Below are 144,179 nucleotides of genomic sequence, written 5' to 3'. Positions count from 1 at the left end.
CTAGAGGTCGTTAAGTGGATACAATTTTGTTACTTTTCAATTCCCTCACTTGATGAAGTTTGGTTGACTTTGATCCTAATCCTTGCACTGCCAGATCATTAAATGTATTTATTCAGGGGTTTTTGTAAAATTTGTTATGATACCGATCAAGTCAAGACCGTTAAAAGTTATATTCTGTGACAGATAAAACAGTGATGTCATTGGAAATGCTAGAAAATGTTTGCATGGTTTTGTTCTTCTCTATTCTGATACTTATGTGACATCAGAATTTATGTAGGTTTAAGTTCATTTACTAGTAATAGTTGGTTTTTCTTCTCTTGACTACAAAGTGCAAGTGTCATGTTTTTGGGAGTGAGATGCTCATTTAAGAGAATAGGGACCACCAGTATCTTCGGCTTTTGAGGGTAGAGTGATGTCAGAGTGACAAGCCTAGACTCCACCGAAACTTGGCTGTTTCAGTGAACTGATATATTTTACTTGATTTGCCTGTAGGTAATCTATATTTCAGGTCTAGGTATTTGACTGGTTCTGGTATTCCAAAACATTTAAACCTGGTTTATTTGCTTACTTGCATCATGGATACGAAGGAGAATGCACGAGACAGATCCTAATAATTTGGTTTAACTTGATACCTTCTGAATAGTTCTGAATGTACATAGAGATATGTTTCACAATCCAAATAGGCTTTATTTGATTTTGCTTACATGATATATTTGTATCTGTCCTGTACAGATCGATGATGTTATAAGTCAAGCTCAAACAACAAGGGCGGTTTTGGGCTCTCAACGTACATTACTCGGGGATGTTCAAGGAAAAGTAAAACAATTGGGTGACAAGTTCCCAATAATTCGTGGCCTTCTTGGTACTTCTACTGGCCGCTGTTAAATTCTCTGTAGCTTCTTCTGTTAAGCTTATCACTAACACCTTTAAATAACTTTGTAGGTGCAATCAAAAGGAAGCGTTCTAGAGATACTCTAATCTTGGCTGGAGTCATTGCAGCTTGCACTCTGTTCCTTATTATCTACTGGCTTTCAAAGTAAAAGAGGGTGAATGATACACAAAATGTGAAAACCAAAGATGGCATTCTTTATAGAAAATTTTGCTTCCGCTATTGTTTAATATAGTGTACTCTTTCTCTTGTTCAAGTCTTCGATTCTAAATGAATTTTACAAGAGTCGGTAGGATTTGCAAAAAAACCAATTCTGTACTTTGTAATCCGCATTTATGTACAATGCATTGGAAAGTATTACTAGGACGGTATTAGTCTGCATCACATAGGCCTGTTGCTTGATCACAAAACCCATCCCGATCAAGAAGTTTAGGTGGTGGAGCGCTTAGCAGAGGGGATGACGGTGTTCCGTAGGCATTACGGCGACTGTTTCCGCAGCCCAGACTTGCTCTTGTGGTCACCCCTGTTATAGGATTTGTCCCACTAGCGTACTTGCAAAGTGCCTGCATAAAAAAAAAAAAAAAGCTTAGAAATCAGCTATCACCTCAATGCATCAATGCTTTGATGGCTTATACTTGAGAATACACCAAACCTAAAAAAAAATTGTAAGTAAACTTTGTGGTATTTCTCATTTGCTTTATTCTTGGGGAAGTGCATAGGAACTGGAAGCAAATATTTGCGCAGAGAGTTGTTTTGCAAATAGGGATAATTGTTGTTGTGTAGCCATGCCAATTGCCTTTGTGCCGCACTATGTTCCTGTTTAAGTAGGAATAGGAAACCACTTTTAAACGAACTCAGAAGTTCTAATATTCATTATCCCTAACTACGGATTATGGGGAAATACACCCTGCAGATATTCTAATTCCACGTAGGATGATTAAAACCACTACCTTTACCACAGAATAGGGACACAACCTATAATACTAACTTCCTCCTATCTCTACATTTTCCAACTAGTATCAAATTCAAATTCATCGCCACTAGTTGTACCAAAGTTCAGGAACATTTTGCTAATATCTCTAGAGCTACTTCCATCTGACCAAGATGCACTCCAGAAGATCCAGGTGATGCACTGATGTTTGGTGGCTCAATGGTGAGTTATTGCTAGCTTGTAGCCTACCGACAAGCATGGAAACATGTACTGCTTAAAAGCTCAGTGGGTGAACTTTGATCCTGTTTCGGCATGCCCAGTTAGGAATTGGTTCCAACTGTACAAGTGCACAACAATTCCCATATTGATTTGTTCCTCAAACGCGCAAAAGACTATGCCCTCTAACACATATGACACATTCTTAAGAGACCTAGTTGATGAGCAATTGATCAGATGCCATGAGAATAACTCCGAAAGTACCGTACTAAATACGTAAATAGCACTGATCTATATGAGTTTCTGGATAATCGGAAGGGAAGAGCTATCACCAAATAGTAATACCTACTCAGTACTCTGCCTAGTGAAATGTCCAAGTACTTTCCTGAGCGCAAGCTATTATGCATGGTGATTTTGGAGCATCTTCCATCTATATCTAGTTTCTGAAGACATTTCCTATTTCAATATCTTTCAGGGTATGTGAGGTAGTCTGACAGCTTATTTATCCATAAAACTAGGATATGTCACATTGGCGTTACATTGAGTTTCCAGTTACAAGCCATGGCCAACTCAGTCTTGTTTGAGGAAGATATTCAGCGACTCAGCATGAATGCAAAAAGGACAATTACTGATAGACAATTATTGATAAGTGCTTCCTGAATGCCAAAAAGAAAACCTTGAAATGATTTACCTGCTTCTGGGGAAGATCCAAAACTGCATCACTGAAATCAGCACCTTCAATTTTGGCCCCTCCTAGATCACTGCGAGTAAGAACTGTTCTAACGAGTACAGCATTTGTGAGATTTGCTTCGTTGAGAACCTAGACATAGATGAATAAGAAACCTCAGTGGTGATGTAAATAGTTATTCCATATTGACTAAAGGAAAGAATCTGACTCTTCATAGTTTATCATATCAATGGAAGTTTTTCTCCCAATTATTTGAGTTGCTTTTCCATCACAAGGTACAACTTAATTGTGACATCTTAAGTTACACTATATTTGTTATTCTCAATTATGGTATATCAATGTATCGAAGTTTGATGTAGATACTTTTACATTCACAGAAAATATCATACAATTCATCAGTGCTCTCACAGTCATAGAATCAAGTAGTAAATAGGAAATGTTGTACCAAATGTCATGGATTCATACTACCAAAGATTACAAGCATTACCATTCTATCCATCAGTGTGTCACTCAAATCTGCACCTGTAAGATTACGACAGACGTGAAAACATTAAGGATCTCACAATAAACAAGAGACAACTAACAAATGCCACGATGATAAAATAATTCAAAGAAAGACAAGGAGATTGATTTGTCGAAGTGATTATTTAGTTTACCATCTTAACAGGTAATGGAAATCAAGATCCTCCGGCAGCAAGTAATCAAAACAAGACTGGTCTCTATGCATGTTCTCCACAGTTCAGCCAAGTGACAATTTATTTGAAAATGATGCATATACTAGATTGCTTTCAGTCAATATGAGATGAAGTCATAAGCATATGAATAGTGGGAAATCTTATCTATCACACAAGAATTTTGAAAAAGAGAGAACTCACGAAAAGTGAAGTGATGTATGTAAGCTTCTAAAGGATTAATTAGATGATACAAATTGGAATTCAGAGTTAAAACTGCAAGAAACTATACCTGTAAAATTTGCCTTAAAAGCAACAGCCTTCTCCATATATGCTCCATTGAATGTTGAGCCACTGAAATCAGATTCTCTCATATCAGCAGATGTGAAGTTCGCCCGCCTGTACTGGCAAATTGTGCTATGACAAATTAGCATCAAGAACTGCTATTCAGCTCAGACTTCAACAGGTTCCTTTTTATTAAAATCAAACACGTAGGATGGTAACATTTTGCTCAGCCATTTTGCAACAAGACATTCGATGGTAGCATTCCAATTGGACTAGGACTAATATTTCAATCTGGAACTAAATTTAATCAAGGAGTATTGATAAAAATCATAACAAAATAATCATCTCCTATAAATTCTCTAACTTCTAGTGCTTTTGCATCGATCCGTCACTGAAAAATTCAGACTTGGGTAATCTCATGATGAAGACGAAAAATGTGGCCTATTGAGTATTAACATTATCAACCACTAGGCCAAACAGAGAAGTGAAGCTGCAAACACATCTTAATTATATGCTTAATACCACAACAGACAAACCCGCATCTAACAACAAATAACAAACAAATTAAAAATAATGAAATTTCAATAACAATTGGAAGTTTAGAACAGTTACCTAAAGTTCTCATTCACATGAACAGCCTTCCTACAAAACCAAGAAACAGAACAATATAACATCCACTACAACTATAAGTCTATAACGAAACATTTTTGAAAAAAAAAACACCACCACAAACCTTAAATCAGCAGAACCAAATTGAGCAGCAGAACCAATACCAAATTCACCACGAATATCAGCTTCAAACTTATTAAGATCAGCAAGAGCAGGCATTCCCACTGAGCTAAAACAAAAAACTGAAACAGCTAACGCCGACGAAACTAGTCTACCCCATTGCTTAAACTCAACATTCTCAACAGTTTTTCTTGATATTGAGTTCTCTTGAAAGTTGTTGTTAGAATTACAGAGAATAAGAAAGGGTCTTGAGGGAGAAAGTTGAACATGATTACGTGAAGTTGAAGAAGAACAAAAACAATGGAGGTTTAATGGAGTTGAAGTTTTAATGAAGAGTGGTGTAAATGAAGAAGTAAGTGCCATTTTTACAGTTGGAAGACGTTGGAGAAGAAGGATTTTCAGTTGGAGGAAATGAGTTTGCACGTGCTATTTTTCCTTATCCTTATTTGTTTACAATATGCCAAGTGGATATTTCCTTCACCAGTGGATAGGAATTATATATTGCTACAGCACTACGGTGTAGGTATCTTCAATCTTCCAGGCATGTTATATCAAGCAGTATGCATTCCTGGATTTCTACTACTACTACTACTACTACAGTACTACCTTCCTAGCAATCTTATCATATGAATTCAAACTTAAAATTTATCTCAAATGTGATCAGCTCACCAAAGCAGTGTCGTCATATTCATACATACTTCCCCAGTCGCCTTCATTTTAAAGCTAATTACTAAACCATAAATACTAAACAATGATGATCAGGTAAAGTCCTTGGAGTCGAGAAGCATTTGTATAGCACTCAACTTGGCTCTGTCTGAAACATCGACAAACAACCAATGTGAGTGATATGTATCACGGATGATGTGATCATGATCATGGAACCCCACTTGCAGATATATTTTTCGAAAAGAGGATTAATTAGTAGAGAAACATGTAACAAAATTTATAAAACGGCAGTCATGTCTAATAAAGATAATTATTATTTTTCAAAGGCGCGCATAATCAACATCTTCACTGCTGCACAACATGAATTTGTTCACTAATAAGATTCGAAAATATATCCTTCACGAAAAATAAAACGATTCCTGTTTCTACAAAGTTTGCCTAGCTTTCTAATAAATCATTCAGGAAAGTAAAAGTACTCTAAGATATTTTGTTTCTTCAATAAAACGTCCATCGGTTTCCCTTCTTTTTCTTCCGGAGCCGAGTGAAATACTTCTTGACGTTGAATATCTGGGATATCTCATCTGGACTTTTATGTTTAACCGAATCTGCAATTGCTTGAGAAGTTAGATCCATCAAGTTCTTGATGTCCAAATAGTGTGCAGCCAATACAAGTTCAAAAAGAGTTGCTTGATCAACTTTAAGCAATTCCTCGTCCAACTTCTTCAGCTTAATAACTTCATCCTTAGCATCAGGTTTGACAGCGTGATTCACACAGTACTCGATCACCATGGCTAAGATATCTCCAGTCACGTTATGAATAGGTATACCACCATCGGTACAGCCATCTTCAATAAGGTTTTTTATCGTCACAGATTGAATGATAACATCTTCTTCAACTTCAAAGACCTCACCGTCTGAACTCCTAAGTGTTATTACTACTTTTTTGGACGTGTCCATTACTGCAGCAGAGAGAATAGATGCATAATAACCCTTTAGGGTAGCCTATTTAGAGCATCTTTAGGTGACATACTTTTCTGGCATCATACACCAAATTTCCAACAATTTGGTGTTTTTTCATCTTCAGAAGAGTGACATATTGATGAAAAACAAAAAAAAAAAAAAACAAACCAAACACCAAAACGGCCAAAATTTGGTTCCAGCTTTGGTGTTGTATCAAATCTCTCTCGCGGTTTTACTAAAACCACGTGATTTTTCTAGCACCGCATTGGCCACGTGGTTTTGCTAGCACCGCATTAACTTGGGCTGCTAAGTGGGCTTTTATGGGGCGGTTTTGCCAACACCGCCTGGGCTTGGGCTTCTATTGGCGCGGTTTTGCCAACATCAGGGCGTTTTTTCAAAAAATTAGGAACTGTGCAAATGAAGAAATTAGGAATTGTGCAATTGAAGAAATTAGGAATTGTGCAATTGTATCTAAAAATGATTATGATTATGTATCCAAAATGATAAAAATGATCCAAAACCTATGATTATGATTATGTATCCAAAACGATAAAAATGACCCAAAATCTATAATTATGATCCAATATCCAAAATGATCCAAAACCTATCATATTACATAAAATTTATTTAGCTCTCTTCTTACGCCCCTTACCACTCGATGCCTCTTCTCTCTTTATTTGGATGTTCCGAAGTTGTTCTTCTAGGTTCCTAACCTGAGAACCAAGATCTTCTCTATTTGCACGAAGGTTAACTATCTCAGCCTGAAATTCTTCATATCCCTGATGTTGTTGCGTGTACACCTGCTGAATATCCTCATACGCTTTTTGAGTCTCATCATACACACGTTGGGCATTGCTGACATGTTTGAGAATATGCTTCCTCTCTTTCTTGGCTATAATGATACACGACAGTCCTCATCCCATCAAACATACAAACCTTGTTCTCATATCTTTCTCGAACCTCAGCCTGAAAATCCAAAAAAATATAGTGTAAGTACATATTATATATATAATGAAGAAGATAAATAAAACAACTAAACTCACCATGGTATACTGATCAATCTACAGCTCTAACTCATAGAAATGAGTATCAGGCACCTCAGGAATGGAAATGTAAGTAGCCTCCCCATCAGGTCCACACACGACAAATATCTGAGGATTATTAGCAGACACAGGAGATGGATGATATGCATTCAGAGGCTGTGGGTTGTAAATAGGCTGTGGCAGATGAGGAATACGTAGCTCACGTCTCATCCCTTCTAGGCCCACAAACTCGAAGTTACTAGCCCAACCAACAGAGGGCAACAATGGACCCATGGAGACACGATTCCACCATCTATAATACTGATCAGCAGTTTGCTCAACAACAAAAGAAGACGCATCTGGTCAAGGACCACAACTGGCATGAACTTCATGAACTTGAGTTCTACTCCACGACTTAGCATCACTAACATCTGGTATGGGAGCACATGAAACTCCATAACGTCCAGTCATATGTCTTCAACATTTGTCGCCACAGTACCAAACCTTACAGTCACGTGCGGCAAAAACAACTCTGTGACGTGACAAAACACAAGCATGCTGCACAACTGGATCGTCAAAGGCAGTAGACAAACGCCAAGCAGGTCTCCACTCAATAGATGACAATGATCTAATATCAATCTGAGCACGAGCCATATATATAGACATTATTTCTAATCTGCCCCATGTTACGAGTCAAGTAAGGCCCTAACCAACTAGCAAATCTAGGGCAAGTATCAACAATCATGTCTATGTTGGGATAAAGACAACGGAAGTACTCATAAAACCAAATCTCTAAAAGTCCTGTGAATCCTACAATCTGAGGACTTCTACTTCCGAATGTCTGTGAAAATTTATCTAACGCCGATATCAATGTGGCATATACTGAGTTATCAAGGTCATAATCTCTCATATTATACAAATCAGAAACATAAGCATAATATCCAAGTCGTACCGTAGAATAACCATTTTGAAACAGAACATGCCCAATAAAAAAACATCAAAAAAGCCCTAACATATACATCAGCACCCTTACTACTAGGTAGAACAGTCAAAGCTAACTCCGCTCATGTATCAGGATCCAAGAAGGGTTCCATATATGCAGTCTTAATATGAGATAGCTTAATACCAGAAGAATTATAAGCATCTGCATCCAAGTGAGGAAAAATCATAAGCATACTACCAATGTTCTCATAATTTATATTAAAAGGTATCGGTTGGCCTATATCGATACTCAACCTAGAAATCATGGTGAAGTATAGTGGTGTGAACCCTAACTCCGCATAAGGAAAATGAAATGTATGAGTTGTATTACACCATCTTTCTACTAAATCTATGACCACTGCCCAATTAGCCTTCTCATAATCTATATCAACCAAAAGACCCAAAGGTGTGCACAGAATACTATCTTTAATATGTATAAACTTATCCAAACTCTTAATAACCTTCCACCACTCTCTAACACCAAGTAAAGCCGATCTAACTCGGTAGTCAATAACTTGCTGATATTATGAAAAAAATAATAATGCATATAAGATAAATAATTAATTGGTCCAACTCAACTAATTAATGCATAATATTCAAAATATTTAATCAAAACTAATTAATTACCTGAGAATTAGCCACTACATTCGACACGTATTTTGTATCACGTGTAGAAGACACAACTTGCATATCAAGTGTTTCATCGGGATTAAATTGTCAATCGAAGTCGTTCATTTGATACTCAAGTACATAGGGATGTTTATCAGTCGACGCAACATCCTCGGCTTCTTCTCCCCCACCGTCTTGTACTTCCTCGGGTTCTTCTACTTCTACATCATCGCCAATGTCGTTTGTGTACTGCCAATACTCATTGTCATCATCGTCGAAAGGTTGAAAATGATCCATATAAAATTTCAATAGTTTAGGTAGGTCTTTTTTTTTTTTTTTTTACCAAGGAGGGGGTTTATAATTGAGAGAAAAGTTAAAAGTGATTGAACCACGCGGTTTTGGTCATTTTTATATAGAAATAGCATGCGGTGTTGCGAATACCACGCGGTTTTTGGAACACCGGGTGGACTTGGGCCTGTCAGATGGGCTTCCTCAGATGGCCTTCAGTGTGCAGTGTTAAGAAAACCGCATGGGCTATATGGCGCAGTTTATCCAAAACCGCGTCATTTGATGTCGAAAATTTGATGTTGCTCCTAAAGTTGGTTTGTGTTTGGTTTGGTTAAAAAATTTGGTGTTTTCTTGGTTTCTCTCCTAAAGATGCTCTTATAGACCTTTAGGAAACTAGTTTAACTTTCTTATTCGAGATCAAGTTGTGTTTGGAAACATATTATATGGTAAGGCGTTTTCGAGGCCTCTACTACAAAATTATTGTGGGAAGTAAAAGAAATTGCACTGGTAAGAGGATTCCTATTTGTTCTCTGCATGTAAGTGATGTAACGCTTGTTTGATTCCTTATTTTCCTATGGATAAGTTTGATTTAAGAATTTTTTTGGGAAGGACTTTAAGAATGTAACTCTAAGGAATGTAACATTCACCAGTTTTTTAAAAAAAAACTTGTTGGGAAAATTTTGAAAATTGAAAATTTCAATTTTTTTTTTCGTACGCCATCAAATGCGAGTACGCAAGAATAATGTATATATGTAATTTCTCAAAAAGTTTTTCATTCATGAGTTAGTTAGAGAAGTTTTCCAACCAATCAAACATAAGCTAAGAGTCAGAATTGTCATAAGTTGTTCAATTGTGAAAACCACATGGTACATCTCGGTTAGGTGAATTTTCGATTATCAATGTCACATTGATTTTCCCCTGGTATGGCAAAAAGAATTAGGGTTATACTTAAACCCCCAGTAGTTGTAATCACAAGTCACAAAAATATCCGAATTTAAAAAAAAAAAGTAAAAAGTCTTCGAATTGACTGGTTACCGAATTTCTAAATGAATAAACAGTAAAAACGGTAAAAATCTCCTAATTCTCGACATTTACCGATTTTTAGTGATTTTTTCCGATTTTTAGTGAATTTCTAATTTTTTCCGCTTTCCATTCATTTATTTTAATATTTTATTTTCTGAATTGCAAATATTAGTAGGATATAACAAAACTTTACATATATATTTGCAAATTTTGAATTTGATATATGCTCGCAGTAACCCTGACATGATGTACAGTCACACATTGTATACTATTTTATGTTTTAATTATTTATGACTTTCCTGATTTTTTCCGATTTTTTAAACGAATTTAATTTGTACGAATTAATGATTTCATCATTGCCGAATTAACAATGAATTCCGAATTTGTGACTATGGTTGTAATTAGGATTACCCCCATTATAACCTAAATTAGTGCCCCAAATTAACAGTCAACTAACTTTTCCGTCTTTGACCAGTCAAAACACATGAAATTACATTTATACCATTTTACTCTCTCATATTTATTTATTTTATTATTTTATGGGCTCCACAAAATTTAAAAAAAAACAAAAAAAAAATAAAGTGGGGATTAGTGTTTGTGGGACCCACATTTTTTAAAAGAATATTTTTTTATTATGATGGGCCCACAGGAAAATTTTTAATTTTAAAAAGAAAAACCAATTTTTTTTTTTAAAAAAAAATTCTTGTTGCCCCACAAAACTAAAAAATTATATTTTTTCTACTGTGAGCTCCACTTATTTTTAGTTTTCTTTGTTTTTTGAAGTGAATAAAAAATAATAAAAAATGAAGTGAGGACTTAGTGTTTGTGGGATCCACATTTTTTTAGAGAAATTATTATTTTTTCATTATGATGGGGATCACTAGAAAAAAAAAATCAATTTTAAAGAGAAAAATCAAAATTTCTCTTTATTTTCATGTGGCTCCACAAAACTAAAAAAATATTTTTTTTTGTACTGTGAGCCCCACTTATTTTTAATTTTCTTATTTTTTAAATTATTTTCTTTTTTCGGTTTTATTAACTTATTAAAAAAATTAGAACATTTGTTTTTGTGGGGCCCATAAAGTAATAATAAAAAACAAATTAGGAGTGTAAAATGGTATAACTGTAATTTCATGTGTTTTGACCGGTCAAAAGACGGAAAAGTTAGTTGATTGTGTTTTACCGTTAATTTAGGGGGAAAATCACTAATTTAGGTTATAATAGGGGTAATCATAGTTACAACTAATAGATCATCACTAGTAGTAATGTAATGAAAATACATTAGTGTGTACCTTAGTGTATATACTTGTGTTTGTTACAGGTTTGTTAGAGTATTATGTTTCTGTTATAGGTTTGTTAGAATATTGGACAGCTGTCATTACATGATGATGAGTATAAATACTCTGTAACTCATTACTTGTAATTCATTCAATCAATATTATTTTGAGTCAGTATCTCATTTTCTTTATGGTATCGGAGCTTTACAACCATGCGGTTTCTTTCTTGCTTCCGCCATTAAACCTCGAGCTTTAAGCTCAAATCCGTAAGATTCATCAAGTTTTCTTCACTTGTTTACTTTTTCAATTATCTTGATTCAATCATCGTTATCATCAATCCTGATTCTTGTTCTCATTCATAATCATCTTGTTCAAGTTTTTAGTATCAATCTAATACTCAAATCTCAACCAAACCACAACAATGACTTCAAAAGAATCGATTTCTTTTCTTATTGTTAATATTTCAAACTTTGTTCCTATCAAACTATCCAAAGACAACTACTTGATGTGGAAATCTCTCTTTATTCATGTTCTTAAAGCTTTTGAAATCGATGGATATATTGATGGTAGTATTCCTTGTCCTGATAAATTTCTTCGTGATAAGAATGGTGAAATCACTATGAATATCAATCCTCGTTTCTCACAATGGGTGAAAACTGATCAAACTTTAATGATATGGATCAATGCTACTCTTTCCGAATCTGTGCTACCTTATGTTGGTCTGGAAGATGCACGATCTCTGTGGCTTACACTGGAGAAGAGATTTGCTCACATTTCTATTTCAAATACAATTCAATTAAAAGAAAGACTTCAATCATTGAAGAAAAGCTCTCTTTCGATGTCCGATTATCTCCAAAATATTAAACAAGTGTGTGATTCTTTAGCTGCTGCGGGTGCACCTGTTAATGACAGTGATACAATCTTTCACATTTTAAGAGGATTGCCTGATTCTTATGCTGCATTTACAACCTCTGCAAGGATGAAATTAAGAGATCTCAATTTGGATGAACTACATAATTTGTTACTCAATGAAGAAATTTTTGTTGAACAACGACATAGCAAGCTCTTAAATACAGATTCTACTTCTCAAGCTTTTGCTGCTCAATATCATGGTAACTTTCAAGGCAGAGGAAACTATCAAGGGAGAGGAAATACTGGAAATTACAATACAAATCGAGGCAGAGTAAATTACAATCCTAATAGAGGAAGAGGAAGAGGATATAACAATGGAAACTTTCAGTATAATGGAAACTATGGTAATAGCAGTTATCAATCTTATGGTAGCAACTCTAGTAATGGTGGTGGTTCAAATAATGGAAATTCTGGAAACAATAGCTATGGCAACAAACCTGTGTGTCAAATATGCAATAAAGTTGGACATTTGGCTATTGATTGTCATAACCGAATGAATCATGCCTTTGCTGGAAGAATTCCTCCTCAGAAACTCTCTACAATGGTTGCTGAATGAGCTGCCTACAATGCATTCTTCTCATTATAATGAAGATTTCAGTCCAGATGGAGCTTTTCATCATACACCAATCATTATGTTGAACCATCTCATGAAGATTATCATCAGTATCAGCAAGCAACCAACTGGTTAGCTGACAGAGGAGCTGCCAATCACATTACATCAGACCTATCAAATCTTTCTCTCCATACTGATTATCAAGGCAATGATAAAGTCACTGTTGGTAATGGTAAGTCTCTTCAAATTGCTCATACTGGACATTCATATGTTAAACCTACACATTCCTGTTCTAATTTTCAACTTAAGGACATTCTGCATGTACCTTCCATCTCTCAAAACTTATTGTCAGTTCATAAATTCACCTCTGACAATAACTGTTCTATAACCTTTGATGCAAATTATTTTACTGTGAAGGACAAAGCATCAGGGAAGATGCTTTTCCAAGGAACACATAGGCATGGCTTATATCCTCTCCAGCTCATGTCTCATCAGAAGAACATCATTTCATCTCCCACTCACTCTCAATTATCTCACCTTTCTGCTTATGTTGGAGCAAAGACTTCGTCTACAACATGGCATTCCAGACTTGGACATCCTTCCCATTTGGTCTTAAACAAAGTGTTATCTCAGAATAATCTCTCCATACAAGGATATATTACAAATGACTTTTGCAGTACTTGTCAATTTGGAAAGAGCACAAAATTACCTTTTATGCTATCTCCTTCTAAGTCTTGTAAACCTTTGCAACTTATTCATTGTGATCTTTGGGGTCCAGCACCTCTTCTCTCTATTGATGGTTTTGCTTATTATGCAAGTTTTATTGATGATTACTCTAAGTATTGTTGGATTTTCCCCCTTTATCATAAGTCAGATTTTAGTACTATCTTCATAAATTTCAAAAACACTATTGAAAATCTTCCTAGCTCCAAAATTCAAACATTTTGAACTGATCAAGGGGGTGAATTTACAAGTAACAAACTTGAAAATTACCTCACACAGTGTGGCATCACTCATCAATTTTCATGTGCACACACACCTGAACAAAATGGTGTTGATGAACGCAAACACAGGCACATCATTGATCTTGCCAGAACTCTTTTTGCTCAAAGTGGTGTTCCTATATTCTACTGGGTGGACGTCCTTCAATCTTGTGTCTATCTCATTAATAGACTCCCTGCCAAAGGTCTTAACTATATTTCTCCTTGGGAAATCCTTTTTAACAAAGTTCCGAATTATGAGTTTCTTCGAACTTATGGCTCAGCATGTTATCCATGGATTCGGCCTTATACATCAAATAAATTCCAACCAAGAAGTATAGAATGCATTTTTATAGGGTATAGTTCTAAACATCTTGGTTATAAATGTCTAGATCCTCTTACTGGTAGAATCTACATATCCAGACATGTAGTATTTAATGAGCATCACTTTCCTTTTAAAGCATCTATTGCTAATTCCAATTTTTCAGACTTTACTTTTCCACATGTTCAACCTCCACCTTCATCTGATTCACCTCCATCAACTACTTTCCCTCAAGTTCAATGTCCACCTTCTTTACCTCCATCACCACAATCACCATCTTCACATTCTAACAATCACAACATGACTACAAGAGCCAAAAATGGTATTGCAAAACCTAAATCATTTCTTCTAACCACAAAGTATCCCTTAAATGTTTTTATCACAACTACATCTTCACTACCATCTGTCCCTACATCACATACTCAAGCTTTAAAAGATCCTCAGTGGAGAAAAGCTATGACTGAAGAATTTAATGCTCTTCAACAAACTGGTACATGGTCCTTAGTACCTTTTTCTTCAGAGTATAATCTCATTGGTGCTAAATTGTTTTTTTTTTTGGCTAAAACAACTTTCTAGTGGAGCTCTTGACAAGTTAAAAGCCAGACTTGTAGCCAAAGGACATCATCAACAACCTGGTATAGATTTTACTGATCCTTTTAGTCCAGTTGTCAAACCTCAAACAATAAGAATTGTTTTTGCATTGGCTGTTCAACATAATTGGATCATTAAACAACTTGATGTCAGCAATGCATTCCTGCATGGACATCTTCAAGAAGAGGTGTATATGGCTCAGCCACCAGGGTTTATTGGTCCTACAAAGCCAACTCATGTCTGCAAGCTCCACAAATCTCTGTATAGTTTAAAACAAGCTCCTAGAGCTTGGTACTCAGAACTGCTGCAAGTACTTCTTACCTTGGGATTTGCTACATCAAAGCCAGACACTTCATTTTTTGTCAGACGAACTACTACAGATATCATTATAGTGCTAGTCTATGTGGATGATATTATTATCACGGGTAACTCCTTTTCTCAGATTCAGGATGTTATAACTCAGCTAGGCAAGCACTTTCCAATGAAAGATTTGGGAAATCTTCACTACTTTCTGGGTCTTGAGGTACACAGATCTTCTCAACAGCTTCATCTCTATCAAGCTAAGTATGCGCAAGAACTTATTCAAAAAGCCAAAATGGATGGAGCTAAACCCCTCACCACTCCTTGTGTCACTGGTCATAAGCTTGATTCTACTTCAGGTGATGAGTTTGATGATCCCACTCTTTACAGATCATTAGTTGGTGGCCTTCAGTATCTTACATGGACACGACCTGATCTTGCCTTCTATGTTAATCAAGTTTCTCAATTCATGCACTCTCCCAGAACAACACATTATAGTGCAGTGAAAAGAATACTTCGATATGTTAAAGGCACTCTCAATCATGGACTTTGCTTTACCAAAGGTCCTTCACAACTAATTGCTTTCACTGATGCTAATTGGGCTGGTTCTCCTCATGACAGACGATCTACAAGTGGATACATGGTCTATCTAGGTAATTGTCCTGTTGCTTGGTCAGCAAAGAAACAATCTATTATAGCAAGATCCTCCACAGAATCAGAGTACAGATCATTGGCTCATACTGCAGCAGAGCTTTACTTTTTCAACTTAATTCTATCAAGTCTACAAGTTTGTCTCAAGGCACCTCCACTTATTTGGTGTGATAACATCAGTGCAATTGCACTTGCTTCTAATCCAATTTTTCATGCTTGTACAAAGCATGTCGAAGTGGATTACCATTATATTAGAGAGCTTGTGGTTAACAAAGTACTTGAAGTTAAGTATCTATGTACCACTGATCAGGTGGCTGACATCTTTACCAAAGGATTATCTGCAGCAAGGTTTCAGACCCTGAAGTTCAAGCTTTCAGTGAAACCACTTCAGCTTGAGGGGGTGTAATAGATCATCACTAGTAGTAATATAATGAAAATACATTAGTGTACCTTAGTGTATATACCTGTGTTTGTTACAGGTTTGTTAGAGTATTCTGTTTCTGTTATAGGTTTGTTAGAATATTAGACAGATGTCATTACATGATGATGAGTATAAATACTATGTAACTCATTACTTGTAATTCATTCAATCAATATTATTTTGAGTCAGTATCTCATTTTCTTTAACAACCACTAGTGGGGGGTATGTCATAATGATATCCTCATAATCCAAAAGTGCTAGGGGTGGGTGAACAAAATTTTCAAGTACCATACGACATTATCACACAAACCATTTATAGAGCTTTGTGAAATTATTTTAGCTTCCTAATTCGGGCTTCAAATTGTATTTGGAAAACAGGATTTCATAAGATTTGGAGTTTGAGAGGAACTAGGAAATTTAACAGTTTCTTCTATGTTCTAATTTGGAAAGGAATAACAAAGGTATCGGAAGAGACTTTCTAAATTGTTCTATGGCAGCAGATTCGCCAACCTTTAGGCATGTCATATTTGATTGCAGAGTTACTTTGGTATGGTACAACGACCATCTTCCAGGGATCGTGGTGCAAGGAGCTGCGCACTTCGAGTCTGAAGACACATTCAGTTAGTATATGCTCATGTTTATGTAGATGTTAAGGCTGAGAAGTGCTACCTACCATAGTTTAGGGCGAAGGTGAACAACGCCTATTGACTTAGACTACCTATGGAAGTCTTTTATTTGTTTCGCCTATATATAGCCTATATACAAGAAACCAAAGTGAGAAAGAGAAGGTAGAGAACGGAATTCTCCCCGCCCAATCAGCCTAACAAAATTGTGCAAAAAACAGGAGTAGCTATGGGAAAAGAAATAGAGGTGGAACGAGGAGCAAGCACACAAGGAGGCAACACCGTACCTAAACATAGGGGCGATGAAATGCTAATTAGACGAATAAGGCTACTATAGAAGCAAATCAGCAGAAACAAAGAGGTAATAATGCTTGAATTCCCCTGCTTCAGACTCAATTTAGTCCATTGTTAGAAGGAGATGATGAGGCAGTGCCAGAGATGGTACTAGAAATACAACCAAGAAGTGAAATGGGTATTACCTGTTAGAGTGTAAACGAAACAACCCCAAAAATATATAGGATCTTGGAAGCAATGTAACAAGAACGTTACATGAGAATTTAAATGAATGCGATGAAATTATGACAATAACAAGAATATACGAGGTTCGGCAATTTGCCTACGTCCTCAAGAGCACACCAGTTTATCTTATTAAAGATGATAATCTCTTACAAAGGTCTCTGTCTCATACTCTCAAAGTTTTGGTTTTCTTAATGAAACCAAAACACAAAATCACTCAAGACTACTAATTCTTTCTCTCAGAATCGTATATTTGAAAGAATGAACAAAGCACTCATTTATATGCCTATGATTTACCTTTTGCAATAGTTGAAATAGTTGCAAATAGTGTCATCAACTATCATATATCAACCGAGAATGTTGAATTTCAATCCACATTTTAAGGCTTGTTGTCTCCCTTCTTTTTGTGATTTTTAGTTATAGACAACCTCTTTTGTTGACAAGCTTTGGCGGTGGTCACTCATTCACTTTGAATTGAGTTGTTGCTTCAATTGACTTTATCAATCGGGCTCCACACTTACCTATCAATCTCCCACATGGAGACTGAAACCAAATCATCTTTCACCATGTGAAACTTGGTGTGCTCATTCCACGATCTTCAAGCTTGAAGGCATACTGAAGTTGTGTAGTTTGTCAATTGTGATCGTCTTAGTCAACATGTCGACCGGGTTCTTACTCCCCTAAATCTTCTCAAGTTTTAGAACGCCATCTTCCAGAAGTGTACGAATGAAATGGTACCTCCGGTCTATGTGCTTCGTCCTTGAGTGAAACACCGAGTTCTTCGCAAGATGAATCGCACTTTGACTGTCACTGTATATTAATGTGTTATTCTCTTGCTCCTTATCCAATTCCTCCAAAAACCTTGCAACCAAATCATCTCCTTGCTAGCCTTTGTGACTGCGACATACTCAGCTTCTGTAGTCGATAGAGCTACAATAATATGCAATTGAGCGACCTAACTTATTGTTGTGGAACCCATAGTGAATACATACCCAGGCCAATAGTGCTCCTACGATGATCAATTTCACCGGCTAAGTCAGCATCTACATAACCCTATAGTAAACTATCAGTTCGATCAAAGCATAAAGACATATCGCTGGTACCTCTTAAGTACCTAAGAATCTACTTCACGTACTGCATCCCAGTGATGTTTTCCTGGATTGCTCATAAATCGGCTTACTGCTCCCACTAGTCTGCATTGGCAATAATGTCTGGTCTGGTACATACCATAACATACATTAAACTGCCAATAGCTGATGCGTATGGCACCTTTGCCATAAATTCTTTTTCCTGCTTTGTCTTTGGTGACTGTTCCTTGGATAACCTGAAATGACTAGCCAAGGGTGTGCTAACTGGTTTAGCATCACTCATGTTGAAATGTTTTAGAACCTTTTCAACATACTCTGTTTGAGACAGCTTCAGTGTCCCATTTGCTCTGTCCCTGTTGATTCTCATTCCAAGAATCTGTTTGGCAGCTCCCAAATCCTTCATAGCAAACTCATTTTCTAGTTACTTCTTCAAGTTCATTATTTCTTCCATGTTTAACCCTTCCACCAACATGTCATCCACATATAGCAAAATGATGATATAGCTGGTGTCAAACTTCTTGAAGTAGTAGTAGTGATTCGCATTGCACCGGTTGTAGCCATTACCGTGCATAAAGTTGTCAAACTTCTTGTACCACTGCCTGGGGGATTGTTTTAGTCCGTACAAGCTCTTTCTGAGCTTGCAAACCATTTTCTCATTCCCATGAACTGAGTAACCTTGTGGTTGCTACATGTAAATCTCTTCCTCCAAATTGCCATGGAGAAATACAGTCTTCACATCAAGCTGCTCAAGATACAAGTCTTCTACAACCACAATACTCAATGTAACACCACTCTGATAGTGGTTAGCTCACAACTAGGGAGAAAATTTCCATGTAGTCATTGCCTTCCTTATGTTGAAAACCTTTGACTACCAATCTGGCCTTGTACCGCTTACTCCCATCATGTTATTCCTTAACTATGTAAACCCACTTGTTATGTAGAGCCCGTTTTCCCATGGGTAGTTCAGTCAACTCCCAAGTCTGGTTTGAGATGAGAGATTATATCTCATCCTGCATAGCTAACTCCCACTTGCTTGCATCCTCTACCTCTAATGCTTCATTATAGTATTGGGGTTCACCACCATCAGTAAACAACAAGAAGTGGATATAAGTAGATGATGGATACCTCGTGCTCGACACAGGTGGCCTAGATGACTTCCGAGGTTCAGGAGCAGGAATTGGATTATGTGGTGTTGCATCCTCAACATTACCATTTGTGTCATCTAGTCGAGGAACCTCAACAACTTGTTGTTGTTTTATACAACGACTAACTTCAAGGTCTTCTAACTCAACGTACTCAGTATCACTGAGTTATGTATTATTTCTATCTTTATACATCATCTTCTCATTGAATACCACATCTCTACTTCTTATGATTTTTCGATTTTGGTAGTCCCGAAAGATATAACTAAACTAATCGATGCCATATCCAATAAATATGCATTTCAAGGACTTGGGGTCCAGCTTGCCCCTAGCATTGTTACTGATATGTACATAGGAAATACAACCAAAAACTTTCAAGTGTGAAAGTTTTACCTCCTTTCCGCTCCAAGCTTCCTTTGGAATTCCAAAATCCAATGGAACTAATGGTCCATGACTCACCATGTAAGTTGTTGTACTAATTGCCTTCGTCCATAATTGTTTTGGCAATACAGCGTGAATATGTATGCTCCTAGCACGCTTTGTCAAAGTTCTATTCATTCTTTCTGCAACACCATTCTGCTGAGGTGTCCCTGGAATAGTCTTTTCCATCCTGATCCCACTAGATGAACAAAATGCTTTGAACTCTTTGTTGCCATATTCTCCTCCATTATCGGACCACAAGCATTTTAGCTTAAGCCCTGCTTGATTTTCCACAACAGCTTTCCAGTCTTCGAAGATAGTGAAAACCTCAAACTTTTGTCTAAGGAAATAGACCCAGACTTTCCTTGTGCAGTCATCGATAAAAGTGAAGAAGTAAGACTTCCCACCGATTGAGGCCACAGTAGCTGGCCCCCAAACATCAATATGAACTAGCTCAAGCTTCTGGCTTTTCAAAGTTTTTTCGATTTTCTGAAAACTTACCATTTTTTGCTTCCTGAAGATGCAGTCTTCACACATGTCAATCTCAATAGATTGTACACCAAGTAGCTTTCCCTTTTAGTGTAGGATTTTTAATCCTTTCTCACTCATGTGCCCAAGTCTTCTGCGCCATAGGTTTAGATCATCCTTGCTATGAGCCACTGCAATGGAACCACATGCATTTGTGGTCAAGTAGAGAGTACCATCTTTCTGGGCACATGCAACTATCCTTGCACCATTAGATACCATCTAGGCATCATTTGTAAAGGTTGTAACATAACCTTCATTTGCAAGTTGCCCCACTGAGATTAGATTTCTCCTTAAGTCAGGTACGTGCCTAACTTCCTTCAATCTCCATACATACCAAATTAGCTTGATCTGTATATCACATTTTCTAATGATATTGCATGGTTGGTCATCTCCCAGATATACCTTTCCAAGATCACCAGGTACATAGTTCTCAAAGAACTCTTTGTGCAATGGCGTGGAATGAAGCACCAGAGTCCAACACCCAGGACTCGGCATTGCTCTCCATAGAGTAAATTAAGGCATCCTCAGCAACAATATTTGCTCCGTGATCCTTCTCAGCTTCCCTTTTTGAAGATTGACATTCGTTAGCATAATTGCCTTTCTTGCCACAATTCCAACATACACCTTTCGGTTTTCTTGACTTTGACTTGTCCCTATTGGGTTTGGATCTACCATGACCCAAACCATTATTTGAGACTCTCCCTCTGCTTTTAAGATTTAAAGCAGTACCTGAAAACTCCCCAGTAGCTTGTTTTCTGATTTCTCCTATCATAATCAAACTTACCGACTTCCAACTTCTCAGAACGGCATGTAGCTTCTTCCCAAGTAAGATTTCAAACCCAATATACATTTCTAAGAAATCTCATATAATAGTACTTATCATAACACTAACAGGTCATTCATGTCACATTCAATAAATACTTTGGGTCATTCTTGCCACATTCCAGGAATACCCACCATAACACTAACATGTCATTCATGGCACATTCAATAAATACCTTGGGTCATTCCCGCCACATTCCAGGAATACCCACCATAACACTAACATGTCATTCATGGCACATTCAATGAATACCTTGGGTCATTCCCGCCACATTCCAGGAATACCCACCATAACACTAACAGGTCATTCATGGCACATTCAATTAATACCTTGGGTCATTCCTGCCACATTCAAGGAATACCCACCATAACACCAACAGGTCATTCATGGCATATTCAATGAATACCTTGGATAATTCCAGCCACATTCAAGGAATACCCACCATAACACTAACAGGTCATTCATGACACATTCAATGAATATATTAGGTCATTCCTGCCACATTAAAGGAATACCCTTATAACACTAACAGGTCATTCATGGCACATTCAATGAATAGCTTTTAAACAACCACAATCACGTCCACAATTAAATACTAACATTGTACACATATAGTTATCATAATAACTAATATATAATATATAATATAATGGCTGCACTTTTGCTCAAAGCTGCCTACGTATCCAGATCTTTCTAGATTGGAATCAAGCCTTTATAGTTTTTATCAACCACATAGTCAAAGTCAAAGTCTATCAGTGCGAATATATATATAACCGCATAATACCACGTCAAATCTTTATTAGATAATGACAAACATGTTTATACAAGTTTTGACAATGATAAGCACCCAAAACTGTAATACTAATCCCCATAGAGACATATCATTTTGGTTAATTATGTGTTTAATAATCATGAAATAATTATATTTTCGTACTCTTGCAGGTTTTCGTAGTTAACATGAATATGATGATAAAACATGCATCAAAGTACGGGAACATTGTGTGTACTTGAAGTCTTCCCACTTAGCCCCAGTGAAGCCCAACAAAGCCTGACTAGAGCCGAAGTTTACAAAGGGACAAAACCAGAGTAGAACGAGTCCACGTGTAAAGAAGCAGCAAACTTCCGAAGCTCACATCTTTCAAAACTGGACGCCGAATTTGGCTAGTGAACAACCAGAGCAACCAAGGTGACGAACTTTATGCAAAGACAGAAAGTTGTAAAAATGCCAAAATCCGAGTCGCCACTGGACACAGCACGTGAACCCACTCTGCAGGGCCACAAGGCATGACGAGTCAGCATAGGCAGGTGGCAAGTGATGGTCACAATTGTGTGACACCTTGCACATAAGAAAAGACGAAACAAATCAATGTATGAATTGATTTAAAGAAAACAACAAAACCATAAAAAGTTTGGATTATTATGGGACAAAAAGACAAAGCCTTTAAAACAAAGTTTGGATTGTTTGAAATTAGAAAAAGACAAAACATAAATGAAAGGGCTTTACAGTGACCAGGAGCTATATATATGAGAAGGGGACCTTACCTTTTTTAGTTTTTAGTTTTAGAATATAGTTTTTAGCTTTACATTCCTTCTTTCATTTCCAGTACGTATTGTAGATTTCTCCTTCCAGTAGCTTTCCAAGCTTCAAGTACTGTAAGTCCTTTACTTAATAAAAGTAAGTTATTTTCAAGTTAAATTCCTGTTCTTTATTTACTTGTTTAGTGTACACAATAAGATCAATCCATCCATCATGACCATGAGCTAAATTCCTCCCAAGGGGGAGGATTAATGATGCTCATGTGAGAATCCGAATTGACACTTTAATGTTCCATAATCACTACTTAGGAATTAGGTGTAGATTATGCATCCGGTCCCAAAATGATTGAGACTGTCCAAGTTTGGAGTGTTGATGCTCCAGAATAGTCTCGCGAGAGACCCAAAATGTCTCGCGCAAGACTTTATGGTGTCAGATAGCTCTCTGATTTGTCCAGCTAATGTATAATTGAACCAGGAGCTGAAATGATATTCCAGAGATGGAATATTAGTTCAACTCCTTATGCTAGTGAGATGAGCTTAGAGATGCATGCATCTCACTAGGGATCGATACTCGACGTCGTCTCGAGTTTGTCTATGAACTCGAGACGGATTAGAGCTGTAGTGATATGGTATTATAAATGTTGAAACGGTTTCTTGCATGAGTATGGTTAACCCTTTTCCTATTTCTCTATCCCTATTTATTTTACATAGAAATTAATCGTTATTATTTTATGTTACTTGTATTGCGTTAATTTCTCTAAAACCTAAGAAATAACCTAAAATCCTACTCACTAAAAGCTGTAAATCCAGTTGTGAACCTTGTCGAGCCCTCAGGTATGGACGATTCCTTACTCGACCTATCCTACAAACCTACGTGAGTAAGGTAACTTGACTAAACGGACGACTAACGGACTTTGGACTTTGGACTTCAGACTTAAAGGAGAAAACCTGAAATAACCATTTATCAAATGGCGCCACTGCACACCTAAGGACTCCAGACATTAAACATAACAACTGGAATATATCGCGGACAACCCCTTCTCCTACCCCCTTTTTTTTTTTCATTTGTTTTGCGATACTAACGTGCTATGTACCTACTTGTACCAATTTTTTTTTTCTACTAACAGAGATCTATGAACCAGATCTTTATTATCATCATTAGCACAGTCTAAGAATTTTGTAGGAAGTTGAAGTACTGTAGTGATCTTATAGTCTCGGACGAGACTATAATAGTAACGCGCGAGACTAACCTAGAGTATCAACACTCCAGTTTTCAGGTACAAGCCACTTTCCTTCTCAGTATTATTTTAGACTCTTTAGACCTGTTTATCCAACTTCCAGTAAGTTTACGAGCTCAGGAGTTAATTCGATCGTTATACGAGGAAAAACGGGACGCCAGGTTTCGAATTCTTAAACTCCTTAAACTTTGTCGAGGATATTATTTGGTTGATTGCTATAACCTGTTTTACCTCGCATATTTGTGTGCTGGCATGAGAACTCTTTGCATGTATAGAATTTTTTCTACGTAAGTGTGGTTCATCATTACATATTGAAATTAATACGGTTAAAATGATTCGAATATATTTGGATGTCTACGTAATTTCAAACCACATACTTAGATTATTTTTGTATGTGTATACTATATCCATTCACGTACGGGGAATTACTTTGCATGAGTTCGTCCTCGATATTCCCCTAGCTCGCATCTAGTTGCACGTATTTTTTGTTATATATTATTGCATGTGTAGGACGTGTTTCTATTCATGTATAAGTAATATAGAATCACATGTGTAGACTTCCTGTACATGTAAAATTAGCATGTGCTAATTGTATGCTTAATCATCTATTTTGGCATCTCTCGTCTTTAATTATATGTTTCGTAATCACGTCTCTATAATACATTAATTACGTAAACTATAAAAAAAAAATCCTAATAATAAAAAAATTCATCATAATTATATTAATAATAATTGCATAATACACCATCATAAATCATCATCTTATTCCATCAGTGTCGAGGAAACTTGAAAGATTGAGGTTACCTAATTAAGGAACGTGTTAGCATGGACAACCTCCCTCAATTCTCTCATGTGACCTAGTTGCTGGAATATTCACATGTTATCCTAGTTTACCTGCTCACGTTAGCAATAACTCAGGAAAATGTGGTTCACCTCCCTCCTTCCGTAATTCCTAATCCTCATGTCATTATTCATTCCTTATGAGCCTAGAATTTAAATTTATGTTTGCATGAGACTACGGTCTGGTACTAATAAGGAATTAGAACATACCTATCGTCGTCGAAAATACAATAAACAACTGCATAAGTTATTCCCTAGACATAGTTATTCCTCGGTAAACCAACCTCGTCAAGTATCTCCGTTGCCATTATCTCCCATAGTTATGGCCCAGGATAATCCCACAGTCGAGAAACCCCTTTTGGACTTCTATACTGCCTTACAGGAAGGACCTGCTTCCTGCATTAAACTCGATGAGATTGCAGGTGATTTTCGCATTCCGCCAAACGTTTTAGTTTGTTACCTGTTTACCATGGTCTAGATCAGGAAAAACCGTACAATCACCTTCGTAGGATGTAGCAAGTAGCCACCACTTTCCACCATCCGACCGTTACCAACGAACAAGTCTTGCTTAGGTTGTTTCCCTTCACCTTAGCTGATAAAGCACCGCAATCCCTTGACACATGGGCCAAACTCGTACAAGCATTCATGATAAAGTTCTATACTCATAAGAAAACTACAGAGATGCTTCAGAAGATTCAATTCTTTTGCCAGCATCCCCAGGAATCCTTTACGGAAGCATGGAGCAAATTTACTGATCTACTTCTCGAATGTCCCCATCATTAACTCGACATCGCTGTCTTAGTCCATTCATTATTTAATGGTCTCTCTGACCATCAAAAGGAAACATTAGATATCATGAACGGCGGTTGTTTCATGGACAAAGGTGTTACTGAAGCATATACTTTTCTTGAGAAATAAGCTTCACAAAACACCCATTGGGGTAACACTGATTCTTCCAGATCTTCTAAAGACACTCCTACCAAAGTTACGTCTATGTTTGAGGTCAAACCCGATCTAGAATTAAAAACTCTTATCGAGTCCCTAACCAAAAAGGTCGATGCTCTTTCGGTTCAAGTAAATGATCAAAAACCCAACCAAGTCATGGCTGCCAACGCTTCCCCATGTCTTCTTTGCTTAAGTCATGAGCACTCCGATTCTTATTGTCCTTTAGCATACGAGTGCCCTCCCCAACAATCTGAAGAGGCTTGTGCTTTCAACATCCCGAATGCACCTTGGCGACAACATTTAAATTTGGCTTGGCGTCCCCCTGCCCAATAGTCAGCTCCTTTGGGTTTCAACAACCCTCCTGTACGACCACCCATGAACTACAATTCCTAACGTCAAGGAAATCCTCCACAATTCCAGCAAGGGCAAAGTCAGTTTCCCAATAATGCCAATATAGGGTACCAAAACAACCGCAGCCTTGTTCCCGCTAATCAAGGTTATGGCTACCAAAATCAAACAGTAAACAATAACCGTGACCTTATTCCTAATGCTCCACTGGGGCAATCCACTGCCGATAAAACAGCTAAAACTTTTCTGACTTACATGAATCACCAATCTCAAATCCTAGCATCTATCCAACAGTCTCTTCAGCTGTTAGCACAGGATAAAAGTCAAAAGGGCGTGTTTCCTGGCCAAGCAGTTCCAAACCCTAAGCCCACAAACACTGCCTTTGAACTAAACAATGCACCAGGATCTAATAATCCCAGCCAGGGTGAGGTGAATACCATCACCACTCTTCGTTCTGGCCGAACTGTCAACAATCATATACGTATGCTAAACATTGAACCAACGAAAGCCGTGGCTAACGTCCTTCCAACTCCTACCTCGCAACCTATAACGGACGAAGTTGTTCCTTCCAAATCTACAACCACGAACCTGGGGAAAGACGCCTCTGATCCATATGCGCGATTCCGCCCAAAAGCTCCGTTCCCTTCCCGTTTGGCAAAGAACAAACCTGACGAACATTTTGATGAGATCCGAGAAACCTTCAAAAATTTGACCATAAACCTACCTTTTCTAGATGCACTTAAGCATTTGCCCAAGCATGCCAAGTTTTTGAAGGACATGTGCACCAACAAACGATGAACGAATGTTCCTCAATAAGCGTTCCTCACTGAGCAGTTTTCCTCTATTACTACTACCAATGGTGTGGTTAAATACAAAGACCCAGGTCGACCAACTGTACCATGCACGTTGGGCGACAAGTATACCGCTATCGCACTTTTAGACCTAGGTGCCAGTGTTAACCTACTTCCCTACTACTTATTTAAGCAGTTAGGACTTCATGAATTAAAACCTACCAACATGATCCTACAACTCGAGGATCGCTCCATCAAGTACCCAAAGGGCATCATAGAAAACGTCTTAGTCAAGGTCCAAGATTGTTACTACCCTGTCAATTTTGTAATTCTAGATACCGAAGTTGCCTGTGACTCCATTCTTATCATTTTAGGACGTCTATTTCTTGCAACTGCTAATGCCCTAATAAATTGTCGGGAAGGTTCAATGATAATGTCTTTCGGGAACCTTTCTGTAGAAGTCAATGTATCCAACTTAATGAAACAACTTCCCGATCCTAATATTGAGGGTGAGATTAGCCTGGTTGATAGTCTGGCACAGGAATATTTTGTAAACTCTTTTCCCCCAAACGAGGTACACCAATTTTTTTTTTTGATAATTCTAAGTTTGACGATGACTCGTACATTAAGGATGTCCATGCATTATTAGAGTCAGTACCATTATTTGACCCTACTACTGCGTTGCCAACTGATTCAGAATACCAGGACTCGCTCTTTTCCATTGAAGAGACGGCCCCTCACGAATCCTTGATCCCCACTTCTCCAACTCCGGATTTAAAACCTCTGCCCTATGATTTGAAGTATGTGTATCTTGATCCTAATGGTAGTCACCCTATAATAATTTCTTCTCACTTGACTACTGATGAAGAAGCACGTTTGATTCATGTCATTCGTGAACACCACTCTGCTATTGATTGGTCCTTAGATGATATCAAAAGAATAGACCCTAGTGTATGCATGCATCGCATACATCTAGATGATGACACAAAGACATCGCGGGAACCGCAACGTCGCTTTAATCCCGCCATGAAAGAGGTGGTGAGGGAGGAAGTTTTACGTTTACTTGATGCGGGTATCATATACCCTATCTCTGATAGTGACTGGGTTAGTCTTGTCCACGTTATACCCAAAATGTCTGGCATTACAGTTGCGCAAAATGAAAATGATGAATGTATCTCCACTCGTATTCCATTGAAATGGAGAATTTGCATCGACTATCGCAAACTTAATGCCAGAACACGTAAAGATCACTTCCCTCTTCCATTCATTGACTAGATGTTAGAACATTTAGCCAGTCATGCTTACTACTATTTTCTTGATGGCTATTCCGGCTACTTCCAAATTGTCATCGATCCTGCTGATCAAGAAAAGACAATTTTACATGTCCGATCCCTTTGGAACCTTTGCATACAAACAGATGCCTTTTGGTCTTTGTAATGCCCCAGACACTTTCTAATGCTGCATGCTTCACATTTTCAGTGATATGGTGGAACGTTATATGGAAGTCTTCATGGACAACTTTTCCATTTATGGAAATTCCTTTGATGACTGCCTATCCAACCTTTCTAAAGTGTTAACGCATTGCAAAGAAAAATCTAGTAGTTAATTGGGAGAAGTGTCATTTCATGGTGACCAAAGGAATTGTTCTAGGTCATATTGTTTCGAAAGACAGGATAGGGGTTGATAAAGCTAAAATTGTTAAAATTGCTTCGCTACCTATCTCCCAAACAGTTCGCGATATCCGTGCCTTTTTAAGCCACGCTGGGTTTTACAGGCGATTCATTTAGGATTTTTCTAAAGCTGCTCGACCCTTAACCAATCTCCAGCTTAAGGATGCGGTCTTTGACTTCAATCTCAATTGCAAACAAGCTTTTGAAACTCTAAAAACCCCCCAGACTACCGTTCCTATCATTCAACCCTCTGATTGGTCTCAACCATTCGAAATGATGTGTGACGCTAGTGACTTTGCTATTGGCGCCGTACTAGGCCAACGACGTGATGACAAACTTGTTGTCATTTACTATGCTAGTAAAACTCTTAATGACGCTCAACGTAATTACACGACAATTGAGAAAGAGTTCCTAGCTGTTATCTATGCTTTGGATAAGTTTCGCCCTTACCTGGTTAGATCATCCACCATTGTATATACTGATCATGCCGCACTTCGGTACCTACTCGCAAAAAAGAATGCGAAATAGAGATTGTTCCGTTGGATCCTTCTCTTGCAAGAATTCACCCTGGAAATCAAAGACAAGAAAGGATCCGAAAATGTTGTGGCCAACCATTTATCAGGGCTGGTTGGTGACGTTGATAGTGATTCTGAGGCCATCTGTGATTCCTTCCCAGACGAACATTTGTACTCCATTTTCTCCTCTCCATGGTATGCGGATATCGTTAACTACCTAGTTACTGAGGAAGTTCCTTCCTCTTGGTCACATCCTGATCATAAAAAGTTCTTATCCACTGTAAAATATTATTTCTGGGATGACCCCTATCTCTTTAAGTATTGTTCCGACCAACTCATTCGCCATTTGCATTCCCCGACCGGAACAGACCGACGTGTTATCTTTTTGCCATGAACAATCTTGCGGTGGTCATTTCAGTGGGAAGAAAACTGCGGCCAAGGTTTTACAATGTGGTTTTTATTGGCCTACCCTTTTTCGTGATGCACACGAACAATGCAAAGCCTGCATTCGTTGTCAGCACCTAGGTCACATTACCCAACGCAATATGATGCCCCTAAATCCCATTTTAATTGTGAATTTTTTGGACGTTTAGGGCATTGATTTTATGGGACCCTCTCCTATTTATCAAGGTTTTCTCTACATTCTAGTTGTTGTAGACTATGTGTCTAAATGGATTGAGGCACTCGCATGTCGCTCAAATGACCATAAGACTGTCGTAAAATTTGTAAATGAAAACATTTTCTCTAGTTTTGGTGTCCCCAAAGCTATCATCGGTGTTGGGGGTACACATTTTTATAATAAAATTTTTAGGTTTTTAATGAAGAAATATAAAGTTACTCACAAAGTTGCTACTCCATATCACCCACAGATGAGTGGCCAAGTGGAAGTCTCCAACATAGAGATAAAGTCCATTTTAGAGAAAACTCTCAATCCATAAAGAAAAGACTGGTCTCTCCGCTTATCGGATGCCTTGTGGGCATACTAAATGGCATTTAAGACACCTATAGGGATGTCTCCTTACCACATCGTTTTTAGAAAACCTTGTCATTTGCCGGTTGAACTTGAGTATCGTGCCCTATGGGCCATCAAAAACCTCAATTATAATATCAACGCGGCAGGTGAGAAGCAAAAACTGTAATTAAATGAGCTTGAGGAAATTCAGAGTGATGCTTATGATATCTCGAAATCCTACAAAGCTAATATAAAAAGAGTGCACGACAAGCATATTTTGCGTAAAGATTTCAAAGTTGGCCAAAAAGTTTTACTTTACAACTCCAGATTTTACACATTTTTCCTGGTAAATTGAAAACACGATGGTCTGGTCCTTTCATTGTGTCAGCTGTGACCCATTATGGGGCAATCTCTTTGCATAATCCACAAAATAACAGTGAATTTCAAGTAAATGGACAACGCCTCAAACATTACCACGAGTTGCGCTCCCCAACTGTTGAACATACTCTTCTTTAGGATCCGGTCCACATAGACTAGATGTTTCGTTTGGTGTACTCAATCTTATTTTTCTGTAAAGGGTACGCCATTTTGGTAGTCGTGCCATCTTCTATTTTATGATCTCAAAAGTTCTTTGAAGTGTGTGGTTGCAAGCGCCAGAGCCGTAGTCCACAAAAACTCTATTTCAGAACTGAGTATAAATGTCTTCTGCAACACGAGCAAACGTTCCTGCTGGTAAACGATGGGTACCAAAAATTTCACCTCTTTCCTTCTCTTCCCTTTTCTACTCTCTGCCTCCCGAACTTTAGCTAATCATTTGGTGTAAGTCTCACTCATCATGAATAGGTAATGGTTGTAGTACTTTTGCTCGTAAACGACGTGCGCGAAGGATGGGGTGGTGTATGCATTGTCAAACACCTTTCTGTCCAAGTCTTGACTTCCTATCCAATACTAGCCGGTATAAGATATACTTTTGTCTGACACCAGCTGAGCAGGATAATCTTTGACGCCGCGCCGTTTCTCCCACGGGTTGGGAATCATTTTGAGGATCTGACGTTAAAAGACTCACAAACGTCTTGAAGATCTGATGTTAAAAGACTCAAATCGTCTTGAGGATCTAATGTTAAAAGACTCGAATCGTCTTGAGGATCTGACGTTAAAAGACTCACCTTATAGATATATATATATATTGTTGTCTTTTAAAATTCCCCTTGCATTAAGTTGTGCACGTAAAGATTCGTGTTCAACCTCGGATAATGCCTACTTAGAACATGTACAGGCAATGGATTCCACTAGGACAACACCTAGAATTGGTTACTTTGAGTTCCCTTTGGGGCAGTTTGAGGATAGTTGTATGTAATCAAGGAAATATTATTAGACCGTAGCGCGCACAGTTCAGGATGCTACAGTCCTACCCCTAGACCCATAATACATAAAGGTAAAGCCATAGTCTAGCTGGATTTGGTTCGCTCCATAGCCGACATGACAGTTGCGTATGAATTTAGATGGTAACTCTTCTGGACAAACATCACTCCTTCTTTTCAAAATTCTTATGGACTTTGAGAATGACTCATATAATTGGATGGCATTTTTCATGCCGATCATTTCGATAGCTCATTTATCCAATTCGGAGTCCGAACGAGTCGTGTGTGAGCATTTACATTTGTTAGGCTTAAATTGGGATTTAGGCTTGATTTGGGCTTGGAAATTTTTTTGGGCCCAACCAAATCTCGTTATTCTCTGCCCATTTATAACCCGAGACATCTCTCCCACGCGTCATCATTCCCTCTTTCTTCTTCCCCAAAATCCGGATCTTGTCCCCTCAAAATACAGTCTCGCACGAGACAGCCTCTAGCTAAATTTGAGTCTCGCGCGCAACCCCCACATCTCATAAACGAATTCCCTTCTGTCAACAACTTCCAATTCTTCCCCTCATCTCAAATCAATAACCATCCTCTTTCTGCAATCACCAATGGCCGAAAACAGGCGAATTTCGGTGGAAAAAAAATTTGGATCACTATTTGAAAATGGGATGTTTTCTCCATTTTTTGATAAGGAAATACACTCTAGAGGATGGGAGTATCTCTTGTATGCTAACGGTGGGTTGTATTCAATGGATTTGGTGTTAAAGTTCTATAACAATGGTGGCTTTAATGGAGACCATTTTTGGGTCACCATCGACGACATGCGATGCCAAGTCATACCCGCCTTGATCTCCGGGATAACGGGAATACCTCTGGTCGACCATGTGCTGAATCAGTAGCAGTTCATGTATCCATGGACTTACGACCTCATGCTCGACATGCTAATCGAGGGGGAATATAATATGGATGGGAAATGTGTGTATCAACATTCTGTGCGGCGAAACCAGCTTGTCGTGACTCAATGGCTAGATCAAAATGTCATTGGCACCTCTAAGCCATCTGACATTAACAAGACATTTCTGCACCTACTCTGGGTTCTCCAGGAGCGCAAGGGTAACTTATGTATCGTAACCTTTCTATTCGACATCATTACGCATGCCACACTCAGGTGAGCCCCTCTTATCGTTCTTGTCACGCAAGTTATGATTAATTTGGGTTTTCTGTCTGCCACTCCATTAGTCCCTATGCTACCATATGAGAATATGCATATTTTCAAGAAATGCATACTGTCCCCATGGGAACCCGCAGCACCTATGGCAGCTGAACACGATAACATGGATTCAACTCACCCACCCTTCTTTGATGAGGCTGCTATGAGCAAGATGAGCCATCCTATGGATGCCTTACGCGCTATGAACAATGTCATGAGAGACATGTATACTCGCCAGGTATCGATGAAACATACCATGGGCAAGTTCAGGGAGGATATGACCACTCGCCATGAGTCGCTGACAGACAGCATGGGCGAATTTCAACAAGAAATGCAAACTTCCATGAATGCATTTCAGGATCATATGACTACTCGATAGAACCAGTTCCAGCGTATGCTCATGGCAAACCAACACCAATTTCAAGCTCAGGTGATGGATACTCTAGGCGACATCCAAGAACAGTTAGCCTCCATGGGAGCTCGTACTGCACGCCGTCACAGGACTCCTGGTTCTTCTTCTGCAGCCTCTGAGGATTCTCAGTAGACAGTTTATTTTCCCGGTCTTGTATTTTATTTATGTCGGATATTTTATTTACGTATTTGCATTTTAATTTTTCAACCTAGTATGTCCGTTATTTCCTACATTTTCCAAAAATTCTGCCTTGTCAAATATTATATTACTTGTCAAAAATATTATATATAGGTAGAAACATATATATATATTTGACGTCACACTTAATGGCGAGCTTTACCGTCCACTAACGATTGACAAAACGGTCAGAAAATGGTTTATGAAATCGCACAAAAAACGGTCATGAAATCGCACCCAAACGGTTAGAAAATGGTCAGAAAATGGCTCCATTTCCTTTCTATAAATAGAAAGTTCACCACATCCTTCACATTCACTCCTTTCATCTTCTTCCCTCTACACTTCTTTAATTCTAATATCATTTTTTTTAGTTCTTACCAAATTTCAAGCTTCATGGATGCACTAGAAAAGTTTGAGCAGCGGCAAATTGAATATGCTACTCAAGTCTTCATGTACGTTAGTTTTATTATAGTAATGTTGTTAATGTGGCATATAGTCCTATCTAATATTTAGGTTTGTATTTTATTCCCCGTGTCATTATGGTATGTTTTCACATCTCTGTACGTTGTTACATCTTATTGTGATATTATATTTACATCTTCCTTGTCCTTCTACTTAAACTATTTATGCTAAAAAAAAAAAAAAAAAAAAAAAAAAGGGCACTCCTTGTAGTCAACATGCCCTATTCTTTCCCACTTGATAGAACTATTTTAGAAGATACACGTGGTCTAACTACCCTGTGACACCTCGATCTGTATTTTCTACATTTTCGGATTAGTGCATATTTATAGCACTAAAATCCAATCTTCCCTCTTCCACTAAATTATCTCCACCACTCCATTCATTCCATCTTTAATGGTCCTCACTCGAATTTTCGTGCCCGAGCAAAATTTTATGAAAAATTTCCAGAGTGGTCTATTTCACCCATATTTTGATACTGAAATTTTACGCCGAGGATGGTTCCCTCTATTACATCATAAGGAGGCATTATATTCCAGAGAATTGGTCCTCCTATTCTATAAACACGGTTATTTCCAAAACGGGCAATTCTTTGTTCGTACAAACGGATGCGAGCGCGAATTGACTCTGGAAATCATCTCTGAGGTCCTCCAAATTCCTATAACGAACCTGGGAGTACACCTTAATGACTCACCATTCGACAATATAAGGCATCTGATGTTTGCAACTATCCTTTACGACGAATACAACCGGAAAAACATCATTGTTTATCAGCGATCCTTGCAAAAAAAGCAATTATCTGTGATCCAATGACTAGCTCATAATGTGCTCGGCACATCTAAGACTTCCGAAATAGCAAAACCCTTCCTCCATCTACTCTGGGTACTGCAGACTAAATGCAATGATTCTTGCATAATTCAATTTCTCTGGAACGCGATCGCACGTGCCAGGAAAAAGTCAGCTCATTTGCCAACCATTGTGACACTTATCATGGTGCGTTGGGGTTTTCCTATTACTTTTCCTACTATGTACCTCAGAACAGGTAATATTCTCACCATTCACTTTGTCTGCATGAACGGTTTTTGGACCCCCGACGTTGCAAAGAACCATGCCGGTGCAAAAACCGGCGAAGCTTGTTCCGCTGTCAACATCTTTACTAAAAATGCAATACACAACGTATTTAATCCTATGGAAGGCCTTCGTTTAATTCATCAAGGACTAATAACATTATACACTCGTCAGAACATCATCATCACTAGTTTTCTTGAATTTCACGACCTGCGGACAATATAAGACGAGGAACAAGCACAATTCTTGCACAACCACAACCAGTTCTTAGCAAATCACACTCTTATTATGGAGAACCAAGTCGAGATTTACTGATTACCGAGAGCCCTCACAGAACGGGGGTTGTTGTAAGACGGATTATTCGCATCAAGAATCTTATAAATGGATTTCTCTCACCTAAGGATCCTCGCCGTTACTTGGGCCCATGACACAAATTAGATTTTGCAAATTTATGTTCTTTGTCATTTTCTTTTTAGTTTTAAATATAGTGTAATTTTCCTATGGTAATAAATGTCATTTGTCTTTACTTAGTCATTTCCATCGTATTCTAATTTTTGGTTTATCATTGTCTACAGGTGGTATCTTTCATCACACGACTTCTACAATGGCATCTCCAAAGATTATTCCAGAACAATATTTCCATGCTTTGCTGAATTCTCCTGCATATAAACATCTTTTCAAAGACTTCATCACCCAAGTTGGTTGGACCTCGTTCATTTTGCACCCTGAGCAGACATACTCTCCAGGTTTGGCAATTTATTTTTATGATCATATGGAGGATCTACCTGCTGCACATGGTTTCGTTTTGAATGGATTTGCAATCCGTATTGGTAACACCAGACATCTCTTTTACGAGCCAGCAGTTGCTATGGCTTTGGACCTTCCTTATATTTAGCCAAACACCCTCATTCAATATATCATACAAAACAACTTTAATGACTATTCTTGGGAAGATTTTGCCGGCCATTATGGCGATGGCCTCGCCCAAGTCATTGAAGGTGTAGTGGCCGGTGGCCAGACAACACAATTCCACTAGCCAGTATGACCATGAATGTCGAGACTACCAATGTTGTTTATCCTTCTGAACATCATGGGGTATTGGCATTTTTCCACTGCCTCCGAATCAGCTTGTAAGACTTTCCATGCTCTGGCACAGCAACATATCACCTTCGACATCATGAACCTAGTAATTGAGAACCTAAAAAGAGCTCGTCTTTTTGTTACAGCACTATATCACTTTGCTAGTTACAGCATGTCGGATAATGAGGACATTCTTTCCACAATTTGCCACCACTTTTCATGACTGGGTACGGGTAGATTCTATGTGTCCGACGAACAAGATAATTCGTTCTTTAAGATTTTGGGTCTGGCGTCAGCGCTCTTCAAGGTACCTGAAGAACGTTCATTGCTTCCCTAATGACAAAGACATGATAGCTCATCTGGACATTTCTAGAAAGAGGAAGTGGAGCGAAGTCTGGCAGACCATGATAAACTGGCGTGACAAACAGGAATGACATTTCAATAAAGATGAAGCTAGAATGGATAGACCCCTAATTCGTGATTAGGGCAGTGTAAGTTGATGTACATATTTGTTGTTTTACTTTTTGATGTGAAAAATAAATAACCTAACAATGTGCTTTTACTTTTGTGTTGTATAGTATATGTGGTGTTAAGATAATTTTCTGTTGAAGATATCAGCTTTATTTTTGCTCAAGCTTTTCAGGTATATTATTTCTTACTCTTAACACTTTGAAGACACAGCGTCCGTCTGTTAGGGGGTGGTTAGAACCTTTCGCAAAAATTAAGCATTTATAAGTTGTATATAGTTTTATTTTATGTCTAAATAAGTAAATTTAGTGACAAAGTTCGTTTCCTTTTCTGTGATAAAAAATATTTAGAAATCTCACCCTAGCATCAGAATTAGGATTTGTTCTTAGAAACTTAAGTTAATACGTATGCAATAATTTTCACATTTTTTCATGAGCATTCATGCACTAACTATCATTAAATGTACATAGTAGTAAGTTTATGGGACCCACAGTTAGACAACCTAATTTCCATATCCTGTGAGAATCTAACTAAATAGCCTTCAAAATGTATGATATGTGAGTAATAACTAAGAGGAGTAGTTTTTCCGAATAGAGAAGTTCATACGTCTACTTACTTGATCACTACCCGAATCCTAGGCGAGAATTTAGGCCTTTGATAAAATGTAAAACGATAGTTTTACCTAGACTTAACTATTTATGCTATGAATAAGTAAAACTAAAGCTTAACGTTGCTATGCAATCAAAGTTATCTACTCTCAGTTATCGGGAAATATGTAGAGTAGAGAATTCGTTCCACTTCTAGCTTGTTTAAACATAAGGTTTCCTAGTTCGATCAATCGATACTAACAAAACTAATGAGAGTAATGAAGTGTACTTATACTAATATGGTGATTGAATACTAAAATGTGAATATGGAGAAAGGATTAGGGGGATTCAATTCCACTTGATGTATTCCTAATATGCTAATGAAAATTATTACAATCCTAATCAAATAAGATTAAGTGTTTGATCCCTAATTATTCATGGCAATCTCTGCCAACTAATAATTAGCATGTGAGAAAGTTCAACCCATTCTCATGGCGAATCAACTAACCTACTAGAGTGAAACTCTTAACAAGCAATAATCTTAACTAACACATCAAGTCTTCATCAAGCTTCATCAAACCCCTCTAATGGATGTTTAGTTAGAAGTCATTAGACTATCATTAATAAAGAGATAAGAAGAAAACATAATGAAGAACAAACTTGTATTTTATTGATCTTATTGAATAATCAAGAACAAATAATTAATTTAATACTAATGAAAGAGCTAATGAATTAAAACTTAGGTCTAAACTAATTAATAACTAAGTCTATGTCTAATTATATAGCTATCTAGGTATATGAAAGGGAGAGAATTATTCTACAACCTAAAAACTAAGTATTCTAGGGTTTCTAATTAAGTAATTGAGAGTTATGCCTTAGTCCTCTTTATATAAGAGAGGGCTAGGTTTACAATTTCATGCATGGGCTTTGGAGCTATGTTTTGGTCCCTTAAATCAAGCCCAAAACCTAATTACATATGTCCAAAAAGAGTTTCTCTGCTGGAAATTACTGCAATAGCCTTTTCGTCTACTTCTACTCATTTGATTAGGTCAAGGCATGGACAGTTAGAATGCTCTTTCCGAGCCAGTCATTTTGACATATAATAGGCCCAATTCCAAAGTCTGAGTCCAAAGATACGACCTGCAGAAGTTCTGTTAACGTTTCTACTCTATTTCTGCCCGCGTTGACTTTGACTTTTCAGCTTTGACCGGGATTTAAAAAGGCTTTTTCTCCTTGAATCTTGGCCTTTATGCATAAAACTTCTTAGCAACCAACCTTTGCTCTTTTATCTCGCAAAAGTGACATATTTCTTTTCATATTCGACTCTAATGGCTGGAATACACAAAAGCACGTAAACAGTACTAACTCTTATTTATTATACACATAATTGGTCTAAATATAATGATATTAAGGGGTTAAAACTATAATTTTGGGCTCTTATCAAACCACCCCCAAACAGCATTTTGCTTGTCCTCAAGCAAATATGAGAAATTAATATAAGTGACCAAAAATGGAGTTCTAACTAATCTCGTTTCGCTGAGTGCGATTGCATTGACCATAGGCAACAAGGTCTTAAACCACTAGGAATTCCCTAATGGATGAGTTATAGCCTCGTGAGAGTTTTCCAGATAAGGTACTCACAAACTTCATCTATACTACAACGACTAAGAAATAAAATTACTATTTCCTACTTTATTCTCAGATATCTATACATCACACTAGCACTAAATATAGAATAATCAATTCGAAATCTAAGCTAATACGTGAATAATAATCAATCATCTATGGATAAACATATATATAATGAACTATGCTATGAAATACAATAACAGGTCCGTTTCTAAAACTTTGGAATAACGTCCTTAAGTAGGTCCTCACATATATGTCAAGACAAAAACACTCTGATTTTTCTACTCAAGTTTCGCTCACTCTAGTGCGCAGTGGACACACTTTACCTTACAAACTCAATGACACACAAGGAAGCTGAAGTCGATCAAATACATCTGTCACTTACTATCACACTAACCTATTCCTAATTGAGCTAAAGGTATTTATTAGGTGTTGCAGGGATTAGGAGATGGTTTAAGAATAAAGAAATTGGATATTCAAAAAGGACAAGTATGAGATAATAGAGTCTTTATGTTATGTAACTAGAGAAAACCTTGTTCTTACTTTGCTTCTACACTTTGTTTCCATCCTTAGCCATTTTTTTCTTTTTCTTTTGGCTTTTGACTCCTTTGATTATGTTTTTGGAGTTCTAACTTTTTATTTTATTTATTTATTTTTTCTTTTCTTTGGATGGAAACTTCTTTTCTTATTTGAAGCAACTAACAAATTCTTGGTTTCACAGGTCTTTCTCTTTTCATTTCATTTATATTCTCAGACTCATTCAAAAATGGGCAGGCTGATTTTTATTTTTATTTTGTTTTGTAAAAGGGTAAAGGATTTGCGGTTTATGAAAGGCTAAAGAAAGGCTCAGAGGGGCGACTAGCGGAAAATAATTTCATATAGGTTTGAATTTCTAGCTATATCGATCCAAAAAGGGCCTAAATTCTCGCTTAGGATATGGTATAATGATCTAGCAAGTGGACGTGTAATTTATCTATTTGGAATTTACTTTTCCCTTGTGTCATTTCTCAAATATTTCACTCATATAAGGCTTTAGGCTATATTCTCACAGGATTTGTAGAATAAGTACTCTAGCCTAAATTTCATAAACTTACTGCCAAACAATCATAGATACTCATGCAATATATTTATAGAAAGATGCAATGATTATTACCTACATATTAACCTAAATTTCTAAAGATTATTCTAATATAAGAGGTAACGTGAAATATCTAGACTATTATCATCATAGAAAAAGAAACAATACCATTATTTCCTAAGTGTATAGCATAAATTGTTTATTTTTATATATTTTTTATTTTTTTACTAGAAAATAAGTGCATATTATACATGTATTATCCTAATAGGTGCCTTAAATTATGCGTGTTTCTATGCCACCCCCAAACAAGAACATGCTTTGTCCTCAAAGTATTAAAATAAGAAGGGTAGGAAATACCATGGGAACGTGTGAAAATTGAAGAACACCTGCAAAACAACTTTAGAACATACTAATATAGATAAATAAAAACCATGCAACTCTATAGGAGCTCCACCCATTATGGGGATAACAAAAAATGAAATTGCTTGGGACATAAGCAGACACGAACAAAAATTAAAACTTACCTCATATCCCACATTTAATCGTCTTCCTCCTCCTCAATAAAGAATTGAGGTTCCTTGGCATCCTACCATGCCATGATAATTTGCCAGGCCTCACGCCATTTATCATCTACAATCGCTAACCTGTTAAGCGCCACTTGGTCGGATGGGGTGTAAGGGGTAACCCAATTAGGTTATAGCCTCCACCCCGGCCAAGTCATTACACGGAAAGAACGTATATTGCAGTTGGCGGGTCTCACAATGTCAACCCCAACCCAATCTGTGAAACGGGCACAAAACTCCAGAAAGAAACATAGCATGATTCGACAAACTAAGACAGGCATAAGAAGATAATTATGCCTCATACTATGAGCTCGTGCTAAACTAGAAACTAAGGTCCGAGGAAGGTCATAGAGCGTACATCCCGTAGCTAGAGCCAGGAAGACATTACACGTGGCATCATTCGCAAAAGAAAAATGTCATTCCCCTAATATGTTTAGCATTATAAAGAAAATCACCGTGCCCACATTTAGGGACAGGCTACCAAGGGCTACGTTATATTGCCCTTGGTCCTCGACACGAAAAATCCCTGCCCCATAGGCCTCATGAAAAAACTCATAGGTGTAGACATACATATTATCTACCCAATAGCCCAATGGGTTTTGGATTTCAGTAGGCATAGACAATCTAAGAGTAAAAGCTAACAAGAACTTGGTGAAGTCCATTATTTCATCGCTTATAGTGACGGAGAACACTTGTTCTCCATCCGGTCTTTCAAAAAACTTACAAAGCTCATAAAAATAAGTTGTAAGTGCAGGAGAATATAGTTCATCCGAGCTTACCATTAGAGGCTGCCAACCTGCCTGTATAATCACGTCACGGAACCAAGATCCATACGTGTCGCTTGCGAACAAATCTTCGAAGGACATTTTCGATATGATCTGATGAGACTTCATATCACTCACACACTCTAGAACTGTTGGAAACAACCTCGGAAGAACCTACAAAAAATCAGAACTGAAAGTGGCTGTGGAGGTGAAAGGCGCGGGCGCGCTCAAGATTGCCTGTGGGAGGGTACGGGTGCGCTCTTGCCTTGCTCGAAGTCCAGTGATTTGAGGGCGTGCGCGCTCTGAGTATAGGCAAAACAGAGGGCGTGCGCGCTCCTTATATGATGAGTGCTATGAAGTGAAAATTCAAAGGTAAAGTGAGAGATGCAAAGTGAGAGGTGTGATGTGAAGTTGAGAGTGCACCAAGGATTTATAGAGAACTAGTTTCTAAGTTCCACAAGTTTCCCAACTAGTTAAGGCAACATGATGGAATAAGACAGTTCTAAATCCAAAATAGAAACATACAAGAGGTATACTCCAAAACCAAACCAATAGCTTTTTGGCTGGAATTAAAATAGCAATCATCTAATTATGACTCCTTGAGGTTGCACCAACAATACTAACTAATTCTAGCTACACCAAAATAGCAACATTCTCACATAATTCAATCTTAATCAAGCAGGAAATAAATTTTGACAAAAATACATGGATATGATTAGAGGCATTACTAAATAAATAATTCCACCACCAAACAAGTTGGAAGGGTGGGATTCACGATACAAAACATAGCATATGCCGAAAACTAAAACAACTTCAAATTAAATAAAAAAAACAATTATAGAATTCAAATATAACTACTTAACTAACCAATTCGGAAACAAAATCTACGCAAAAACAAGAAAACAAGTCTTAACATAACAAAAATACAATAAAACTACTAGCCCCTAGACAAGGATGGGCCAGAGTCATCCGTCCTATGTCGACGACGTTCATGCCTCTCAGACTTAGAAGACAAAGGACCCTCTTGAGGTGGCATGCGTCTTAGAACTTCTACTTGGGATCTCCGTGTTGTCTCCGTAAATGTATTCATGGTGGTCCAACGCTCATCCTCACGTTGAATGAGAGTTTCCATGTTTGCCTGGAGATCCCGGTGACTATCACCGATCTTCTCAAAATTCTCATGGATGGTAACCTGCCTAGTCTGAAGATCTTCACAAATGGTATTTAGAGAATGCATGCCACGATGCAGTAAGGAGGCACGGGCTTCATTCGTAGTAGCCTTTTCCCAAACTCTGGCATCAAAACATGACGTCTCATCCTCATCCTCCTCACTCGACTCTGTCTCAACACCCCTATCCGCAGGCAACTTCCACTTCCTCTGAATACATTCCTTATAAATCCGTGGATTTGCATGCAACTTCAACATAATCTTATCAGTCTTCGGAACACAACCCCATTGCATCATAATCTTTGTAATCAAAGTAGGGAAGGGTGCATTATTAATACCAATGCATCAAATCTTAGCTAACAAAAAGTCGAGGATACAAAAATCATACCTCTTCTCCTATAAAACCTAGAGAACGTGCAGACAGTTCGAATTAATGTCACTGACTTCCGTAGTGCAGTTGACATTCTGACCAACCCACTGAGCTACAACCAGTTGGTTGGTCCGTAGAGACGATTGTTGAACACAATGCAATTTCATATTATATTGCCCTTCCAATACCGTCTCTCTCATCAAAGCCTCAATTCCTCCAAACTGAGATTCTTGCAATGTTAGTATGAGACGTTGTGCCTCAATGCCAAGAATCCTAGACAACACCCCTATACACAATTCCCTCCTCTTACCATTCACTCTCACAAAAATCTTCTGACCCTCAATCTCCATCTTCTTATAAAAACTTAACACCAAATCGGTGTGATAAAAATCATTCACCGAATACCACAACCCTTTCCACCTCCTACTAGTCATCTCGGTATCATAAAAGGGTGAAAATTGGTTAGAAGCAAAAGCTTGTTCCGGAAGAAATTTTCGGTTTTGAGAAGCCATTAGGGTTTGGAATTCGAATTTGGGGTGAATGCTAGGTGGGAAAGAGTTTGAATTGAAACTCTAGTGAAAAAAATGGAGTGGGTCACGGTGGTTTTTGGATTTTCTCTCTCTCTCTCTCTCTCTCTGTTTTTTTTTTAGGTATCGATGCTATTCTTGGAGGCGTGGAGAAGATGAAGAACGTGAAGGGGTTTAAACGCGTGGGTTTTAACCTGTTGGGCCCAAGCCCAAAACAAATTTGGAAATACCAATTTCGTTCTATGCCGCGTAAAATTAAAATTAAAATTCCCGATTTGTTAACGGTCTGATTTTTGTGAATGAGCTATAAAAACGAGCATCAAAGATAGTACAATCCAATGATCTAAAAAAAAACTCAAATCTAACCGTGGTTAACATATAAGAAAATAGAAAACACCTCGTAGTACGTGCATGACATAAGTTATGTGAGCAAAAGGAATCTAAATTCATAGATAGTGTCAACCCGAATCAAAATACGACTAAACGACATAACAACAAGAATAGGAAGTTGAGAGAACAAGATAGGAAATACCAAACACCCCACCCCCAAACAAATTTTAGAACTTGGTTTAGAAAATTTGTTTAAAAACGTGGGTCTTTTAAAGTCAGATTCCCTAGACTTACTAGATTACAATTTTTATGGTTTTAATAATTTTTTTTTTTTTTTATAAATAAGGTTTAAAAGAAAGGGAAACAATAAAGAAATAAAAACATAATTCACTCCATAGAGAAACATGACTCAAAAACCGAGAAAATATGCAAGAGTGGAAAACGTGAATTATGTTAAACGTGGACTTAGGATCCGGTATTTACAGCCACACAATCCAAAGGGAGGGCCTGGTTATCTTAATGGTGCACTACCAAAATATAAGAGTGGAATAGAGTACACCTAAGAAGAAAATGAGTCTTTTATAGTCAAATACTCAAGACTGTATTTAATAAATATATATATATATAGATAACCTGCAGTTTACCATATATCAACAACTGAAAAAGTTGGGGGTCGTTCCATAATAAATATCACAGAAAACACCTCCAAACACAATCAAGCACCATAATTTCCCATGACGTGGCGTAGTGGAATGAGAGTGAATACAGATAGACCTAGAACCTAACCGAGCATGCAAAGTCTTCTTGTTATTTCAGTGAAAGGGTGGCCAAGTGAATGATTGTGAAAAAAATGGATGGTTGTGGAAGATATAGTGGATATAGATAAAGTTTAGAAGTAAGGAATGGAAGAAATGAGAGTGTGGGTTTATCATAAAATTAAGTGGTGGAGTGGGTTGGTATAATCACACAACTGAAAATGAAAATATTAGGTGGCTCTTTAGGTAGTATTTTCTTACTAGGAGAGTTTAGAAAATCATGAAGCACAAGAGAAACAAGAGGGTTAAGTGCAAACTCAAGGGTCCTTTGAAAAGGTGGAGGGCGGGGAATCGAGGCGGTTGGTGCACGAGGTAGTTCTTGATAGGGTAGATCATCACAAGCTCTAAGGAACTTATTGAATTTCTCATCTAGCTTGGTTGCATCCACATGTTTATGGTATTCCTCTACATCTTTGAGAAAGTCATCAATCTCGTCCAAGGAGTCGAAATTGTGATTTTGGTCCTCGTCCATAAGAATGGTATCTACGTACTAGTGTGGGGACAAAAACATCAGAGTCGGAATTATCGAAAGAAATGAATTGATGCATCTGATTCTCAGGAAACGTCTTGTTGAAATAATCTTGAGCTAGGCACTCGATCATGCTAACCTCTCCATTGATAGTCCTATCTGGGAACTATTGCATCGTTTTAAAAACATTTACCTCAACAGAAAGATGGCCAAAAGACATGGATATTGAACTATCGCAGCAGTTTATGAGCGCGTTGGTAGTAGCCAAGAAGGGACGCCCTAAAATGATAGGAACAGAGTCATTAGCGACTTCAGTGTCTAGGATAACAAAGTCGGTTGGGTAGTAAAAAGTTTTAACTTTAACCAGCACATTTTCAACCACACCCTTAGGATACTTAATAGAACGATTAGCTAATTGCAATGTCATTTTAGTTGGTTGCATCTCGTTTAAACCTATTTGTTTATATAAATAATAAGGGAGTAAGTTAACACTCGCCCCCAGGTCTAATAGAGCAGTTGTCGTGTGAGTATCCCCTAAGGTGCATTGTACAGTAGGACGACCAGGGTTCTTATACTTAACTATTCCATTATGTTCATATAAAGTTGAGAATTGTTCAATTAAAAAGGTGTCTTTTGGTATATTGGTTTTCCGCCTAGTAGTGCATAACTCTTTTAGAAACTTAGCATGTTGTGGCAACTTTTTAATAGCGTCAAGAAAAGGTAGGTTTATCATTAGATTTTAAAAAACTTTCCTAATCTCATCAAAGTTAGTATCCTTGTGTAACATGGCTAGTCTCTGGGGAAATAGTGGGTTCTCTCTATATTTAGTATAAGGATCGATAGGAGTTTTAACCTTGGCCACTTTTCTCTTGGGTTGAGATTTAACTGGTACCTCTACAGGAGTAGGATCATCAGTTACTACATCAGTATCTAGTAAATTATCAGGTGCAATGACCATAGGTAGGGTAACAACATGCATAGTTACGACGTTATCAACCACTCTGCCAGAACGGAGAGTGGTGATGGCATTTAGCTCACTTACATTAATATTTTCATTACTAGGATTACCGGTTACTTCAAAGGTTGTGTTTGGCATTTTAGGATTAGGTATGGCTTAACCTGGAAACACACCTTTTGGTTGGGCTTTCTCTTGGGCTAACTGCTGGATGGAATGATTAATGGCTTGTAGAAGCTATTGGTTAGAATGATTAAAGGATTGTAACATCTGCTGGTTAACCTGCATGTAAGCGTCGAAACGATCCGGTTGTGAAGGTTGGTCATGGGTGGTGTGACTGGAACTATCTCACGTTGATTATTAATGGGTGGGTTGTGATAGTTATTAGTAACCAGAATGATACCTCTATTAGCATTATAATTAGTATTATAATTATTATAATTACCTTGTCCCTGTCCTTGTCTCGGTGGAGCTTAGCTATAATTGGGCGCTGGCCTAACATTTTGATTATTAAACCCTGGAGGTCTAACTTGATGATTATTGTGCCAACTGAAGTTGGGATGCTGTCTCCAAGGGGCGTTAGGTTCGCTATAAATGGAACAAACATTGTTCGGCTGAGCGGATGGTTGTTCATAGACTAGAGGACAATAGGAGTCGAGATGCTCAAGACTCAAACAGAAATTACAAGGAACAAAGTTGACATTCATGACAAGCCGACGTAGGCTTTTGTTGGACATAAATGGCTTCTACCTTTTCAGTGAGAGATTCGATCAAAGTTTTGAGCTTAGGATCAGGTTTAACCTCAAACATACTGCCAGCCTTAAATGTGGAAGAAAAATTACTAGACAGGGGGATGTCATTACCCCCCCCCCCCCCCCTGATTATTTTGACATTTAGATTGATCTTCCAAAAACCTATAAGCCTCTGAGGCACCTTTACTAAGGAAACTACCCCCAGTCATTATGTCAAGAACCTCCTTATGGTGATGTAAAAGCCCTTTGAAAAAGGCATGAACAAGCGTGTCTTTCACAAGGTTATGATGTGGACACTCTATGAGAAGATCAGTGAAACGATGCCAGGCCTCTGAAAAGGATTCATGAGGATTCGGGTGGAAGAAATGAATCTTTTGAAGTATTTCATCTTTCTTCAGAGGTAGATAAAATTGTTCCATGAACAATTGAACGAGGTTGGCCCATGAGTCCACAGAATTAGGCGCTTGGGCAGTTAACCAAGATGTCGCCTTATCGGCTAGGGTGAAAGGAAACACCCTCAATTTAATTTTCTCCAAATCAACGATAGGATGATAAAATGTGGTAAGAACTTGTTCAATCCTACGCATATGTTGATAAGGTTTCTCGTGGTCTAAACCATGAAAAACGGGTAACAAATTAAATATATTCGGGGGGATTCGAAAATCCCCCACCGAGTCTGCAAGAACAATGCAAGACTTAGGGCTATCGTTAAGGGCTTTATAAAAATCAGAGAGAGGAGTCTCTATTTCGTCAGCCATTGTTGCAGGTGTAGTGTTTGGTATTCTAGATAGGCGTGTGCGTTGACGTTTGCGATAAATAGCAGAAGATGGTTTACTAGTACCAGACCTTAATCTCATAGAAGGCTAAGGCCAATATAAAACAAACCACTATCAACAGTTAAACAACCCTGATATGCTAGAATTAAAAACCCCTCTGACAGAAGAGGCGAGGACTGGAAGAAAGAGTACCTAAATGCCTCCTTGCTACGCGTTTGAATAACGTCTTGTATACGCGATCATAGTGTATTCACGAACTTGGAAACACTGAATAACTTGAACGAAAAAAGTTGGAAACTAACCTGTGAAAATCGGGCTACCTCATAAATGGGCGCGGGCGCGCTTAGAATTAGGCGTAAAAGGGCACGGGCGCGCTCTTGCTTGACTCGATGTCCAGTGATTTGAGCGCGGGCGTGCTTGGAAATAGGCTAACAAGGGTGTGGGCACGCTCTTGTTTGACTCGATGTCCAGTAATTTGAGGGCATGCGCGCTCTCGAAATAGAACACTTTGGGCGCAGGCACGCTCCGTGTAGAATTTCGAAAAAAACAAATTCCTGAACCAAACAAACACAGTTAGAACCAAACAAAGGTGGGTGGGCTTAATGGGGTTTTCGTAGGGATCAAAATACTAAAGGAAATGAATTTAAACAGAACTAAGATAGCAGCGACGCCATTTGATAAATTGTAAAACGATAGTTTTACCTAGACTTAACTATTTATGCTATGAATAAGTAAAACTAAAGCTTAACGTTGCTATGATATCAAAGTTATCTACTCTCGGTTATCGGGAAATATGTGGAGTAGAGAATTCATTCCACTCTTAGGTTGTTTAAACGTAAGGTTTCCTAGTTCAATCGTACTAACTAAACTAATGAGAGTAATGAAGTGTACTTATACTAATATGGTGATTGAATACTAAAATGTGAATATGGAGAAAGGATTAGGGGGATTCAATTCCACTTGATGTATTCATAATATGCTAGTAAAGATTATTGCAATCCTAATCAAATAAGATTAAGTGTTTGATCCCTAATTATTCATGACAATCTCTGCCAACTAATAATTAGCATGTGAGGAAGTTCAAGCCATTCTCATGGCGAATCAACTAACCTACTTGAGTGAAACTCTTAAGAAGCAATAATCCTAACTAAAACATCAAGTCTTCATCAAGCTTCATCAAACCCCTCTGATAGAAGTTTAGCTAGAAGTCATTAGACTATCATTAATAAAGAGATAAGAAGAAAACATAATGAAGAACAAACTTGGATTTTATTGATATTATTGAATAATGAAGAACAAATAATTAATTTAACACTAATGAAAGAGCTAATGAATTAAAACTTAGGTCTAAACTAATTAATAACTAAGTCTATGTCTAATTATATAGCTATCAAGGTATATGAAAGGGAGAGAATTATTCTACAACCTAAAAACTAAGTATTCTAGGGTTTCTAACTAAGTAATTGAGAGTTATGCCTTACTCCTCTTTATATAAGAGAGGGCTAGGTTTACAATTTCGTGCATGGGCTTTGGAGCCATGTTTTGGGCCTTTAAAGCCCAAAACCTAATTATATATGTCCAAAAAAGGTTTCACTATTGAAAATTATTGCAACAGCCGTTTCATCCACTTCTACTCCTTTGATTGGGTCAAAGCCTAAACTGTTAGAAAGCTCTTTCCGAGCCGGTCATTTTGACATATAATAGGCACAATTCTGAGGTTTGAGTCCAAAGATACGGCCTACAGAAGTTCTGTTGAATTTTCTTCTCTATTTCTGCCCGCATTGACTTTGACTTTTCAGCTTTCATCGGGCTTTAAAAAGGCTTTTTTCTCCTTGAATCGTGGCCTTTAAGTATAAAACTTCTTAGCAACCAACCTTTGCTCCTTTATCTCGCAAAAGTGACATATTTCTTCTCATATTCGACTCTAATGCCTGGAATACACAAAAGCACATAAACAGTACTTATTCTTATTTATTATACACATAATTGGTCTAAACGTAATGATATTAAGGGGTTAAAACTATAGTTTTGGGCTCTTATCAGTTTTCTTTGGATCGATATAGCCAAAAGTTCACACCTATAAAAAAAAAATTACCGATAGTCGCCCCGTTGAACCTTTCATTAACCCTTTCTATTTCACAAAAAATTCATTACCCATCTATTCACTACAAATAAATAAACCCACCTAGATAATGAGTATGAGAAATAGGATGAAGTGCGGAAAAATGAAGAGAAAAACTTGTCACAAATCAAAATCAGTTACCTGCTTCAGAAGAAAAGAAAAAGAAAAATAGAAATATGTTTCCAAAAAAAAAATCGAAAGAAAAATCAAAGTTAGAATTTCCCCCAAAATCAAATCAAAAATGAATACAAAGGCTTGAAAAAGCCAAGTATGAAAACTCATGTTAGAAGAAGGAAAGAAAATAAGGATTTCTCTAGTATAAATATCTTGAAGACCTTATTCTCTCATACTTATCATTTTCGAGTTTTCCATTCCATTTTCTTCTACACTACCACCTAAACCCCATAACACCTAATAAAGACCTCTAGCTCAATTAGGAGTAGAGTGGTGTGATAATAAGTAGTAGATGTGAATTCTCGACCTCTACTCCTCTGACTATCATTGAGTATGTGAGGAAATGTGTGCCCACTACACACTGGAGTTTGCAAAACTTGAGTGGAAAAATAAGAGAGAAATTGTGTTTCAACACATACCTGTGAGAACCTACTTAAGGACGTTATCCAGAGGATCTAGAAATGGCCCTGCTCGTACATTTCATTGTAAAGATCAGTGCATGCATGATCATATGTATATGTTTCTATTATTGTATGTATATTAACTTGAATTTCAAAAGAATTAATCCTTGTTTCCCCTGCTAGTGAGATGTATAGATATATGAGATTAATTATGGGAACAAGCCTTTGTTACTGAGTCGTTGTCGTATAAATGAAGTTTGTGAGTATCTTCTCTAGAAAACTCTCATGAGGCTATAACTTGTCCACTAGGGAATTCCTAGTGGTTTAAGGCCTTGTTGCATACGGTCAATGCAACCGCACTTTGCGAAACGAGACTTAGTATAGGACAACACATTTTTGGTCACTTATCGCTTTATAATGTCTCTTCTTTGCTTGAGGACAAGCAAAATGCTGTTTGGGGGTGGTGTGATAAGCACCCAAAACTATAATACTAAACCCCATAGAGACATAGCATTTTGGTTAATTGTGTGTTTAATAATCATGAAATAATTATATTTTTGTACTCTTGCAGGTTTTCATAGTTACCGTGAATATGATGATAAAACATGCATCAAAGTACGAGAATATTGTGTGTACTTGAAGTCTTTCCACTCAGCCCCAGTGAAGCCCAACAAAGCCTGACTAGAGCGAAGTTTCCAAAGGAACAAAACCAGTGCAGATTGGGTCCACGTGTAAAGAAGCAACAAACTTTTAAAGCTCACATCTTTCAAACCTGGACGCCGAATTCGGCTAGTGAACTGCCAGAGTAACCAGGGCGACGAACTCTACGCAAAGACAGAACATTGTAAAAATGCCAAAATCTCCACTGGACACAACATGTGGACCCACTTTGTGGGGCACAAGGCATGACGAGTCAGCATAGGCAGGTGGCAAGTGATGGTCACAATTGTGTGACACCTTGCACATAAGAAAAGACGAAACAAATCAATGTATGAATTTATTTAAGGAAAACAACAAAACCATAAAAAGTTTGGATTATTATGGGACAAAAAGACAAAACCTTTAAAACAAAGTTTGGATTGTTTGAAATTAGAAAAAGACAAAACATAAATGAAGGGGATTTACGGAGACCAGGAGCTATATATATGAGAAGGGGACCTTACCTTTTTTAGTTTTTAGTTTTAGAATATAGTTTTTAGCTTTACATTCCTACTTTCATTTCCAGTACGTATTGTAGCTTTCTCCTTCCAGTAGCTTTCCAAGCTTCAAGTACTGTAAGTCCTTTACTTAATAAAAATCAGTTTTTTTCAAGTTAAATTCCTGTTCTTTATTTACTTGTTTAGTGTATACAATAAGATCAATCCATCTATCATGGCCATGAGCTAAAATCCTCCTAAGGGGGATGGTTAATGATGCTCATGTGAGGATCCAGATTGACACTTTAAGGTTCCAGAATCACTACTTAGGAATTAGGTGTAGATTATGCATCCAGTCCCAAAATGACTAAGACTGTCCAAGTTTGATGTGCTGATGCTCTAGAATAGTCTCGCGAAAGACCCAAAATGTCTCACGCGAGACTCTATGGTGTCAGATAGCTCTCTGATTTGTCCAGCTAATGTAGAATCGAACCAAGAGCTGAAATAATATTCTAGAGATGGAATATTAGTTCAACTCCTTATGCTAGTGAGATGAACTCAGAGATGCGTGCATCTTACTAGGGATCGATACGCAACGCCGTCTCGGGTTTGTCTATGAACTCGAAACGAATTAGAGCTATAGTGATATGGTATTATAACTGTTGAATATGTTTCTTGCATGAGTACGGTTAACCTTTTTCCTGTTTCTCTATCCCTGTTTATTTTACGTAGAAATTAATCGTTATTATTTTATGTAACTTGCATTGCGTTAATTTCCCTAAAACCTATGAAATAGTTTGAAATCCTACTCACTAAAAGTTGTAAATCCAGTTGTGAACCTTGTCAAGCCCTAAGGTATGGACGATCCCTGACTCGACCTATCCTACAAACCCACGTGAGTAAGGTAACTTGACTAAACAGACGACTAACGGACTTTGGACTGCAAACTTTGGACTTAAAGGAAAAAACCTGAAATGACCATTTATCAGACAACATCCTATTATTGGATTTGTCCACAAAGTTCAATATGTCAAAATTTGAAAAGTCAACAATCAAAAAGTCAATGGTCAACATTAAAGTCAACGGTCAATAGTTACAGGGTCATGCCCAACAGTCAACGGGCCCCCAAAATCAGTTTCATCCAAAACTCAACCCATGACCCATTAACTAAACAGTGAACCTATAAAGTCAACGGTCAACAGTCACAGGGTCAAGCCCAACAGTTAACAGTCAGCGAGGTTCTTTCCCAAAATCAGTTTAATCCAAAATTCAATCCATGACCCATTAACTAAACAATGAACCCATAAGTCCTAAACTGACTTGGCTAACCTGAACCGGTTCAATAACTTAAGCCTTAACCCAGCCCATAAAATTAGATTTAGCCCAACTAGAAATATCTAAAAGAAACCGGTCCAACACTAACAACTACATTCTGATCCACTTAAAATAATAAGGACATATGCCACAAAAATAATAGAAACTGGCCCAAGCCCAACTAACTGAACATATCTCATGTTACCAAAACAAGATTGGGAGCACCGGATCGTGCTCTAAGTCATCTTCCCCACCAGCACCAACAACTCAATTTCCAGCCACCACAAACTTCCACTCGCCACTACTCCAAAACCGTTCAGTATTAACTGAAGCTTTAGATAGTGGTGGAAACTTCAAAAGAGTTTGTTTTTAGAAGTAAGGTTCATCCTAAATTAATTAGAGTTTGAGTGTGGGAGTTGTGAAGAAGAAAAGTAGACTCTTGTATGGATTAGATTGACTTTAAGCTAATGAAAACATTGAAAGATTTAATTCTTGGTATTGAAATGACTTGAAAACATTGAAAGAAAGATTGATTAAAACTTGAAATAAGAACAACAAGATAATATTGAAGATTGAAATAAGAACAAGTAAATAACAAGTTTTGATTGAAAGGAAATAAAACAAACAATAAATTAAAAACTTGAATTAAAAAACTAGACAAGAAATGAAACAAACCAAATGGTTTGGATCCTAAGACAATGGATGGTTTCTCTCTCCCTTACTTTTGGGTTATATACCCCTACTTTTGCCTTTTACAAATTTGCCCTTCTCCATTACAAATTAGACACCTCACACTTCACTTTTACTTTTGCTTTTTGATTTCTTCTTGACCAAGGTAGGTTTAGGAATAAAGTCATATTTTGAGATAAGGGCATCCATCTCTGGTCTTCTTATTTGAAGGCTTTGACCTTTGACCTTGACCTTGACTTTGACTTTGACTTTTTCAGCACTTTTCTATAGCAGCTTCTGGTCTTCATAATAAATGTGATTAATGCTCCTTTTGGTGTTAAGATACATCTTTTATGATAAGTGGTATGAAATACTCCATAACCTGAAAAAGGTAATAAAAGCTATGAGTTGTCTTTTCATTAAGCGTAAGAAAAGCTGTAATACAATAATATACGGGTAATAAAACACATATTTAGGAGCTGGTCACCCCCCCCAAATAGCATCTTGCTTGTCGTCAAGCAAGGATGAGAAAAAAAAAACTAAAATCACAAATGGGTGATTTATTATAAATTATATTAATCTCGTTTCGCAGAGTGCGATTTCATTGACCATATGCAACAAGGCCTTAAACCACTAAGAATTCCCTAGTAAACGAGCTTTAAGCCTCGTGAGAGTTTTCTAATAAAGATACTCACAAACTTCTTCTATTTACTACAAAGGGTCTTGTTTCCTTATTTATTCTCAGAAGTTCATACATCTCATTAGGGGTGGATAAGGACAAGCTCCTTTGAACTTAGAATAACATATATACAGTAATTTAATCAGCTAAAGATAAATGCGCAAAATATGAGCAATGAAATGCAAAAGCAGAGTTATTTTCGATGCTTTTGGAGAGCTTCATTAAGGTGGGTTCTCACAGGGGTGTGTTGCAATCACAACTCTCTGATAGATTCACTCAAGGTTCTTTCTCTCAAGTGCAGTGGGCATTTATATTCCTAACATACTCAAATGATGTCCAAAGAAATCATGGTCGATTGATCACGGTTGCCACTTACTATCACACCATCCTATTCCTAACCGAGCTATATGTCTTTTATTAGGAGTTACGGGGCTAGGGTGATGGTTTAGAAAGAAAAAGGAAGGGAAAAAACAAAATCTGATAAATCGAGAAACTGGGTCTTCAAGATACTTGTAACTAGAGAAGAACCTCGTTTTGTTCTTTTGCTTTCGAATTGTGATACATTCTTTTTACCCTTTGGCTTTGTGAGTCCATATGATTTTGAATTTTGGGAGTTCTAACTTTGCTTTTGTTTGCTTTTGTTTTTGATATTGTCTCTTTTTGATATTAAACTTTTGGGAGATTCAATATTTTTTGACTCCTTTGATTTTTTTTTTAGAGTTTTGGTTTTTGATGGGTCTTTCTTTTCTTCTCTTTTTGAAGAAAATAAATGTTATGTTTTTGTACAAGGTTTTTTTTTTTTTTCGATATCCATCCAGTTCTTAACTTGTCAGTTGGGTAAGCTTTTTATTGTGTGTTGTAGCGGGTTAGGAATTTTTGGTAAAGAATAAAAGGTTTTTAGAAAAGGTGAAGGCTCAAGAGGGGTAACTAGAGGAAAACTATATTTTTGGGATTTTTAATGTTTATTTGGCTATATCGATCCAAAAAGGGGCCTAAATTCTCTCTTAGGATATAGCGTGGTGATCAAGCAAGTGGACGTGTGGTCTTTCTATCCGGATATCCTTTGTGTCATCACTCAATAATCATTCAGATGAGGCTTTTGGCTAGATTCTCAAAGGATATGGAACTTAATTGTTCTAACCTTGGCTTCGAAAACTCACTGTTATATACAAACAAATGCTAATACATGCCATTCATGAAAATATGCAGAAACTATTGTACATATATTAGTCTAAGTACGAAGAACAAGTCCATACTCTATTTCTATAATGAGACTTCTAAACTTTTTATTCATCATAGAAAAAGGAAACAAGACTTTTTAATACTAAACGGAAAAATATTTTTGGTCTTTTTCGAAAAAATTTGAGAAAGGAAGAAATATACTATACTATATAGAAAATATCTAGTTTTTGCAAAATGTTACTATACCACCCCCCAAATAGAACTATGCTTTGCCCTCAAAGTATGAAGAGATAAGGAAAGAAATTACAATAGAAACATGAGCAAAAACAGCGATACACATGTATTATGTTCTTCATGATGAAAATACGCCACCCCTAAATAAGTTTGGGGCATAGGTTGTTTGATATAGAACGAGAAATACATGGTTTATTATACTAGGTATATTTATTCTACTATAAAATCTTTTTGGGGTTTTGTATTTTTGAAAACATATATATATAAAATGCATAAAAGAAAAAATGGAAAATTTTGGCATGATGTGTTTGTTTTACCTTCTACTCATATACCAAATTCCACAACAAAAACAAAACAAAATAAAACAAGCAAATAATGTTAAGCATATACTTAAACTTATACTACGTCATACACGTAAAAAAGAAATAGAAAAATAAATAAATCCAACTATACGAACACTAGGAATCCTAGTCAGAATCCGTGTGTGACTCGTCTCGACATCTAGAAAATCCTTCTCCCTGCTGACGTCGGGACCTGGCATGTCTATCACTACGCGGGAGCACGTCTCTGATGCTCTGCAGTATTCTAGTGACATTATCCTGAAAACGTCGCTGCTCCTGCTGGAAGGACCAATGCTCCTCTTTGAGGGTATGCTATTCTACTATAATATTCCCCTGAGTTTCCCTGAGCTTGTGGAGATACAAATGCAGAATCCTTTGGCCTCCTTGGAGGAAGTGAATTCTGTCCATGAGTTGAGTGAACTATCAAGTGGTATCTTCAGCGAAGTAATCCACCTTCTGGGTCGGGCATGCTTACTCAGCGTCTCTGGTTTTAGGTGGAAGCCATAACTTCTAGACGCAGTGGGCATAGAAAGGACTTGCAATAGTGTCCTTGACCTCCACTAGGGCATCTGTGGCTTCAAACCCCCAGTGCTGCTTGATCTTGGTGACCAGCACTGGTAGAGGGGCGATTGACTTATTCGGTTTGCAGAGTTGCTCAAAGATAAAGGAGATGATGCAGAAGCTATTCTTTTTCTCTTGAAGAATCCATAAAAGATGAAGCATCACCTTACCTATATCCAAAGGCTTGGCTGAGCCTAGTAGGTTGTAGGCTGTCCACTGAGATACTGCTAGCTGGTTCATTCTTAGCGAACTCTGAAACGCGTAGTGAGACTTGGGGTTTTTAACCCCCTCAAGAAGTGTCTCTACCATTATCACCTTGATGGTTTTTCCATTTGGGGACTATTCCGTCTGAACATAAGACTTCAGAGGAATCCCCAGAACTCCACTCACCACCACCTTGGTGAGCTCCAGCTAGCGGCCATTCTTGACAACCGTGATGCGGTCATCCTCCCCTCTAAGCATGCAGTTATAAAATGAAAGAGTAAGAGAGGGATAATAAGCCGCACTTTCCAACAAAACCAAGGGTTCCCATCCTCTTCTTCTAATCTCAGCCCTGAAGTGCACTTCAAACAGATCGGAATAGAAAAGGTCTTGAAAATTTTGCTCTGGCATAATTTAAAAACTCGAGCCATTTGGAATAGGAATTGATGAAATTGGGGTTTCTTGTTGGAATGGGGGTTGAAAATGGGGTAGGCTGTAAAAAAATTGGAGTGGTGGTGTGAATAGGTGTAGGGGCAATCACGAGTTGAATTGGTTGGCTAGGGTTGGGGATTTTCGTGAGGAAGAAGGAATGTGGGCAGTCACGTGGGCTAAATAGTTTGATGGCATGTGCCTCGCACATACCACTTTAAAGAAATTGAAATTTTGGCCCAAGCCCAAATGAAATCAGGAAATTTTGATCTTGTCCTCAGTGCCTTACAACCTTTAAGAGTCGATCCGCGCTTCGTTACTCGTCCGATCTTGACCTGTGAGGTACCAAAACGATCATCATAAAAAATGCAACATAACGGTATATGGTACACTCACATCCAATGGTGGATAAAAAATAGATGATGGAAAGAACTATACATAAATTGTAAGGAAATATGTACATATAACAGAAAGAAAATTTTAAATAATTTTTTGGGTTTTGAATAAGTTTGACTGAAATTTTAAAAAGGTTGGTCGTTTTGAGTCAAATCCTTAAGACTTGGAAGTTTTTGAAAACTTGAGCCAATCACAACCAGATGGCTGGATTACTCTCTTAGACCGAGCGTAATGCACTGGGGGATAACACATGTAGACTTTATAAATAGAATTATTATGAGGTTAAAGATCGGGGCAAGTTGGTGTTTGACAATTCAAGCACCAGCCTTCTCTCATAGCTCGTCTCTTTTCTTATTGCAAGCAAATGTGAATATATTATAAATATAAATATAAAGTTACATATTAGAGTTTCTTGCTACATAAGGAACAAAAGGAACAAAAGGGCATCTTGCTACACTCTAAGGAAATCTAAAGTATAACTGGTCCTAGTTTTCCAATCTTGTGATAAAAGGTGGGTTTTCCATACTCCATACAAAATCATCCTGGTCTAAAGTGGCTCCATGCTTTGTCGCAACATCCGCGCTGAAGTTGGCTTCATTCCCTCTAAGCATGCGATATCCTATAGTAGGAGAGCGCAGCAATAGCTCTCACCCATCTCGATTTCAGAACCCAGGGAATGTGGCCATTAAAGAAGGTTAGTGCAACTGATTGTGAATATGTTTCTAGCCAAACTTGTGTCCAGTTTCTTGCTGCCGCACCTTCCACTGCCAGAGTTAGTGCTTGACACTCCGCTTCATAGCTAGTAACTATTCCCAGTCCTTGTGCAAGTACGCCGAGCAGGTAGCAATGATGGTCTCTGAAGATTAGCCCCACACCCCTTCGACCAGGATTACCGATAGAGCTACCATCACAATTGATCTTAACCACTCCTTCCTCTAGTGGGTGCCATTTGACTTGTTGAATTGCTTTTATCGGCTTGGGCTTGTATTCGATCCCCAGAGAGTGTAGAATTGCCAATTCCTTGACAGAATTGAACATGTAGCTCTTGGACAGTCTACCAGTCGTATGCATTCCTTACCAAACCAACTTTCTTATGTAACGATAGTTGAAGTTTCAGTTGTTGTACCTCTGTGCATTTCTCATCTTCTATATTGCTACCAATAAACTCAGAACTATTGTTGTCCATAATTCCTTGATCAGTGGGCTTGCTTGGTTTGCATCTTTCAAAATTTCCTTCATATCGCCATTTCTGGTAACTGATAATGCATTCAACTGGAATAAGCTTTTAATCCAATCCTAGAGAGCCTGAGAGTTTGAGCAGTACCAAAATAGATGATCAAAGCTTTCTTCATCTTCCTTGCATCCGTTACAGCGGAAGCCAATTGGATACCTTTGCTTGTAACGTTGTCATTTGTTGGTATGATATGTTACAGAATCTTCCTAGCCATTCTAGCAGTTTTGGGATGAATGTAGCTATTCCAGATGATGTGGTGCCACCAGAAAATATTTCCCTTTTCCCTTATAGTGTCATAAGCCGAGAGGACCGTGAACTTGCCTTCCTTGTCAGGCTTCCAGATTCGGCAATCATCTAGCTCATTGCAAGGTGGGGGTTGAGAGAGAAGTGGCATGCCCAATGTCTCAAAGAGCTGCATAGTTACTATATGGAAATTCCACTGGTTGTTCCTTATCAAGTCGCTAACTCTGGTTTTGGGGTTTCTTCAGTCGATGTGTGGGAGCAAGTCAGCCACCAAACTAGGCCTAGCCCAAGCATCTCGCCACATATCCACTACAGTACCATTGCCAATGACCCAAGAAATGTGGTTTCTCATGGATTCCAAATCCCACTTAATCCCGGCCCAAATGGAGGAACACTTGTAATAGGCAACCCATTTGCCATTTTTCATTTTATACTTATGTTCCATGTACTTGGACTAAGAGTTATCAATGGTAAGCAGTTGCCATGCTAGTTTCATGAGGAGCGACAAATTCAACTCCTTGAGGGACTAGATGTCAAGCCCTCCTTCAGTCTTTAGTTTGCAAACTTTTGCCCATTTGAGAGTAATATGTTTCCTCGCTGTGGGATTGCATGACCATATGAAGTTTGTGATGGCTTTTTATCCTTCTTTGATGCTTTTCCGAGGCCACTTATAGATGCCCATGTTATACACGGGAATGCTATTCATAATAGATTGTGCCAAAACAACTCAACCCTGAAAGAAAAGTAGCCTTCCTACCCATCCACTTGCTCTCCTTTTAATCATGTCCACCAGATTTTGAATGTTGGCATGGCATGACGATCTCTACCCTTGAAGAGGGGAAGTCCAAAATAATTTTTTGGTAGGTGGCCTTCCTTCATGTCAAACAAGGCTTCCACCTTTCTTCTCTTGGTAGTAGTCATGCTACTGAGAACTAGCTTGCTTTTCCCTTTGTTTATCAGCTGACCAGCCATCTTTTGGTATGCCTCCAATGCATTCCTCAAGTATACTAGGCCTTTTAGGCTTCCATTTGCAAATAATATGATATCATCCACAAAAAAGAGGTGAGTGGGTGACGGATATTTTCCTGCAAAAGCCATAGGGGTGATTCTGCCTGAGAGTTGGAGCCTTATAATGGCTCTGGTTAGCCTATCCTCGGCAAGGTCAAAGAGAATAGGGGATAGGGGATCTCCTTGCCGGAGTCCTCTCCCTGCGCCAAAGAAGCCACAAGGTCCTCCGTTTATCATAATAGAGATTTTGGCGTTGCTGAGAACCTTCATAATCATGTCGCAGAATGTTGTGATGAAGCTAAATCTGTTAAGGACCAAATACAAGAATTCCCAGCTAAGTGAATCAAATGCCTGGGAAATGTCTAGTTTGATAACTGCATTTCCACCTCTTCTTTTGATATGCATGCCATTGATGAGTTCGGATGCCATGGCAATGGCAGTGCTACCTAATCTTCCCTTCAAGAATCCATGTTGCTCATAACAAATAATGCCCATGGCAATGAAAGTTAGCCGGTTTGCAAGAATTTTTATAACAATCTTTAAAAGAAAGTTACTCAGGCAAAGAGGCCTAAACTGGCCAATTTCCATAGCATTTTTGCACTTGGGAATTAATACTAAGAAATTTGAGTTCATGCCTTGAGGAATGCTCTAATTTTGGAAGAATGAACATATAGCTCGACACACATCAACTCTAATAATGCTCCAACATTTCTAGAAGAACATGCCCTAGAATCCATAAGGCCCCGGAGAATTGTTGGGGTCCATGTTCATAACTGTGGTCGTGATCTCCATCCAATCAGCCATGAGAAAGGCATTTTGAGACTCTGTGACCAGAAGTGAGATATGGTCCATAAGCTCCTGATTATGCTCTACCGGCCGTACTTTAAACTTTTCTTCATAAGAGTGGACTAAGTATTCCTTGATGGACTTTTAGTCTTACAGAATGTTTCCCTCAGCTATTCTTAGTTCCTCGATGAATGCTTTGGCCTGAAAAATTTTTGCTTTAGCTTGGAAGTATGCAGAATTTCTGTCTCCCTCAATCTCCTCCTTGATGTATGATCTTTGTTTCCACATGGTTTCTTCTGTTTGCATTAATTGATCAATGAGTTTCTCCATTTCAAGTTCTTGGAGTTGCAGCTGAAGGTCCAAAGACTCATGTTCTTGTTGTTTTTGTAACTCTTGGAGTGATAGATTTGCTTGTTTGAGTTTGTCTCTGTTCCCCAAATAAGTTATCTTGTGCTATTCCTTCAGAGCGATTTTAAGCCTCTTCAGTTTGCTCATCACTAGTCGAATAGGACCATCAGCCATGGGCTCATACCAACTTTCTCTCACCAAGTCCATGAACTGGCTAGCCATATGTTTCTGAATCTGAAAGGAACATTCGACGGTCGCAGGTTTTTATTGCACCATCCGATGACTAGAGAATGATCAGAAAATTTCCTCGGCAGAATTTTACATCTCCAGTTTTGATTCTCTAAAAGCCAACTGTTATTGACCAAAGCTCTGTCTAGCTTCGCCAAAATCCTCTTATTCCCTATCCGCCTGTTGCACCAAGAGTACCTGAGGCCAAGGGTGGTAGTATCCCGAAGGGAATTTTTATTAATGAAGTCGACGAACTCATTCCTAGCTCTCTTATTCGGATGATGGCCTCCTTTCATTTCCAAACTTGTAGCAACAATATTAAAGTCCTCAATAGCCATCCAAGAGTAGTTTAGAGCACCAAAATCACCAAGCTCATCCCAAAGGGCTCTTCTTTGAATGTAAAAGCATTTGGCGTGGATAAAAGAGATGATATGCAAGTTAATTGCCATCGTGATTTGCTGTTTGGATGTGGCAGCCACATTCACCATTAACTCTTGCCTTTAAAAAATCCAAATATTGCTTGTACGAATCGGTGTATGATTATGAGCAAAAGTTGTACTGTATCCATATTTTAAAAGGACCTTAGGAGTCTCTGTGGGGGCAATAAGAGGTTCACCCAGTCCAATGTGATCATGCTTGTACTCCTAGATTATTTCTTCTAAGTAATTGTTCGGCGAGGTTCTTCTCAAATCGCGAACATTCCAGAAGAGAATATTCATTTCTTCTGTTTTGGAGTTTTTTTTGCCCTTGTGGATGGAGGAGAGTGGTCCTGCAACATCCATTGTGGCTTATTTTTCTTCTTGGTTGTCCTCAAAGTGTAAAGAGATAAGGAAAGAATTTACCATAGAAACGTGGCAAAAATTGGCAGTACCTATAACAGAAATATTGTAAAAATTATATGATAACATGAATCACAATTAAACTGTTACGTACGAACTAACACAAACTCTACTAGAGTTAACATGACAAGCAAAGGGTGGCAAAAAGATTTGAAATGAAATACCAAAATACACCACCCCCAAACAAAATTGGAAAACTCTTTTTAAGTTTGAAAATTTTTGTTTGGCCTATACTCTAGAAAGTTGGTATTGTACAAAAACTTGGGTCTTTTAAAGTCAGATTCCCTAGACTTAATGTGATATATATGTATTAACACGCAGTTTCCTATATATCAATAATCTAAATAATTGTGGATCTTTTTATAAATAGTTAACATGGAATGCACCATTAAACAGAATTAAGCACCAAGATTTTCTATGGCATGGTTTATTAGAATGGGAGTGAATTCTGATGGATCTAGAACCTAATTGAGCATAAAGTTTCTTCTTTTTCTTTGAACGAAAAGGTGTCCAAGTGAATAATCGTGAAAAAATAGATGGTTTTGGAAGATACTTGGAATGTGGATAAGTGTTAAAAGAAAAGGGTGGGAAGAATGATTGGATTCTGTGAGGGATTAGCTCAGGTGGATGGTGGTAGGGTGGTGCTCTAGGTAGTGCTTGAGTGGGTGGATCATCACAGGCTCTTAGAAATTCGTTGAAGTCCTCATCTAGGTTGTTCGCATCCACATAAATATGGTATTTATCTCCATCTTTGAGGAATTCATCTATCTCATCTATTGTGAGATTGACTCCATCGGAAGGCAGGGTGGAAAATTTTGTCTCTAATTCAGGTTTGTTTAAGGAGTCAAAATTGTGATCTTTGTCTTCTTCCATAAGAGGGGTATCTACTAGTGTGGGGACGAGATCGTCGGAAGCACTAATGTGATATACAAAACTCTCAATAGACTTAACTTCACCTTCTACAGGAAAACCTAGTTGTCTCTACTTTTGTCTAAATATGTTAACTTCTACAAAAAAATTTCCAAAAGAAAGAGTCATTGAGCCATCCTGGTAATTGATTTGGGCATTGGCGGTTGCCAAGAAAGGACGACCTAAGATGATGGGAATGGAATCATGAGCAACTTCTGTGTCAAGAATAACAAAGTCGGCTGGATAGTAAAAATCCTGCACTTTAATGAGAATGTTTTCAACTACACCCTTGGGATACGTAATAGAACGATCGGCTAACTGCAAAGTCATTTTGGTTGGTTGAAGTTTTGTTAGACCCAGTTGTTTATATAAATAAAAAGGGAGTAAGTTAACACTCACTCCCAGGTCTAATAAAGCAGTTGTTATGAAGGTATCACCTAAGGTGCATTATACAGTAGGACGACCAGGGTCCTTGTACTTAACAATTCCGTTATGTTCAGATAAAGAGGGATATTGTTCAGTTAAGAAGGCTTCATTGGGTATGTTGGTTTTCCTCTTCTTCGTGCATGACTCTTTTAGAAACTTAGCGTGTCCAGGTAAACTTTTTATAGCATCTAGAAAAGGTAGGTTGATAGTTAGATTTTTAAACACTTCCCTAATCTCATCAAAATTTTCGTCCTTTGTAGACACAATTAGTCTCTCGGGATACGGTGGTTTATCTCTATATTTAGCATAAGGTTCCAAAGTATTATTAGTCTTTGTGTTATTTTTAGGCGTTTTCCATCTAGGTGTCCATATTGGAACCTCTACAGGTGTAGGGTCTTCAATTTCTATTATTGGGTCTTGTAAGGTTTTCCCTTTTGGTTGTGGTTTAACTGGTACTTCTACAGTTGTAGGGTCTTCAGTTTCTATTATAGTATTTGGTATGGTATCATTTTTAGTTTGTGGGTGATCATTAGGCATAGTCACTTGGTTATCAACTACTAGCCCTGAACGAAGGGTAGTGACTGCCTGAAGTCCCCTTGGTTTATATTACCATTACAGTGAATACTGCTTATTTCAAAGGCGGTGTTTGTTGACTTAGGATTAGGCACTGCTTGACCTGGAAACACACCGGTTTGGTTATTATTTTGGTTAGAAAACATGTCAATAACCTTTTGGCACAAAGACTGCATCATTTGCATCGTTTGTTTCATCATATTAGAGTTTTGATCATGCTGATCTTTCATCAAGTTGGAGTTTTGTTACATAATTTGATTTTGTTTCTCCAACAAGGTTACTAATAATTTGTCTGTAGATGGTTGGACTGGAATTAAAGCTTGTTGAGCGTTCATGTCTTGATGTTGATAGTTGTTGGTCATGGGCACTAAACCTCTATTCTGGTCACATAAATTTCCTTGTCCTTGATGTTGAGTTAACTGGTTAAAGTGTGGTGGTTGTGGTGGTGGTTGTGCATAGACAAGAGGACAATAGAAGTCGGAATGCTCAAGACTAAAATAGACATTATAACGAGTAGAGTTAATATTCATGACAGGAGTGGGTTGTTGTTTAACAGAGATGGCATCTACCTTTTTAGTGAGGGCATTAATAAGAGTTTTAAGCTCGAAATCAGGTTTAACCTCAAAAGAAAAATGAGTGGAGCGGGAAGAGTCGTTACCTCCCCAATTGTTGTTCCTCTTAGATTGATATTCTAAGAATGTATAAGCCTCCAAGGCTCCTTTACTAAGGAAACTACCCCCAGTCATGATATCTAGAACCTCCTTATAACGATGTGAAAGCCCCTTGAAGAAAGCACGAACAAGCGTGTCTTTCGCAAGATTATGATGCGGGCATTCAATGAGAAGATTAGTGAAACGATTCCAGGCCTCTGAAAAGGATTCATGAGGATTTTGGCAGAAGAAATGAATCTTGTGAAGCATTTCATCTATTTTTAGTGGTGGGTAAAACTATTCCATAAACAATTGAACAAGTTGAGCCCATGAGTCCACAGAGTATGGCATTTGGGCAGTTAACCAAGACGCCGCCTTGTCGGCTAGGGTGAAAGGAAACACCCTAAGTTTAACTTGATCCGGACTTACGCTAGGATGATGGAATGTAGTGAGAACTTGCTCTATCCTACGCATATGCTGGTAAGGCATCTCGTGGTCTAAACCATGAAAAACTAGTAACAAGTTAAATATATTAGGGGGAATTTGAAAATCCCCCCCACTAGGTCTGCAAGAATGATGCACGACTTAGGGCCATCGTTGAGGGCTTTATAAAAATCAAAGAGAGGAGTCTCTTGTTATTTAGCCATTGATGCAGGTGTAGTGTGTGAAATTCTAGATAGGCGTATGTTATTTATGTCTACGAAAAACAAGTCTGATTATACTAGAATTAAAACTCCTTTGACAGAAGAGGCAAGGAGTGGAAGAAGGAGTACCTGAATGCCTCCTTGCTACGCGTTTGAATAGCATCTTGTATACGCGATCTAGTGTTTGTATGATGTTAGAAACATTGAATAACTTGAAGAAATGAAAGCTTGAACTAACCTGTGAAAAATCGGGCTGATACACAAGAAGAGGGCGCGGGTCACACTCAGAAATGGCCTTGGTAAGGCGCAGGTCACACTCAAGTGGAACTCGAGTTACAGAGTTTTGGGCGCGGGGCTCGCTCAAACTTTGCCTTGTATGGGCGCGGGTCGCGCTCCTTCCTAGCTCGAGTTACAGTGTTTTAAGCGTGGGTTGCGCTCTCCAAAAAATTTGAAATTTTTATAGTAGGTTGCTAAGACGTCCAGTAAGTAGCCTGTAGAATAATCGGAGCTTTGAAAGTTCTTCTACTGCCCTGCAAAGTTTGCAAAATAGTTTTCAGGCATAATATAACCAACCGAATGGTTAACCAATCAAAACAGAGCCAAAAATCGCCAAACTTTTACTGGAGACTTCTGACAAATAATACGTATTTTTGTAAAACTTTTAGAGCAATTGGAGTTCTACAAATCCTCCTTATCGGCTATTGGTCCAGAAATTAAGTGTTGCAAAACTGCAGAAACACACTAGAAACAATCCACTAGTTAGGTGGTCAAAACAAATTAAAAACTCTTCAAACTTTTATTGTAAACATCTGACTTATTATAGATACTCCTGTAAAAATTTTAGAATTTTTAGAACTGCCTACATAATCTTACTCGACAGTTTTTCCCGACACTTACGGTATGAAAGCTGAATTACAGCAGTGTAAAGATGGTAATAGTTCACTAGGTAAACCAACTAGGAAAAATCTGAAAATATTCCAGTAAACCAACAACATATTAAATATTATGCCTAAAAATATTCAGAATTTTCGAAAATTTAAAAATACCTTTACTGGAGTATTCGTCACTGTGATTCCGCAATCTTAAGGGAGCGCGGGAGCACTTTGTGCAAGGCAAAAGGGAGGGCGGATTAAAACAGTGAATTTCAAGAATGAACAGTAATGAAAATATAAAAAACAAGAAAGAAAAATTAAAAGGGTGAGTGGGTAGAGAATAGGGGATTGCCCCTTGGATTCAAGCAATTGAATTCTTGTCCTGAAAAAGTTTAAGATGGCAGCGGCGCCATTTGATAGTTAGTAAATTGATTCTTAATTATCTATAGATGAATATAAACAACTAATGATCAACTACCTTATCAATATTATTCCTACTCTCAATTCATTATGCAATATAAAGAGAGTACAAATTCGTTCCACTCATAAACTATCAAGACATAAATAGAATTCAACTAATCAAACAAAAGGAACAATGATGAGAGTAATTATAATAATATGAAAACAATAATTTTAAGAAGCTAAGTGTTTATAATTATGAGAAGAATAATTAGAGAGGGGAAATTCCACCATGCAATTCGATTGGCTATTAGTTAGTCATCGAATCGAATATTGATCCCTAGTGAATATCAAGTCCTCTCGAATCAAGGTTCCACTAGCATGAGAGTTTTGCTCCACCATAAATCTCTTTGATGGTGGCTCTAAACTCTAGTTCATCATTATGAGGTTTATCTCTAAACACTCATAATAATGAACTTGAAATTCTATTCTAAATAACAACTATTCTAACAAGCAATCATCCTCACATAACTTCTTTAACCTCCTCTAATGGAAGTTTTATCCTTGCTTCATTGGATGAACAATATCAAAACAATAAGATGAAGACATTAAATTAAAGAAACAAGAATTGAATATTAAACTAAGAGTTTTTATTAAAGGATTTAATGGAGGCTACAAACTAAATTATTCTAATCTAAACTAAACTATAAAAGGAGAAAGAGAGAGAGAAAGAACCCTAAACTATATTAAACTAAAGTGGGAGTAGCCAATCTTTGTTTTCGCCTTAACCCTCTTTATATAGGAGAGGGTTAGGTTACAATTTCGTGCATGGGCTTTTAGGTTAGGTTATGGACCCATAAATCAAGTCCATAACCCAATTGGTTAAATCTAAAACTTTCAATTCTGGTCGTGTTACTATAGTACGCGATTTCACCAATTTATACTACTCTAATCGAGTCAAGGCCTGGACCATTGGAAAGATATTTCTGAGCCGGTCATTTTTGACATAAGGTAGGCCCAATTTCGAGGTTTGAGTCCAAAGATACGGCCTTCGGAAGTTCTGCTGACTTTTATGCGATGTTTCTGCCCGCGTTGACTTTGACTTTTTAGCTTTGACTGGGCTTTAAAAAGGCTTTTTCTCCTTGAATCTTGGCCTTTTATCATAGAACTTCTTAGCAACCAACCCTTGCTCTTTTATCTCGCAAAAGGGACGCATTTCTGCACATATTCGACTCCAATGCCTAAAATACACAAAAGCACGATAACAGTACTAACTCTTACTTATTAATCACATAATTGGTCTAAAGAAATATTGTTAAAGGGGTTAAAACTATATTTTTGGGCTCTTATCAAAAGCCTTTTTCAAGCCCATTCAAAGCTAAGAAGTCAAAGTCAATTCGGGTAGAAAAAGAACAGAAAAGTCAATTGAACTTCAAATGAGCGTATCTTTAGACTCGGGCCTCGGAATTGGGCATACTTTATGTCAAAACGACCGGCTCGGAATAAGATTTCCAATGGACCTAGTCTTACCCCAATCAAAACTATAAAAGTAGACAAAAAAAACATTAAAGTAATTTCCAATAGTTGTGGCCTTTTTAGACTTAGCCTAATGGATTTTGGGCTCACATTAGAGTCCCAAAGTACTCTTTTTTTGCCCATGCATGAAAATGTAACCCTAATCGTCTCCTATATAAAAAGGGTTAAGGCTAAACTTAATACTCCTCTTCAAGCACTCATTTCTTTAATGTAAAGTAGTTTAGTTTAGTTTAGAGTTAGAATTAGGTTAGAATAATATTAGTTTGTAACCTCCATTATTTTTTTTTTTTTTTATTGGTAAGCCTGTTTTAAATTAGATCAGTAGCCTCCATTATTCCCCATCAATAAAAACTTAGTTCTTTAATATTCAATTCTCTTCTTTTATATTATGTCTTTCTATTGTTATTTAATTAGTATGTTTCCAATGAAACAAGGTTAAACCTCCATTAGAGGAGGTTTATAAAGCCATGTGAGGATGACTGGTAATTAGTATGGTTGTTGATTTGTATTAGCGTTTTAGGTTTGATTCTTATGATTATTTAGAGATAAAGATCATAAGAGTTGAACTAGAGTTTAGAGCCACTGTTTCAGCAAGATTTGCCAAAACACACCAGTTGAGGGTTGTGAGTAATGTTTTTTGGAGATGGTGAAGGAGATGGTGATTGGGGAAAGATGAGACTGGACTTCGGTTTTGAAGTTGCCCTCATTCCAAAGATATTGCTTGGGATCAAGTCTCGATTGCGTAGTTCTGGAAAAATGACGAAGGTTGGATTTTATAGGTAGCATTGGTGATAGTTACTTCCTCGTTCTCCAATATTCCAATCGTGGGAGGAAGTTGAGGCTGGCGGAGAACGGCCCAATCATGGGATGAAGTTGGAGAGTCGGGGGACATCTGTCGGCCTTCGTAGAATGAAGTTGAGAACTGGCGGGACATCTGTCAGTTCGTGGAATGAAGTTGGTTTACTGGCGGGAGAACTGTCAGCTCGTGGGATGAAGTTGGAGAACTGGCGGGAGAACTGTCAGTTCGTGGATTGAAGTTGGAGAACTGGCGGGACATCTGTCAGCTCGTGGGATGAAGTTGGATAACTGGCGGGACATCTGTCAGCTTCGTAGAATGAAGTTGGAGAACTGGCGGGACATCTGTCAGTTCGTGGAATGAAGTTGGTTTCTTGGGAGCTGTCATTACCGTGGGATGAAGTCGAGAAGGCTGGCGGGAGAACCGCTGTCGATTCGTGGATTGAAGTTTGAGAGTTGGGCGGGACATCTGTCATTTCGTGGGATGAAGTTCGAGAACTGGCGGGACATCTGTCACTTAATTAGAATGAAGTTGAGAAGCTGGCGGGACATCTGTCAGTTCGTGGAATGAAGTTGGTTTACTGGCGGGAGAACTGTCAGCTCGTGGAATGTAGGCTTTCAGCATGGGCTTTTTCATAGATAAGTTCTGAGCATGGGCTCTGAGCGTGGGCTTGTTTATAGTTGGAGCTCGGCGTGGGCTTGTTTATAGTTGGGCCCTGAGCGTGGGCTTGTTTATAGTTGGGCTCTGAGCATGGGCTCTGAGCGTGGGCTTGTTTATAGTTAGGCTCTGAGCGTGGACTTGTTTATAGTTGGGCCCTGAGCGTGGACTTGTTTAAAGTTGGGCCCTGAGCGTGGGCTTGTTTATAGTTGGGCCCTGAGCGTGGGCTTGTTTATAGTTGGGCTCTGAGCATGGGCTTGTTTATAGTTGGGCTCTGAGCGTGGACTTGTTTATAGTTCGGCTCTGAGCATGGGCTTGTATTGAATTGGGCTTATATTGGGCCACATTTGTGGGGGCCGGAACATCGTCCTCTCTTTGTTACATGGGCAAAGCCCGTGTGGCAAAGAAGTATTAATATTTATGGTACTTGGTAGGTTAGTAAATTGGTAAAAAATGATGGGATCCGGTGCATTAGTGCTGGTATTATCAAGTCCGGTGATGTAATTCAGACTTCGTGGCAATCTAAACTCGGCGGCAATTCATGATCAAGTCCGGGGGTAATTCAAACTTCCGCGGCAATCTAAACTTCGAAAGCAATTCAAACTTTGCGGCAATCTAAACTCGGCGGCATCGGCGGTTCAAAGATTCGCATTACGGGATCGGCTAAAGTGATCGAAGCAATCGCTCAAAGGGATCGGCGGCATGTCTTACACGTTGGGTCGGCAATTAATTAAATCCGCAACTTTCTTTTCCAAAAATTCATCAGTGCGAAGCCATGACAACAAGCAACTCTGAAATGGCCTTGAAGACACCTAAACTCAGCTCGTCCAATATCAATTTAACAAATTTAACAAGTACAGGCCGTTTAGTATCGCGAAACATGTGGTTGCTAAATCAATATTTAACAGCCATATTAGGATCTTTTGCAACCAGAACCCTTTCATAAATTTTTCCATCATATATTTGGAGAACTGGGGAGAGAGATCCTAATGTTGCGTCTTCGTGCAACAATCTGGCTGAGCTTTACCGAGTGAAAAGGGAATTTGATAAAGCCGAGCCTTTTTATTTGGAGGCAGTTAAAATTTTGGAGTAATCATATGGACCTGGTGATGTACGTGTAGGGGCTGCTTTGCACAACCTTGGGCAGTTCTATCTTGTACAGCGGCAGCTCGAGAAAGCTCATATCTATTATGAGCGAGCTTTGAAGATAAAAGGACGTGTTCTTGGACATGGCCATACAGACTATCATGAGATACAATGTATCATCTTGGAGCGGTGATGTACCTTGAAGGAAAAGAGAATGATTCGGAAACCCTTATCAGGAATTCAATCAGTATTCTTGAGGAAGGTGGGCAAATATTACAAGAACCAAGTGAAGAGCGTCCAAGTACAGCCAAAGGCCGAGCAAGCATTTTCACCGGTGTATTACGCCTTCAAAGAGGTAGCTCGGTCACCGGAAGTTCAAGGTCGATCTGTCATGCACATGATGTTAAATCGAGTATCTATCATGCTTAAAGCATCTCACGACTCTTATAAGTGAAAGTAAGGATGACCAGAAAGGAAAATCCAGGGGAGACACTTTAAAAGAGTTGATAGATGAAATAAAGTGTGTTGAGGCTGAACTCTATGGGAACAAGAAGCATTAAGCTAATATTGCATGAGCCGCTGTGTGTATGTTTCTCTTTTTGTTTTTTTGTTTTAGTTTCAAAAAGCGGAATAAAGTGATAAACTTGCAGTCCCTAAAGTTATGGTTTATGTAAAGTTCCTTTATCCCACGAACTAAGATAGAGTTCAAGAAGCCAGAAAAATGGGCGGCACCCTATCCAAAATATGAGTCAGGATAGTGGGAGATGAAGTTTGCTCAACTTTAGTGGAAATAACAGAAAAATATACGGGACATTTCCCAGTCAAGACTGGTTCTTGGTGGTTGGAAAAGAAGGATACATAGGTGAAATTGGTTCCTCGAGATTTGGATAGAGTGGAACTACAAATGGTGATATTTCTATGGGATCAAAGATTCTAGTGGTCGGTGGGACAACCGGATCGGCAAAGATAGAACAAAGACACCGGCAAATTAGAAAACACAGCCGGCAATTATGGTTTACTATAGCCACAGCCGCAATTTCAACCAGGTGCAAATCAAGCAGCGGCAATTCACTCAGCTCAAACCGTAGACCAATCTCAATGGTAATTTTGGCAGAAGATGATCCTTTAGGTAACCGTTGCAGCTAGTCAAAGTTCGAGCGCATCGGCAGTTCAACGGCATCGGCACACCAGCGGCATTTCAATTCAGCGACAACATCATTCGAATTCAGCGGCAACATATCCAGCGCATTTCAATTCAGCGGCAGCACACATCCTGTAAAGTTTTCTCAGCCGCCATATCATCTAGAAGAAGTATATCTTCTAAGATTCTAGAAGTACAAAATCTAGAATTGGGCACATAGATCTCTTGTAAGTAGATGGCAGCAAGAGCGGTTCCCATATCATTCGAACTTTCTCAAGGCCAGCGCTTGAGCATCTTCAGGAGAGATTTCCCAGCAAGCCAAAGTTTGCTAAAGAATCAATAATGCGGATTATTATTATGAAAAGGATGCTATCATCTCATCTTTCCTCCGACAGATACTTGAAGCCTCATGTATGCGATGTCGACCTTTTCCCTCATTCCGAGCTACCAACCTTTGAACCAGTCGCTCCAACAATGAAGAAAGAATTTAAACAAGTATACATGCATCTAAACCCACGAAATTTTGACCAAAGCAAATAGAAATACCATTCATACTTGAAATTGAAACTGTGGATAGTAATGAAGAAGGAAGTAGATAACCATAAGGAAACTTGAATTCAAATTGAAGAAGGATTGGACTTATCATTAGTAGCGGTAAGATTTTTATTTTAGACCTAACCTAATATTGTTTATGAAACAAACCTATTGGTTTACGTTTCTTTATGAGCCCTGGATATAAAAAAAAAAAAACCCAAATCGGCTCCCCATCACCATAAAAACCGCGGAAAAGAAAAAAGGCAAAACAAAGTTCTGATACTAACATTCTGTTTCGTTTTTCTTGGTCAGTATCGTTTGCACGTTGGAGACTCTAGTGCTTACCAAGGTGGTTTCGTGGCTTTAGGGGTTGATCAATTGAATTGAGGTTTGTGAAAAGGTTAGATTTTTATTTTGTTTAGTTTTTGACAGTATTGAAAATATTTGATAATGGAGAAGAATTATAACTTGAAGAGGAGATGGGGTGATAAGGGAGATTTTAATATGAATAGGGTGGCGAAGGGAATTGATGCTGATAGTTTGAGAGCAATGTATGATATCGGAGATGATGTTTCAATTGAGTATGTTGGTAGCGATATCGACCAAAAATGTGAAAAGGATGAGATAGTTTTATTGTTTTCACATTTTTGGCTTGGTTGTAGTGTTCCATTTCGGAAATCAGTTTCCGAGTTATTAGCTCGATGGAGAGTACATCCCTTACAATTATCTCCTGGCTATTGGGCTATTTTTGCACGTGTAGCGAGAATTTGTAAGGTTTATCAAAATAGTATGTCGTCAGACCTTTTGTTTGAGTTATTGAAGCCTCTGCGGCAAAACAAGGCCTCTTCAAAAAGTTATGCATTGGGATATCATAACCATCACAACCAGAATTATCGGTTTTATGGGATGCCTTCGAACTACAAGAATGCGAAATTGTATGGTTTTAAGATTAAAGGCAATTGGAGGTTCGAAGATATTGATTATCCTAACAATATATCAGGTAAGATATAAACTTAATATTCTTATAATTATAATTTTAAATAGTTAGCATCACATTTGATTATCTTTTTTTTTTTTTTTTTTTTTTTTTTTTTTTTTTTTTTTTTAGGGGATTTTCTGAAGTTTCCAAATAAGTCAGTGTTTAGCAGCGAGATGATAAAAAAGAAATTTGTTAGTTTGTTTAGTCATAATGCAGATGTCTATGATCTTTTCGTTTCGCACGATATAGTAGATTATTATCATGATTTAGAAACTAGATCACTGAATGAGCCTAGGGAATTAGCACCTTCGGGGCTCAAAGAAGAGAAAGAATATTATTGTGGATGATAGCGTTGAAGATGACGAAGAAGTAGAAGGAGATGACTCTGAGGATAGTGGACAAGAAAATATTAGAAAGAAGAAAAGAAACGTACGTCCAAAAAAAAAGAAGGAAAAGAAAACTGCGGATAACTCAAGTAAAATTGAGGATGAGATTGATAGTCGAGAATTGGTACGTATATAATATTTCTTTTAAAATATCATATATGTAATACCTATAATATGTTTTGGAATGATGTTTCATTGTCAGGTTTTTGTCTTCCGTACATAAAACTACCGATGTGCTTTGATATTGATGATGATGATGATATCGATGGGGAAGCGATGACTAAAAAGATATCCGGACTTGATGTTAGTGTTGATCTTGTTTCGTGATTTTGAATAATATTCGTTATTTATTGTTTAATGGTTCTTTTGGTAATGTAGATGGAAAAAGTTGGACGATGGTGGAGATACAATGGGTTCAAACTTACGTTGTCAAAATCAATTTTGGACCGCCAACTTCTTTTGGTGGAAGTAGTATTGGAGTTCCAACACTGTTTGGCACCAATGCTTTGGTGTAGCAACTACGCGATGGCACATTCTTTGGTGTGTCGAAGTTTAGTATCAACCGTTGTTTGCACTAGTCTTTGGATTGCCGACTTCTGTTTTGTTAATACCGATGCAGGTATGTTAACGAAGTGTCAACGATTGTTGGTACAAATCTTTGGATTGCCGACTTTGCGACACGATAACCGTCGCAGGTGTGTCAACCGAAGTGTCTACTTTTGTTAGTGCCGACATCATTGTTGGATCAACTGTACCTTCTTCGTCGCCAGGGATGAGCGGTTGTTCTACAACACCTATGCTCATCACTCCGCATCGCAAGCCTTGGCAATTGAAGGTTAGATGTTGAATAGCTATTTAAATAGTATTTACTGATTATTATATATTATTATTTTAAATCCTTTTGTCTAATATTTCAGATCCAGAGTTATTGTGTTTGGATTATCAACGAAGTGTAGATTTTGGAAAAACCGTTAATATGTTGAATTCAAAGCTTGCAGAGGTAATTTTTAGTGTGTGTGTGTGATATATATATATATATATATATATATATATATATATATATATATATATATTTTTTTTTTTTTTTTTTATTTTTTTTTCTATTTCTAGAAGCGAAGCTTGGGGATTGTGCCAAAGAAATCTTAGAAGCAAAAAGAAAATTATAAGATTAAAACCAGTGAATATGCGAGATTGAGAAATATTTGGAAAGAGAGAGAGCTCATCTTTCAGGAGAATGAACATTTGAGAGGAGTAATTTTGAGAAATGAAGTAGTTTTGCACGACTATGAGATGAAAATGAATATCATGAAAGCTGAAGTGTCGAAACAAAATCAAGAAATTGTTGTTCTCAAGGAGCGAAGGTTTTGAGTGATGAAGTTGCAATTTTAAAATGTGAGAAATTGGAATTGTCAAAACAAGTTTTTGAAAGGTGAGGGATTAGAGGAGACTACAAGGTACTATTGGAAGAGAATGCATTTTTGAAGAAGGAGTTAGATGAATGTCATGAGAGGGTGGAAAATTTTAGAGTAGGGTGTGAAGAGAAGGATGATATAATTGAGAAGCATCTTTATTTGAAATTAAGAAATCTGGGGCGGTGTTGCGTGAAGCATCGGCAAGTGTTGGACTTTGGAAATCAAGAGATTCCGAAACGGGAAAAATTGCATTTGTGCCGATTATTATACTATGTGTTATAGGAAGTTGGAAGATGTATCTCCCGCCGGATCTAGTAGGTGTTCCAGTTCCAGTGGAGGATAGCATTATGCCGCAACTTCTTGAGTGAAGTTTTTATTCTTTATTGTTATGATGATGTGAGGTTAGGTTACGGTTTTTTCTTTCTCAATTATGTTTCTTTTTTCCACTGTATTCATGATATTTGGTTTTTATCTATTTTTTATTAGATTGGTAATCAGAATAGGTTGGTCAAAATATATAATAGTTGTGTAATATGGTTTTGAGGTAGGTCGGCAAAATAAATATAAGTATTAAGGATAACGTAATTGGGGTGTCGCCGCCCCCATAATATAATAATATCGTAATGAAATTTGGGGTGTCGCCGCCCCCATAGTGTAATGATAACGTAATTAAATTTGGGGTGTCTCCGCCCCCATAGTGTAATGATAACGTAATGAAATTTGGGGTGTCGCCCCATATAGTAATGATAACGTAATGAAATTTGGGGTGTCAGCCCCATAGTTTAATGATAACGTAATGAAATTTGGGGTGTCGCCCCAATGTGTAATGATAACGTAATGAAATTTGGGGTGTCATGCCGCCCCATAGTTTAATGATAACATAATGAAATTTGGGGTGTCACCCCCATAGTGTAATGATAACGTAATGAAATTTGGGGTGTGGGGTGTCCCCCATAGTTTAATGATAACATAATGAAATTTGGGGTGTCGCCGCCATATAGTGTAATGATAACGTAATGAAATTTGGAGTGTCGCCCCCCGTAATTAAATTTGGGGTGTCGCCCCATATAGTGTAATGATAACATAATAAAATTTGGGGGTCGCCCCCCCATAGTGTAATGATAACATAATGAAATTTTGGGAGTCGCCCCAAAGTGTAATGATAACATAATTTGGGATATTTGATCTCTAGTTAAAACGAAAAGATGGATCGAATTTTATTGAATTATAAAATGATTACAATGAATGAAAAACAAACATTCAACGATAAAACTTTTTCAAATGAAAAGCATTCCATGGCTTGGCAAATTTTTCTCCGGTGATTCGAACGGAAGGAAATAAGACCCTTTGGATGCGGGTCTATCAATAATGAATGGTCCTTCCCAATTTCTCGTGACTTCCCGTGATTCAATGAGCTTCGTTTTGCGGCTAAGTACCCAATCTTCTCGGGTTCAAAACTCTTGAGGCAAAGCTTTTTATCATATTTTGCGTTTCATGGCTGCCTCGATATTTTATTAGACATTGTAAAGCTTCTTCTCGAAAGTGTTATCAATTGAGTCCGCCACCAAAGTTAGAGCAAACATCATTGTTACCGGTTTTTTTACCGCTTCGTCCTTGTAGTTGGTGCAATTAATTCGTGAGGACAAAGATCCATGCCATAAGCTAGATTGAAAGGGGAAAAATTGGTAGAATGCTTTGGAGTGGTGCGATAAGCCCAAAGCAATCCGGCAACTCTTTAACCCAATTTCCTTTTGCTTCATTAAGCTTCTTCTTCATAGTCGAGAGAATCGCCTTATTGGTTGCTTCGCTTGTCCATTTGCTTGTGGATAATATGGGAGCGGAGAAATTATGCTGAATTTTTAGTGTTAAAATTTGTGAATTTCTTCCGCGATCGAATTGTTTACCGCTGTCGAGACGATGTTAGATGGAATTCCAAAGCGACAAACGATGTCTTTCCATAAGAAACGCCGTACATCCGTTCTTTGAGATGTTGACAAGCGGTTGAGCTTCTACCCATTTAGTGAAATAATCACCGCGAACCAATAAAAATCTTACACTTCCGGGAGCCTTTGGTAGGGGTCCCACAATATCCAAGCCCATTTTTCGCAAAAGGCCAAGGGCTTAGAATTGGGTGGAGTTCCGGATGTCGGAAGTTTGCCCATATTTGCATGTTTTGACATGGTATGCATTTTGGGCAAATTCTGTTGAGTGTCTTTGCATGCTAGGCCACCAAGATCCTTGAGTCATGGCTTTATGTGCAAGACTACGTCCCCCCGAATCGGTTTCCACAAAGTCCGAGTGTATCTCTTCGAGAACTAGATGACCTTGATCTTTGGAAAGACATCTGAAAAGAGGATCGAAATTATTTGCTTTCCTATAAAGTAGGAGATTTCCTTTAGAATTTGGAATTATGACAAATTTCCGTGCATCTCTTTAATTTTGTAGGAAAGTTTAATTTAATCCTCGTAGAGTTCCATGTTGCAGAAATTTAAATAAATAGGTCTCCAATCATCCGGTGAAGTGTCACCGCCGATAGATTGGAGATCCAAATGTGGTTTCGAGAATTATCCGCCGTGTGGGACTCATCTTCCATATCAACATTGATTTGGTCGGCATCATGTGTGGGTGGAGAATCACTCTCAACACGATGATCGGCCAAACCTTGATGGTCGGCTAAATCTTCTTGAGCTACTTCCTCCTCGAGTGAGATTCTGAACTTGTGCCGGCCGATTTAGCTAGCTCTTCTCTCTTTCTTTTCCTTGTTGTTACGCATTCACTTTGCTCGAATTGAATTTCCGAGATGTAGATGCGAAAATAGCATAGATGAGCAATATATAAGTTTTGAACATGTTCTTCTATGACGTTATGCTTGGAAAAGGTTGGAAATCAATATAGATTTTTCTTTCATTGTTAGCATCAATGCTTGCGGCAGAGATAGGCTAAGGCATCGGCATGACGATTATCATTTGAAGAAATGGTGAAAAAGCAATGGATTTGAAATGAATGGATAGCTCATGCATTTTTGGACATATGCAGCCATCCTATCATTTCGAAAGCAACAAAAGATCCGCCAAATTGATTCGCAACAAGCTTTGAGTCGGTGAATAACTTCGATTTTGTCGCCCCCCGTGTCAAGTGCCGCCATCAGATTGCATAAAGAACCGCTTCATATTCACTTCATTGTTTGATGCGCAAAATCCGAAGACGAACAGATTTTTCAATTTTTCGCCATCGTCGGATCAAAACACAACCAAGGCTCGAACCTCGATTTGTTCTTGGAACCGTCCGTGTGTATAGTCCATAAAGTAGGTCGGCACTTGTGGATGGAGCGGGGACGATCCTTGTTGTGGATTAGGAGGAGGTTAGATCAAACCGCTCTTCCATGGTCGGTATGTCATCGATGAAAATCGGCCATAAGTGATGCCATTGCGTGGCCCTTCTCGGATGATCGGGCTTTGTAGATAATTTAAGAGGCACTCAAATATGTTTCCCATTCTCGCTAATCGCTCGAATCAGCATTTTGAAGAACTTTTCTCAAAGGGTATTCAGTGTAGACATTGATGATCGTCCTTGAAAATAAGGCTTCAATCTTCGCGGCACTATGGACAAGTGAGAGAGCTATTTTCTCAATCTGTGAATACCTTGTTTCGAGTCGTAAGGGTCTTACTTATGAAGAAAATTGGCTGTTCATTTTCATCATCAATGAATAAGACGGCGGCACTCTCACAGACTATTACGATCTTTGCCAAAAAGATGCCAATTGTTTGTCGGTGGTCGGACTAGCAAGAATTGGCCGGTGTACTAGGTATTCTTTCATTTTCTGAAAAGCTACGTCACACTCATCATCGTCCATTTTGGGGATCCCTTTAATGGCTTGAAAAGCGGGTGGAGCCGATCTGAATATTTTGAGATAAATCTACCCAAAGCGGCTATCCTACCCGTAAGTTGCTGGATTTGCTTCTTGATTTTTGGCGAGGGCATTTCAGTAATTGCACGGATTTGATCAGGGTTAGCTTCAATGCCTCGTTTGGTCATAAGATATCCCAGAAATTTTCCCGATGCTAACCCAAATGCGCATTTTGATGGATTTAGACGCATTCGAATATGCATCAGCCGATCAAAATATTTTTGCAAGTGATGAAGGTGTGATGACTCTTCATGCGACTTGATGACCATATCGTCAATATAAGCTTCCATAAACTTGCCTAAGAAGTCTGAAAATGATGTATTAATGAATTTCTGATATGTTGCAGGTGCATTTTTTAGACCGAAAGGCATTACCTTATAGCAAAATAAGCCTTGGTCTGTTATGAAAGTTGTAAGTTCTTGTTCATCTTCAGCTAAAGCAATTTGATAAAATCCCATTGAGGCATCCATAAAAGAAATTCTTTTAAACCCTGAAGTGGCATCAACCATTTCAGAAATACGAGGCAAGGGATACGGGTGAACAGGACATTTTTTATTGACATCAGTAAAATCAACACAGATTCTAAGTTTCCCATTTTTCTTAGGGACTGCTACTACATTTGATATCCATTTCGGATATAGTACAGGCCTAATAAAATTAACACTTAGAAGTTTGTCGATTTCTTCTTTCACTTTGAGCTTTTCGATCGGGAGCCATTCGGTGAGGCTTCCGACGACCGCTTTTTGTGTTTTGTCGATATCCAACTGTGACATGCAAGTGAAGGATCAATCCAGGCATTTGTTCGACCCGTCCACGCAAACATCGTGAAATTTTTCTTCAAAAAGCTCAATGAGATTATCCTGTTCTTTCTTGGAAATTTCCGCAGAAATAAAAGTGGTTTCTTCTTCCTTGTTGTTGCCGACCAGTACCGAGGAGTTTGTCGATGGTCGGGGCCACCTAAACGCCGCTCCATAGCGTTTACCCGCCAATGGAATTCTGTAATTGCTACTTTTTCCCATCGACATTTAGGATGGTGTTACCCTTGACTTCGAATCTTTATAATCTTCGAAAGTACGCACTCATGGCACTTCAAAGCTGCTATCGATCACCGAACTTTGCATACCCTACCATCACACCCGTAACTTGATAGCCCGATGAAAAGTAGAAATGATGGCTCCCATTGAGTGAATCCAATCTCTTCCCAGAATGACATTGTAGGAAGAGTTACATACCAAGAGAAGAAGAAAATCAATTGTAACTTCCTTGTTCATTAATGTCACCGGAAGAGAGCATCTACCAACCGATGTTCTTTGCTGTCCCATCGAAGCCAATGATAGGATTTGGATCGGGAACTATCATTTTCTCGGGAGGTTGAGTCCTCCTCAGAATAACGCTTGTAGATCACACTTGCGAACTACCGTATCGATCATGATTTTTCTGCACACGATGAATTCCAACAAAAGCTTGTATTACAACGGCATCATAATGAGGATGGTGCACTCCTATCAGGTCATTGTCGGGTCAATGAGAGGTCCTTCCTCATAAGTTTCAGTACCCATTCCGTGGGAAAATCATATCCACTATAAACATAGTGGTGGCTGAGATCGGTGATCTTGGAGTGATTGAAATTTTTATTTGGTGTTAGACATTGAATCAACTCACGGCATGACCGACTTTGATTACATCAGGTGCGGTAACGACTAAAGCTTGTTTCGTTTTACCCAAAGACATAATCCTCGAGCATACCCTTCTCGATCAAACCTTGGATTCTACCTTAGAGATCGGCATTGTTCGGGTTTCATGACCAAAATCATCGCGGAATTTGCACCACGGGGATTTTGTCACGGTAGCCTTGGTATCTTCGAGAGAGGAAAAGGTGGAGATAAGATATTCTTTCCTTTAATCTTCTCATAGATAACAACGTACTTCGTTGAGGATGCAAGCTTTAACTCTGGAAGTTTCTTTTGTTCTTTGCCGCTCCATTGTTGTGGCCTACCATCACTCTTGGACTTTTGATGGGTTGTTTGTTGAAACTTCGCTTTTGACTCGTTCTGCGGCTTGTTTATTCGATCCCTATCTCTGTGAACTTCGTGGCCGATGCATCATCTTCAACTCGAATAAACCGTTGAGTTCGAGAGAAAAGTTCATAACGAGTTGTTGGGACGCCTTTACAATAGAGTTGTAAATGTCGCCCCTATCATAATTAATGCCTTCCTTGAAGGCATAAATGACAAGAATATCGATGCATCTGGGATTTCAAACAGCAGCTTTCGAAATCTCGCGAACAAACTTATCGAGCTTTTCTTCTTTTGTTGTTTTAATGAATAGAGAATCAATATGTTTCGGTTCTTTCGGTTGGGTTTTAAAATGCTCGGCAAACTTGTAAGCCGATCGGTAAAATTGTGGATGGATCTTTTCGAAGCATGTTAAACCATCTCATCGACTCAATTCCAATGAGTGTGGCCGGGAATAACTTGCAAAGAAGAGAATCGCCGAAAAGTCCATAAGATCATCTTGTTTTCAGAATTAACAAGATGCATCAAAGGATCTCCATCAATCTCATCATACTTTTCGACTCGGGTCATTGAAGTCCTTGTGATGAACGGTTGTTTGGATTCGGAGAGAGAAGGGAGAATCGATACCACTTTCTATAGCTTAGATTTCGAATTTTGTTTTCGTGACTCCTTATCATTAACGACGCTTCAAGATCATCTCATGGAGACGTCGTTCAGAAAATGGAACATTCTCGACGATGGTCCCGTAACCAACCGCGGACGCGTTTTGGCCAAGATTTCTTCGAGGGGGGGGATGAGTTCCCCGTCGACCGATCCCAGGGTGAAGGTGACCGAGCCGCGAGGAGTTCGGTTCCTTCGCGTCTCCTATGGTGAACATCGAGAATACACGGACGGAGGCCTTTGAATTATCACTACCATTTTCTTGACTGTTACCAAGTGAGTCTCCATCTCCATGGCTACCATTGTCAACATACTTTGGTCGACAATGAGCTCTTGGATTGGGACTACAACTTGAGCGACTTTGTTGTGAACTGGAACTGCTTGGTGAATAGTGCTGTTGTCGAGATCGGCGATAATCCGCATTCGCGACGAGGACTTTGTATGGCTTGCCTACCCTTCTATAGCTTGGGGTAGGAACTTCATTGTTTTTTCGTTGGTTGGGTATTCTATCTTGTTTAACCTATATGAATATTTTTGCCGATCTCCTTAGTACGGTTCAAATCGGTAAAACCGGTTTTCGTCATGAGATCTTTTGTGAGTTGGTGATCCCTGACAGGGTGGTCGGCATCAAGGTCGGCAGAGGAGTTTGTGGATTCGCTTACGATTACACTGGAAAGTGTAGGCTTTCGGCGTTGCACATTTTGTTTTGCTTGTGAAGCCTTTAAAGTAGCGACTTCGCCGCGGTTTCTCTTGAGTGCGGGGAGTTTGTTCGAGTCTTTGTGAGAGATGCTTGATGTTCAAACGATCCCAAACACTTTTTGCCGTGGAGCCTGAATCATCTTCGAGAAGCTGACGCAGCTGTTTCTTTAGATTGTTATTCTTGCTCTCCAATTGTCGGAGACGACGGTCTACCTGAGTTGATGGATCTGGTACGTGAATACCCACTCTCTCAGTCGCAGATGGCCGAGGACCATCGGACTTGGAAAATGAATTCGCAGCAGAAGGTGAATGCTGAACTTGTGCGGTAAAAGGGATACTTTCACCGTTGTTTGTTTTTCGGAAGCCAATTGACGTAACTTTTGTTTTGTGGTTGAGGGTAGGAGCACAGACGGCGCCAAATATGTTTCAGCAAGATTTGCCAAAACACACCAGTTGAGGGTTGTGAGTAATGTTTTTGGAGATGGTGAAGGAGATGGTGATTGGGGAAAGATGAGACTGGACTTCGGTTTTGAAGTTGCCCTACATTACCCAAAGATATTGCTTGGGATCAAGTCTCGATTGCGAAGTTCCGAAAAAATGACGAAGGTTGGATTTTATAGGTAGCATTGGTGATAGTTACTTCCCTCGTTCTCCAATATTCCAATCGTGGGAGGAAGTTGAGAACCGGGCGAGAAACTGCCCAATCATGGGATGAAGTTGAGAGTTGGCCGGGACATCCGTCGCCTTCGTAGAATGAAGTTCGAGAACGGGCGGGACATCCGCCGGTTGGAATGAAGTTGGTTTATTGGGCGGAGAACTCGGTCACCGTGGGATGAAGTTGAGAACCGGGCGGAGAACTGTCGATTCGTGGATTGAAGTTGAGAACTGGCGGGACATCGTCATTTCGTGGGATGAAGTCGAGAACTGGCGGGACATCCGCGGCCGTAGAATGAAGTCGAGAGAATGGCGGGACATCCGTCGGTTCGTGGAATGAAGTTGGTTTCTTCGGGGAGGAGAACCATTTCGTGGAATGTAGGCTTTCAAGCATCGGCTTTTCATAGATAAGTTTCGAAAGTAATGGCTCTCGAGCGTGGGCTTGTTTATAGTTGGGCCTGGCGTGGGCTTGTTTATAGGGGCTCTGGAGCATGGGCTCGAAAGTGGGCTTGTTTATAGTTAGGCTCGGCGTGGACTTGTTTATAGTTGGGCCCCGAAGCGTGGACTTGTTTAAAGTTGGGCCCTGAGCGTGGGCTTGTTTATAGTTAGGCCCTGAGCGTGGGCTTGTTTATAGTTGGGCTCTGAGCATGGGCTTGTTTATAGTTGGGCTCTGAGCATGGGCTTGTTTATAGTTGGGCTCTGAGCATGGGCTTGTATTGAATTGGGCTTATATTGGGCCACATTTGTGGGGGCCGGAACTAAACTTATAATTTTTGGTGGAGCTAAACTCTCATGCTAGTAAAGCCTTGATCCGAGAGGACTTGGTGTTCACTAGGGATCAATAGGCAATTCGATAATCAACCTAATGGTCAATCGAATTACGTGGTGGATTGAATCTTCTCTATACCCTTTCTCATCATTTAATCTACTATTTTAGCATCTTATATTTACTATTTTCTTAGCCTCATATTACTCTCTCATTAGTGCAATAGTTAGCTAGTCTAGATTCGCTATAAGTACGTGCAAGCAAAAGTGGAGAACACGATTACTCCCCTCTATCACATGATATTTGAGAGTATTATTATATATTGATATACATGATTTAGTACTGTTCTAACTACTATTTTTACTCTATTAAAATATAGTTATTAAATGGTGACACTTGCCATCTTGCTTTATTACGTATAGCGTGTTTAGAATAAGCAAAATTGTTTTCACTATTCACAAAAATCCTTATCAAAACAATGTTCGTAATTTCTTAAAAAATTTATGCTACTGTTCGAGAGCATACGAGTTGTTCAACCAACTCTCTGCCCTCCCGTGACCTGACCCTAAAAGTTTCAACCCTAGTTATTCACTTGTGAGCGCGCGCGCCTCAGATTTGCCTTCACTGAGCGTGACCCGCGCCCAATTTAGCCTATTCTTAAGCGCGTGCGCGCCCTAGCTTAGTTAGATTAAATTAATTTTTTTATACTAATTGCAATATTACGTCACAGGTACAGTACAGTACTCGTATGCCCTACCACTCCAGTAATTGCATAAAAAAAAATTCATACTATACAGTGTCTAGAAAAGTCAAAGAATTGGGGTTATCTAATTAAGGAACGTGCACACACAGACAATCTCCCTCAATTCTTAAGTAGCCTGGCCGTTGGTTTGAAAAAAATTTAGTAGACATGCTTCAAGATTGTTGAAGACGATATTTATACGCATAGCAAGGACGCTCTAGGTAACACCTTTCTACATCCTCGAATCTACTGTAAGAGGATTCTATTTCTAGTAATAATCAGGCTATTTTTGCATGTTTTTTTTTTTTGCTAAAGGTAATTGATTAATAAAAGAATAAGAGTTACATGGAACCAAAAGTAACAAAACAAAACAAGAAATAGAAATACAGGGCCTTCACTAGAATATGGTTATCTAGTTAACAAATTGAAAATAAGTAATATAGTGGTTCTCCAAATTTTTCATGAAAGAGGGTCGAGAATCCCACCATATATTGTCTCCCTGAGTTAAAGCAGCCCCATGTCTGGCACAGCTGTCTGCTCCCAAATTAGTCTCTCTCCAGGTTGGAGTGACATTTATCCATGCTGCTTTTTCCTTCAGTGATTGCCATATTTCCTTAACTCTCCAATGTGTTGTGTTGTTCTAGAAAGCGTGAACAACTGATGAGGAGTCGCATTCTACCCAAATATATCGCCATCCCAGTTCGAGCGCTTGCTTAATGGCCTACACAATTGCCATTGTTTCTTCCATGTAATTTGTAGAGGTACCCATTCTGCCAGCTGCTGCTCCCAGAAATTTTCCTTTGTAGTTTCGGAACACGAACCTCCATCCTGACCATCCTGGATTTCCCCTCGAGTACCCGTCAGTATTTATCTTGAGAATACCAGGAGGAGGTAAGAGCCAAAAGCATTCGAAGATTTTTGGGGATCTTTGAAGTTTGTGCTGGAGATTGAAGTGTTTAAGAATCTTGAGATCATGCACTGAATTCTCTATATGCCCCAAGGACTTATGGTGAGCTCTTATAATCGCTCTCCTAACCAGGAAACAAACTTGTGGATAGCTTGGAGCTTTGTTGTCGTACATTACTTTGTTTCTATTTTTCCATAGACTTGCCATGACCGTCAGTGAGCAAGCTTTCCACATGTCCAAGATGAGTGAACTGTAGTGTTTGCTCTGCTGTCTCACGTCAGAGAATGACTCCATCTCTCGCTGTATGTGAAAAATCTGCTGAGCAAACTTCCAAACCTTCTTGGCGAATGGGCAGTGGAATAGGACATGATCTAGAGTTTCCTCTTGATTTCAGCATATGCAACATTGAGATGCGAGGTGAATTTTTCTTTTCTGGAGCTGATCATCAGTTCGAGTAGCACCATGTGCTAGTTTCCATGCAATGCCCTATGTTCTCGGAAGGACTTTAGAACTCCAAATGAATTTACTCCATGCTGGCTTCGGAGCTTTTGTTCTGATAGCTTCGTGTGTCGCTGCCACTGTAAAATGCCCAGTTGTAGAAGCCATCCAAATTCTTGAGTCCTCTTTAGAACTATCTGGCTGTGGTAACTTAGAGATATCAATTCCCAGGTGATGAAGCACTTGCGTCATTTCATTGGAGAATAACCATATATCCCCATGAATGTATTCACTGAGTCTAGCTTGATATTTCAGAATTTCTTTTCTTTCCTCATGAAAATAGTCGCATATGGGTTTCTGCAACAGCCAATTCTCCCTCCAAATATTAATAGCTTCTCTATTACCGACATTCCAGCCATGCAATAGTGCCATTTCAGTGAGAGCCCATTTAATACCAGTCCAAACTGTTGAAGTTTTGTAACTAGACCATCCACCAGCTCGGTTAATGTATTTACCCCTCATGAAGTCTGACCAGTCTCCTTCTTCAGTCAACAGAGTCCAAGCTTGTTTCATAAGCATGGATAGATTGATATCTTTGAGCCTCCTTATTCCTAGCCCTCCCTCCTTTGTTGGTTTGCATGACTTCTCCCAAGAGACGGTGATAGCCTTCCTCTCCGCTGGGTTGCCACTCTAGATAAAGTTCCTTATGATGGTTCACATTCCTTTATCACCGATTTTGGCCATTTGTAAATGGCCATATTGTGAACCGGGATACTATTGAGGACATGTTTTGCAAGCACCACCCTTTCTTAGAATGATAGCAATTTTCCCGCCCAACCTGACGCTCTCTTCCTGATCTTATCCACCAGAGGAGTTAGTGCAGCTTTGGTTACTTTCCCCATGATAAGGGGTACTCCCAGGTAATTTTTTGGTAGACTACCTTCATTGATGTTCAACGCCTCCTGTATAAGAGCCTTTCTTCTATTGGTCATAGGACTGAGGAATAACTTGCATTTATCCTTATTGATGATCTGCCCCGAGGAGTCCTAATATCTATTAAGGAGCTTTACCAGTTGCTTGATGCCTTTCATGTTAGCATTGCTGAATAGGAACACATCATCGGCAAACATTAAATGTGAAGGGCTACAATATTTTGCATTTACCACCATATGTAAAAGTGCTTTGTCCTGAATCAACTTTCTGATGTTCCTGCTTAAACAATCCTCCGCCAGGTCAAAAAGCATGGGAGAGAGAGGATCTCCCTGTTTAAGACCTCTTTTTGCTGAAAAGTGACCCTGTGGACCCCCATTGAGCATAATAGATAATGAATTGCTTGCAAATACTCCTTTAAGCCATTGAATCCATGTGTCTCCGAATCCCACCTATTGCATGCTCGTTAGGAAGTGCATATTAGACTTAAAACTTGCATGAGATTAAGATCTAATACGCATAAATCTGCCATATTAGTTTCTCGTAAACGCAGAAATAATCACCTATCTAGAAATTTATAGTTAGAGTTTTTATATATTAATTACAATAGAATATATATTTAAAACCAATATGGCCTATCAATATGTAGACCAACAATCATGTGGCTATTATGTAAACCCTTCACCATGTTCATGTTGTGGTAGTCCTTACCATTGGGCTTCTTAGTTCCCATCATACCAAGAGTTTGGGCCTACTATAGGATATAATTATAATTATGAGCCTCAATGTTCAAACTTTCATAGTAACCCATACAATCAAGAGTTTTCTAGTCATCCAAACTATTCATAGAGTTCCACCAATAACAATCAACTTGCCATTCAACCTCAACCTAACCTAGCACAGTACGAAATCAACCAGAGTCACTCAAACGCCAATAACTATGACTATCAAACACCATACCAACCAGAACCACACAACCAAGCTTCCCCTCCGCTAACAACATTTGACAAAATAATGGCCCAAAGCAAAATAATACTTCAAAACTTAGAACGGACAAGATTGATGCTAACCTCACCTACACCAGACCTTTCCACCATGCCAGAAATCAACCACCCATCTAGTTTGTCACCCTTCCCAGACTAAATTTCCCAACTAGTAGTCGACTCAACAAACATATTTAGGGAACAAAAGACTGACTCAGAACAAACATTTAATGAACAAATAGCCGACTCAATTAGGGAACAAAATGCCATCACCCAAACTATGCTTCAAAATCTAGCCCAGATGATTTCCATGATCCCCTCACCTAACACAGAACTTTCAACTTTGCCAGAGATCGACACATAAGTAAAACAACCTATTCCCCTAACCAAACCATTCGACCTAGTTAAGACCTACCCTGAATTTCATAAACCATTACCTTCCCATGACCCTCCCATTAACCATTGTATTGACTCCACACCCTACCAACTGGATGAGGAAATTCTTGAAGACGACTCTTTAGGACATGTGTTGGATGACCACTCAATAAATTCGAACGATGCCATTGAGGAACCTTATATTATTTTAGAAGATGGGAGTGAGGAAATAGAAATTAACAATTATAATCTAAGGCATGAACAAGTTAATGTGCAAAAATTAAAGGAAGTAACTTCTTTAGTGCAATGTGAATCTCAATTAAGTTTGGCAAATGGAATCGATCTCACAATGGACGAGATAGATGAATTCCTCAAAGTTGCAGATGAATACCACAATTATGTGGATGTGAACAACCTAGATAAGGAATTCGACAAGTTTCTAAGAGCGTGTGAGGATCCACCAACTGATGAACCACCAACCCACCACCATCCACCTGAGTTACCACCTCCTGAAATCCAACCATCTACCATAACTATGTCATCCATTCCTCAACCATTTCAAAGGAATTTCAAAGTTGCACTATAGCCTTTTGCCTCAGAGATCCTCTATAATTTTTTAAACCCTCACGGTGAAGAGTTTTTGCCTAGAACACAAACCCATGAGTACACTATTCCTGTAATTGAGAGCCAAGTTTTGACTGAGTGTAGTGAGAAACCTAGTTTGTCTTATTTTTCATCATCTGAGCCTCATGAAAGACATCAGGATCCATACTTCATTCCTTTCTCACCTAAAGTATCACTAGTTCATCTCTTGGGTCATTCTAACTCTTTAAAACAGCTACAACATGATGGTTTGCATATGTTATTTGATGTGTTGCATAAGTTTTCATTCATTCTTCTACATGATTATTTCCAATTATACCACTTCATTATGTTTGAGTGTACATTTAGTATCATATTTTATGGCTAGACTCATAACTCTTTCGACTATTAGTTTATAGTTGAACACGCATCATCCATCTTGTTCCACCCCAGTTTTTTGCTTGTTTGGGGGTGTGCACAGTCTTGGGGAATCTGACTTAAAATGACCCCACATTAAGTCTAGTTCATCTAGTTCATCTCTTGGGTCATTCTAACTCTTTAAAACAGCTATAACATGATGGTTTGCATATGTTCTTTGATGTGTTACATAAGTTTTCATTCATTCTTCTACATGATTACTTCCAATTATACCACTTCATTATGTTTGAGTGTGCATTTAGTATCATATTTTTATGGCTAGACCCATAACTCTTTCGACTATTAGTTTATAGTTGAACACGCATCATCCATCTTGTACCACCCCAGTTTCTTGCTTGTTTAGGGGTGTGCACAGTCTTGGGGCCGGAAATCTAACTTAAAATGACCACACATTAAGTCTAGGGGATCTGACTTTAAAAGACCTATATAATTTTTTGTAATATATCACCTTAATGGAGTATAGGCCACAAAATTTTTCAAACTTAAAAAAGAGTTTCAAATTTTGTTTGGGGGTGGCGTATTTTGGTCTTTCATTTCAAAACTTTTTACCACATTTTGCTTGTCATGTTTACTCCAATAGAGTCTAGGTTAGTTAGTTAAATAATTTAATTGTGCTATTGAACTATTTCATGAAATCCCTTCTCCCAAATTGTTTGGGGGTGGTATATTTAATTTTAGCATAGCACATTGTACGTTCACATATTAAAATTGCATGTATAAATATCAAAATATTGATGCATAATGTAATTAGGTACCTTAATTTCGTGAAATGTCACTATTTCGCGAAATTTCAAAAGTTAATCCTATAGGAGTCATGATATGCGCATGCTTAATTTGTGAACGTATAGTATTATTTTATTTATATTAGAGTCCGCTTATGTCCCAAGCACTATTTATTATTTCATGCAACTCATATAGGAGTTGCATATGTTTTTATTTCTTTATATTAGTATAGATTAACCTTCTTTTTCAGGTGCTCCCATTTACAACCACGTTTTTATCGTACTCTCTATCCTTTATTTTCATTCCATACTTTGGGGACAAAGTATGATTCTGTTTGGAGGTAGTATAAAAACATGTTGTAAATGTTTAAGCACATATTAGGTTGTATATTACGTATTAATTATCGTATAAAAATTAGAAAAGTATCAAAATCATAAAAATAGTTTATATTATGCACTTAGTGATAATAGTATTGTTCCCTTCTCTATGATGATATTAGTCTAGAAATCTCACATAGTATTTGAATTATGATTTAATTTTTAATTGAAACTTAGATTAATATGTAGGTAATAGTCATTGCATCTTTTCACGAATATCTTGTATGAGCATCTTTGATTGTACTTGGCAATATTTTTCTGAGACCTGGGTTAGAGTACTTAATACATATCATGTGAGCATCTAGCCAAAAAGTCTCATATGAGTGAAATATCTGAATAATGACACAAGGGATAAGTAAAATCCGAGTAGAGAAATCACACATCCACTTGCTTGATCACCATACCATATCCTAAAGCGAGAATTTAGGCCATCTTTGAATCGATATAGCTAAAGATTCATACATATAAATAATTATCTGCTAGCCGCCCTACTGAGACTTTTCATTAGCCTTTTCACAACCACAAATCATTTACCCATCTTTAAAACCAATAAAAATAAAAATAAGCCTACCCATCTTGAATGAGTCTGAGAAATATGATAAGTAAAGAGAATAAAGAGAAAGACCTATGGAAAACCAAAAATTAGTTATTTACTCTAAAAAAGAAAAAGAAAATAAGTTTTCATCCAAACAAAAATAAAATGAAAATTCCAAAAAAATAGAATAAAATTAGTCAAAAAGCCAAAATAAAAAGGCTAAGAATGGAAAATAAGTGTTGAAGCAAAGTAAGAACAAGGTTTTCTCTAGTTACATGTAATTGAAAACCCTATTATCTCATACTTGTTTATTTGAATATCCATTCTATTTTTTCTTAAAACCATCACCTCAGCCCCGCATAACCTAATAAAGACCTCTAGCTCAATTAGGATTAATTTGGCGTGATAGTAAGTTGTAGATGTGTTTGATTGACCTCGGCTTTCTTGGATTGTCATTGAGATTGTAAGAAAACGTGTGCCCACTGCACACTGGAGTTAGCAAACTTGAGTGAAAAAATCAGAGTGTTATGTGTCTTGACACATTCCTTGTGAAAACCTACTTAGGCACGCTACTCAAAAGTTTCATAAACGGACCTGCCATTGCATTTCATAGCATAGTTCATTGTATAGTTGTTTATCTTAAGATGATTTGATTATTATGCATATATTAATTTAGGAGTTAGATTGATTATCCTTGTTTAAATGCTAGTGAGATATATAAATATCTGAGATAAAATTAGGGGACAATTACTTTTATTTCTTAGTCGTTATAGTATAAATGAAGTTTGTGAGTATCTTCTTTAGAAAACTCTAACGAGGCTATAACTTGTCCACTAGGGAATTTCTAGTAGTTTAAGGCCTTATTGCATATAGTCAATGCAATCGCACTCTGTGAAAGGAGATTAGTTAGGACCACATTTTTTGCCACTTATTTGTTTTTATTTCTTATCTTTGCTTGAGGACAAGCAAAATGTTGTCTGGGGGTGGTTGATAAGCACCCAAAAGTATAGTTTAAACCCCTTAATAGTATTATATTTAGGCCAATTATGCTTATAATAAATAAGAGTTAGTATTGTTTACGTGTTTTTCTATATTTCGGGTCTTGAAGCTGATTATGTACTTAAAGATGCAATTTTGCATGGAAAATGAGTCAAGATTATTGCTGGGGAAGTTCTACGTTTAAAACCCAAGAATCATGAAGAAAAGCCTTTTTCAAGCCCAATCAAAGCTGGAAAGTCAGTCAATTTGGGTAGAAAAAGAACAAAAAAGTTAATAGAATTCAAATAGGCGTAGCTTTGGACTCGGGCCTCATAATTGGGCCTACTTTATGGAAAAACGACCGGATCAGAATAAGCTTTCCAATGGACCCGGTCTTGTCCCAATCAGAGTTGTAAAAGTGGACGAAAAGGGTACTGAAGTAATTTCCAACAGTTATGGCCTCTTTAGACTTAACCTAATGGACTTTAGGCTCACATTAGAGACCCAAAGTCTTTCTTTTTAGCCCATGCACGAAAATGTAACCTTAATTCTCTCCTATATAATTAAAGAGGGTTAAGGCTAAACTTAATACTCCTCTTCCAACACCCATTTCTTTAGTGTAGAGTAGTTTAGTTTAGTTTAGGGTTAAAATTAAGTTAGAATAATATTAGTTTGTAGCCTCCATTATTCTCCATCAATAAAAGCTTAGTTCTTTAATATTCAATTCTCTTCTTTTATATTATGTCTTTCTATTGTTATTTAGTTAATATGATTCCAATGAAACAAGGCTAAACCTCCATTAGAGGAGGTTTATGAAACCATGTGAGGATGATTGGTAATTAGTATGGTTGTTGATTTGTATTAGCGTTTTAAGTTTGATTCTTATGATTATTTAGAGATAAAGATCATAAGAGTTGAACTAGAGTTTAGAGCCACCATCAAAGAGATTTGTGGTGGAGCTAAACTCTCATGCTAGTGAAGCTTTGATCCGAGAGGACTTGGTGTTCACTAAGGATCAATAGGCAATTTAATAATCAACCTAATGGTCAATTGAATTGCCTGGTGGATTGAATCTTCTCTATACCCTTTCTCATCATTTAATCTACTGTTTTAGCATTGTATATTTACTGTTTTCTTAGCCTCATATTATTCTCTCATTAGTGCAATAGTTAGCTAGTCTAGATTCGTTACAAGTACGTGCAAGCAAGAGTGGAGAACACAATTGCTCCCCTCTATCACATGATATTTGAGAGTATTATTATATATTGATATGCATGATTTAGTGTTGTTCTAACTACTGTTTTTACTCTATTAGAACATACTTATCAGTATGAACAATGATTTTTCATACTCCAATAGGTGCTCTTACTAATCATATATTATGTTGAGGTATGAACAGTGATTGTGCATAGCTCATGTTAAAGCTAGTATGAACATTGATTGTTCATAGCTCATGTTGAGATATGAACAATTACCCCAAATATGTATGAATAATCAATGTTCATACACTCATGTTTGAGATATGAACAGTGTTGATGTATGAATAGTGATTGTTCATACGCCAAATAGGTTATGAACAATGAGTGTTCATACTCCAATAGGTGTTCTTACTGATCATATATTATGTTGAGGTATGAACAATGATTGTTCATAGTTCATGTTTAGGTATAAACAATGAAACATGTTCATATTATATACATCATACATTATATTGAGGTATAAACAATAATTGTTCATAGCTTATTTTGAAGTCCTAAATAGGTATGAACAATGATTGTTCTTACTATATACACTGGGTCGTTTCGGTTGGGTTGGGCCGTTTATTATTTCGTGTCCGGGGTATACTTCACATTTCATCTACCCGAGCCATTTTTTATTTTGCATCAAGGGTATACTTGATATTTCATCTACCCGGTCTTTGTGAGTTATTAAAAAAAAACAGGTCGGTTTTTCTAGTTTATTATTTCGGAACTTAGCCCGTACCAGTTTTAGCCCCTTAATTTTATTAGATTCTACAAAATAATCAGTTGCCAATCAAAACTAATTACCTATGCTAACCATAGTTAATAATGACCCAGTAGTTTTGACAAGTGTCGATTTACTATTCATTCCACAAGCCTACATATAAAATTCAATGGTCCGACTTTCTCAGTTTCTCTATATCTGATGTAGAACATAGAGGTTTTTGGTTCTTGTCTAATTGTTTTTAGTAAATCCAAGTTTTTTAAAAATAAGCTATTTTCATTTTTATTATTTTAGCATATATAGTTTAGTGTTAAAAAGTCTTGTTTACGAGTTCTAGTGATCTGAAGGTTCCTATTATGATATAGCTAGATTAGGAACGTGTTTTTTCGTATTTTAGAAGGTTTCTAAGATTATTTCAAGGAGTTCTCAGTATAAAGAAATTTATGGACGAAAATTGTAATCAACTCTTCAATATTATCAATAAACTTAATTACGTTTCAATTTATTTGTTTTATGTTCTAATGTTCTAATCTATATCTTAATATTAAAGCTCCTTACAAGGGGTATTTTTCGAGCTCTATTAAAATTCCACATCATCAATTTAATATTAACTTAAAATGGGAAACTCTTTCCCTTTGAGAATCCAACTTCAAACGGGAATCTCCTTTCCTTTTAAAACCAAAACTCAAATAGTAGCATAAAAACTCTTTACTACACAATATCTCCTATTAAAAACGGAAATCACACTTCTAAATTAAAACGGGATCTCTCATTCAATTAAAAAATGGGAATCATTCTCCTATTATCCACAAGGGGTATTTTTCGAGCTCTATTAAAATTCCACGTCATCTCCTATTAAAACGGGAATTTCTCTCCTATTTGAAAAACGGGAATCTTTTTTTAAAACAGGAATTCCTCTCCTATTAAAACAAATTCTAGCGCTTCTAATTAAAGCGGGAATCATTCTCCTATTAAAATGAGAATTCCTCCCCTATTGAAAAGGAAAAATCTAGCATATCTAATTAAAATGGGAATTATTCTCCTATTAAAACATGATCTCTCTCCCAATTGAAAAAACAGGTTTTTAAAACTTAATTAAAACTTCATTTAAAACAATTTGTTAGAAAATTAAAACGGGTTAGCGACTAAAATGGTAGTCCCAATTTTCTAAAAAAAAATCTAAATGTTTTCAAAAGAGCCGGTGCGTATGCACGGGCCTACAAGCTAGTGAACTTTTATATCGCCTTCCGCTAACTACGTCAATATCCTTAGGTTCAGCAAGTTTAACAACATGATTCACACGGGACTTGATCACCATGGCTAAGACCTTTCCAGTCACGTTAGGAATAGGGATCACACCGTTGGCAAAGCTAAGCCATCTTCAATAAGTTTTTTTATTGTCTCAGACTGAATGATAATAGATTCTTCAACTTCAAAGACCTCACCATCTATACTCCTAAGTGTTACTATTTTCTTGGACGTTTCCATGGTTGCAGAAGAAAATTAGGTAACCTTTGGTTTGGGTTCCTATATATACAGCTCTACAAAATTAGTTTAACTTTCTTATCCTGAGTTCAGGTTGTATTTAATTTGCAAAACAAAATGAGTTTTCCTATGGAATTGGAATTGAAAATATAATTTCAAGACTTACAATTTCAAGTAATTAAAATTCCTGAATATATGGAAATCTCAAATTTCTGCCCCCTATAGAAACCTACAATTTCTTGATTTTGGAGATTTGAAGGTTTCCATTGGTTGCCAAATAGGGTGATTCTTAATTTTCGGAAATATATTCTGAATTCCTCCCTAAAATCCTGGTTGCCGAACACACCATGAGAGTGATTAGGAATTGAAACATATTACTTTCTGCTAGATACAAATTTTGGAAACGAAAAGGAGTTGTACTGGAAACAGGATTTCGAAATTGTTCTATATATATGCAACAAGTCCCTTAAGGCTATATGCCATGTTTGATCACATAGTTTCCAGCAAATTTTCATCGAAAATCTTTAAGAAAACATTTCCCAAATGAGAACAACATATTTACTAATCAACATTTCCCAAGAGAAAACTTGTTAGTTGTAACATTTTGCACAAGAAAACTTGTTAAATTAGTTAAAACTTTGAATTTTTCTAATCGCCATCGCACATTTGGAATGAATGTCTTGCAGACTTGTGCTTGAATCAATGCTTCGAAAACCTAACAATAAAATTTGCAACACGAGTTTATGAAGAGAAAATCTTTAGGAGTACCCTATTGTTGCATACTTTTCACATACTTGGATTGTTATCTCTGACGGTTGGTTGTGGGGGTAGAAGTTTTAGTTTAGAAGCACTTAAAATGTCGTAAATTTCCCAAGTTTTAATACTATATTCTGTTGGTTGGAAAATTGGAAATTATATAGGAGTTTCCTGGAGCACAAGTTGGGGGTACGGTTAGGCTCCATAAATAGTTTTTCAATTGTTTAAAGACAAACACCGGAAAAAAAAAAAAAAAAAAAAAAAAAAAACTACAACACCACCATTATTAAATTTTAAATTTTGTAAGTCAAGAGACAAATTTTGGCAAGATCAATAATCCACTAATCGGTTGTTCCATTTGTCTCCCTATAACAATAATTGATGCCGCAAAAATCTATCTCTTCAATTTTAGTTCAATGTGTTATCAACCTTCACTCTATGTCAGGACCACATGGGGTTGGTATTTCCATCAACTATTACTAGATGATATTAGAGCTGCTATTTATCATCTTGGTCTTTCATAAACTTGTAAACATAAATTCTTACAGTTTTAGCTCAAAACTTTGGAAGGAATCGATTCCTTATCTGCTTAACTTGATGAAAAAAAAATTCATGTGGGAGAACCCTAGCTCTTATTCTTGAAATAGGTGCTCTAAATAATTTCTTAAATGACTATCTGATTTGCAAGGAAGATGAAGGGTGTAAGCAGCTATGTGAACATAATATTTCCTGGCTTCAATTTCCTCTAATATCTTAATTCTCATTAAGCTTATATTTTGCAAGGCTAAGTAGTTTAAAAGAAGTCATTTCACAGTCTTTTTTTCATATCAAACAACTATCTATAATCCCTCTGTCACATTTACCTCATTTGGCATACTAAATACGTGCTATTTTTATTTTTATTTTTTCATGTATAGTGCATGTTCAAGTAGAGGAGAAATAGAGAAGTTCAGAGTTATGATGATGAGTTAGTTTGAGTGGGCTGGATTGAACAATAAACATGTGACTCCGGATTGCTTTTGTAATGTAATAACTACTAAACTACCAAAGTGCTTTTAGATATGAATTCAAATGTTGGATGCCAAGTGAATATTTTGAATTCCATTTGCAATTACCAAATAAAGATGTCGTGTCCTTGGGAGGATATATAGATAAGGCCCTAAATTCACTAATACAGGGGAGACTCCCTACTAAATTAAAACCATATTGGAATGAAAACAAATCAAAATCGCAAGCTTAAGGAAACGGTTACATATATTGGAGGCTTGGAACTGAGGTGAAAACAAATTAAATCTAAGTGTAATTGTGTAAGGGTAGAACGCTTGAAGGAAATGATTATACTCTTACGTTATACACTTAGATATACCAAACGGAATCAGCGAATACAACAAATTTCAGAATATGAATATCATTTAAATTGAAGTGATATTCCTTTTCGAAATAAAAGGATGTACATTTTGTTAAAAAATTAAAGGAATACAATCGCTGAAAGGGTATGCTTACAAGCTGAACAAAAAAGACCATTGAAACAATGTTACAGGTACTGATCTGAGGACACGAGCAATTGCAAGGTTGTTGGTGAGTTCATAAAATACGAGTGAAAGAGTCCTGAACTCATTTCCCACCTGTTCTAGTAGAATTGATGACGAGGCCGGAACAGCCTGAGCTGCTCCACCTATGGCTTCTATTGGATATATAGGAGATGTAATGCAAGTCCACCGTACCCACCTTGAGCAAAGTAAGGTTTCAACTATTGTGAACAACCTAGACATAGCATACCGTACTTTTGCAAGAAAGTATATCTACATGCAATGAGAAGTAAGTACCCGGTCTGATGTTGAGAACAGATCATACTAAAACTTCGAAACTCATTACGGAGCACTGCAAGAGTTCAACTTTAACCAAAAGAAACTACTATCAGTCGCGCACTTGTGTACACTTCCTTAGATTTTTCAACTCCTTAGTGCACACAGAATCACAGACTATCTTTATTATTAGTAAAATATTTTTCAAAAAGAAGTATCCATTTCGAAACGTATAAAGCAGTTTGATAGGATACCAGCTTTTCAATTCACTGGGGAACTTTACACAGTCGAGTTAACACTACAAGAAAACAGGTTTTACCCCACAGTCCAAAACCGTGGGAAAGGGTAACCGTCGCAGGACCGTGGGCTTTTTGGGCGTCTACCCACAGTCATGACAGTAGGTAAAGTCTACTAATAGCGACGGTCTTTACATCAGCTATTGCCGTCGGTATGGCCACAGCAGAAACCGTTGGAAAATCCATGGCAAAAAAATCACTTTCCCCTACAGTTTTAGTCCGTGGGAAAATGTTAGTTTTTCCTACAATTTTGGTCTGTGGGATCTGCTTTGCTATGGCTATAGACCGTGGCAGAGTCATTTTTTTTAAAAAATAATAATTGATATTTCAATTCTTAAATCTTTTCACCTGCAAAAGTTGCAACTGTGGTACTATAAATCAACCTTTGGCCACCGTTTCATGTGTTGCAAAAGGTTATTGCTGATGAAAAGCTTGAATTTGAAATTAATTTTATTTTATCCTGGAGACAAAGCATTCAAACACATCTTAATCAACAAAAAATTTTGAGAAGTTCAATAAAAAGATATCATACTTCTTATATTCCAAGTACAAAAGTATCATTACAAGCATTAATTGTTTAACAAATATAAAATTCAATGCATCACTGCAATTATCCTTTTCATCACTTAGTACTCCTAAATGTTAATGTCTATTGAACCGTTGTCGAGCATTTTATTCTTCCAACGGACTCCAAAATTCTCCCTCGAATCTATATGTACAATGTTAGTACCCCACTGCTTCAATTTGCAAAAGTGTTAACAGTAAGATTCTTATCTAATTTGCGATGTACTCAAAGAAGTATTTAAACGTCGACAAACATGCATAACTAATCAAATGCACAAGTAGTAGTCCATAACTGAAGAGCCTTTTAAGAACTAACTTCAGATGGCATCTGTGAAATTATAATTTAAAAATTTGGTAGCATTTTCGCAAATGCCACCTATAACTTTGATATCCTTTTTACGTAAGTGTTTTTTGTGAAACGTTATTATACATTATGAATTGTGAGGTTCTTCAAATATCACATGCATGGTTTATTACTTGCACTCACACTATTCTTTTTTCTCTCTTTTTTCCTCTCCCTCTCTCGCACTCACATTGTTCCTTTTATATCGACCCCCTCTTTTCTGGGTCGTCCATCTGTCCATGTATCTTACGGTCCGACTCCCCTCCGTACCTGGGACACCTGCAGTCTAGGGTTCCGCGGTTACAATCCTGTGCTCTCCTTCTCTCTTCAGTATTCTGCACCTTATCCCCTGCACCGCTGACCCCGTCATCTTTTCCACATCATGCTACTACAAATGCCCCTTCTCGACTCCACGGTCCTGTTAAAGGATCCAGGGTCGAGAACCTTCACCGTTTGTCCTTTCTGTTCCTCGCCCTTATCTCTTTTTCATCGATTTGTGTGCAAGGTAAACTATCATCATCACGCATGTTCCAGCCGCCCTCGTGTCTCGCGCCCCCACGTGTCTTGTCCTGGCTGGATTGCCACCCCGACTCCTCGAATTCACCCACTTTTTGCATTTACCTCTTTACCCCTCACTCCTTTTAAACTCTTTCCATTCTCCCTCTTTCTCATTTCTTTCTTCTACCTTTCTTGCTCTGCCTTTATTCTTGCTTTCTCGATCAAACTCTGTTAGCACGAATTCCATTGTTCTTCCAACGATTCTACCCCACTTTTGGCACCCTCTTCCAGGTCTATCATCTTTGTCTTTGTTCCCACCGATACGTTTTCTGGCCTTCTTCTCTTTTTGTTTGATTTGGTTGTTTGGGTTGGTTCATATCTTGCGTCTGTTCCTCTTCCTTTCTGATATCGACCAGTGAATCCGATGAATCGGGCTCATCTCCATCCCTTGGGGCATCGTCTCCACTCCCTACATCGTCTGTGGCGGTACCATCCACTTCGGGACGTCAAGGTCCCCCGTTACCTCCACCGTCCCGATGCCGCCGCCCTAATTTAGACTCAATTAGGGTTGCTTATGGCATCCCTGCCTGTATTGGTCTAGAGCATGTGTCATCAACCACCCATTACCCCCACCTGGTTCCCCGCAGACCGGGGTGTCTCGTGATCACTGTGGTCAAATAGTTGCCGATCTACGGCTTCCCCTCACCCGCCTGGACATTGAAGTATGTAATCACTTTAATATCCCCCCATGCCAAGGCATTGGGAACTTCTGGCGGACAATGTTTGCCGCAAACTCGTACAACAAAGCTGGTGACCCTCAGATCACCAGTCGCGATATCATTTCCCATTACTTTCTCAAGAAGAGCACCAAAGACGTCGATTGTGGGGTACCGGTCATTCCTTATGCAGGCCCTCGAAGTCCCCCTCCTACTCCGCGTCACTACCTCTGACAAGGTGTGGCACCACTACCCTTTATATGTATCGGGGCAGTTTCTGTCCACGGACATGCCTCCAGAACTGACACTTAACCATCTCGCCTTCATAGCCCGTGGTGAGTATCTTTACTATTCTTATCTCTTCGTACATCCGCATCGTTATCCACTAACCGACGCATTTCCCCATTTTGTAGGTTGGCGCTAGGATTCTAAATCTCAAATTTACTCTGGCATCTCCTGTCCTGTCTTCCAGAAACTTCGCGATCTTGGTGTTGGTCAAGCCGAATTCTTAGGTATCAACCCTACCACTGCTACTCCCCTATTGCAAGTCCCTGCTCTACAAACTTTCCGTGGCTTCTCTGCTCCATTTTATCGTCCCCCTCCTCCCAAAGAAAGGAAACTGCGAGCCTCACCCCCTCCCAGAAAAAGATCTCAAAACCCAAGCCCGCACCGTCATCATTCCTGACCTTCCTCACGGTCACGCAAATCTTGTGAACCCCGCCTTTACACTGCTCCTGAAGACATTCCCTCCTTCCGCTCCATATCCACTTGGGACGATCAATACACCTCTCCCCTTTCCCCCACTGAAAATATGGATATCTGCAAACAGAAGCTGTTTGACAGCGACTCCAACGGGGATGACGATGTCATGGAGATCCCTGTCCCTGAGACCAATGTATCTGCCCAAGCTCCGCCCACCAAGAGACCGCGGACTTCTTCCTCTGCTGAATCCAACCAAGTTACCCAGCAGAACTCTGTCTCTGAAGATCATGAGCCCATTCCTTCCCAACCCCTCCAATCCGCAGTCCCTTCCTCGCACACTCGCCGTCCTGGCAAAGAACCTTGTCCACCCGAGGCTCCTGCTTCAAATTTGCCCCCTGTGGAAGAATTTCGTCCCGTGTTCAAGGTAGGCGACCGCAGGCTGCCACTGCCGACTTTGCCCTGGATAATGCGGCCGTCGCCTCCTCACTTTTTTACAATGCTCATCTTCCGAAAGACATCATGTACTCTGATCGGGGTTCGTTCGATCAGCATCGCACGTCATTGTATACCAATTGGGAAAGGGTACGTTTTTTTTTTTTATACCTCTCGCCTTATGATTCTAGGTAAGCTTGGACATTTCTTATATGGTTCGCGGACTCCTCAACGCCAAGAACAAAGTAGTATCCCTTGAGAAAGAACTCTGTGGGCCTAAAGGCTTAAAAAGCGCCTATGTAGGGCTTCAATCCGATCTAGAGGCCGCCAACCTTGCGAAGACCCGGGCCCAAGATGAGCTTGGATTCGCGGAGTTGACCCACCAGCGTGACATGGACAAAGCCGCTGAACGCCTGGAACGACAGAGGGAAGAACTTTTTCAACAACACCAGCGCGACTTGGACGCTCTTGCTCGCCAACATCAAGAATCCGTGGATGCCCTTAAGCAAACACATCAGGCTGACTCCACAGCCTTGCAGCAACAGCACCAGGCCGACATGGCAGCTTTGCACGAACACTTTAAACTGTTAGCCGACAAGCGAGTAGTACGTAAACTTCAAGAATAGCACTTACGACTCACTCGAGAAGGGAGACTCCTCCCCGAAAGGCCCCACACCACAGAGCTTGATAGAACTGATGTTACACTAGAAGGCGGACAACCCACTGATGTCATCCCCGATCCCCCCAGCCAAGAGGACCCATCCACTCTAGCAGCCGCTACTAATGACTCCGCACCCCCGGCCATGGACGCAGACTCTGACATCCGGACTCAGGACAACCCCCCAAATGAATAGTTTTAGCTTCTCTTCTATGCACTATGCCATCTCTGAATTATTGAACTCTTACCAAGTTTACCTTTCCTTTTGTTTTGTAAACACTTGATGTTCGTTTTGTTTCAAAGAATGCTTGTTTTTCGTTTCATGTGGGTTGTCTCTTTAGCTATGGATTCCGATGTTTGATTTATCTGTACTGTACATACAACCCCCCTCTCCCCTCGTCTATATATGTCCCTCCTGTGATCTTGCGGTATTGACATTGATAGTTAGTATTCCTCCCCGGCCGACCTCCTTCTGCTTAGTTACTTAGCCAGAAGAGGTTTGTCTCCACGATCCGCGTGCATTCATACCTCTATTCCACGACCAACTAATTCACTTGGGACGTCTCCACTCACCACCGGCTCCTCTCCAGGCTTGTATCGGCGAAGGGCTCATCCCCTCCGCTGGCTTTTGCTGCTCCTGGGTTCAATGCCCCACGTGTAGTTCAACTCTCTCGTCCGCGAAGGGCTCATCCCACTCCGTGGATGATGACAACTCCTCTTGTCCTCTGCTCAATAATGTGAGTATGTCAGCGCAAGGCTCGTCCCCCACGCTACCCCACTCTATTCTAAGACTCGTATGTCAGCGCAAGGCTCCTCCCCCACTCTGTCTCTCTCTATACTCTGGGGCTCAATGCCCCATGTGTGCTTTGTATCACTTCACGGTGTTACAGACACGGGAAGCCATTTGGGGCCCCTTGCTTTGCCTCCTACATGACTCTGAACTCATCTCAGTGAACAATTTCATTTCAAAAGCGCCGTTGTATTATATATTTACACACAGCTACATATCTTTGCTCTGATTTTTTGTTACATTCAAGTGTGAAATTTTTTGAGCATTCTAATATTCCATGGTTTCTCTACCAACTTGCCTTCCTTGGTCCGGTAATTTGTAGGTTCCCACTCCTCTTACATCTACCACAGTATACGGCCCTTCCCAGTTCGGCCCTAATTTCCCTTCATTCTCTCTCTTGGTGCTAGAAGTCACTCGGCGTAGGACCTGCTCGCCTATCTGAAAGTGTCGCGGCTTGACCCTCTTGTTATACTGTCTCTGTAACCTTCTGTGGTACTCTTCCAACTTTATGTGGGCTGTATCCCTTTTCTCTTCCGCCAGATTCATATATGCTGCTAATATTCTCCAATTTGAACCCTCCTCCACTGCCTTTGTCCGCGTTGTTGCTGCAACCATCTCTGAAGGTATCACGGCCTCCACACCGTAAGCCATGGAGTATGGGGTTTCCTGAGTGGAGGACTGAGGGTAGTCCGATAGGCCCAAAGTACATGATTCAGCTCCTCTGCCCAAGCTCCTTTTTGTCTTCCAACTTCTTCTTCAAATTGTTCATAAGAGTCTTGTTGGATGACTCCGCTTGTCCGTTACCCTCCGGGTTGTAAGGGGCTGAGAAACTCTGTTTCACCCCGTACGCTTGCAAAAAGGCAGCCACTTTTGCTCCGGTGAACTGGGTCCCGTTGTCCGCTATGATGGCATATGGTAATCTAAACCGGCAGATAACGTTCTCCCACAAGAACTTGATCACTTGTGTCTCCTTCACCTGTTGCGAAGGTACGGCCTCAATCCATTTCGTGAAATAGTCAGTGGCTGCGAGCATGAATCTTCGCTTCCCGCTGGCCATGGGCAACGGCCCCACTATATCCATTGCCCACATAGCAAAAGGCCAGGGAGTGAAAACGTTGTGCAAAGGTTCCGCTGGGGCGATATTAACTGTGCGAACCTCTGACACTTGTCGCATCTTTTGGCAAACTCCACTGCATCTCTCTTCATGTGGGGCCAGAAATACCTTTGTGTCAGCAACCGGTGAGCTGTAGTTCTTCCTGCAGAATGGCTCCCGTAATCCCTTTTGTGTAATTCGACCAGCACCTCAGCTGCTAGCCGCGGACTCAAACATTTTAGCAGCGGCCCGTTAAATTTTTTCCGGTACAATTCCCCCTCGAGTAGAACATATCTTTGGGACGTCTCTTGCCACCTTCTCTTCTCCTTTGTGTCGGACAGCTCGTTTTCCGCCAAAAAGTGGATAATAGGATCCATCCAACTCCCCTGTTCCTTTGCGACCTGGCATATATCCGCCGTGCCCTCCGTGCTTGCTTTTTCCAACCTTCTCACTTGAATCATCCTTTCTTCTAACCCTGGGATTGCTGCAGCAACATAAGCCAGGGCGTTGGCATGCCTATTTTCACCTCGGCCCAAATGAATAAATCTAAAACTCGTGAAATAGGAAGACCATTTACGCAACACCTCCAAATATTTCGCCATTCGGGGACATCGCGCGGCGAATCCTCCATTCGCCTGGCACACGACTAAATTCGAATCGGAGTACACTGTGATCTCCGTCACACCCAAGTCCTCGGCCATTCTCAATCCTGCTATTACTGCTTCATATTCTGCCTCGTTACTGGATGCCACGAACCCCAATTTCATAGTTTGCTCTATTCTGTCATTATCGGGCGTAACCAGCACAACCCCTATGCCGCTGCATGTGCTCGTCCCTGACCCATCGGCAAACACTCTCCATCCGTTTCTCTTATCCCATGGGTCTAACAAGTCTAGCTCTACCTCTCTCTCCGGTTCCATGACCATCTCTTCTCCCCAAGTAGGATCCTCCGCGGGAAACTCTGCCAGAAATTCTGCTACCTCCTGTGCCTTTTCTGCGGTCCTTACCTGATATTGTATCTCATATGAACTCAACATCATTGCCCATTTCAACATTCGGCCAGACTTTTCTGTCTTCAAAGCCTGCTATAGTGGCAGATTCGTCACTACCACCACTACATGTGCCTCAAAGTAGGGTCTCAGCTTCAAGGTGGAGAAAATTAATGCCAAGGCATACCTCTCGATCCTACTGTATCGGGTTTCTGCATCCAACAAAGTCTTGCTCTGAAAATATACTGGCTTCTCCACCTTGTCCGCTAAGCGGACTAATACGGAACTAACAAAGATACTCGCGGGCCCCCGTGATACAGATATAGCTTTTCCCCGCCCGGATCGCATAAATGAGGTGCTTTGCCCAGATATACTTTCAACTCTTGGAATGCCTCCTCGCACTCCGTGGTCCATACAAAATCAGTTGTATTCCTTAACAATCTATACAACGAACGACACTTCTCGGATGACTTGGAGATGAATCTATTCAAAGTTGCGACCCTTTCGACTAGACGTTGTACTTCCTTAACATTCCGTGGTGATGGCATCTCTACCAAAGATCTTATCTGCTCGGGATTAGCTTCAATTCCCCGCTGGGTAATGATATATCCCAGGAATTTTCCCGTTGTCACCCCGAATGTGCACTTCTCCGGGTTCAACTTCAAATTGTATCTTCTCAATATCCCAAACGTCTCTCTCAATCCTTCTATATGTTCTTCCTCCGACATACTCTTCTCTACCATGTCATCTATGTAAATCTCCATTCCCTTTCGGATCTTGCCTTCGAACATTCTCTCCCCTAGCCGTTGGAAGGTAGCTCCCGCATTCTTCAACCCAAACGGCATCCTCATATAGCAATAGGTACCCCCCTCCACCAAAAGGCCGTCTTCTCCTGATCCGGTTTATACATCGCTACCTGATTGTATCCCATCGATGCATCCATACAGGAAAATACTTTGAATCCTGCCGTCCTATCCACCAACTCGTCTACTCGCGGCATCGGGTAACTATCCTTCAGACATTCCAGATTCACATATGTGAAATCGACGCACATGCGGACCTTGCCATTCTTTTTTGGTCCCGCGACTATGTTAGACAACCAGTCAGTGAACTCCACTTCTCGGATCATCCCAGCTCTTTTCAACCTCGCCACTTCCTCGCGAATTCCCTCCGCATATTTAGGTCTGATGCAGCGCAACTTCTGTCTCACGGGTTTGGCGTTTTCTTTCATGTGTAACCGGTGACACGCAAACTCAGGATCTAACCCGGTGACATCCTCTATTGTCCAAGCGAAAACATCTTTATTCTCAGATAAAAATTGTATCAACTTATCTTTCCATTCTTCTGGAAAACTGGATCCTACCGCCGTGAACTTCTCCTCTTCTCTTTCCCCAATATTTACCATCTCGATTTCATCAATCGTCTTCGGTCCCTCTGATGCCTCCAACTCCCCCTCCACCGAGGCGCACTGTAATTGCTATGCTCACCTTTTTCTGGGGTCAGAAGCTTCTCCCTCCGGTCCACGGATCAATCGCTTCACGGTGCCCCTGTGACTATTCTTGGCCGTCACTTGGTCACCGTAAACCTCATATACGCCGGCAGGTATTGGAAACCGTATCACTTGATAGTATGTGGATGGTACCGCCTTCATCTCATGGATCCATCGTCTCCCTAAGATCCCATTGTACTGCGAAATCGAATCTATCACCATGAATCGCGTGAAAACGGTCACCGGACCTGTTGTTACTTGCAACAAAAGTTCTCCCATGGGTTCAATCATACTTTCATTGAATCCGTATAAATTGGTATGTGAAGGCCGCAGCTGCTTAGGATCTACTCCCATATCTTCCAACGCCCCCTCTGAATAGAAGGTCCACCGCACTTCCACAATCGATGAGCACTCTCTTTAACATGTAGTTCCCCATAGCTACTGTAATCACCAGGGCGTCTTCATGCGGCGAGTCCACTGCCCATAGATCTACGCTGCTGAACACTATCATGTCCTTCTCTGGTGTCGCTCCTGAATTCTGCCACGGTCTATCCATCCTCTCACTGATTTGTTGTATGCTCGCCGTCCGCCATATCTTGTCTCTATGAGCATTGTGACTTAGGACTTTACCGCTGCATATCATATTGATAGTTCCCAATATCCTTCCTGGAGGCGGCATGTGTCCCTCGTTCTGCTCTCTTCTCACAAACTCTCTCATCACCCCTCTTTCCACCATCCTCTGAACCAACCATTTCAATGCGTAACAGTCATTAGTCTCATGATTCCGCATCTGATGATAATCGCAGAACGGTTTCTCAGGTATCTCTATTGGTGTGCTCCGCGGTCCCTCGTACCCCGGTAGATTCTTGATTAAGGGTAAGATCTCGCTCAAAAGTCTGTTTAGGGGTGTCTGCTCTGTCTCTCTGTATGGTTTTCTCTCCCGATACTCTCTTCGGACACCCTCCCGTGTCCCCGCTACCCGTGTGCGATCTCCGCGGTATCCCACTCTTTCTTTCCCGGTGGATTCCGTTCTCCTAGACTCACTCCCCTTTTCCAATGACAATACTGTTTTTCCCGACTTTCTGGAATCCTTCTGCATTGTATCTTCGTACCTTATGTATTTCTCCACCCTCGGATAAACTTAATGCAAAGTCGCGATCTCATTCTTCGCCACAGATTGATGTACTCCTGTTCCCGGTCGCAACCCTCTCTCAAATGCTATCACCGCTGTCCGTTCATCCAGGTTTTCAACTTTCAATGTCTCTGCCTTGAATCGACATAAAAAGTCTCTAACTGACTCGAGGATCGTTGTCTCACATTGAATAGTGCCGCGATATCTACCACCCGTTTCTTCTGGTGTATGAAGTGATCTATGAATGCTTGCTCCAACTCCTGGAAATTGGTTATGCTCCCCGTGGGTAACCTGTAATACCAATCGATGCTCCTCCCTTCAGACTCGCTGGGAACATCATGCATCGCAGACCATCATACCACACTTCCTGCCACAGAGGCATCTGTTGCCGGAAATGATGGATGTGGTCCGCCGGATCTCCCTTACCATCATACCTTTCGAATCTAGGTTGAGCGAACTGCTTCAGAACCTCTGATGCCCATATTTTGTCTGCCAACAAGTTACGGTTCAACCCCGCCACCACCTGACTGGCCGCTCCTCCTTGATTTTTCTCTTGTCATCGGTTCGCTTCCCTATCATTGTCTATCATCTCCTGGACTTCCTCCATAGTCAACCCTGCTACCGAATTTTCCACCAGATATGGTCCCGCCATATCTTCCTCAGCTCTCTCTCCGTCAGATCCCTCATTCCCTTCTTCTTCCTCGGTCATCTCCCATCCTCCCTTTCTCTCTCCCTTCTCAGTTCTTCATTCTCCTCCCTCAGCCTCGCGATCTCCTCTCTCATCAGCCTCGTTTCTTCAGTTTCCCGCTCCTCTCTTCGATCTCCTTCCCCGTCAATCACACCATCCGGCGCTAGATCCAGCGTTACATTCTCCACCGCCACCTTTTTAGGTCTACCTACTCTTTTCTTTGGTGCCATTACTCTCTTGTTCTTGTCGTTCCCCACAGACGGCGCCAAATGTATGAGCACGATACAACTCACCCCTTTGTTTTTCTCTCTTTTTTCCTCTCCCTCTCTCGCACTCACACTGTTCCTTTTATATCGACCCCCTCTTTTCTGGGTCGTCCATCTGTCCATGTATCTTACGGTCCGACTCCCCTCCGTACCTGGGACACCTGCGGTCTAGGGTTCCACGGTTACAATCACGTGCTCTCCTTCTCTCTTCAGTATTATACACCTTATCCCCTGCACCGCTGACCCCGTCATCTTTTCCACATCATGCTACTACACCAGCCTTGCAGGTAATGAATACATTCAGGGTCTGTGAGTGGTGCTGCCCTTCACCAAGATAAAAGTCCCACGCAGATAGACATAAATCTTTCAAGGTGCCACAGTAAACAATATAACAGAGCAAATAAGTAAACATAAATATCCCACAAAGAAAATATACCTGGAATTATCATAGCTGAAAAAAGAAGAGTCCTCATCCATGTTCATTACCAACAGAAAATCAATTGATTGAATGTTAGATACGTGGCCAAGTAACCTCATCCATGGCTTAAGCACCTTGAGTTCTGAAAGATAGTAAAATTGTTTGACAATTAGAATTAGTACGTCGATCACTTTTTAAATCATCTATAAAACTGTGCATAGGGGGTTGTTGAGCGTAAAGAAAGAGGGGGTTCAGTGTGTTGTTAAAATGTGTAGCAAAAAGTGAACTCCTAATGAAATTTTGTTCTCAATGCAAGGAGAAATTCATTGACTTGGGTTAGATCATACTTGAGAATGCTGAAGTGATCTGGGTTCTGCCTCCAATGTTGACATCAGTAGAGTTCGAAGAAATATGACAACTTCTAGGCAGAACTAGCTTCTGGGACTATCTGGTGACCTGCAGAACAAAGTATATCAAACAACATTCATATCCAGCAACTTTAGCATCTCAATCAAACAAGGGCTGAGGTTGCAAACAAAATAGTAAGACAATAAGTCACTTAAAAGAAGTACACATACGGAGAGAACCATGGAGTACAAGAAAGATCCAATGGCAATGTCACGCCCACGTGTTATTGGACAACGCATCCGATACTCAAAAGAAATAATGGCTTCATAAAAGGACAAGAACTCGTCTCTGCAAGATGTCTGTGCATTAGTGAAAAAAACTAGAACAAGGAAGTTGCTTTATTTAAGCTGGAAACTACCTCACAAAATTGAGCTCTAGTATGATGTATACGACGCCGAGCACAAATTGCTGCAAAGTACGGAGTGTCCATGCTTATCTCCATCAATGGTTTAACCAACAAGTTCAAGAGTTTGAAGTCCAATGGCTTCTTATTCGCTACAACAACAAAATATTGGAATAGGACACCATAAAATACCTAAGAAAAAAAGTTAACAATTCATTTCAAGAACATTTGCTTTTCTTTTTATTAAATGCCAAGCTTAACTTTCGCATACTCAAGTGCAACTCAAACTTAGATCTAGGTATACTAAAAATTAAACTTAGTTGAACATCAGGGTGAATTTTAGCATCACAAGCACATCCCAAAAGATTATTAACTTCAGAACCTGTGTTCTGACACAAAGTCACCCTTGTGTCAACCAACCCCAAAAGTTTGTAGTAATTGTTACCTAAAAGAAACTAAAGTTTTAACTCCATTATATTATATTTTTATACTTTATATGACCAAAAAAAACACTAGCAAACAGTTTTGCTAAGGGAAAGCATATAAATGACACCAAAATAGATCAGATATGAAATGAGCCTATCATAACATAAGCTAAAGCTGGCAAGAGTACCATTAAGTCAGGACCTAAGTTCCATTTGGTGTTAATGGTGCTCCCTTGATTCACTATACTAAAAAATGGTAAAAGAAGCCACTCACAGATATAATAATACATTGATGTTGAAACTTATGAAGCTTTCGTTAAATCAATTACTAAGTCCAAGAACTCAAAGTACATCAAGGTACCAAATCCAAAGTCCGTGCAAACGTCACTGTCACTTCACTAACCAAATAGCCAATACCACCCGGTTTTTATTTGTTTAGTATCTCCTCTTTCAAAACTGATAACAGTGAATTATTTTGAACAATTGTACATACTAACATACATGCAATTGTCAGTACCACTATGACCATCCAATGTAGGTAAACACAAATTCTTTACTTAAACTATCTATTGCAAAGCATCATTACTAAATATAAAACAAATAACTAATTATTAACCCAAAGTTCCCATTGTTATCGCAAACAAATAACTAATTAGTACAAAGTTCCTAAATCCTACCATAGTAGTCTATGAAGCACCGATACGTCCCTAAGGGCGAAGTATCCGTGTCCGATACATGTCCGACACGGATTCGCGTCCGATACGTGTCCGACACGGATACACCCCGATACGCGATCGATACGTGTCAGATATACGATTTGGAGTATCCGATTTTATAATTAATTTTTTAATTTCCGACACGCGGGGGACAGTAATCTCACACATACAAGAAATTTTTTTGGAACTTCAACAAAAAAAAAAACAAATGAAATAAAATCCAAGGTAAGAAGAGATGCAAGAGAAGAAAGATTAAGTGAATCCAAGTTATACATGTAAGTTGATGCTTAATGTGTTTGAATTGGTTATTTTATGAAGTAGAATTGTCATTTTAATTTGAATTTGGTGAAAAATGCTCAATTATATAATATTTTATATATATATTATTCAAACGTGTCCATGACGTATCCGTGTCCTATATTTTTGAAAAATGTCGTGTCCGCGTATCTGAGTCGTGTCGTATCCGTGTCACGTATCGGTATTCGTGCTTCCTAGATAGTAGTATATCTCCCTAAACCCAAACCAAATAATTAACACCACCTTTTTCAATTGTTCCTTCTAGATAAACAAAAACCAACATCAACCCTTTTAAAGAACTGCTAGAAAATTTAAAGAAAAAGCAATTCGCAAGTCGCAACATACTTACAAGAACTGCTAGAAAATTTAAAGAAAAAGCAATTCACAAGTCGCAACATACTTGGACAACAATACAACATAACCCATCCTTTATGAGGAAGTAACAACGGACTCTTTAAGTAATATAAGAAACTAAAAGAAAAACTATAAAACCAACAGCATAATATAAAAGGAGCAGTGGGCGATTTTTATTTATTTTTTCAGGCAACTTGTTAAATACCTTAGAAATGGATGAGATCAAACCAACTGTTCCAGGTCTAATCCTCATATTCTCTCCTCGGTCACGGTCAATCATCTTCCAAAATACACAGAACATGACCAAATTGAAACATATATAAATGTTAGATTTCACTTCACACCATATAGACTGGAAAAAAAAAGGAGGGAGGAAATGAAATTGTATTTCAGCAACCTGAATTTGCCTATTTTTAATCATAGACTTTATTTTTATTATCTTCTTATCCTCCCCTGGTAGTCTTCGTGAGAGGTAATAAAAAAAGTTATGATGGTACTTCCTCACTTGGAGCAGACCAGCTATTGCTTGGTTCAAGATGCTCACACACAGTAGTTGACCAATTATATTGAATGTAATTAAAGTGAGGCAACATGTTAAGGATTAGTTAAGCACATAGTGGCTCCGAGCAACTTTTAAGATGCGAAAATTGTGTGACCAAAAGACACTACTATGATTAACTACTACCACCAATATAATGCTAATTGCAAAATCAGAAGAATACCAACATCAAACAAGGGGAGGGAAATACTATTGCTAATGTTAACCATCATGCTAAAATTGATCACTGCAAGTATACACACAGCTTTGAAATAAACAAAAGCATTGGGAGTGCAGCATAGACACAGGCACACCGCAGACACGTCATTACTCCCATTAACCCATTAAAAAAAAAAAAAAAAAAAAAAAAAAAAAAAAAAAAAAAAAAAACCTATAAAAAAAAAAGAAAAATCAAACCCTTCTACAAAGTTCAGGAACTTGTGAAACATAGAATTCCCAGTGGATTTGACAACAATATACCATTTTAGCAAATATAATAAAATAGACAAAAAGTTGAGTATCCAAAAGCATCAAAACCAATCAAAGGCAAAATGGGTAAAAAGAATTACCTCCAAACCAAGCTCATTCAGAAATCCCCAAAAAAATTTAGTGTGTGATTGAGTAAAAGAGAAGCATCAGTAACTTCCAAATCTAGAAGCTTGAAGCCTAAGGCTTTGGCTAGGATTCTACACAATCTGTAAAATCACAGGTCTGAGCTTTCAAACTACCATAAATCACCAGCCATGCTTCGAATTTGAAGAAGATAAAGATAAGAATAACTGACCTAGTTCAATTGGTCAATGTGAAGGCAATCGACTAGATAGTTCTTACCCTTTTCTCATCCTCCAGCTTTCTCTTTGTAACCGAGATCTAAAAACCGTTTGCAATCCTCTTTCTTCCTCGTAGCCATTCAATTTTTATTTTTATTTTTTCAATAAGTTGATACCATACTAGTCTAGAGGTGTGGAGTTAGTGCGTGGCAAGTTTACAATCTTTGGTCTACTGATTTTCCCTCAACTCGCAAAAGCTAGTGGCAGAAATTAGGGAGAGAGAGAAGTGGGAGATGGAGAAGTTGGATTTTCTATAAGCATATATACAGGTTTCCCCTTTTCTTAATTTTCTAACTTTTTCTCCTATTTCTTGCTTTGGTCATGGTAGGTCTAATTTTTCCATGATATACTTATACCAACAAATAATTAGGCTATATTTGATAGTACCCATTTCAAGAAAATGTAAGTCGGGGTGGGAGGCGATGCTAAGTGGTGGGGAAGAATAACATAGAATAACTGATCGAGCTAGTGTATGTATGTATACTGTGGTCTATCTGACCAATTTTTCGGCCCCTAAGCCCATGGTTTTGCTACATAGGCCCTTTAGCAGTAGCAGCCCCAGCCAAATTTGGCAGCCCAACTTCAAAAAACCAGTCCAACAGGATACGGACGGTAGAATTTCTGCCGTCTGTACATTAAATTGCAACAGACGGCATAAACTCTGCCGTCTGTATACTACAGACGCTTTAACGCACGAATCTCTTATTCTCAATTCACTTTTTCAATTCCTCACTCCTCTTCACTCCCAAAAACAAAAACAATTCGATTTTAGAAACAATTCCTCACTCCTCTTCACTTTCTCTTCAATCGTAAGTTTGACTCTCTCCTATTGAAATTCAATTTTAGAAATGTTAATTGAATTGATTTTAGAATTGAATTAGAATTGCAAATTCAATTTTAGAATTGAATTGAATGAATGTTAGTTTGAATTGCATTGAATGTTAGTTTGAATTAGAATTGAATGAATGTTAGTTAGAATGTTGGAATTGATGAATGTTAGTTTGAAATTGTGCATTTTGTTTAAATTGAAGTTATAAAGAGGATATTGTTTATTGAATTGCAGGTGTCACGCAAAATGAGTAACAAGGGTAAACGATTTTCGGTCGAAAATCAGTTAGTAGATTAACAGAAGAGTCGATGTCAGCGCTAAACGTCGATGAAGGCTATAATTTGCAAAACCCTCCAGTAATTGAATTTCCAGACCCAGTCAATCCACTAACACTTGCTACATTGGCTAGAAACCCGGAAACTCACATCTCTCATCGTGTAAATATGGTAAGCATTTGATCGTTAAATTTGATTTCTTTAACATCATAATTTGTGTTTTATTTAATTTTAATGAATAAATGTTTAGGGAAGGGAAGGGAAGGGGGGAGATGAAATTGCGGTGTTGTTGGCAATCCGTGAACAATTGGTGGAAGATAATGGTTGCCAAAGGAGATTGTTTTAAAGGCATAAGAAATGAAATTTTACAATCTCTGTTTGGGTCATTGTTTCGATGTGGTTATCAAAACGCCGACCGTGGTTTGATATACACTTTGACCGAGCGGTGGTGGGACACAACTCACACTTTCCACTTTCCACAAGGCGAGATAGGCATCACTTCAATGGAAGTTACTATGCTCACAGGAATTAGCGTAGGAAGGGGAAAGACCGTTACATTTGGAGAAGGTCGGTTCGCGACTTTTGATTATGCACAACAAAAATAGCTGAATATAAGGCCGAAGCATTGGGCTAAAGGGGGTATCAAACCCTCCTTTTTTGTGAATGAGTTCATGGAGAAGACAAAAGAAAGTGACGAAGGTTGGTACCCGATGGGTACAGATCGAGAGAGATATTTGAGAGCATTCTATTTTTACTTAATCATGCAGTGTTTCTTCCCCACGGGTGATAGTTCACTGAGATTAGGTTGGATAGAGTGTTTGGTTTAGTTATATTATATGCATCAGTATGATTGGGGTGGTGCTATGTTTGGAGATTTGATTTACGCGTTGGATCAAGCGTACGAGTCATAGCTAATGTTGCGGATGGTCAATGTGGTGGCTTCACCCCTCTTTTACAAGTAAGTTTTAAATTTTTAGTATTATAACTTTATAATACTATTATAATTTTTAAATTACGTACAAGTTTGATTTTGATATTTGTTTTTATGATAGTATTGGTGGCATGAGTATGTACCTACAATGGCTCCTCTTCTGAGACCGAACATGGACCGTGATATCGTCCCACGGATTAGAGCATGGATGAATGACTTTAAAGATCGCTGAAGTGGTCAAGGACGCCACAACATTCACTTAGATCGTAACCAACTCGAAACTAGGTCGACATTGGTGATACAGTGGACACCATGGTTTCATACTTGATATATGCAATTAAATGTTGATTATGTGGAGGGAGATACCATGGATGATGTTTGGTTACGTGAGGCGATTCACCGTGTACACCGTTCGTATAATTTTACAATGCGCCGAATCGTCTTTGAGTTTGGAGGTATCATCGTGTAGTACCTGGGCGATAGGTGTTAGCACCAAATCATTGGGACACCTTTCATCCCACACCCTCCTCCAGAGAATATATGTGCCCATTGGGAAGAGCCAGTCAGTGGATCGGAGGTCCTATTTTAAAATTTAGAATGCATGAAGACTTGTGGCCACAAGCTTCTCTATATTTAGATGTGAATGGTGACTACGATAATTACTGGGATCACGTCTCAAGGGGTCCTATATTGCCTGCTAACATGTACAGAGTTGCTAACCTGAACTTTGTGGGACATAAGGCTATTATAAGTGATTTGCGTATCTCACACCCTGCTGAGCCCTACTCTTCATTTCAAGGTCTTTACGAGGCTTTTGTTCCAGCTCCTTCCGATCCAGATAACCCATGGAGCTATGTCATAGTTACATCTCAGGGAATGCATGTTGCCATACATATACCTCATGTTGATCAAAGTTATCTTTCGAACCTTGTCCTGGATTTTGACACTCTAAATAAGGTTAGTATTTGGTTTATATTTTGAAACTTGAATTATATTTGGTTTATAATGATGATTTTTCTTAAAGTTATTGATTTTTTTTGTAGCTTACACTTGGAGCGCGATATGCCGAGTCGCAGCAATGATGCATGGGATGCGTGATTCGGTTATGACTACGACCGACGAATACTATCAATATATGGTGGCCAAACGAGAAGAGAAGCAAAAGTCACATGATATAGACGCAAAGTTAGAAGCGCAGATGATAGAAATGACATTGTGAGAATCACGGCGAGGGAGTAAATCAAAGAAAAGGCAAGCTGGTGAGGGTTCGAGTCAAAATTAGTTTAGAATTTGTTTTTATGTGTGTTTTGATGTACTTCTATGGATTTTGTTTAGTTGAATGAATTGAATTATATTTGTTTAATGAATGAATTTTGGTTAGTTGAATAGATGTGTGGATTGTTGAGTTGTGGAATGAATAGAGTGGAATGGATATGAATTTGTATATGAAAAGAAGAACAAGATTTCTCAGTTTTTGCGTCTGCCAGGTACAGACAGCAGAGTTTTTGCCGTCCGTCCATTTAATTAAAACGGGATACGAATGGCATAGTTTCTGCCGTCTATACATAAATAACCAACAGACGGCAAAAACTATGTTGTCTGTATCCCGGAATTTATTATGGCAGCTGCTAGCGAAGGTCTTAATTTTGGCTGGGTTTTTGGCTCCTTCCAAATTTAGGACCTTTTTAGCAGCCCCATTGGAATGATGTTTTTGTGGTTGGGGTGCTATATTTGCCTTTAGCAACCCATTTAGCCCTCCATTGGACTTGCTCTTACCCGACGGTTTTACTCATGGCTACCACCCACGGCCCAAGGAACAGGTAAACCATGGGTAATGGTATTTAAGTATGCTTATGAGCTTAAAACTATTTCCTATTGTCAATAATCGTGGGCAAAGTAGCAAGGGTTCATAACCGTGGCAAAAAAATACCGGGTAGCCGTGGGCAAAAGTCCATTTTAACATGGGTGGTGCTTCCATAAACTTGTTTACTAACATCTGTGGCCTTTGAAGATCTACGGCAAACAAAGTTTCTCTAGAAATTCTACATCAGGCTCAGCTCTAGGCTTCATTTTCATTTCAATCTATTTACAGTAAGATATATGTATATTGAACGATAGTCTTTAGCTAAGACAAAAACCAATTTGCTCCAATGGCCTGTGGAGGAGGTAGAGAGCCAAGCTTGAGATTGAACAAGAATGAATTTCAACACAATCAGTTTTGCCACTTAATTTAGGCAAAGCCTCACAAGTATATATGTGGCTTCTCCTAATTGTAATGGTATCCAATCATGTGAATACGTGATGATGATCATTCTTTGGTCTCACTTTCGTATAGTAACAGAAAATTGTGACAATTAGACATAACCGTGGAGTTTGATATCGATAAGTATGCTTAGAAGGAATCATGGAGGCTGATGTTGACTATAGTTGTTGCTCCAACAAAGAGGCCGCAGGAAAAATGTGCTTTAGGACCATTCGGTCTATTAGTGCTAGTAGATGAAGCGAGTTCTGAGCAGACAGGTTAAAAGTCTGGTGTCCAAACTTCCTCCCCAGTATCATAGATTCCAAGTTCATAGTAATCAATTTTGTCGTCGTCAAGACTAGATTTAAGAACATTCTTCACTCTGGTGCCATTACCAGATGTGCAGTGTCAAGGCCCTCCGTCCTTGTCAGTGAGACAAGTTAATGAAGTCATTTGTTTCGTAGACAAGGGTGATTACGGTTTTGTTGACCTTAGATGCCATTGTGATTCTCCAATTCCAGTTTGGCGCTGACTACACGGTTCTGGACTCACGGAAGTCCTTTATTTTGATTCCAGGCGGTGGGGACTAGCCAACAAGAATCGGATTTCCTGCTTCCAGAGTTCCAGGACACAGTGGGATGAGAAATTGGGCCGAAGCCCAAATGAAGATAGGGATGAAAGCCCTCCTACCTCGTGTTGGAACCGCGTAGTTTCTATTTTCAACATTCGAATATTGATCGAATTCGGAATCCAAAGACCTTTTAAATTCATATATATCCAAATATTGATCGAACTTGAAATCCAGGAGTAACATTATAAATATAATAGCCCGTCTACGAGCAACAAGATCACAAGCGAACTCTAAGAAGAAAAAAAAAATAGAAAACAATGAGGAGAGAAAAGAGAACTGTAGCACCACGAAAAACTGAAATTGTAGTAGCACCACCAAGGAGAAAGGGAAGAGGAGAATGTGGTGGCAATAGTGACGACAATGGTTACCAAGAGTCATCAGTGCCCTTAGGCGACCTGCTTAAGAAGAAGGGAGCTAAAAGAGAGAAGGCGTTGGAAACAATAGATGAGCTACTAACCAACAGTGTGCAAGAAACGTTCGTGAAGAAGTGGTCTTTAGCACTACTCTTTCGTTGCCTCGACTCAATCCAATCGAAATCTGTTAAAGAGACAAGGTTAGCTTCTCGAGTAGTTGGATTGTTGTCTGTCAGTGTTGGTTCTGGGGATAGAACACGTGAAATACTGGAACACTTCATTCCCAGAATTTCCCAAGTTTTAAAACCAGATTTGGATTCGTCCAGTGTATCGTCTGTACTGGAATCTTTAGCTATAGTTACGTTTATTGAAGGAGATGGCCCAGAAGAGACTGAAAAGTCTATGAAGATTATATGGGATTTTCTTGAAGCAACAAGAAGTAAAGGTAATACTGAAATCTTAATTGCTGCATTATCTGCATGGTCCTTTTTACTTGCTAGCATGAACAGTTGGAGTATTCGACCAAAAATCTGGAAAGAGTCCATTCCATATCTATTTAGTTTACTAGAAGAAGGTAATCCTTCCCTACGTATGGTAGCTGGTGAATCACTAGCACTTATTCTTGAAATAGGTGCTATTGATAAGTTCACTAATTATGAAGGACATACGTGCGTGGAAAGATTCAAGGAAAATTTTCTAAAGCAGGTGAAGAATATTATGTCAGAAACAAATGATCATAAAGGTTCAATGGACAGAGATCTTATTAAAAGCTATAAAGCCTTGTTTCTGGACATTAGGGGGTTTTTGAAGAATGGTAAACGCGGAGAAGTATCAGTTAAGATTGGAAGCAATGTCCTGAAAGTATCGATGTGGTCACAGTTTATACAGGTGAATTTCATGAAGCGGTTTCTAGGAAGCGGATTCATTAAACATGTCAAGGATAATGAGATGTTTCACGACTTCTTTGAGTTTGAACCAACAACAAAACAATATGTAACAGAAGCTGAACTACAAATGTCAGACGACAGTGAAGAGGCCGGTGTTCGCTATGTGTATCTACCTGACGTGAATGTGGAAAGTCGTCATTATCAGAGGTTGTTTGAGTCTTCAAATTCAATGCTCAACCGGGCGAAAACACAGTTTATGAACAAACAACGCTTTCAATCCGAGGCCAAGCATGTTGGTTACTATTCAGTATGTTTTGGAGATGAAGAAAATTTCTAGGAACTGTATATCTACAGAAACACACATGTTCATGGGCGGTTTTCATTGATTTTTTTCAATTTGTTTCTTTTGGTTCTTATGTTACCTTGCCCTGCAATCAAGGATTGTAATATCGTCATCAATTTTTATTTGTAATATTAAGGTATACAAAAGTAGCTATTCCCCTTCTTTTATTTATTCTTTTTCCTCATCAAACAACGATTTAGAATACATGGCATCACCTCTTAGGCTTGCAAATTGCAATACATGCTCTCTTTTCCATAGTAGGACATGTTAAGGCAGAAATTGGATATGATCAACTCTACAGATTTATGTCTTATTTGAGTATTTCACATAAAGAATTAAGAGCAAATGCAACAAAATGCGTATGTTATGTCTTTGTGAGGATGGACGGTTGGATACAGTAAACACATCACTCCAAGGAGAAACAGAGTTGACGCACACGGTGCTACTGTAAAAGGATGGAAAACACATACATACACTGATATTGGAAACAAATTATAATCGCAAATCTAACTACAGTAATTCCGGGGTGGAAAGCTTAAGGAACTGATTTATATTTGTAGGCTATATCGGAAGATGGCTTAAGGAACCAATTTATATTTGTAGACTATATCCGAAGATTGAACAGATATAAAAATGTTCCACACTTAGAATAGCATTCAACTTGAAGTTCCTCTCTTCACAACAAAAAGCTCTGCATTTCATTCCAAAGGAATACAATAGATTTAGCCGAAGGACAAGCTTACAAGCTCAACAAAAAATGACCAATGAATCAATTTTACAGGTACTGGGGAAGCGAGCAATCGCAAGGTTGTTGATGAGTTGAGAGCATGCTGATTTTAGATACAGGTAACATTGTTTCTACACCTTCTGTCCAACGGGAGAGGAATGAAGCAGTGCTGAACTCATTTCCCATATCTTGACTGAAGTGGCAGTAACACCTGCTCCAGTAGCATTGTTGAATAGGAACAATCGAGTTGCTCCACCTATGGCTTCTGTGGGATATACTCGAGACGTAATGCAAGTCCGCCCACCTTGAGCAAAGCCTTCAACTATAGAGTGATCAACCTAGATATAGCATACATTTGAAACAGTAAATATCTATATGCACCGATAAGAACGTGTGATGTTCACAACAGATCATACTAAGAGTTTGAATGTCATTATGGAGCATTGCAGGAATATACACTTGACTAGAGTAGCAACAATTATTCCTGTATTAATTTACTCTTCATAGATTGTTTTTTATTATTATTATTATTTTGCAGTTGCCCTGTGCACATAGACTGTTAATTTTGTTATTTTTTTTTTCCCGAAAGAAGTATCCATTCCATAACATATAAATCAATCAGTATTAAAGACGCAGAGTGTAACATATAACTTTGTTCTATGCAAAGCAATTTGAGAGACTTACCAATATTCTAACCGAGAACTTTTCATTCTTGAGTACAGGGGTGGTGCTTCCATAAACTTGTTTACTGACATCTGTGGCCTTTGACGATCTGCAGCAAAAAACGTTTATTTGCTCTAGGTTTCATTTTCATTTATCTATGTATTCGATAACATACAATGGCCAATAAATAGCTAGGTAGTACTCCAATTACTACCATGGGCATAGACAGATTTCAATTCAACATAGCAACTTATATATATAATAATAAAACCTACAGTTGAAGTGCGAAATCATGGAATGTGAGAAAAATTTGGAGAACATATGCAAAATAAGTCTGCATTTTTATGAAGTTTACCAAATGAAAGGGTACTAGTGATGTAGTATGAATTATAAATAACAAACAGTTAGCAGAACAGTTTTCAATTGTGATCTGTAGAAAACATGCCTGGATTGGTCAGTGCAGAAAAATGTCTTGAGATCACCATCTGTAGCCTTTGCAATGTAGAAGTACACTGCTGTCTGCTCAGAACGCTCTTCATTGGCTAGAACTAATAGACCAAATGGTCCTAATGTGCTTCTTCCAGCAGCCCCATTGCTGGTGCTACAATTGTAGCCAACATCAGCTTCCATGACTCCTTCTAAAGCTTTGTTATCGACCTCAAACTCTGCGGTTATGTCTAACTGTCACCAGTAAGGAAATACCATACAAAAGTGAGTCTAAAACTGCTCTTAACATGTTTTGATAACATTACAAGTTAAGAGAAAGCACACACCTGTGAGGCTTTGCCCACATTGAGAAGCACAATTGACCCAGCTTCAAGCTTCACACTGTTGAATTCTTTCTTGTTCAATCTCAAGCTCTCTACCTCCTTTACAGGCCATTGAAGTACGTTGGTCTTAGTCTTATCATCAAATAAAACAACCCTAGGAACAGTCTGTAAAAAGAAACAAGAAAAAAAATATAAGGCCATCATACATCTTATTACTCTTTTAATAATTGAATTCATCTAATATTAATGCAATTCAATTTGCAAACCTATACCTGAACTGATGCCCACCCTTTCTGAATATCAGCGAGTTCGCTGTCAGTCTCTCCAGTCCAGCCCCATAGTATTCTCCTCTCTTTGTTCTGATCGTAAAAGGTTTTTGATGCGTAAAACTTTCCATAATCATATCTGAGTCCAATTCCAACATCCAACTCAGAATCATCTGGTGTCCAAACATCCTTCTCAGTATCATAGCTTCCAAGTGCATAATAATCATGTTTGTCGTCATCAAGGCTAGCTTTGAGAACATGCTTCACTCCGGGGCCATTAACAGACGTGTCAAGGCCATCCGTCCCTGTCAATGAGACAGGATAAAAGTCTATACATTCCCACATTCCAGTACCAGGAACTTGATGAAGCAAGCCATCCAAGAGTGTGTACTTAATGAAGTCTTTTGTTTCGTAGACAAGGGATATTCCGGTTTTGTTAACCTTTGATCCAATCGTGATTCTCCAATTCCCATTTGGTGCAGACCATGCAGTGGTGGGGTCACGGAAGTCCTTAATTCCTATTCCAGGTGGTGGGACAAGGATCGGGTTTCCAGCATACTTGACCCAGTCTAAGAGAAGCGGGTCAGAGGGGTCGGCAGGGTACGCTAGATTCTGAACTTGGACACTCTCATTTGTGGATCCAGTATAGAGCATGACAATGGAACCATCTGGGAGGATCGTAGCTGACCCAGTCCAGACACCATTAATGTCATACCATTGATCAGCTACCATGGCCAAAGGAAGATGCTTCCAATTGATCAGGTCTTTCGATACTGAGTGACCCCATACGATGTCACCCCAGACTGCTGCATTTGGGTTGTACTGGTAGAAAAAATGATACCAACCCTTGTAGAACAAAGGACCTGCATCCAGTTTCATGTACAGTCAGAAAACTCAGAAATGCATAGCAACATTTACATTAATCTTAGCTAGACCGTAATCAATATAGTCTTAAGGTACACATTTCACATTTATTTGTGCGCCCAAATGACAGTAACTCTGTCTCCAGAATCCAGACACAGAATGTCACCTCCTCATCACCTCCTGGGCCACTAAGTACCAACCAAAACAGCCTAAACCATAGTTGCTAGATCATTGTAAATTCTCAAATGAGTCTACATACAAGTGTGATCAGATTCTAAAGCCATACTTGACATAGAGCAATATTCTGATTACCAGTAGTTACATCAGTAATATGGGTTCAAAAAATGGACTACATTAACACATTTTCTCCTAATATGGTCACATGACTGGAATAAGAAAATCCACAATGCCCATTTGTTGCAATCTGGAACCATAAGTCATGGTCCCATTTTGCACAAAACCAACATGTTTGTCTAGCAATTGAACCTGACATGTAAATCACTTACAGACATGAGCTGAGAAAACACTCCAAACCAAGTGGATCCCCATTTCAGAGTTCAGAGAACAATATTAATAACTATATAGAACTGTGACTTGCAGATGTAGACCTAATGGAATGTTCTGGTAGTTACAGGCCCGCATTATCTAAACTTGTGTAATAGTTGACTCACTACAAAACATCAATTGAAAAGTGCCATGTGATACCAGCTATACCCAGGAAGTATGCTAACTAAACTCCTTGAGGGCAAAGGTTCACTTTCAGACATAAATGGGGATAATACAGCTGATATATTTACAGGTCAGAAATGTAGCTACCAGCCATTGGTAATTTGTGGCTTTGGGCACACAAAAAAATGGTCTCTCTCAAAACCTATTAATATTTCAGAGAAAAAGATACATAAAACAATAATAAAATGAGATATGGAGAAATGGTTTGTCAAAACATACCATTAGGATCTGAATTAGGAATTGCGCGATCGAAGCAATAAAAAAATGACAAGAAAAAAAAAGTATAATTAGTATAAAACAATAACAAACAGATGCACAATATCAAAAAACAAAAATCAAGAAAAAAAAAAAAAAAAAAAAAAAAAAAAACAAAACAAATACCAACCATTCATCCAATTCTTTTCAGGCTGGAAATGAAAACTAGTTCTTTGCCAAGACAACATATCATTTGACCAAGGAAATACTCCATTATTATCACCAGAAAACAATCTAAACACCTTCTCCGACACACCTTCATTTACACCTCGAGATACAACTAATGGCCTTACACTCTCTTGCTTTTCTTCAACAACAGATCCATTATAGTTCACAATAATAATCATACCAATGCATAAAACCAATATTCCAGAACATACTAAAAAGTTTCTTGATACTTTATAATTCCTTCTTTGTTGTGGTTCTTGGGCATGATCCAAAAGTGGTGTATATGAACATGTATGGGCAGTTTCAAGGTCTTTAATAATGGTTTCCATGGTAATGCCAAAGGAAGACGAAGGGGTTGTGTAAAAGTACGTGTAATATATAATGTGAGAATCTGTTTTTTTTTTTTATTATTCCTGCTTGCTTGGTTGGAAAGAAAACAGGGGGTGTACTAAAATTTGAATGAAGTTGGCTAAATTATTTTGGAACTTTACTAATAAATTATTATTATTTGACAATGGGAAAGATAGGAAACAAGGTCATGTGGTCAAGAGATGGAACAGGTGGCAATGTTCTAATAAGACAACTTTTTTTAAGAATTTATTATTAGTTATTAGTTTGCCTTAAATTACAAAAGGCTGCTTCTATGTTTGGATCATTAACATTTTGGATTTCTCATTCATCTTTTGATTAACAACGACTTTCATGAGGCCTGATTTCACTGCCACTGTACAATGTGTTGGGGAATTTCGCGATAATTTGCAATTTAAGAGATACTGTCTGTACTCTGTCTTCGGCGCAATTTCTTCCCTTTGTAAAGTCCGTGATTTGTAGATACAAATTTTGGTCGGAATTGAGATTTTGAACTTTGTTGTAGGTTGTGCTTCTGCGCACCCGGTTGATGTTCATACTTCTCGTGAAGATACGAGGAAATGAAGCTCTTGAGATGGATTGCATAAAACGTTGTAAATATATCAATGAGATAACATAGTCTTTGTCAATTTAACTATGTTGATCACTGAATGCTTTAGGCTATCTGGTATTTTACCATAGCTACAGTAAATTGCACTGCTGTTGAAAGCATTTGCTCTTGATGCCTTGCCGAGCTAACTAGATATTTATTCAGTCCTCTCTAGGCTTCTAGTACTTCTAGGCTAGCTTTTTTGGATCACAAATTAGGTGAGCTCCTCATTCTTGAGGTTTAGGAACTTGGGGAAACCTAACAGCAATAATCAAATGCAAAATTTTGTCCATCTTTTCACTCGAAAAGAATATTTATAACACCATTATACGTTCAAAATCTCAAAATTTATTAAGATATCAACCAATGAATTCCTCAAATTTGTGTCTGGAGTGCAAATTTTAAGAAGAAACAAGTAGATATCGTGGTATACTGCAAATTTCAACAAATATATACAAACATTGATTCTATTGGCATTTTATACTTTGTTTAGTATTATAAGTTCACCGTGTCAATCACTACACCATTTGGGTCAAACAAAAATGGATGGGCCCGTTTTTGTTAGGCCTGTCTCAAAATTAACAGTTTTCTTCACAATTTATCTGTTCCTGTTTGGAGGCCCAAATAGTGCAGTGAGTTTTCAAAACATTGGATTCACAGTCACCTCTTACCTCTTGTTTTCATTATTGAATTGCCAATTTGAAGAGATGAGTAATACATTATACAACCAAGGGTTCATGTGCAATGATTTTTTGCACGTTAAGATTCAAACTCTACCTTGTCCTAATTTAATCTATTTAGATCTGATTCTGGTTGTAAAGTCCAATGATTGAAAAAAATAATCAAAAACATGTTATGTCTTCACAATTGTGTCCTAATATCCTTCGGCATCTACATGTCTCCACATGGACTTGTCCATGTTAATGGTTTCGCATTTTTGCTAATGTGATGATTGTGATCTCGACCAGACCAACAACCTAACATTTGTGCTATCCCCCTCTTTCTATTCCCAATTCCTAGATTGCTACTAATGAGAATGTGTCCGATCACATATTTGGTCATCAAATTGGTTCATCAAGGTGTAAGGTGTAAGGCGTCAGGTTACAAAACAGCTAGCACTGTTTGTTTCATTGGAGTGACTCTGCCAGACAGATTGGGGGAAAAAGTCTCTAAAAACCTTTTTTTTTTTAATTACTCATAAAGAATAAAGAATAGATAGATGAAAAGTCAAATATATTTTTAACGTAAAATTAAAAATAGTTTGAGTAGATGAAATGTCAAGTATACTCCTGATGCGAAATAATAAACGACTTGGCTTACCCGAAATGTCTCGTGTATATAGTATGAACAATCACCTATTTAAAATATCTCAACATAATGTATGGTCAATAAAAAGTATGTTTAATTATCGGAAAAAAATTAAAAAGTATGAACAATCACCGTTGGTATGAATAATCATTGTTCATACTTTAAACAATTATTGTTCATACATCAATACGAGTTATGAACAATCGCCATTCGTATGAGTAATTGTTTATACCAAAAAAAAAATTTACAGAGGGGGGAATTATGAACAATCATTGTTCATATTTTAACATGAGTTATAAATAATTATTGTTCATACCTCAACATGAGTATGAACAATCACTGTTCATACTTCGACATGAGTATAATCAATAGGAACACATATTGTTGTTAATACCAATTTGGGGTATGAACAACTATTGTTCATATCTTAATATGAGTTATGAACAATTATTGTTCATATCTATTTAGGGTATGAACAATCACTGTTCATAAGTCCATACATCAACATAATATATGATCAATAAGAGCACATATTGAAGTATGAATAATTTTGTTTATATATATCTCAATATGAGCTATGAACAATCATTATTCATACATCAACATAGGGTATGGAGTATGTTCACCTATTTGGGTATAAACAGTTATTGTTCATACAACAACATAAGATATGAACAATATTACCAAAATGGCAGAAAGAGTAAAATTGGAAAATATTTATTTCAAATCCGGACTATTTGTCTTTACGGTTATTTTCACTCGAAAATTGGTTTTCCGTGTTATTTTCACCCCAAAAATTGTTCTTGAAATTGATTTAAACAAAAATTGGTTCTAAAAATAATTTTCCCCCGAAAATGGACCTTGGGAGCAATTTTTTGTTGTTTCATTAGTGTTTCGAAACAACATTCCGTGTAATTTCAATGTTTGAGCTTCATTTGGCTAGCTTCTATCTTCTATGCTGCAGTCACATAGTTAACATGGACGGTTACTAAACGCCTAAACTGCATTTTCCGCACGCTAGGTATTATAAGATATCAAATTCATCACCACGGGGGAAAAAATTAACATGACATGTGGTCATGTGCGTTGTGCGTGGAACCCAAAGTACATAACTATCTCTTGGTCATTATACCTGCTGATAATATGAGGTCTAGACTCTGGACCATCGGACTCTTTACAATATTGATGAGGGCATCTCCAATGGGGGGTGTAAACCGTATAAAGTGAAAAATTTACACCCCAAGTGTCAAAAAACTCTATCCAATGAGGGTGCTAAACTGTAGGTTATTGCCTATCAGTTAATAGAGGGGGTGAGAAATTTCTCATCCCGTTATTAGTTGATAAAATAGCCCGGGCGACACTCCAACACACGTCCCAAAAAAAAAAAAATTGGACATCACTTGAAATCACGTCTCAAGATTATTTAATGGATTTGCCACGGATCCGGTCCGTCGCTATGGGTATAAGTTAAAATGGAACTCACAGATGTCACTTCAACACGTTTCAACATTTATTTAATATCATTGCGACGGGCCAAATCTGTTACTCTTTTTTATTTTTAAATAAATAACAATTTAAGTCTGTTGCTATCTGTTTTTACACATTTTCTTCCACCTACCATTGGAAGAGCCACAAGGTGTAAATATAGACCTTATTTACTTAAAAGATAGATAGAGTGTATAATCCTAATGGCATCTATATGGAGCTTATGTGGAGATGAGTTTATACACTCTCTATTGGAGATGCCCTGAGAGTTTGACCATCCAAGTACATATATCCCCTTTTTTTTTTTATAGAAATTGACATATATCCTTTGATAATACTGTGTTGTCTACATGCATTTTCTTATTTTGTGTGTGGCACTATAAGCTTTTGACATTACATCAAAGCAAATTTTATTCATTGCCAGGGTCTATCATTTTTGTGCTATGACCAGCTAACTATCCAAACATTGCAGTGTGCCTGTTTTCTCTGGTTACTAATCTTTTTCATCTTTTTTATTATATTCGTCAGAAGAAAATTTAAAATGGGCTTAACAAACATCCGGACGGATACCGAACCAAACTACTAGGTAGGCCTCCCTCAGGGGCCTAAGATATAATGTTCTGGGTTATTTTATGGGCCTAATTTTGTGGTTAACATATAATACAATGGGTTGAACCATTCTCACCAAGTATTCCGATTTTTTTTTTTAAAAAGACTCCTTTAAAATCCGAGTAGATGAAGAGGAGTTTTATATCTGTTTAAAACCTGAGATTTCGTTTAAAACCAATCTTTAACTATTAAAACCCGCTTTAAACATTTTAAATGCGTTTATTACGATATTTTCAAAATATTCCATTTTAAACTGTTATATTTCTATTTTCAAATATTACTTATTTTTTATCTAAAACTTCTCAATTCTTATTCTCTACTGTATCTTTTTTATGAAATCGCAACCTCTAAAATTGTTTCAATTGGTACTTGTCAAATTGTCATCTTGTTGTAGTGCTGAGGAAAAAAAAAATTAAATATCATTTGTAGAATGATGGTTTTTAAAACTTTTAATTTAAGATTTGCTACATTTTCATTTGTTATTTCTTTCTATCATAAACAAACAAAAATTTCATGTCGATCGTTATTTTTTTTTTCCCGTTTTTATTGCATTTTTTTAACGTTTTAAACCATTTTTTCCGTTTTATGCCTGTTTATTTTGCCAACATTCTTTTACGTTTCCCCCTGTCATTTTACCGAGTTTTCCATTTAATACCAATAATAAACTTTTATTAAACTTCCCGTTATAAACTCATTCTGTACTTGGTGACAATGGGCTAAACGGAATACAATGTAGTTTACAATAGGCCAATGACAAAGCAACCACAATACTTAGCAGTTAAGCCGAGAAGCCAAAAAACCTAAGCAAATAAGGCAAAACCAGTTCTACATTTCTACTGTTTTTGAAGTGGAAGATTAGTTTTACCAATCTTTAGGCAGTGCGCACCTGTTTTTAGTGTCCAACAATAACTTATATCACACAAATGCCTATAGAACTTATGGCCATTTTCGGCCATAAACTATGAAAGCCCACTCCACTGCACAAGTAATTTTACGATCCTTTTTTTGATAGTTAAATACTTAAATGGTTATGGTTGATACTCTTTTGAAATTTGTAATCTATCCACACCTGCAAACACATTTTAGTTAAACAGGTTTGATAGTTTGCAACTGTGCAAAATCTATTTATAGAATCATTAGAATGAATGCATTTTTTATTTTTATTTTTGCTAAAGATATGATATTATCTTGAAATCATTCTCACAGTACAAACATTCCTGATATCATGATTAATCCAACACCCTAAGAAAGGAGGTGGAGTTACATTCCAAACAGAAGAGTACTTAAGGACCCAATGCCTCCAGTCCATTGTTTCTGCCTTATGAGCCGCAAAATTCGACAATGCATCAGCCCCATAATTTGCTTCTCTGTAGCTCCATTTCAGCACAAAGTTTCTTTCATAAATTAAGTCTCGAATTTCCTTTACCAGCTCCTTTACAATTAATGATGTGAAAAATACAAAAAGCTCTCCTGCGGCTGAAAGCAGCTTTCTCCCATCTTCCCCCTCTTTCTCAATTCAAAATTCAAATATGAGCTTTGAACGGAGAATCTCTGCCTCACTCCTCACTACTTTTTCTTTCTTAGATACATAATAGAAGTTACTATGTGATAACTCCCGTTTTTAAAACCCAGCTAACTCTCTTTTCTTCTACACACCTAAGTGTTCTGCCTACCTTTTTCTTTCCTTCTGTAGAAACATGTCTAAGGCAACTGTTATTTATACTGGGGAATCATCAATGAGCCCAAAAAGCAAAATTGATATGTTACAGGAGGAAATAAGCAAGCTTTTTAAAACCAAAAAACAAGGCTTTGTGGACATTTCGTGCATCAACATAGAAGAGGCCAGAGATGAAAGGCTTACTGTTATGGGTCGAATGTTTGGAGGAAAGCCTATGCATCTGGATGACATCGTTGATGAGCTGCATAGAGTTTGGCAAACAAGAAGTGAGGTACAGATTGAACTGGTCAATAGGGAACATGTTAAAATCATATTCAAAGATGAAAATGAGTATCATCATGCGTTGGAAAATGGCCCATGGATAATAAATGGCTATGTTTTCCACTACAATAAATAGGTCTTTTAGCAACAAAACTTTTAATGACGATATAAAAACGTGGCTAATGATCATCTTTGGCGACGTTTATAATGCCGCAACTTCTTTAGTGTCTTACTTTTCATAATAACTTTTTGGCTACGTTTTTTATGTTGCGTAAAACCTTATTAAATTTTTTTTTTTAAAAATTTTAGAAATAACAAAAAATTATTTGGCGATGAAAGGACGAAAGAACTGTCGGAAAAGCTTTTTTTACCAATGACTACGTTTTATTTTATGTTGGTGATGATAGTGTGTCCCCAACGTTGGCAAAAAAGCACAAATGGCGACGATACTAGTTTCACAAAATGTTGTGTTTCTACCACACTTTTAAGAAACGTCGCTGTTGTTTTGATTTTCTCAAAATTTTCCAACCAGGCTATACTTGATAAGGTTTTGTTAAGAGAAAAGGAAAAAAAAAAAAAAAAAAAAAAAAAAAAAAGATAAAGAAAAAAACCTAGTCTATTACTGCACTATCACACTCTCTCCCACTCTGAACCGCCTTTCTCCTTGTCTCCATCACCAACCACCCAATCACCTCCACCACTGAATCACCTTCCTCGACCGGAGAACCGTTTCAATTAAAGGTACGATACAGTCTCTCTATCATTCTTTATTATCTTTTGGGGTTTCAACTTTGATTTTTGGGTGGGGGGTTCCAAAACTTGATTAGCAAGTGAAATTGGAGGTTTTTTACTTGCTTTCTGGCTACACATTTTTCTTTTTCTCCTAACTTTTCCATCATGGGTATCTTTGCAAATTTCTTATAGTGTTACTGCAAGGTCCGAATTTTCTTTTAATTTTTTTCCTTCATCATTCACTTTTTGGGACCTCCAGGGAACTTCCACTTATCCTGCTCATGTTTTAGCCGCTGATATCAATATTCCACCCAGGGATGGAGCCAGGAATTTGGGTTGGGGGGGTGGGTGGGTGGGCAAGGTATATGACGGCATATTTCCACCCAATCTAGGTAAGTCATATCAACAATCTGTTCAGTTTATCATTTTCTATCTGATCACTTATTAGATTCATATATACTTACTGAATGTTAGTTGTTAATGAATCTTACTTTGGGAGCAATTGTATGGCATTGCTATAACATCAAACAGGAAGGGAACCAATTATACAATTCAGAACAGGGACGACACTTGAAGTTCCTATAGGTAGTAGCTTGTATATTTTCATTCAATTTAGATGTTCGTTTCAACACATGAGGTTTTCTTAACTTGTATATGTTCACTCTTTCTTTGAATTTTAAGGGTTTATTTTCTGCAATATTTCACAAAGAATGACAGCTTTTGCTAATTAACTTAGTGATTTCATCAATTGTGGCAGGAATGTGGGGCAATTGAAGGTTATCATTTTAGGTACTTGTAAGAACTCCATTTTCCATTTAATTTTTTGAGGCTTATAGATTTATAAATTAGTTGGGTGTTGTATAAGGAACCAAGGCGTAGTGTATGAAGATTGTCACTCCGTCAATTGGTTTATTTATTGGTGTCCTTTCAACTGGTAAATATCTTCTTATAGAAGATGATAGTTTCTAGGAGAAAATAAAATGAGTGTTATGCTGTTGATTGCCTTTTCTAGGTTGATGTTTCCATGCAAATTCTTTGTTGTGACCTGATTTAGTTAATTAGATGTCGTTGAGTTTGGAACATTTTGTAAATTAAGCATATATATATTGTACAAGTACTCTCAACCTTTTATAAGATTTGGTTGCATTGACATGACTTGCTATAGTTCTTTATAGATTTCGTTTCATAACTTCTTCTCTTAGCATTTCTTCTTCCTGGATGCTAAGCTTACTCTAGGTGACTCTTGCCACTTGTATTAATTTTTTTTTTAGGAGTTAATCTAGATTTATAGTAGAAACACTATGTTTTTATAGAGTTTAAGGTGGTATTGTTATGAAAATGATGTTAAATATGCCTTATAAACTTTCACTCAATCTAGACCTCTCCTACCCTTCATTTTGTTACCTACCTGACTACTTATTTTGTTTGGACTATAACATTGTTTCTTAATTTGTCCAATTAGGAGTCAGGAACCACCCAATTGAATGTGAGAGGACATGATGTCTTTAAGAACTTTATTTTAGTTTGCTTGATGCTTGTAGAGGTTATGGGTGTTTGGGTTGCTAGAAATGTTGCTACCATGAGACTATGGTAATAGTGAATCTGAGAGTGTATGGTAGTATATTTTTGTTATGTGGCTATATAAGAAAGCAAATAGGCCATATGCGAGTCAGCTGGAAAGGAAAGAGAGCATTGAACAATCAAAATTGAGAGTGAAGAGGTCTAGGAGGTATTCTTGTTTTGGGTTTTCTACATACTTTCATAATTTTTTCAGATTCTCGCGACTATATTTTGAATTTTATCTTACTTAATATTGTGGGTTTGTGGCAGTCTCGGGCTAAGGAGGATCTAATAATGGAGCAAAACATGGAGGTACTAACCTTTAGGTGTGTTCATGCACACAAATCACATAACTTATATTGTTTTCAAAACTTTGATTCAATGAAGGAGAAGAAGTGCTAAATGGTAAGTAATGTGATTAAACTTGAGTGTGCTTGTAAGTCTGGATTTTGATTTTCTTGTCTTGTATTATTCTTGCTGCATGTCCATCTGTTCTTATGGTAATTTGCCTTGAGCTACACTTCCTCGCCAGGTATATGCATGGCCTCAAAGGCAATACTCTGCCATGATACCTACATGCTTTGAGGGTTGACCACTTGACCTTGTCATACACAATCTATTTGATACTCCTAGTGATGACGGGGGTGCTCATGGTATAATAAATAAATGTTTTGGTTTGGGTTACTTTCTTTAGATTTTTCAGTTGGTTAGACTTAGTTCTTTAAATGGATGTACTCTATTGCATCTTTTTTGATACTTCTTAAACTTAATGAAAATGTCAGCTGTTACACTTTTATTTTTATGGGATAATATTGTTACCTTTTTCTTTTGTTAGTTTTTCCTTTAAAAAAAAAGAGAAAACCCTTTTGGTTGTCTAACGAATAGTATATTTTTTTTGCAGATAAACTTACGTCAGAAGAGAAGTTGCGAGAGGTTGTATGTAAATCTCAGTGCAATTTTGTGTCCCGTGTTAGATTTTCGTTGAGACTGTTTTAGTCATGAGAAATTATTATTATGTATTTTTATTTTTGGATAGTTTCAATATGTAACATGCGTTCTTCAGAAATTTTGTAGAGAATGATGTTACTCTTTTTATTATCATAAAGTGAATTGTCTTACTCTTTCTTATATATTTTCCGATAATTATTGATATCGTTAAGTTTCTTTTAGGTTAAATTGTTATATGTGAACTAGAAAAAAACAGGGGACCCGGTGTATAAAAAAAAAAAAAAAAAAAAAAAAAAAAAAAAAAAACCAAATAATGGCACAACTTCACATTTTTATCGTCGCCATATTTAAAGTACAAGCAAATATAATTTGAAAAGATTAGGTGACTTTTTGTCCCTATTGCAATGCTTTTAAATCATAGTAAAATGTGCTATTTTCCCTTTAGTTTGGGGTTTTGGCTACGAAATCAAACGTTACAAATGCTACACATTCTGTGGCAAAAAAGGTTTTGGCGACGATTTAAATGTCGCAATAACAACTGAGATTTAAAATATTTTGGACCTTTAGCGACGCAAGAAACGTTGCTAATGAGATATAAATGGCGATAATTGTGCTATCGTCGCAAGATATATGGAATTTGCGACGCTTTGTAATTAAAACACAAAAATAATTTAGCGACGAATATAAAACATTAGCGACGACCAAAATCATGGCTGATTCGGTGATATTAAGCAACAGCCAAAAATCGTCACCAAAAACATTTGCCGACTATATCTTTAGCTACGGTTATGGGACACTCAAAAAAACGTCGCTAAAAAACTTTAGCGACGTTTTTTCAACTTTTAGCAACAGTTTTTTTTCGTCGCTAAAAACCCTATTTCTTGTAGTGTTCTCTATTAAGAAGTGGAAATGGGTGGAAAACCTAGAAGAATACCACTTTGAACTGGTTGAGTTATGGGTTCAGATTTGGGACCTTCCCAAAGAAAGAATCAACAAAGCTAACGTCTGGAAGATTGGAGCTGAGCTGGGGAGGGTCAAAGTTGAGGACCTCTCCTGCCCAATGGAATTCAAAGATTTGATAGCTCGTATACGAGTGGAATTGGACATTAAAGAAAGACTTACTATGGATCATAAGATAAGATTAGAAACTGGTCAATTGCTCCCGGTCCGTTTTAAATATGAAAAATTGGGGATTTTCTACTATTTTTGCAGAGTTATAGGACATGATCATTATACATGTAGTATCCGAGAGAAATACAAAAATGATCTGATTAAATGTGGGGGATCACCCAAAGATATCAAACCAAATTTCACTTTTGTGCTAAAAGCAAATAGATTCTACAAACATTGCAAATACGGCTAAGAAATATATCACCTTTTTGGGTACACCGCAAAAGCTAAGGTTTGATAAGATCCCGGCATTGGAATTGGAACGGAGAATAGCACAAGGTAGGTTTCCAGAGGCAAAGGGAAGAACTGACAGATGGCAGACAGGGACCCCACCGAAGGTACGAGGTACACAAGTTGCAAAGAATGGGCCCGGGATAGCAGAGGCAATATCTGGGTCCCACAGTAACGGTAAGTTTTTTGCCTGATCCAAAAAATAGAGACGTTACTTGCGGTATTCTGAGCCAAATTTAGTATAAGTGGATCGGACCCTATGGCAGGAATTACGGGGCCCAAAAGGTCAACTCATGAGGTTTTGGACATACCGATATGAGGTTGGACCAACTGGTAAGCCAAACCCAAACGAGATGTTCGAACCCATGCCCAAGTTCCATTACCACACCTAAGAGTGTAAAAAAATGTCGTTGACCCATCACCCGGTAGGGCACCTTGTCTTCACCCACAACCTAAACCCGTCATAGACCCGCCTTGCCCCCCCACCATTTCTACACAGTCGGGCTATGGGTGTAGGTTCTATGCTCAAACCCGACCCATCAAGCCGCCCGACCCACATCGTGCCATAAGCCGTTGACCTAACCCATTGACCCGCACCGTTTCAAGATTCTAACTCTAATATTTTTGTATTTTGTTTATATTTTCTTTTAACTTTTGTAGGAATTTGAGAGATGTGAATACAAACTTATGAGTTCAGCATTAATTTCAAATGTTCAAGTTTGAACATTAGGCAAATATCATGAGTTCAAATTCAACTTTTGAATTTTGGAGAAGATGAATCATTCATCATTGTATTAATTTTGAATTCTTTTAGTTTATATTTTATTGTTTTGTATCATAGATCATCCCATCTTCATTTTATCTAGGAAGATAATCAATTTACAAATGGTAAATCACGATAAAGAACTTTCGAATTTTGGAGAAGATGAATCATTCATCATTGTAATAATTTTGAATTATTTTAGTTTATATTTTATTGTTTTGTACCATAGATCACCCCATCTTCATTTTATCTAAGAAGATAATCAATTTACAAATGGTAAATCACGATAAAGAAGTTTCAAATTTTCAAATATATATGGTTTTGGATTCAAGTTATAGTTTTTTATTTTTGTTTATTTTTCATTGATTGATTATATTAATTTTCTCTATGTTGTGAATTGGAAAGATATTACTTGCAGAGTTAGGAAGTTTTTTTTTTGGGTGTAAAATTAGGTTAAAATGACAATTTACACCCGACCTGGATGACCTGCCCAAAACCTGCCCTTAAGCTGACCCAACAGGCCGGGTGGTGGTACTAAGACATGACACTTCAACCCGCCCCGCCCCCGCCCCGTCAGGGACTATTGGATTTGTATCCCCTAGACCCGTCCCGACCCGCCCTGTATTACACCCCTAACCACTCCTTCTTATCCGGAATGGAGTCCAACTCCCAAATTACAAACACCTTTACCTTTTCTGCTAAAGCTCACCATTCCCAAGCCTCCTCCAGTTAATCCAATCAGTCTAGTAAGCCAACTATCTTTTTGGAATCTCAAGTTGCTAACCCAAACCATGCCCCTACACCTACTCCTATACTATTCATGAAGGTGAACACACACGTGTCAAGCGAGTTAAGGCGGTGTCTCAAGGACCAAGGGGATGGACGAGAAGAAAGGGCTTTAGGAATCGAGGTGGAGACTCTGATATTAATCGGGCTGATAGGTTGAATTCTTTGGGAAACCAGAGGAAAAGAAAATTAAGGGGATCTAGGTTTAGATCTGTTGCAAGAAAATCACAGTGAGGAAATGGATTTCTTAAGAAGAATTGGAAGTTTGAGGATTGCAACAAAGAAATCAAAGAAGGTGAAGATGGATGCAAACGAAAAACGTAAGAATGGGGAAGGGGATAAGCTCATCCCACCAGGAGCTCAGATTATAAATATATCTAGCAATTCAAGTGGCTCTCTCTCAAGCAGAGACTGGGATTTGATCCCCAATGAAGAACCCTCATAGGATGAGGAGGAGAACATTAATGATGAGCAAGTGGAAGTCCTTGATGAGGCAAATGAAGACCAAGATATCCATGAATATGTAGAGGATCAGCAGGGTGGATGAGATAGAATATGGGTCAGATGATAGCATCACACAACCCATCCCTATAACAATGGATGACTCCTCAGTGATTTATCGGTTGGCTGGAAATGATGGGGAAAGTAGTAGTTTTGGGGGGGTCAAATCCCTATCCTGGCCCATCTTTTTTCAGGGATAATCATGGTAATAGCTCAGGCTCTGGTTACATTTCTTTGGGGTTCGCGGTGACTATCCCATCATAGTCACCTCCAGCTCAATGAATGCATGGAATTGTCGAGGGATAGGTACCCCCATGACAGTTCAATCTCTAAAGGACCTGATAAATAAGAATAACCCTGGAGTAATTTGTCTGTCAGAGACAAAAGCACAAGTTAGTAGAATTGAGTCAGTAGCCAAAGAAATAAGGTATGGTAGAAGTTTTTGTGTGCCAGCTGATATTAACCCTTTTTGGGGTGTAAAGAATTGATGATTCTTCTCCGTTAGGTGTTAACTCAAGTCCTTACTCACGGTTCTTCGTTTGTTTAGTTCGAGTAGGGATTTGTTCCAACCTAAAGTCTAGGACAACATTACAACTTTATTATGCTCTTTAGGAAACTAATGAGTAAGTTTTTGATATATGCTAAGTCTTGATTGTTTTAATTTATATCGGACACTTATCATGCAAGACACGAAAATAGATCAAAGTTGATGTTTGATAAGATAAATCAAAAGAGAGAAAAGGTAAGGGCTTATGCTACTCATGCAAGGTCTCACTATATTTCTTCTAGAATCTGATTACTACAATTTTTAATCCGTTTTGGGTTCATTAACAAACCCCAAACGGATTAAGAATCGATCCCTAGCGAGATAAACTCATTTCTAAGTCCATCTTACTAGCATGAGGAGTTGAACTGATATTTCATCTCTGAAATACCATCTCAACTCCTGGACTCATACAACATACTCCTGTCAATTAGAGGAACATGAGGTCAAATAGAACTCATGCGCGGGGCTATCCCAGGCATGAAAAGGGTGGCACACGCGAGTCATTCTCAACCTCCAGGCCTCAAGTTTGGCCGGACACTACCATTTTGGGGTAGGGTGCTACATGGGTCCTAAGTCTAAGCAGTTAATCCTACTTCTAAGAAACATATACGAATCCTCACATGAGCATCATTAACCCTCCACCTCGGAGAGTTTTAGCTCATTATCTTTGGATTATTGACAGATATGATGTATGTATGTTTAATTTCAAGAAAGAAGAAGAATAAGAATACAAGAGACAAACTTTTAAGATAGAAAGGAATGACTTTTATTTAGAAACCTCATTTACCTTCCATTAACACTATTACACTAAGCTTAGTTCTAAAAAAGGAAAAATTACATTAAAAACATGGAATGAATGCTACCTTTCCTTTTCTTTACTCATATGAGATAATTCCTTCTCCATCCCACGTAAGCTCCCCAATATTAACTATCTTCTTATCTAAAAACTAAAACCATTTTGACACCTTGCATTTTTTTCATTATTAGCACCTAATTCCATCTAACTCCATTAATTGCATGCAAGGTGTGCACTTTGTGCCAATTATTTATACATTTGTCTTGACTTGTATGATGACTTATCAAATCTTACGGGCCTGCATAGTGGGTCCATGTGTTGTGTCTAGTGGCGAGCCAGTCTTTTGGCATTTTTACAACTTCCCGCCTTTGCGTAGAGTTCATCGCACTGATCATCTTAGCAGCTCACTTCCCAAATTTGGAGTCCTGGTTCAAGAGATATGAGCTTTGGAAGCTTGCTATTTCTGTGCACGTAATCTCGTTTCTGACTTGATTCTGTCCTGTTTGAGTCTTTGGGCTTTAGTCCGAATTTGTTGGGCTTCACATGGCTTAATCGGAAAGCTTTATGTATACTCCCTATTCCGTGTTTAAATACTGGTTTTATCATCATTTTTATGTTCCTTACTCCAACCTGCAAAAGCACGAAAATACGATTATTTCATGATTATTAAACACAAAATTAATTGAAATGTTATGTCTCTATGGGGTTTTATAATACAGTTTTGGGTGTTTATCACACTACCCCCAAATAGCACTTTGCTTGTCCTCTAACAAAGAAGAGACATATATACAAATAAGTGGCCAAAATGTGCAGTCTTAAGCTAATTCTCATTTCACAGAGTGCAGTTGCATTGACCGTATGCAACAAGGCTTTAAACCACTAGGAATTCCCTAGTGGACGAGTTATAGCCTCGTGAGAGTTTTCCAGAAAAGATACTCACAAACTTCATCTATATTACAACGACTCAGTAACAAAAGCTTGTTTCCTAAATTAATCTCAGATATCTATAAATATCCTTAGCAGGGAACGAGGATTAATTCCTTTGAAACTCAAGTTAATATGCATACAATAATTAAAACATCTACATATGAACATGCATACATTGAACTTTACATTGAAATGTATAAGCAGGGTCGTTTCTAGATTCTTTGGAGTGTCCCTAAATGAGTTCTCATAGGTATATGTCGAAACACAAATTTGCTCATAATTTTTCCACTCAGATTTAGATGCACACGTATTTGGAGCCATTGTATGTCCCTAAATGCACACGTTTCCTCATATCTAAATGACAACAGAGAAGCCGAGGTCAATCGATCACATCTACTACTTAATATCACACCATCCTACTCCTAATTGAGTTAGAAGTCTTTATTAGGTATTATGGGGCTTAGGTGGTGGTGTAGAAGAAAATGGAAATAGAAAATAAAAAATGACAAATATGAGAGAATAAGGTCTTCAAGATATTTACACTAGAGAAATCCTTGTTTTCTTTTTCTGCTTTTACCTGAGTTTTCCTACTTTGCTCTTAAGCCTTTGGACTCATCTTTTTTTTTTTTTTTTTACTAAGGCTTAAGAAACATTATTATATTTTTCTTTCCTGAAGCAAGTAATTGACTTTTATTTGGGATAAGTCTTTCTCTTTATTTATTTACATTTCATCCTATTTCTCATACTCATCATTTAGGTAGGTCATTTTATTTGGGGTTAATAGATGGGTAAGGAATTTTTTGTGAAATTAAAAGGTTTGATGAAAGGTTCAGTGGAGTGACTAGCGGTAGAATTTGTAACATGTATGAATTTTTTACTATGTCGATCCGAAGACGACCTAAACTCTCGCCTAGGGTTCGGATGGTGAGCAAGTAAGTAGACGCGTGATTTTCTCTATTCGGAAAAACTACTCATCTGTGTCATTACTCACATATCACACATATCGAAGCTTTTTGGTTAGATTCTCACAGGATTGATAGTTTAAGTAGACTAACCGTGGGTTCCAAAAACTTACTGCTATGTACAATCGATGATACTCAGTGCATGAATACTCATAAAAAGATGTAAAAACTATTGTGTATGTATTATCTTAAGTTTCTTAAAAACAAATCCTAATTTGAATGCTAATGTGAGATTTCTAGACGATTTTCATCATCAAAAAGGAAACAAGACTTTGTCACTAAGTACATTAACTAACACGAAAATAGAAACTATATTTAGCCTACAAGTTGCCTAATTTTTGCTACAGGTTTAAAGTACTCCCAAACTGAATAATGCTTAGTCCTCAAAGTATCAATAGATAAAGAAAGAAAGTACCTGAGAACCGTGAGCAAAATTAGGGCTGGATTGCTGGAACAGAAAGGTATTTAACATAATATATTATACATAAATAAACAAGGAAAACAATAGCACACGAAACACAACTAAATACATTTAGATATATATATACAATGGCCTCCTCAAATTTACCAACCAGCCTGTCCTGATGGCCTGGCATCATCCCACGTGAAATGCATTTCCTTAGCATCGCGTTAAAAGATAATGGTTTGCCAAATGGTGCTCCATGTTTGTTCTCCGGATTCGTTCAGATGTGCCAATATTTTGTCATTGTTCGGGTAACAACGAACATGCCTCAGGTACCTTGAAAGACGTCGTCATTACCGAAACCTTAATGAACGAATTATTCTATTTGCCGGACACATAGAATCTACTGTGACCCAGTCATGAAAAGTAGCTGAAAACTGTGGGAAATGTGTCCTCATAATTCAACAAGCGGTTGTAGGTAAAAGTAGATACTGATGCCGAACAATGCGGCCTATTTTCATATTGGAGATAACACAGTTTAAGATATCAAAGAATATATGACCTTGAGCAAGCGTATTGAATACTACATAGGCAGCATCATTGGCAGTAGAAAAATGCCAATCTGTCATGATATTCAAAAAGATAAACAACACGCATTCTCCACGTTCATGGTCATGGTCATGCTTGCTATGAGAATGGTGATGTCTGGCCATCTGCCAGGTGTAGCTCCTTCTTCTTTAATTTCAAGACCATCACCGTATGTTGCACGAAAAGCAGGCCATGAAAAGGAACGGGTAGAGTTATAGATAATGTATGGCCATGTTGCTGTCGGCTCGTGATATGGAAGATCCAAAGTTAGGGCAAGCGTTGGCTCAGAAAAGATATGGTGTGTGCCACTAACTTGGATTGTGAACCCGTCTAAGAAGAAGCCGTGAGTATGGTTGAATGCTGGTGTGTCTCCCATATGGACATAAAAGTATGCAGCCAAACTTGGAGAGTAAGTTTGGTCCGGTCGAAGAACGAGGGAAGACCACCCAATGTTAGCGATGTATGTAATCATGAAAATGAAGGCCATAAGCATCGGAATCCATCATAGCCTGAAAGAATTGCTCATGAATGATTTTTGGAGTTGCCATGCTTGATGAAGATGATCTTTGATGGAGAAGAGCAAGGGTAAGGCAAAGATGCCTGGCAGACTATCAATCAGTGTGAGAAAACGTCCAAAATGAAGTAGCCACGTTGCATGAAGCAACGTGAGAGTCCTATTAGAAGGAAATCAAGTATGTCTCCCACGCCTAATGGATAAGGATATGTATGAAGAAAAGTGTCCAATAAAGTCTGACTGGATGGATGATAGAGTATGGAAGAAGATAGACCCCTCCTGTAATCAAATTTAAAATAACATGTTAAAATTTGATTATTGGATATTAATAACAACTTGAATTATGACAACCTTAGTAGGCCTTGCTTACAAAAGAAGACACAAAGATAACAACAAATTTTAATTATTTGAGCATATGACGAAAACTTAATTAATAATATATATATATATATATATAATATATATATATATATATATATATATATCAAAATCATGGATCACGATGATGATGATGATAGTGATTGGGATGAAGATCGTGCACAACACTGTTTAGTTCATCAATTTGCTGGCCTTGCTGAAGTTGAATGGCCCCCTGGTTGGCAGAGAACGTAGTTTGATTCTCCATTAGGAGAGCGTGATTTTCCAAGGACTGAGAGTGATTTTCTAAGATTGCCTCCTGTTTAACATCATGCATTGCTTGATGTTCTTGAAAATCCAGAAGACTTTTGATGATGATTTCCTGTCGTGCGTGTAGTTCCCGCATGCCTTGATGAAGAAAATGAATGCCTTCCATAGGATTAAAAATGTTCTGCATGACATTTTCATCAAAGAAATATTCAAATATTGAGCTTTGGTCTTCTTGTTCATCGGTCAGAGTATTTGGAGTCCAAAAACCAGCGGCGTAGTCTGTGTGAATTACAGTAAGGCCCGCTTTTTGAAGAGGTATTTATGGATAAATAGCAACGCAACATAATTTTTGTGACTAGAGTAGGTAGAGGTGCTAACCGGTTCTTAGGCCTGGTGATCGCGTTTCAAAGATATTGGATTATGCAAAAGTCATCCCTTTGATTCTGCATAATCCAAAGTAGGTGGAGTTGAGGTTTTGTCACTTCAAATGTTTGTGATGTACCTGCCACATTGTGTCCTAACCAGTGGAGCACAGCTCGTTGATTTAGTTTCAAAGAGCGTTGAAGAACAACGTGATGTCTGTTTCCGACCTTGCCACGAGAGACAGTGGCCTATAGTAGTTGTTTGACAGTATCAAAGGGTGACTCTGGGATATGGAATTCCAGGTTATTTATTGGAATTTGAAGTATGTCGGAGATAATTTCTCTAGTCAATTCAAATCGTTGTCCATGGGCATGGAAACATAATTTACCATGTTCGGTTCCACTAAATTGGTATAACATCAAAACCAATTCTCTGGAATAAGCAGCTTTCGAATAATATAGAAGAGACATCCATCCTCAACGTACAATTTCGGTGTCAAAATATGGAGAAAATAGGCTGTCATAAAAAAAAATCAAATAATTTTTCTCAGGCACTATCTTTCGTGGTTGATCCATTTGAAAGTATAAGTGAGGGAAGGATAGTGGAGAATGCGTGAAATGAAAAAGGCTGAATATAAGAGATTTATAGCCAATATATGAGCCTGTACGAATTAGGATGCCAAGTGCAGTTAGATCTAGAATTAATGTGTGAAAACACAAGTGAACCATGTGTTGTTGTTACACATTATTATGGAACAACAACTATGGGTATCCATAGTAGGTCTTTTCATGTTCGATTTTCCAAAACAAGTAATGAGGTGTTCCAATGCTAAAAAATACGGAGGAACGTTTCACATGGCAGTTAGACCAACATATATTTTCTATCATGAGTTGTCAAATACGGTATTGAAAATACCGTCCCTAAGACTGTGACTGAGGTATGCAAAGAGATAGAACGTAGGGAGGTGCAATAGCCATAGTTTTGAAACCTACAGGTAATTTCTAAATTGATGTAGAAAACCTCAATAATGGAAGATGGATAGAATGATAGAGTTGTGTGCGCGATGATAAGCACCCAAAAGTGTATTATGAAACCCCATTGAGACATATAAATTTGGTTCATTATGTGTTTAATAATCATGAAATAAATATGTTTTCATACTTTTGCAGGTATTTGCAGTAAACATGGAAATATTGGTTAAACCTGCAATAAAGAACGAGGAACGGCGTATATATGAATTCTTCCAAATCCACGTAGAAGCATCAAACTTCCAAAGCTCCTACCTCTCGAACCAGGACTCCGAATGTGACAAGAGAGCTGCTCAGACAATCAGGGCGATGAACTCTACGCATAGGCGGGAAGTTGTAAAACTGCCCAAAATACCGGACTGCCACTGGACTGCACATGGACCCACTATGCGGGGCCCCAAGATTGGATGAGTCATCAATCATGGAGCATGTCAAGACAAAGATAACAAATTATTGGTACAAAGTTGACACCTTGTATGTAATAAATTAGATTAGGTGTTAATAGTGAAAAAAAAGGCAAGGTGTCACTTTGTTTTAATGTGGTAGATAAAAATGAATCAATGTGGTTTGATAATTCACGTGGGAGGAAATGAGATTTCTCTCAAATGGAGAAGAAATTAGACAAATGTGGGGACACTCCAATTACTCCCTTGACTTATTTTCCTCACATGACATTATTTTAGTTCTTTAGTGAAAATGAGAAGTTAGTTTTGGTTTTTATTAAAAAAAAAGCTTGTAATAGTTTTAATGGAGGAACACTTGTTCTTCTAGAAAATATAGAAGTGAGTTTGGTTGTGGATATTTTCTTCTCTCTCTCTCTCTCTTTCTCCTTGGTGTTTTTATTAGTTCATAAGTCTTTGTCCCAAGGATCATGAGCTAACTTCCCTTTTGGGGAGTTGGTCTAACTCATGTGAGGGTAAACCAATTGTTGGTTTGGTAGGTTTAGGAAGAACAACTAACTCTACATCCTACCCCAAAATGGTAGTTGGTGTAGAGTTTAGTTAGAAATCAAGCAATGAGCTTAGAGATAAGTCATTGTTTGGTTTCACTTGCTAGCATGTATGAGCTCTTTAGTGAGCCATGCATGCTAGGGATCAAATCTATTTTTCCGTTAAGGACTTGTCTATGAGTCTAGGAAGAATCAAAACCTATTTCAAATCAACACTAATGATAGTTTCACATGAGGAGGATTAACTCTCCAATTTCTCTTTCAAATTTCCATTTCGGTATTAAGTGCATGTTTTCATTGTTAATGTTTTTATTAATGTTTGTATAGGAAGGAAAAATCTAACATTTATATTATATCCTTACTC

General features: G+C 38.2%; 8 protein-coding genes, 1 long non-coding RNA gene and 1 pseudogene across 13 annotated transcripts in view; 2 read left to right on the top strand and 8 right to left on the bottom strand.

The window, feature by feature from the left end:
- The window catches only part of GOS12 (golgi snare 12), a 6,797-nt gene extending 5,364 nt beyond the window's left edge, over positions 1 to 1,433 (top strand). For both annotated transcript variants that reach the window (XM_086569217.1, XM_086569218.1), the window contains exons 5-6: positions 733 to 862; positions 943 to 1,433. In XM_086569217.1, coding sequence (XP_086425343.1) covers positions 733 to 862; positions 943 to 1,040 — 228 coding nt within the window. In that variant the 3' untranslated portion in view covers positions 1,041 to 1,433. The remainder of the gene's footprint in view (positions 1 to 732; positions 863 to 942) is intronic.
- On the bottom strand, positions 1,064 to 4,954 carry LOC147494718 (Pentapeptide repeat-containing protein). 2 transcript variants are annotated; one of them, XM_086569215.1, is made up of 6 exons: positions 4,414 to 4,954; positions 4,293 to 4,322; positions 3,688 to 3,794; positions 3,212 to 3,246; positions 2,728 to 2,856; positions 1,064 to 1,452 (listed from the first exon to the last, which is right to left on the bottom strand). In XM_086569215.1, the coding sequence occupies exons 1-6, from the start codon at positions 4,770 to 4,772 to the stop codon at positions 1,261 to 1,263; spliced, it is 852 nt and encodes a 283-aa protein (XP_086425341.1). In that variant the 5' UTR covers positions 4,773 to 4,954; the 3' UTR covers positions 1,064 to 1,260. The 2 variants fall into 2 exon arrangements, with proteins under 2 accessions (XP_086425341.1, XP_086425342.1); XM_086569216.1 differs by having other exon boundaries at positions 3,688 to 3,749; positions 4,414 to 4,867.
- Positions 4,955 to 5,570: 616 nt separating this feature from the next.
- LOC147494717 (SKP1-like protein 1A pseudogene) lies at positions 5,571 to 6,032 on the bottom strand (annotated as a pseudogene).
- Positions 6,033 to 57,400: 51,368 nt separating this feature from the next.
- On the bottom strand, positions 57,401 to 57,868 carry LOC147494716 (uncharacterized). The gene has a single exon (XM_086568227.1). The coding sequence runs from the start codon at positions 57,866 to 57,868 to the stop codon at positions 57,401 to 57,403; it is 468 nt and encodes a 155-aa protein (XP_086424353.1).
- Positions 57,869 to 85,319: 27,451 nt separating this feature from the next.
- Positions 85,320 to 85,850, bottom strand: LOC147494715 (uncharacterized). The gene has a single exon (XM_086568226.1). The coding sequence runs from the start codon at positions 85,848 to 85,850 to the stop codon at positions 85,320 to 85,322; it is 531 nt and encodes a 176-aa protein (XP_086424352.1).
- A 16,619-nt stretch (positions 85,851 to 102,469) lies between these two features.
- LOC147494714 (uncharacterized) lies at positions 102,470 to 102,853 on the bottom strand. Its single transcript, XM_086568225.1, has one exon. The coding sequence runs from the start codon at positions 102,851 to 102,853 to the stop codon at positions 102,470 to 102,472; it is 384 nt and encodes a 127-aa protein (XP_086424351.1).
- A 3,257-nt stretch (positions 102,854 to 106,110) lies between these two features.
- On the bottom strand, positions 106,111 to 107,614 carry LOC147494713 (uncharacterized). The gene is made up of 2 exons (XM_086568223.1): positions 107,528 to 107,614; positions 106,111 to 106,512 (listed from the first exon to the last, which is right to left on the bottom strand). The coding sequence occupies exons 1-2, from the start codon at positions 107,612 to 107,614 to the stop codon at positions 106,111 to 106,113; spliced, it is 489 nt and encodes a 162-aa protein (XP_086424349.1).
- Positions 107,615 to 108,294: 680 nt separating this feature from the next.
- Positions 108,295 to 111,109, bottom strand: LOC147494712 (uncharacterized). 2 transcript variants are annotated; one of them, XR_015200154.1, is made up of 4 exons: positions 111,026 to 111,109; positions 109,044 to 109,180; positions 108,625 to 108,733; positions 108,295 to 108,419 (listed from the first exon to the last, which is right to left on the bottom strand). It is a non-coding gene; the product is annotated as an uncharacterized LOC147494712 (long non-coding RNA). The 2 variants fall into 2 exon arrangements; XR_015200153.1 differs by having other exon boundaries at positions 108,625 to 109,180.
- A 6,102-nt stretch (positions 111,110 to 117,211) lies between these two features.
- Positions 117,212 to 118,841, top strand: LOC147494711 (uncharacterized). Its single transcript, XM_086565964.1, has one exon. It carries the CDS (start codon positions 117,354 to 117,356, stop codon positions 118,671 to 118,673), a length of 1,320 nt encoding a protein of 439 aa, XP_086422090.1. The 5' UTR covers positions 117,212 to 117,353; the 3' UTR covers positions 118,674 to 118,841.
- A 412-nt stretch (positions 118,842 to 119,253) lies between these two features.
- Positions 119,254 to 123,616, bottom strand: LOC147494710 (Glycosyl hydrolases family 32 protein). Of its 2 annotated transcripts, none has more exons than XM_086569212.1 (6): positions 123,080 to 123,616; positions 121,112 to 121,968; positions 120,843 to 121,004; positions 120,515 to 120,750; positions 120,091 to 120,178; positions 119,254 to 119,744 (listed from the first exon to the last, which is right to left on the bottom strand). In XM_086569212.1, the coding sequence occupies exons 1-6, from the start codon at positions 123,084 to 123,086 to the stop codon at positions 119,538 to 119,540; spliced, it is 1,557 nt and encodes a 518-aa protein (XP_086425338.1). In that variant the 5' UTR covers positions 123,087 to 123,616; the 3' UTR covers positions 119,254 to 119,537. The 2 variants fall into 2 exon arrangements, with proteins under 2 accessions (XP_086425338.1, XP_086425339.1); XM_086569213.1 differs by lacking the exon at positions 123,080 to 123,616 and adding an exon at positions 122,918 to 122,937.
- Positions 123,617 to 144,179: the final 20,563 nt, after the last annotated feature.

The sequence above is a fragment of the Coptis chinensis genome, chromosome 6 (assembly GCF_015680905.1).
Source record: "Coptis chinensis isolate HL-2020 chromosome 6, ASM1568090v1, whole genome shotgun sequence".
Classification (NCBI taxonomy): domain Eukaryota; kingdom Viridiplantae; phylum Streptophyta; class Magnoliopsida; order Ranunculales; family Ranunculaceae; genus Coptis; species Coptis chinensis.
This window is presented reverse-complemented; position numbering and strand designations above follow the sequence as displayed.

Coding starts and splice junctions, on each gene's coding strand:
- LOC147494714 (XM_086568225.1), bottom strand. CDS start 102,853: ATGGCTTACGGTGTGGAGGCCGTGATACCTTCAGAGATGGTTGCAGCA.
- LOC147494713 (XM_086568223.1), bottom strand. CDS start 107,614: ATGACCGAGGAAGAAGAAGGGAATGAGGGATCTGACGGAGAGAGAGCT. Junction 106,513..107,527: donor CATATCTGGTGGAAAATTCG/GTAGCAGGGTTG, acceptor TGGTTGGTTCAG/AGGATGGTGGAAAGAGGGGT.
- LOC147494711 (XM_086565964.1), top strand. CDS start 117,354: ATGAGGAGAGAAAAGAGAACTGTAGCACCACGAAAAACTGAAATTGTA.
- LOC147494715 (XM_086568226.1), bottom strand. CDS start 85,850: ATGCTTATGAAACAAGCTTGGACTCTGTTGACTGAAGAAGGAGACTGG.
- LOC147494718 (XM_086569215.1), bottom strand. CDS start 4,772: ATGGCACTTACTTCTTCATTTACACCACTCTTCATTAAAACTTCAACT. Junction 3,795..4,292: donor CATGTGAATGAGAACTTTAG/GTAACTGTTCTA, acceptor TTGCCAGTACAG/GCGGGCGAACTTCACATCTG. Junction 2,857..3,211: donor ACACACTGATGGATAGAATG/GTAATGCTTGTA, acceptor ATCTATGTCTAG/GTTCTCAACGAAGCAAATCT.
- LOC147494710 (XM_086569212.1), bottom strand. Junction 120,751..120,842: donor ATGTGGGCAAAGCCTCACAG/GTGTGTGCTTTC, acceptor TACTGGTGACAG/TTAGACATAACCGCAGAGTT. Junction 120,179..120,514: donor TTCTGCACTGACCAATCCAG/GCATGTTTTCTA, acceptor TTTTTGCTGCAG/ATCGTCAAAGGCCACAGATG.
- LOC147494716 (XM_086568227.1), bottom strand. CDS start 57,868: ATGCATACGACTGGTAGACTGTCCAAGAGCTACATGTTCAATTCTGTC.